The 133,602-nt window shown below is 31.9% G+C and overlaps 5 protein-coding genes and 1 pseudogene across 13 annotated transcripts; 3 read left to right on the forward strand and 3 right to left on the reverse strand.

Annotated features, from left to right (window-relative positions):
- The first annotated feature begins 1,245 nt into the window (after positions 1-1,245).
- LOC134684924 (A disintegrin and metalloproteinase with thrombospondin motifs adt-1-like) lies at positions 1,246-32,920 on the forward strand. Of its 7 annotated transcripts, XM_063544245.1 has the most exons (21): positions 1,253-1,747; positions 7,731-7,838; positions 8,404-8,453; positions 11,152-11,343; positions 12,735-12,926; positions 13,369-13,560; positions 13,908-14,099; positions 15,602-15,793; positions 16,469-16,660; positions 17,543-17,734; positions 22,498-22,689; positions 23,714-23,905; positions 24,414-24,605; positions 24,873-25,064; positions 25,570-25,761; positions 27,396-27,587; positions 29,006-29,197; positions 29,659-29,856; positions 30,335-30,382; positions 31,388-31,475; positions 32,094-32,920. In XM_063544245.1, exons 1-21 carry the CDS (start codon positions 1,692-1,694, stop codon positions 32,443-32,445), a joined length of 3,588 nt encoding a protein of 1,195 aa, XP_063400315.1. In that variant the 5' UTR covers positions 1,253-1,691; the 3' UTR covers positions 32,446-32,920. The 7 variants fall into 7 exon arrangements, with proteins under 7 accessions (XP_063400347.1, XP_063400330.1, XP_063400337.1 ...); XM_063544277.1 differs by lacking the exon at positions 31,388-31,475 and having other exon boundaries at positions 1,246-1,747; positions 32,094-32,245; XM_063544260.1 differs by lacking the exon at positions 25,570-25,761 and having other exon boundaries at positions 1,252-1,747.
- Positions 32,921-42,342: 9,422 nt separating this feature from the next.
- LOC134684912 (A disintegrin and metalloproteinase with thrombospondin motifs adt-1-like) lies at positions 42,343-72,154 on the forward strand. 2 transcript variants are annotated; one of them, XM_063544231.1, is made up of 22 exons: positions 42,343-42,477; positions 48,269-48,376; positions 49,162-49,211; positions 50,550-50,741; positions 51,520-51,711; positions 53,863-54,054; positions 54,571-54,762; positions 56,252-56,443; positions 57,587-57,778; positions 58,166-58,357; positions 59,120-59,311; positions 59,751-59,942; positions 60,980-61,169; positions 62,197-62,390; positions 62,750-62,941; positions 64,206-64,397; positions 67,168-67,359; positions 68,068-68,259; positions 68,730-68,927; positions 69,745-69,792; positions 70,347-70,431; positions 71,306-72,154. In XM_063544231.1, exons 1-22 carry the CDS (start codon positions 42,422-42,424, stop codon positions 71,655-71,657), a joined length of 3,777 nt encoding a protein of 1,258 aa, XP_063400301.1. In that variant the 5' UTR covers positions 42,343-42,421; the 3' UTR covers positions 71,658-72,154. The 2 variants fall into 2 exon arrangements, with proteins under 2 accessions (XP_063400301.1, XP_063400308.1); XM_063544238.1 differs by lacking the exons at positions 57,587-57,778; positions 58,166-58,357.
- Positions 72,155-72,766: 612 nt separating this feature from the next.
- On the reverse strand, positions 72,767-91,599 carry LOC134710001 (uncharacterized). 2 transcript variants are annotated; one of them, XM_063570146.1, is made up of 2 exons: positions 91,562-91,599; positions 72,767-74,211 (listed from the first exon to the last, which is right to left on the reverse strand). In XM_063570146.1, exon 2 carries the CDS (start codon positions 74,208-74,210, stop codon positions 73,302-73,304), a length of 909 nt encoding a protein of 302 aa, XP_063426216.1. In that variant the 5' UTR covers position 74,211; positions 91,562-91,599; the 3' UTR covers positions 72,767-73,301. The 2 variants fall into 2 exon arrangements, with proteins under 2 accessions (XP_063426216.1, XP_063426207.1); XM_063570137.1 differs by lacking the exon at positions 91,562-91,599 and adding an exon at positions 81,771-82,067.
- Positions 91,600-92,859: 1,260 nt separating this feature from the next.
- Positions 92,860-99,102, reverse strand: LOC134684978 (glutathione S-transferase 1-like). The gene is made up of 5 exons (XM_063544306.1): positions 98,939-99,102; positions 97,834-97,926; positions 95,641-95,756; positions 93,758-93,862; positions 92,860-93,141 (listed from the first exon to the last, which is right to left on the reverse strand). The coding sequence occupies exons 1-5, from the start codon at positions 99,069-99,071 to the stop codon at positions 92,974-92,976; spliced, it is 615 nt and encodes a 204-aa protein (XP_063400376.1). The 5' UTR covers positions 99,072-99,102; the 3' UTR covers positions 92,860-92,973.
- Positions 99,103-103,151: 4,049 nt separating this feature from the next.
- LOC134693888 (hematopoietic prostaglandin D synthase-like) lies at positions 103,152-107,927 on the reverse strand (annotated as a pseudogene).
- Positions 107,928-118,844: 10,917 nt separating this feature from the next.
- Positions 118,845-125,295, forward strand: LOC134710012 (uncharacterized). Its single transcript, XM_063570160.1, has 4 exons — positions 118,845-119,258; positions 122,601-122,630; positions 124,087-124,174; positions 125,190-125,295. Exons 1-4 carry the CDS (start codon positions 118,892-118,894, stop codon positions 125,248-125,250), a joined length of 546 nt encoding a protein of 181 aa, XP_063426230.1. The 5' UTR covers positions 118,845-118,891; the 3' UTR covers positions 125,251-125,295.
- Positions 125,296-133,602: the final 8,307 nt, after the last annotated feature.

Below are 133,602 nucleotides of genomic sequence, written 5' to 3' on the forward strand. Positions count from 1 at the left end.
ATTCAAACAGAAAACAAACGGTTTGATCTATATAAAGAACACTTTATTTTCAGCTGGTTGACACAAATGAACGTTTTGATTCATCAGTATTTATTGATTTCTCCGTTTTAATTTACTTTGCAGTGTTTTGTAACTACATATTTATATATTACAATAAATCGCTATCATCCAAATTTTGTGACACGCCATTCTCACTCTTGAAAATGAAAGATACACTTTGCAAATTCCATGCGTGTGAACCGGATAAATTGCCATCACGAACGGCCGATGCTAATTATTTGAAAGACAAGAATGTATAAGAACCGAAACATTTGAAGAGCTATAAACCAAAAGAGACATAGAAAATAGCCATATCCATCTGTGTCTGAAGAAGTTGAAATTTTAGTTTCTCTACAATTTACAAAAAGAAAATACCAGTTAAGGTGTGTTATAAATTATGACAGAACAGAAGTGACTTGATTATACCCTACGACACTGATAGTATTATATTTCTTCTTCTTTCCGAAATACCTATGTGCTCACGAACAACACGTTTTTATAAAAGTACATTGCATTGCAACATCTATGAAACTACTGGTACTATCTAACTTGTACGTTTGTTTTCTTATGGATTATTTGTGATTGTATGGATGTTTTGCATTTTTTGATCGCTTCCCATTGTTTTATTCTTGGTGGCACATACAAGTATGTGTTATATCTAAGTAAAGGGTGCACATCATGGCTTATATGAAGATACCACAAGTAAAGGTATTAAAAAGGTGAGAGGTTAGCGAATGGTGTAATCGTCGCTAAAATTTCTGATCAAAACAACATGACGAATTCAAGTATTATACTTCTAAAGAGAGACAGAAGAAACCAAAGGTGTATTCAAACTAATGATTGATTTGTACTTAACGTCACTTTCAATACAATTGAGCTATTTCTCGGCGGTCAGTTTTGATTTGCTGATGAAGCCGAAGTGTAAGGAGAGAACCACCAACCCTGATTTGAAATGAAGATGTTTTGTTTGTCAACTTCTACAGCAGTAGTTATCGACTAATTTTCTTTATTTTTGGCGATGAAGAATGTTTTTTTTATAATCATTTGTTCGATTAAAAAAATGTTGTATATTTGGTTTGAAAATAGAGTCCGTTTCTACCGAAAACAAAATATGTTCATGTAAGAAAAAAGATTGAAAAAATTAACATAGCAAGTCTTGTACGTTGGTGGTTGATAAGACAACAAGCAGGTCCTCATGGAAAGACGTTTGAGTGCAATTACTAGTACAACCTGTGGTACTGAATTTTGCGATTTGTAGTATTCAAACGAGTTTTGGTTTTGAAATAAGAACATGTGAAGACCAAATTATTTGAAAGTATATTAAAGCATATAACGCATAGTAAGCTTGAAATGATCCCAAAGTGACAAATGTAAAACAATTTAATAGCGAAAACTAACGTTCTTCATATTTTAAGTACTTTTTATTGTCAATTTGTGAATGAACAATTTCCTGATATGTGCTTTTCAAAGGGATGAGACTCGGTTAAGTACCTCCGGATGGATAGTCAATTAAATAGCTTCAAGTATTTTTATAATTATCAAATTGCATTATTTTCAAACTTGTTGAAAGAGTAATACATGGCACATTTTCCATATACTCTAAACCGTAACCTGCAACTCGTAACTTGTGCCTGTGAAACAACAATCTAAAAATGAGATTATATATTTTGTTTTTTATTACTTTACCGACGGTCACAGTTGTAAATAGGTAAGTTACTAAATAATATTGTTTCCGAAAGATACCCTAATGGCTAACAAAAACATAGACTTAATATAAAGCTGTAGTAAATATAATTTCCTTCAAATCTGTAAAAAAAATCTTAAGATTGGCTGGATAGAAATCTATTTTGTAATTAAGATTTTTCTTAAAATTTGAATGTTGTTGCTCTATACATTTCCGATTTATTAAAATAACTGAAATATGCCAAATTGTAAAAGATAGTTTGACCCTATTCAACAAAATTGATATAAACATCAGGAACTATGACTTTTATTCATAAAAACATCGCGACAAGATCTTTAAGGCGCAATAAGTTTTGATCCAATGTTGAACTTTTGGCAAAAGTTTGCTTACAAACTAGTTTTCACCTAGTCAATTCATATATGCAATAAAAATATACCTGCATGTGCTAGTTGCAGAGATAAATCGAAGTTTTAAACATTAACTTTCGTTTTCTTTGGAAAAATATACCTAACGTTTTATTTTAAAAGATAAACTCAAGCGGATTTTGATAAAAAGATTCGGAAACTCCTCTCTACATATAAGTATATGTTTTTTTTTGAATTTGTGTAATAATTCTTTGGAAATCATTCATTTTTATCACATTTTGATGATTTTAATAAATAAAAAAGCCATTTTTGCTGTATACTTATAAAATAAACAAAAAAAAGAACCATCGGTGATTTGTTTATTAAAATTGGAAAAAAGAATCTTTACATATAACCAAGTTAAAAGTCATTTTAAAAAAGAGGTCCATGGACTTGTTTACAAGTTGAATCAGTCTGAATGATATCAAAATCAGTTGATATGTAACAGGTTGACGCTGCGAATATTAACATATACGTAAGCAATGTCATTACCTTCCCTGTTACTGTATCGTATGCCCTTAAGGCGGCTACGACGATGGAAATTTTTTAACGAACTTGACCATGCTCTACAGCCCTTGCACGGCCGGCTCTGGCTTGCGCCTTTTAGGGCATTTTAAATAATGAAATTTTTACCATAAGGTAATTAAGGCGACTGGGATGTCTTCCGCCATCTTTGATTTTGAAGTAGCAGATACTAATTTGTCTAGATCTTAAATGAAATGTGCAAATATTGAGAGAAGTAAGTTACCCATTCGTAAGGGGAGATAAAGTATTTTTATAATAGAAAATATTGTAAATATTTTTAATATGTAGCAAGCAAACAAATCCGGTGACCCCATTTTAACCTAAAGGGATGTTATCAGAGCTATCTTTTCACATTTTATATTAAAATTCTACGGTGTTGTTTTCTTTCTATCACACAAAAATGTAAAAAACATACATAAGCTATACAAAATCTGACATGTTTGCACAATCTGTAGCCTAAAAAAAATCTGATAACCCATAGTTTTATTATATTGATGAAAAAAGCATGATTAAAACTACAATTCGACAAATAATTAAAGAATAATAAGGATTTTGATTGAGACTCCTCCTCTTAGTGAGTAACAATAGCCGTTATCATATTATGTTTAAACAAAAAAATGTAAACAAGTTGTGAACTGACATTTCGCCTTTTTTAACCAATTTAAGTGAATTCCTTCGATACAGACTTGTTGCATATGATGTGAGGTTTTTTGGAACATTTTCTATAATTGTTATCCTTTTTTCTTTATTGTTAAACTCTTTAAAAAGAATTAGTTATTCATAATATCAGTTGCCTTAATCCGCTGCATTTGGACTATGGCTAAATCATATTTACAATGTTCTATTTTTTGTTTGTTAAGTTGCTAAAATATACTACAATAGTCTGTTGCTTTTATACAAACACTTACTAGGTCTGAATTGTGCTGCATACTACTTATGAAAGTAGACTTTACTCTGACACTTTTTTCCGGGAAGTCGTTATATCACATATACAAATACTAGCATAAAGAGGTCGGACAAACTTCCTCATCATTTTTCAATTTTCAAAAAATCTATGAATATTTACTTTTTATTCACAGAATAATGATTTCCCAATATGATTGTCATTTTCTAAAAAACTACACCCACTTAATAAATGTGTCTATGAAAATTATAAAAACTATTGGAATGATAATAAGTACTCAGCTCTGAAAGAAACAGAAAAACATCAACGCCAAAAATTTATATTCAGAAAAGTGTAGATAATCATATCTTTCAAGGGTCTTGTTTGCAACGTCTTATGAAAACATTCTGTCAACATTGACAAGATGACCTGACATGAACACTAGTAGGTTTGTACATGCCATGTCTATTGTTGGGAGATATATAATATTCATAGATATGTTTATTTGTAAACGTACTGGTACCCAGATATGATCCTTGTGTTTAATCTAAAAGAAACAGAACTTGCGAATGTTACCAGTATAGAACAAACATAAAAGCGCGTTAAATCTAATCCTTAGTAGGTCCAAAAAGGAGAGGAAGTGGTATAGTATCAGTTTTAATCCTTAGAAGCTGAGGGGATATAAATGTTCAAAATATGACGCACAGCCTTATGACCTTTGTATAAAATAGTAGTGAATATCAACTTTCTGTTCTGAGAAAAAAAAATTATTTCACGAAACTACATAGTAAAAGTGGCAGAGTTTTAGACGCAAAGGGGGTTCCTGTGGGGTATTGTACTGTCTATATTTACACACCTATATATAGTTTGAGACCAGTATCTTGAAGATTAGATTTTTTTTAATGGTGTGGATGCTTCTTTGAAAGTTTATACCCAGTATTTATCATTCATATCCAAAACAATCCCGATGTGTTATTACTTATGTACTTCTGACTATTTGATAAATCATTTGTGACAAATGACTATTAAATTAGTAAATTGTGTCAATCTAGAACATATATGACAATATATCTCCATTCGTCAGCTGGTTTGAGCTTTTGGTTTGGCCAATTTATGAAAGACTTTCCGTTTGGAATACATTTTTGATTTCGGTACTTTTTAACACAAGACCTTTAATTTTCAAAGATTAATGGTATGAGCTCACCTCTTTTTGTTAAAAAAAAACCCAGTACAGTACAGATGGGTTCATTGCTGTAAGTCAGTGACACCAAGTTCTATTATAGGTAAATGCATCTAGTCTCTATTTCATTTGAAAAAATAATAATACGCAGTTGTAACAACAAAATGACATTGACATTGCCTATTTGCCAGACAAATGCTTATTTAAAAGGAATGATGAACTGCGCAGAAGTTAATTCGTGTTAACTAATTCCCTAAACCGATTAACCCCCAAGTGGATTACTTGTAATGATATAATTAAAAAATCGTCATTGTCCTTCCACAATTATATATATGTACTTAGTCAATAATGTTTAAAAAAAAATGTTTTCAGTTTTGTGCGAAGATTTTAACATTGAAAGAATTGAGGAGAAACTATGAATAGTCATATTTTATCTATGAAGCTTTTTTTTATTTCTCTTTGCGGACAAAAGTCGATTGTCCGTATCTGTTTGCAAAGTTTGCTAAATTGTCCTTAAAATTGAAAACTTTTAAAAACATCATGTTGAAAAATTTATATTTTTTCTTAGTTAACATGGTTAACATTTACATAAAATTGAACAAATATAAAAAAATCAATTAGTTTTTCACTTTTAACCTGCATCCTTTTTTCAACAGAAAACATCCATATTGAAAATTAAAACAATATTTTAGTACCTTTTGTGTTAAACCTTGAATATGTGTTCTTGTAATCTTCATTTTTTGAGAAAATTGAATAATAATTAGAATTGTCTTTTGCGTCATTATTTATACCAAAATATAGTTAACGTTTAATTTTTAAAGTTACATGTCAAGAGTAACAATCCACTTAAAGTACTTATTACTATGATAAGACGTTATATCCGAAATCAGTTACTTTAAGTATCTGAATAAGTTTACAAGGAGCAACCAACGGTCAAGGATGGTCATCAATTCAAAATAAAGTACAATGCCGTATCAAAAAATATATCTTTAAAAGTTTAATATAAGAAAAACTTTCTTTTTGTGGTACATTCTATTCTTTGACTGATACAGTATGTTTTGAAAGAATACTGAAAATTGACGTTTTCTGTTCATATTTCCATCTTTAAACAAGAATTAAATGCTTTTTTTGTGTCTTAATTGTATTGTGGTGTTAAAATGTTGACTGACGACCATGCGTGCAAACGAAAGTTTTATTTAATTTCAATCCTGATATCAACAGTGTGGGAACGGAATTGTACGGTTTTATAATAATTTTGCCATTCGGGAGACTGTCAAGCGGGGCTCCGACATTCGTAACAATAACAAGTTGCTTGATGGAAAGTTTGATGAACTCAAGTGTTACTATAAAACGTTTCTGCTTCAAATGTTGGTAATCAAAACATTCTACACGTATATATGAACCAATAAAGCGTTTTCATTTGAATGGTGGGGCTCCGAGTAAATCGACCAAAACTGTGACGGAGCAGCGATCAAAATTATTTTGTAAACATCGAAAAAACCCTGTGATATTTATGATGAGTTTTTTGAATATCATAAAACTGTCAATTCGTATATTTATATTTTATTTCAAAACAACGAGTAATATCAAGTTTGTCTTTTTTTCATGCTGTAATTTTGTCATGGGAAGCATTTTCTGCCACGAATGTTGCATTTTACTGGGTATCATAATTTAATTTAAGAATGCCTCACGAACGTTTTTAGGCAAATCACTAGCAAAACGTAACCAATCAGTCAAAATCAATAAGAATATGGTATATTATTGCCACAACCTTGTGTGATTAAAATGACGATCACCTATCTAATAAAAAAATACTGATTTAATATTTTCACCGAGTTAGGGACATACTTATATAAAAAATTTAAGCACCAGCAATTTTTATTGCATCGAAAAGAAATAACTAAAAAAAATCAGTTCTTCCTCCAAAAAAAGATACCATTCATGTAACAATGTTCCTTACCATAAACAAACCATAAACTCATGTTTTGTCACTTGAAATAGTTATGGAAATAGTGCAAATTATACAAATCAAAACCTGAATTTAAGTTCAATGCCTTTCCTAAATCGCCAAGATTGAAAGAAAGGTGGATCTCTGCGCTTCTGAAATTCCTGCCAAAGAAATCTTAGATAATTTCGATAGGTTTCATGTCCGAAGAATTGGAATGCCGAAAGGTAGTGTCAATGGCTTCTTGTTCTTTGTATTCGGTCACTGTGTGATATAGCGATGTCCGCAATGCACAATGGTCTTGACTCAAGTGGGTGATTATCAGAATGAGAGAAAACAATGTTTATAAGCCCCAAATCTCTGTATGTCTGTCCGTTCACGTTCATGTTATCCTACAAAATATGCACACCCAGCTTACAACGGTATGAAAAGAAACCCCATACTGATACACCACCAGCACCGAATGCAGTAGTTTGGCAAATGTAGACCAAAAGTCGTAAATGTAGGCATGGTATTATTTATCCCTTAACACACTTAATAACAAAAATACCCGATGTCGGTAGGTGTAGTTAAGGACATATATGTGCAAAGTTAAAAAACGGGACGGAAAATATTCCAATAATCTTTAAACGTGCTGAACCTGAATACATTTTTTTATTATTGACATAAAATATTCTTTATTCCACGGCACTCAAAACGATAAAAGACAAATCGAACGTCAGGAAATCGCGACTAGACAATGTTGTATGTTATTCTGTCGACATCATGAAACATAGAAATAAATACCACGTTCGATGCTCGTTTCATTCGAATATAAGGTTGGTTTGAATGTCTATTTATACTCAACTAAGAAGGGATAGACCATTTAATTGGCAATCACATATCCTTCTTTTAACAAGGATAACAATGTTCTTTCCTTGCACATTTTATATTTGCCTTCTGCCATCTTAACTACATGTCCGTCTTTTTTTGCGAAATAATCCAAAGTTTATGTACTGTATTTGTTTGGTGATTAGCTTTAACGTTTGTGTAATTAAATAATTACGTTAACATATATTTTATATAAACAGTGTGTGTGTAGGATTTCAAACTTACCCATGTACACAGACGTCTGTTCGATACGTTAGTTACAGAACTAAATGTGGAGCATTTGGGTGGAAGAGATGTCGAAGATCAAGGTAAACATTAGATCCACATGTGCAAAAACTGTTTGATATCTACATTCTAAACTAAATAATAAAAATGTATTTTTGTTCCAAATCAGTCAAAAAAATTATTTGAAAAAATCAAACAGTGAAAAGGTAGTATTGCCAAGTATTTATTTCTGTTTGTCGAATAATTATAAGTAGAATATACTTACGCATAATCGTCTTAAAATATATTTTTGTCTTATTTCCGAAAGGAACTATGAATCAAGGCTTCTTGAAAAATGATGTCAAGCTTTGTTGGAACATGTCCTGATGTGTGATGTGTTTTCACATTCATTGCTCACCAAATTTATGTTAACTTAAATTTGAAAGCAGGTTAATTTAATGAGGAAACCTCATTTATAGTATTTCCTTGATTCAGAACAATATCTAACATGATAATTTGAAAGACACTGGTCGAAAGAACTCAACAAATTGTTCAATAAAAACAATTATCTAATATTAGTCATTTCGACTGTAGAATAGCTGTCGCATTGCCAATCATATCCTTATCTAAAACGTATTTCTGAAATATCAGTACACTTTTGTTTTACAGGATAGCATATTACCAGTCGTATAAAACATGTACACGAAAATGTCCACCAGGTAAGAATTGCAGTAGAAAACATTTACAGTGTGAAATATTTTAGGCATACATATACAAATATAATAACTCACGGAACAAACCACTCATTTTACCACAGCACCTAAATTTGATCTACTCTTGGTATATAATAACATAAATTGATTACAGTTTCCAGGCTTAAATCCAACTTTTGCGTTGAATTAGGGACTACAAAGTCAATGATCCAGTTGCTTCTTAAAATAAGTTGCTTCAGAAGTAGTTTTTGAATATGACCTCAAAACCGACGAATAACCGTTCGATATGATTTATTGTTAAAGTTTGCCTTCCGTTTTCTTCATTGGCAGTAAGTAGTTTTGTAATTTTGTCATGATTTGGTTGTAGCTTAGCTGAATAACAAACAATTGCAAATGCGAATAGGATTGTTTTCTAAATGACCTTTCAAAAGATAATCTATCAGTTTAGACTTCTCAACGTTATATTTTTAAAGGACTCAGAACCGTAATGGTACTCCGAAACGCGATAATCACCCTGAAGACCGATGGTCTCCGCTGAAGTGTGTCGTTAACGTTTTGAAGTGCGATGCTACATTGTAACGCTTACTGGTTAATAACTTTGTTGTAAGCTCAGGCGTTGGTGGATACGCTGCAGTGCAATGTTCTATACTTGTATACTTGCGAAATGCGTTTGTTCAGAAGTTATTATCCTATTTAATGTGGTGGTGTAGTAGTTATCGTAATAGCCGCGCATTTAGAAGATCGTTTCTTTTCCTGGTCAGGTCAAACTAAATACATTCAATTTCAGTTTTTGGTTATAATTTATACTTGGCAAACAACAACATGATATCAGAAATAGAGAAGATGGCTCAGACTAAGTACAATGGATTCGAGTGGGAGTATATTTATTCATATTATGTGTGCAAATTCGATTTAAACACCTGTTTACCCGTGTCGTACTAAAGAACTTTGTAGGATCAATCTCAAATTATCAAATATACTAGTAACTTGTTCTAGTCATGTCATAAATTAGAAATTATTAGCACTTATTTATTTATTTGATATGATACCGTATTGTTCAAAAAATTAAAATCACAAAGTACTTATATGCTGAAAATAAAGCAAAAGGCGTGATTAGTTAAAAGATTGAGAATTTACTGCTTCTTCTCTGAGTACCATGTATTAAGAAGTACACACATGGATTATTCGGGTAACACAGTATCATCTCTTTTTGATACACTTAAAACATTGCATATAATGAGTTTTATCTCATTAACAAATTTACATACTAATCGGTTGGAAGCATACTAGAAGAGACTATGTGGTATGGGCTTTGCTCATTGTTGTAGGCCGTACGGTTACCTATATTTGATAATGTCTGTGTCATTTTGGTCTTTTGTTGATAGTTGTCTCATTGGCAATCATACCACATCTTTTTTAATATAGAAGAGAATAACAAATTTCAGACCAAAACATTTAATTTGTTGTACAAAAGATTTGCTGCATACATGATTTACTTCCGAATACTGGAAAACTCAAGACCACAACCATGTTTTGACCGCTTTGATATCCATGATTTGCTGCCTCACTTAGTTTTTCATCTTTTTGTAACCGAAATCTCCACCTCAATCTCTACTGCGCAAAACTCTTCGTAACTTAAATCGTGCCTTTGAACGCGTGACAATCTTATCCTCAAGTCTGCAAATCCATAACAAAACCATTACATATCAGCGAAAAGTTCATCCTACGTCAGCGTTGGCCATTGTACTTCAGGAAAAGGTTCATCGTACCTCGGCGTTGACCATCATACTTCAGCGTAAGGTCTAATGTACTTCGGCAGGGACCATCGTACTTCAGCGAAAGGACCATCATACTTCGGCTTTGACCATCGTACTTCAGCGTTCCCATAGAGTCTTACATATTCATTCAAAAATCGTAATTGCTTGTATACTGCTAGATATGTACATTGTTTGCTATAAATATTATCAGTGTGTAGTACTGTATACGTCCATGGTTTGCAAAACTTATCAATTTACGCTGCTGCTAGGTGCGATTGTTGCAAATATTATCAGTGTACACTATAAGATACGATGATTGTTTGGAAATTTTGTTATTGTACACTGCAAGATACTATCCTGTTTTCCAATCATATCATTGTGCACCTTTTGTTGTAAACAAGTACTTATGCAATTAGTTACGGAAAACACTTATCACAGTCGTGAATAAATTCACCATAGCATGATAAAAACCACTCTACTTAACACTCCGCAGTATGCGAACGTTCCTATGTACTTGTATCACTTGAAATACTTGTAACCTTTTTTAGTTCTTAATTTAATTGTATATATTGCACATGTTTATTAATGTGAAAATATAAACCTAAGATCCTGAGTTTTATGCTGAGTTCACACGTAATTCGAATTCGATTCGCATTAACTAATTCGAATAAGTTTATTCGCATTCGATGCGCGTCAAAATCGCTGTACTGTCAAAACGACGTTAACTTTTAATTCGTATTAACAAAAACATATTTCTAATGTGAATTGACTTATTCGAATTAGTTAATTCAAATCAATTTGAATTAAAAAAGAAGAGCGTGTGAACGCGATTAGCAAATTCGATTCCCATTCGATACGAATTTAATTCGCATTCGATACGAATTCAATTCGAATCGTATGTCCGTGTGAACGAGCCATTATACTAGATTTCCATTTTCAATACTAAGTTGACGGTAATTGGAGCTCTTGGACAAGTTGGATCAGTTGGTCAACATGTACGAAGAATTGTGGAACTGGTGGTCAAGTTAGGACAAGAACAAGATCTTGTACCAATCCAATGCCATTAAATGGAGGAAAACAATGTCCTGGACTTACCACTGGGATAGAAAGAAGACAGTGCAACACACATCCATGTCCAGGTTGGGTCAAGAAATATTTTATTTGATTCTTTTATTTGTATTTTTATTTATAACAGCATAACAAACTTCAACGTAGGCGCGTCACTGTTTTTGATATCATGTAGCATTTGTCGTTGCTGGAAAATGTTTGTTGTTGTGGTTGCGGTTTGCATGTTGTGTCGACTTTATAATATTTGTTTATGCGTGTCACTGCTATGAATGTTCTTTTGTGTGTTTGTGTTGAAGTTCTGTCACGTCGTGCTTTGGGATTTTTTTTAACATAGTCAAAAATCAGAAGTTGTGGCATGCCATTAAATGTTTAAATGTCCTGTATGGCAGTTTTTATAAAGTCGTATCTATTTGTTTATGTTGCACTTTTTTCCTTTTATAGTTAATGTGTTTTCCTCGGTTTTGGTTTGAAACCCAGATTTGTTTTGTCTCAATCGATTTACGACTTTTGAACAAGGGTATACTACTGTTGATTTTATTTAATCCCAATTTTATATTCACTTTTTGTGACGTTGATACATTCGTGTGACGCACAGTTTATAATTCTATTTAGCTTTCATTTTTCATTGTGTATTGTCGTAGATTTATTTTAACTGCTCGTTCGTGTAGGTGTGGTTTAAATGTCGAAATGTACTATCATATTATGCATTTGTGTATTTGTCTGTCCGGGGTGTTTTGTTTAAATTTGAACTCTATTCCTGTTACGCAATGTTGACATTTTAACAGTTTTTTTTAACATTGTCATATATTAAAGCGGGAGGTTGACATAAACCCAGGTTCAACCCATTATATTCCCTAAAATTTCCTATACCTTGTCAAGAATAATACAGCTCTTATCAAATAGTCCGTGTCTATGTATGTTGCATTCGCGTTTGTTATTGTTGCACTTCAGTGTTTCTGTTGTTCCGTTTTTTCCTATTATAGTTGATATGATTCCCTCAGTTTAAGCTTGTAACCCGGATTCGTTTTCTCTCAATCTATTTATGACTTCTGAACAGCGGCATAATGGTTTTTTTTTTGAAATTTTGTATCAATTGAAGGTGAAATTTTGAACAAAGATAAGTAACAGAAAATAAAGAAATCCTGTTTCACATGGAAACAAAAATTAAGCTGTATTTGAATCATTTCATATACTAAAATCGACTGCTATTTCTTAAATCTTGCATTTATTTACATTTTTCTGTTATCTTGTTTGATATAAGACATATCGAACACACCTAAATATAAAACTGTTAATGAAAGAAGGTGCGGATATAATTCAATTATAGAGAAACTAAAAGACACCAACAACCTAAACACACATACATGAGTAAACATATAGTCAATAAATAGGTGTCCATACACTATGTGAATCTCTTAAAGTCAAAGAATTGAATACTAGTAACTCTTGATTCAATAATAAGTTGACGGTAAATGGAGCTCTTGGACAAGTTGGAGCAGTTGGTCAACATGTACGAAGAAATGTGGAACTGGCAATCAGGTTAGGACAAAGACAAGATCTTGTACCAATCCAAAGCCACTATATGGAGGAAAACAGTGTCCTGGACTTACCATTGGTGTAGAAAATAGACAGTGCAACGCAAATCCATGTCCAGGTATGTGCACATTTGTATTCAACAGGATTCTATATTTTGTTCTTGCGATGGGTAAAAACTTTTCTTGACTTTTAAATTCCTCTAGGTATATCATGCCTGTTTTGTATTTAAAATTTCGATCGAAAATGTTATAAATCTTTTCTTTGCATAGGATACAAAAGTCAAAACGTGTTCGTAGCCATGAATTTTTAATTCCTTTGAATTTTTTTTTCTGAAGACAGTGAAATTACTTGAATTCATATCACCTATTTTGATATCGTTATTAGCTATAAGAAACCACAAACGCCTCTAAGTATAAATACAGTAAATGATAGAAGGTGTAGGGTATAGTTATACGTGACAGACAAAAACAAATCAAAACACTCAAACTCACAAAAGTTACCTATACAACATGTCGAACTTAATTGTAAGACAAATACTGAATGACGTTTGATCAATTAAGTTGACGGTAATTGGAGTGTATGGACAAATTGGAACAGTTGGTCAATATGTACTAAACGTTGTGGAACTGGAGATCAAGTTAGAAATAAGACAAGATCTTGTACCAATCCAAAACCACTTCATGGAGGAAAACAATGTCCTGGACTTACTACTGGTGTAGAAAATAGACAGTGCAACACAAATCCATGTCCAAGTATGTGCTAATGTAATTTAATTATAATCCATTACTATACATGATGAGTTTCTTTTAAATTTTCAGTTGAACTTACTATACTACTGTGCAATGTAGTCGTGAAGAGTTAGGCCTTGGAATTTATTGTTCTTGTTTTATTTTTCGTCGACTTGTTATTAATGTATATTGAAAATGATAAAATGTTTAAAATGGCAGAAATCACTAATAGGCATATATTACAGTGTTTTGCACATGTCTTTTAATATGAAAATGAAATATATAGAAATGTTCAATGATAAGCAATGACTAATTGTCCATACAATATGTCAAGCGCTATAAACTGTAAAAGAATTGGTTTCAATCATCAGTTGACGGTAATTGGAGCTCTTGGATAAGTTGGAGTAGTTGGTCAACATGCACACAAAATTGTGGAACTGGTGGTCAGGGGAGGACAAGGACAAGATCATGTACCAATCCAAAACCACTACATGGTGGACAACAATGTCCTGGACTTACTACTGGAGTAGAAAATAGACAATGCAACAAAGATCCTTGTCCAGGTTGGTAAAAAACCTTGAAGATTGTTTGTTCATCTAATGTAGAAGATCTGGGAAAAAGTTTGTAAATAATAGTTTGCATGAACTAAAATGCTGATAAAGGTTTAACCGTCCCATTAGTCTCCAATATGCTGACCTGATATATTGTTGATTTGGTCCTAGTTTGTAATCAACTGTTAAGCAAAACTTTGAATTTTGAATTTAAAAAAAAACGAACACAAGGATTGTTTACCGCAAGAATATATCAACTTGGCTGATTTAGAGAGAAAAAAAATATTCTAAAGGATTTGGTTCTCAATTTTCTTCAATTTTGTACAATAGTTCTTAACGAGGCCGGGATAAGGTATCGGTACTTTCTAATATGAAAGTTTTCAATAAAGTATGTGTAGCAAACAACAAAAAAAATCTTTTGTGATTTGAGCACTACCAATTTGTTTTTTTTTGCTTTTTTTAATCGAATAACAAATCACAAAAATACCGAACTCCGCGGAAAAATCAAAACAGAAAGTCCCTTATTAAATTGCAAAATCTAGAAAAAGCTAAAACACATCAAATGAACGAATGCGCGTCTGACCTATACAATTTTAATCCGGGTATCTACTTTGCTTAGTTTATTCACCGAGATATGAAAAACAATATACAAATGAGAAGAAATTTAGAAATCGCATAATTTAGAAGGATATTTTATATGTAGGCAGAGTTGGCGTCTTATTTTATGCACAAGTCATGCGCCTGATAAATTACAACTTGCAAATATGAACAACTGCAAAAAAGGGTTTACGGTATTTTTGGTTAATAACCAGATCAGTCGACCTTTCTTAGATCTGAATCATCGTGGCTCACGAAAACATTAAAACATGCATTAAGTTGAAAAATAAATTATTTATGGTACAGTGCAACACATTTAGTTATTGGTGAATAGCTATAGTATTTTAATTGTGTTACGGTTTTGGTAAATTTGTTTATTCATATCCTAAATTTATTTGCTAATATGCTTTGACTCATGCCTTTTTATGCTTCTTTGTTATATATTGGTTTGTTTATCATAGTGATTGAGATTATGAAACAATGTTTACCCCTATATTTTGCATTTTTACCTATTATGTCTGTTTCTTTTAATCACAAATTGTTGTCAATATAATGGACTTTTATGCGAATTTCAGACAAGTGAAAGGTTTAGCTAGCTTTACAACCAGGTTTAGTCCATCATTTTCTACACAAGTAAAGGTTTGAACCAAGTCAGGAATATAAAAGTTGTTATTCATTTGTTTGAAGGGTTTGATTTGTTTGAGCTTTTGATTTTGTCATTTGATTAGGGACTTATCTTTTTGAATGTTCCTCGAAGTTCAGTGATTTTTTTTCATCTGTGCTTTATTCTTTGATAAAAGCATTTAAATGTTTCACCATAGTGAGGAAAAACAGGTTTCAAAAGAAAGAACCTTAATATAAAAATCAGCCAGTTTATTTTCTGTGTAATTCATCGGAACATTTTTAAATAATTGCAGTCAATGGCGGATGGTCCTCTTACGGAAATTGGAGTCCATGGACATCGTGTACAGTCCCATGTGGTGGAGGGTCTCAGTCTAGAGATAGAAGTAGGACATGCTCTAACCCAGAACCGAAATATGGTGGGAATCAATGTGTTGGTAGTTCATCTGAAACTGCATCACTTTCATGTAACTTATCACCATGTCCAGGTGAGTAATCCTGATAAAAAACCACATTATTTGTCGTTAAAATACCTTAACATTAACAAAATATAACGAGCATATTATCTATAAGAGTATTGTGAAATTTATTTTTTGCTTTATTCAGGAAACAATAAAAGAAAGAATTGGTTAAAACGCAACGTGAAAATTGCTTTTCAAAATACTTTCCACATATCAAATAAATAGAAGGCAGCCAAGTTGAGCTATATTTTCTTGAGAAAAAAAACCCCACACAATTGTCCTTTGAAAGTCGATTTAAAAATATTTTTGCCAAAAAATTTGTGTCTGTAATTTGAAATACTCGTACATTGAATGATAATTAAATTTATAAAAGCATATTCATAAAGTTTAATGTTTAAAATATTTCTACCGTATATTGAATATTGGTTATTTTTTTAATTGCTTTTTTTGCATTATGCCAAGATTGGATGTTCAGAAAAATAACCTGATCTACCTTTAATGTTTTATATCATCAAGATGTAAAATTAAATGGTTCTTATGACTATGTGATATGTCATTCTTAAATTCAGAGTAAAAAAACCCAACCAAGATGAACCTTATAATTGAAAAAATAATTTTTCAATCTTCTGATACAAGTTATAAACCGAGATTTGCAACAATGACAAGGAGACAAACTCGTCAAATATTTTTTTTCAATTTTAGTCAACGGAGGATGGTCTTCATATGAAAGTTGGAGCCCTTGGTCATCCTGTAATGTCACATGTGGAGATGGAAAGAAGACTAGAAATAGAGAAAGAACATGTTCGAATCCAGTTCCAAAATACGACGGGAATCAGTGTGTCGGTAGTAGAACAGAAACGTCTACAGATTCTTGTAATCCCGTACCATGTCCGAGTAATTAATCCATTTAGCCGATATGTTATTTTCATATATAGTCACAATTGTAGTAAGATTTTATTAGAATATGGTATTTGATTCAGCAGTAAAAGAACAATAGCCGAACTACAAAATAAAACTAAACAGATATTATAATGATATAAATAATGTAGGTTGATGGACTTTTTTTTACTGAAACAACACCAAATGACTTCAAAGGTCAAAAGTATACAAAAGCCAACGTAATGTCCTCAATAATATAAATTTGTCTTTTCAATATATTAAACTCTAAACTGCCAGATTCGTAATTTGACGGAGAATTTAAAAAAATCTGCCGTCCAAAACAAAATCCTAAAATGACAGAAAAATTACGTGATGTTTACTAAAGGCAATCACCAGATGTCCACAATTTTTTTTGAGAAAGACAAGTGTTCAAACTATACATACCTTTTCAAATGATTGATGTGTAAATTGAATTGAACAGAGACCACCACCAAACATCTGCCTTCACCATCATATCTTCCACCAAAAAAAATCAACCAGGGCCCATTGTTTATTTTCTTATTTCTTCTTGTATGTAATTTTGATTAATATTTCGCCTTGAATGTGTTTTTGAACAAAATGGGATGAAGGGATAAAGGCAAATAGGACAGTAACCATACATCATAAAACAAACACATGAACATTCAAAACACCTGGTCTTTATCAATAGACAGAATTCAATACAAAAAACCAAGTTCTAAATCAGTCCGAGTTTAGAAAGAGTATTTAAAATATAAAATCATTATATCATTCCTAAACATGAGAATATCAATAATTGTCATCCTGATATAACTATATTTTTAAAACATTATACAAATAAATTAGTTCTCATTTCAATGATAGTTTTTTTTATTGCAGTTGATGGCGAGTGGTCTTCATTCGGAAGTTGGAGTCCTTGGTCATCATGTAATGTAACATGCGGTGGTGGAACCAAATCCAGAAGCAAAAACAGGACGTGTACAAACCCTGAACCAAAACATGGCGGACAACCGTGCGAAGGAAGTACAACCGAAACGTCTGCAGTCTTGTGCAATTCCATGTCATGTCCAAGTAATTAAAACAATTACTCATATATGCTTATGTATACTAGTTAACAAGAAAAGAATACCAGTTCGAACTCAACCTTATCATAAAATATAACAAATAAAAAAAACTTGTTAAATTATCAAATGAAAATTATTCATTTACAAAGCAAATGCATAAGAAAGAATCTGCCTAAATAGGGAAGTTAGAAAATACCGAGTTATTTAACACAGAAGTTACATTTATTTGGCGGAAAATGATGACAAAAGTCGGCACTGAATTTCGAAGATAAGAATTAAGTATTTAAATATCTGCAAAGGCATTCAAAATTCTAAGAATACCATGTCAAACTTCTTTTTTTTTTATATCGATTTTTGAATTTTTGAAATAACAATGTTTTTATAATAGCCATTTTGCCGTAAATCTATGGCTTTCAGAGTGAAAAATACAGTCTGCAATTATTTACCTTGATACAATGCTTTGGAAATGAAGTGAAAAGTGTTACTTCTGACTGCAACATATTACCATGTCCAAGTAAAGTCAAATTTAATCATAATAACATTGCATCGGACATTGCAAAACTTTTGGTAATTCAGGGAAAATTAAATTTCGCATAATTGTATGATGTACTGTAAATGATTATTGCGTGCACTTATCATTGCAATTTTGTCATTTAAGAATTAAATGCGATTTTATTTTTAACGATTTTTAGAAAAATCTTGTTAAATTCATATAAAAGATTTCAAAATGCGAGTTTAAATTATTGCGTTTACAACTCGCATTTTTCGCAATAATAAAAACCTCGCAATAATTTCTGAATTTACAGTAATTAAATTGGCAAATTGTTATCCTTAAATGCTGACTATAATAAAATATATTAAGAATTGAGATGCGATATAAAACAAACACTTACACTTATAGTTTATCATCATAGATAGGTTCAGTACTTATAAAGAGCAATTTATTGATTATAAATCTCATTAAAGATATCAGCCTTGTAATTATGGACACCTGACAAAAGTTAAGTGTACACGAGACTTGATAAATACTTACAAATCGGGGGCCTGTTTATCGAAACTGTCCTAAGAATTTTTTAGGACATAATTTAGGATAAAGTTAGGACCGACTTAAGACATGTCTCAGCATGCACCTCGAAGCTATCTTAGAATTATTTTAGCTAGGATGTCCTAACCGCTGTCCTAAGTATTTGCGTAAAAGGAAATGCAAATTCAAAATGAAAAAAACGAAAATATTGTATCAAATTTAACTAATTACTATAATTTAAAAAAAAAGAAAATAATTATCAAATACCTTTTATTTTTAGATTAAATTTGATAAATAATCTTAATATTACAATCAATGCATATAAAAAGCGAATCCAGCAAGTTCATTTTCACTATCATATGTGAGTATGTCTATTGTAAAATAAAGGATCATGGGAAAACTGTATTTGTTTACGTTTCGAATCTACCAAAATAATTGATTTGAAGTTAAGTTTCAACATATTTTAGTTGTGATATGTCTTTTTAATGTACAAAAACAGCATTAAAGTTCAAATAAGTGTTATAAAAGCAACATAACAAAAAAACTTAATTGATGACTTTAGTATATTTATGATATTTTCAAATTGAAAAACAAACTCCTCATTCATTCTTCATCAAATATATAGCTATTCAAACTTGTAACAAAAACGCTTCTCAAAATGTCAAATTGTATTCTGAAAATTACATTTTTTCTTATTATAATAGTATTCCAAATGCTCCGTATATAAGATAACTTGTTTAACCAGTGGAACATATTTCACCGATAAAGAACTTATTTTACCAGGTGAGGAACAAATCTCACAAACTAAGAACTTGCTTCACTAGGTAAGGAACAAATTTAATTAATACGGAACTAATTTCACTGGGTAAGGAACATATTTCATTAATCCAGTACTTATTTCACCAGGTAAAGTGAGGAACTAATTTTATAGAGATGGAACAAATTATAAAGAAATTGTCTGTGGAAAAAGTTCTCCCAGAACATATTTTCTCTGATATAAGTTCCACTGGAACTTTATTCGCAGGAACAAATTTTGGCTCACACTATCAGTTCGGGGCAAGATCTCAAGTAAACATGAATAGTATACATGGTTTTTTTAATTGCTACTTTAAATCAGTAACCCGATTAAATTTTAAGATTATTTTATTTTTGATCTAATATTGCGTAGACCTACATCTGAATGTGCAAGGCTTTGTCATACTTTAAACAAAATTTCAACTCAAAAATTTGTATCAAAATCAAAGTGAATGTAATTAATGTATACTTGATGCAACTGGGTTAATAATTTCAAATTGAAACACCCCACATTATTTTCTGAGACATCAAGAGAAAGAATCAAGAAGGTTTTTTATTTTTTCAATATGAAGATATTACAAACGCCATAGTATATACGGTAGTATTGGATTATTCAAAGTCAAACTTCGCCAGTATTCCTCACAGACAATCCTTATAACATGTATAATGCAAAAGGACAAACGACATTGAAGACTCCTGGGTGGCCTTCGGCTGTTATCTGCTCTTTGGCATATTCCCCATTTCCATTCTCTTTTTTTTTTTAATTTCATCGTATTATGAAAAAGAACATTCGTAGTGTACCATAGGTAAGGCTCTCAAACATGAACTAAAACTACCGGTTAACCGGTTAATCGGTGGAACGACTATCCGAGTAACTGGTTAGGCAAAATTGTACGATTTGACAACACTCTTATCAAGCCCATTATAAATATATTCGAAAAGCAGTGTGTGTTTTTTTATACCTTTTTATCCCATCCCGTTTCGATATGAGCCATAGATAGATATAAGAAGATGTCATATGTGACAATGAGACAACTCTCTATCCGAGTCACAATTTATAAAAGTAGACCGTTAATGGTCAAAATACGGTCTTCAACATGGAGTCTTGGCTCACACCGAGCAAGTTAGAAAGGGCCCCAGTGTAAAACCTTTCAAACGAAAAAAACAACGACTTAATCTATATCAAGATGTACGTAATTAGTGATGACGTGTCATGGAAATGGATAAATAAAACCAAGGATGAAGATCCCTACGATTTATAAGAAATTAAATGGAATACATTTGAAATAAATGTTATTTCTATTGAATTTATTAAAGTGTTAATCAAACTTTCCTCCGCAAGTTAAACTTTATCAAATCCTTCTCTTACTTTATCTATTGTTTGAGCAATCGGCTAAATAAAGACTTTTAAAGAAAAAAAATAAAGTTCATATAGTGCAAATGAACAGCATATACAATACTAATGAATCGCTCTACAGTGAAACTGAAAGTATAGTATCAATTTTCGACAGTAACATGACTCGCATAAAGAAAGCATCATAGTGAGTTCAATATGAAGAAACTGAATGACAAAACCTATTCTACCTTATACAACTTTAATAATTGTGTTGAAATGAATATTTTTCTGCAACAACATGTTACCTGCTAGTTTTTAATCACCTGCACGATCTGTTCGTGAAATGTCCTAAATATTCACCAATTTCGGTATATATTTTACAGCTGGATGGCTTCAGGCGCGAGAAACCCCGTTCGCATCTCTTACATTGTCTTACTAGTATTATTTATTTCTAAACATATACATTTAAATAATGGTCTGTTAATTTATCATTCTACATCAGAAATTTATGGCATATACAGTGAAAATGATATTTTAGGATCCGCACTTTACATACACTGTTATAATTGTACATTTAAACTCTGTGAAACAAAACAGTAGACAAAAAATATAATTTCGTTTCATATAAGAATTGAACAAACTAATTGTAAATAGTTAAAATTGAATATGAGATCGGTAAAATAGATATCACTATATGCCTTGAATGAGCTCAATTTGAAGTGTCACGGTTTCATACTTAAAAGTTCAAAGGCAAATATCGTGCATCTTTCATATAAATACTGAGTACTTCAAAAAGAGGGACAAAAGATACCAGAGGGACAGTCAATCTCATAAATCAAAAATAAACTGACAACGGCATGGTTAAAAATGAAAAAGATAAACAGACAAACATTGATACACATGACACAACATAGAAAACTAAAGAATAAGCAACATCAACCCCACCAAAAACTAGGGGTGATCTCAGGTGCTCCGCTATAAAAATGAAAAAGAACCGATACAGGCCATATTTGTTTAAAAGATAACCATCCTAAATATATTCTAACGTTAGGACCATCCTAAAACCATCTAAAGACACTTAATTGGTACACTAAAGTTAAGATTATTTCTAGAATTTTCCCAAGTTGCGACATGTGTGATAAACCCACTTAGGACTAACATATGTCCTAAGTTGGTCTTACTCCTAAGAGTGCTTCGACAAACAGGCCCCTGAATTAAAAGATTGGTGTTCAAAAGAAACTAAGTAGTCTCTTCAATATTGTGGACATTTTTTTATTTTAAGAGCAGTTTTAAAATGCAAGTTGTAAAGTAACCTAATTTTTATTAGCTCTACATCATCCCAACATTTTGGAACACACAAACCTGGAATCTTTTAAACCTATTTTCTTCTATTATCTTCAACGAAATATGCACTTCTGTTTTGCAATCGATAATCATAACCTGTATATTTAGATACCTATTTCCCTTTCTAACACATATTGAAAGACGAACACGTACTTTTACCCAAACAGCACCTATGAAAATGTAAAACAATGAATAGTTCTTGCTAATAGTCAGTTACTGTATTATTCAGAAATTCATCCATTGATAACTATATCAATATTATTTATTAAAGTTGACGGTGGATGGTCATCCTACGATGAATGGAGTTCTTGGTCTGTATGTAGTGTAACTTGTGGTGGAGGTGTAAAGTCAAGAAGTAGAAATAGGTCGTGTTCCAATCCTGTACCCAAATATGGCGGGAACCACTGCACTGGAAATGAAGTGGAAAATGTTACTTCTGACTGCAACTTGCTACCTTGTCCAAGTAAATTTATATTTTATTATAATTCCAATGTATAGTCCATTTCAATTTTTGGTCAGTCGGCGAAAATAAGATTTTACATCTTTTTGAATATAAAAGAAAGGAATTTTTTTTTACGGTAGAACGTAAATCAAACAAGTCAATGATGTTCATTTTCAATGTATATGTAGTTTCAATAAATGTAGAGTATAAGTAAGAAAAATGTTGATATAAAGTACCTCATTTGAAAAAAATGAAACTTCAAAAAATGTGTGCATCTAAAGTGCTATGATAATCTACAAATCATGAACAGCATATAAAACAATTACAAATTCAACCTTATGTTTGTTAAGAACCCGACTCGCGTTTTTTGGGATTATTGCCAATGAGCAACTCATCCATCAAAATTCAAATGAAATGGATGTAAGTAGTACGGCATCCAGCAATGAGAGAAACACAGCATATGGTCGGATATAAAAGGTGTAAGAAAATAAATTGCATTAATGATGAACAAATCATTTCACTATACATTGTGTAGTTAAGAGACAATTACACGATACATGTATAACTAGAATTATATATTATTTTGTCATTGGAACTTAGAAGTCTTTCTTCAATTCTGAGAACAAATACATTTTAAAAGCCATATTGATAAGAAAGGAAGATAAATATGAGATACGAAAATTTCCATACCCCTATAATGTTGTAATATTCGGACATGATTTGTTTATTGAATTTTGTTGTATTGATTGAGTGAAACCTTCCAACTGATATTTCTTAGTGTGTATTTCTATGTTGTGATGTTATACTATTGTTTCAGAAAAGGGAGAAGGTTTGGTACCATTATTAGCATTAAAACGTTTAATTCCGCTGCAAATGTTTGCACCTGTCCTAAGTCAGGAATCTGATGCACAGTAGTTGTCGTCTGTTTATGTAGTTCATACGTGTTTCTCGTTTCTTGTTACTTGGATGGAGTGTTGTCTCATTGGCATTCATACCACATCTTCCTATATCTATGTTATAATTTTTTCCATACAATTAATTAAAGTTGATGGTGGGTGGTCGTTATACGGTGGTTGGAGTTCGTGGTCTGTATGTAGTGTAACTTGTGGTGGTGGTAAAAAGTCGAGAAACAGAAGTAGAACATGTTCAAATCCTGTACCAAACTATGGTGGAAAACAGTGCAATGGAAATGCTCTAGAAAATACTTCTTCTGACTGCAATAATTATCAATGTCAAAGTAATTACTTTACATCTTAATTGTAGAATACAACTATACTATAAATTTATAAAACAAAAAATTTTCAAACGAGAAATCGATATGTGTTTGACATATACAAAGAAATACGAAAATTTATTTGTTGTGAAACAGTATGTTAATATCTGATTTCCCCTAAAACAATTTCACATGCATTTGATATTTCTTATAGATGATAACTTGGTTTTATCTAATATGAAATAATATGTAATACATTCATTCAAATATAACCAACAAAAATAGAATATGAACAACATCAGCTGATTTATTCTATCAGATGAAGTTCGACACATGAACACAACTCATCATAGATAATTTGAAGTTTAAAAATGCTGCATTTAGTCACTTTAGGAATTTATTTCCAAATTAGAGTAATATAATATACATTTTGTGTTGTTTAATGAATATTAAATAAATTAAAAGCTAACTAAACAAAACTCAGCCCATGTATTACTTCATTTGAAAGTTTAAAATATATATTTTATTAAAGTTGATGGTGGATGGTCGTCCTTTGGAATTTGGAGTACTTGGTCGTTATGTAGTGTAGGTTGTGGTGGTGGTAAAAGGTCAAGAAGTAGGAATAGGACATGTTCAAACCCTGTACCAAAACATGGCGGGAATCAGTGCATCGGAAATGACACGGAAAATACGTCTACTGACTGCAACTTGTTACCTTGTCCAAGTAAAGTCATATTTAATTATTGTAACAATCCAACAATTTACTGATTTTAAAAATGAAAAGCTATAAATGAATAATTGAATCATTAATCTTTTTTTGTTTTTATCACAGCGAAATAAACTGTATGTTCTTGTCATCTGAACTTCACGTATTTATGTTTCTTGAATATCTTCGTAACTAACTAGCATAAATGAGGAAGACCAAGGAATCCGTGTAAAATCTTAAAGACTAACAACTTTTGTCTTAATCTTTATAAATATTTCATTGAAGTTGATGGTGGGTGGTCATCATTAGGAATTTGGAGTTCTTGGTCGTTATGTAGTTCAACGTGTGGTAGTGGTGAAAAAACAAGAAGCAGGAATAGGACGTGTTCAAATCCTAAACCACATTATGGTGGAAAACAGTGCATTGGATATGCTACGGAAAATACTACTTCTGACTGCAATATTATCCAATGTCCAAGTAATAACACATTTTTTCGTCACAGCAAATAAAGATAAATGATTAAATAAAAATAAGACATCAAAGATAAAATACGCATATTGATTAACTTTTAAAAGGTGTTCTCTTTATTTTCTACATAATCAAACATTTCTCTGATCATAGCCAGTTATATATTAGTTTAACTTCATCTGATATATATCAACACGTACAACATTTCTTTATCGGGGTCTGCAAATGTTACTACCCTGCGCCGCCTCAAATGAGGAAGACAATAGAATATTCTACAAATTTCAAATAAAGAAAATCAGTAAAAAATGGACCATGTTTTGTGTTTTTAAATAAAGTAATCCTACATACAAGAAGCGCTTACCCTGTCGACGCATCTAACCTCACTTTTTTCGGGGTTCATTTAATTTCCTCATATTTTGCCTGTTACCTTAAGTTGTCTCTTCTAATTTGTTTGACGGGATTTGGTCATTGGAAAAATACTGTCGCCTTCATATAAATACTTATTTCATTGAAGTAAATGGCGAGTGGTCATCATTTGGAATTTGGAGTTCTTGGTTCTCATGTAGCTTAACATGTGGTGGTGGTGAAAAGATAAGAATAAGGAATAGAACGTGTTCCAATCCTGTACCACAATATGGAGGAATGCAATGCACAGGAAATGCAACGGAAAATACAACATCTGACTGCAACACATTGCATTGCCCAAGTAATAGCAATATTTGATTATATTAGAGATACATTGCCACTTCAGTCTGTATTGCTCTTACCACTACAATTCATATTTACATTATTCTTATAAAGTTAAGATTTCTTGACAAACTTTAAAAGTTGTAAAATCATCATTCTATAGAATAATGCATAAGAGACAAACATTGTCATCTTAATGCTTTTTTCAGGGATCTACCTCAATTTTTTTTAGATATACAATAGTTTCAGTATAATTGCACAATTTCAATTGAAGCACTAAACACAAGTACACTACTGTCATATTGATTTCATGCTCAAGGATTTCATATTAAAAACGTCGACATAATGCTATAAAGAATAATATCATAGTATAACCAATACTGTTGGTCATAGTGTGTACATGATATTACATATAATACTAGCCACTTCGTTGACTCCCAAATAGTCAATAGGGAAAACATGCATCAATCTTTGTTCTAAATAGATGAAATATTTCTAAGATTTTGACCAAACATGTTTTGAAGCCCAGACAATTGAGAAATTCCGCCAAAAAACATAACAAATTAAGAGTACCTTATTTTGAACATTTACAAAATTGAAAAACAAAGTCCTATTTTGAAAAAGGTTTCGTTCAGAAATTAAATATTAAGAATGTTTTGATAATCTAAGAGCGCTTCTATTGTTTCCGTTGATATATAGGCAATAAGATTTTGCAATCTATTAACCAACTTTGTATTTCTGTTGGTTCTTTCTATTTCTGTTGGTTCTTTCTAATTCTGAGGATTCTTTCTATTTCTTCAGTTATTCACATTACATGTATTTAGTGATAGAGATTGTATCATGATAAGGAAAACAAGTACAAGATTATTTATGAAATGTTATAGTTGAATACCTTTTTTGCATGTTAACAAATGTTTTAGGTGTCAATTTCCTTCAGAATATGAATTTTAGATAGATTTCAGCTTGCAAAACGCTCAGGCAAAGAAAACAAGAATCAATTGCTATAATAAAGAACAAAAGAAATATTTTTCTGATTAACAATACTATTCCATGAATTTACATATTCATTTAAGTATTAATTTTGGAGTAAACTGTTCAATTATAAAAATTTAAAAAATTTAAAAAGATATAATAGACGCATCATAGGAAATAAACATTTTGTACACCAAACATGCACTTCATCGTCAAAAGACTCATCAGTAACGCTCGAAGTAAAATATCAAACAGGCCATATATAGTACGAATTTGAAGAGCGTTGAGACCTAATATGCCGAAAGATTTTGCTATAAACCGCTATGGTCATCTTAAAAAAACATTTTATGAAGCCGAAAGTATAGTATATTTACTTCTTTCACTTTTTTTGGAAGGTCCCGTTTGCATTTTTAATCTGTATGATCATAGGTATGGTTCCAGAATGTTCAAAAATGGGGTAAAAGTTGTTTGTATTTGATAATTGAATACACACAATGCACGAAGTGAGTTTTAAAGAATTAATTCAATGGGTCAAAACATCATTTTTTTAAATAATCTATTGTACTCTAACCATCATATACAATATAAACAGAGCTAAAGTGCTTACCATTAATTATCTTCTGAATGTAGAGAATACGGGGAAAACACGCCTTTGATAATTTTATCTTTATTTTCTTGCAGTCGACGGCGGATGGTCGTCCTATGGAAACTGGAGTTTATGGTCGTTATGTAATGTTACATGTGGTGGTGGTCAAAAGTCCAGAATCAGGAATAGGACCTGCACAAATCCGGCACCAAAATATGACGGAAAACAATGTATTGGAAATGTAGTGCAAAATATAACCACTGATTGTAATACATTATTTTGTCCAAGTAAGTAATACGGTTAATTATACTTACAATACCCCGAGAGAGAGAGAGAGAGAGAGAGAGAGAGAGAGAGAGAGAGAGAGAGAGAGAGAGAGAGAGAGAGAGAGATTATTTGAATATTCTATACTATCCCTTCTAACATAAATTTTTGTTTTCTTTGCTATATTGACTTTTAACTTCCTTTCATTTTCGTGATTTGAACATCGGTATACTTCTGTAGCCGATATTTATATTTTCAAAGTCAATACTATTCCGTTTGTGTTCTGTTAAATTGTCCGTTTTAAAATTGTTACACGATGATGACTGCTGTACCCATATTTTGACTATTTTATTTATTATGTCTATTTAATTCACGCATCATTGTAAGTATAACGGAATCGGATGAGACTGTCATCAAAGTGCGGTTTAGCGCTTCAAAAATAGGTTTAATTCACCATTTTCTACATTTGGAAATGCCTGTTCCAAGTCAGGAATATGGCAGTTCTTGTCCATTCGTTTTTGATGTGTGTTGTCATTTGATTTTGCCATGTGATTATGGACTTTCCGATTGGATTCTTCCCTGAGTTCAGAAATTTTGTGATTTTACTTTTTTTTGTAAGCAGCCAAAAATGCCAGAAAGGCATGTTCATATTTTTGTGGTTACAATGCCGTATTCTTTTCTTCGATTTTTACATCTACGAATGCGATTTAACACCGATTTTTAACTTGCAAGTAGTAAGACAAAGGAGGGACGAAAGATGCCAAAGGGACAGTCAAACTAATAAATCGAAAATAAACTGACAACGCCATGGCTAAAAATGAAAAAGACAAACAGACAAACTATAGTACAAATGACACAGCATAGAAAACTAAATTTTGCTAAAGAATAAGCAACACGAACCCCACAAAAAACTAGGGGTGATCTCAGGTGCTTCGGAAGGGTACTGGTGCCACTTACGAAGTTTACGCTTCGAAGAACCTCAGATCTCTGGTGTTTTCATAATATTCCTGTTGCGAAGGTATCTGTGTAGTAATTTGAAGACAATTTTTTTTTTCGTAGTATTTCAATCATGGGTGTGTCTCTTTTTCATTTACTTATAATTCTTAAATTCCTTTTTGTATCGTCTGACTCTCTTTTCTTACGTTTTTGTGTCAACAATATTATTGAAAGAAAATTGGAAGTGTCGACGAAATTTTGAAGCAATTTTTAGCTGTAATAGAACGGTAACAGATAGAGATGATTGCTGTTTCAAAATAGACAACTTCTAAATCAATATCACACAATAGATAGTACAAATTCCGTAAATACGTTATTATATGACAAAACTTTAGGACAACTTCTGTATCTTGTGCAATACGTTTAAACATATTAATAGAGTATTTTTAAAATCTGACGTTGACGAATAGTCATCAGTTACAAAGTCAATGTATATTTATTTTAGTAAACGGTGGATGGTCACAGTACACTGAATGGGGTCAATGGGGAAATTGTTCAAAAGAGTGTAATGGAGGATTGAAATATAGAACCAGATCAAGATCCTGTACAAATCCACAGCCAAAGTTTGATGGTTTGGAATGTACTGGGAATACGACCGATGGAGAAGGCGGAGTTTGTAATACTCATCATTGTCCATGTTAGTATAAGGAATAATAATCGTTAAAGAATATCAAACAAACCTGAAGAAAAGGAAAGGAAGTTGACAAAAACTGAAATCCAGGAGAGAAAAAAAAAGACTGATTAAAACAACTTTATATCAGAGTACCATGACAAAATGTACAGTTGCAGTGACCTTGAAAATTTAGGACAATGCTACCCCATGAAACAAGGGCTATTTTTTTTAAGAAATGTGGATTTACATATGCTTCCTTATGATATAAAGAAGGAAACATTAATAATGTTCGTATTTTTAGTGTACTGTGATGTGCCATGATAACACGAACGACACAAAATCTCCAATTTAGAAGAATGAATACGACTCAAAAAGTATAAGGCAGTAGATAAATTATTTTAAAGGGTTGCAAAGGAACAAACCTTTACAATATTATCAATTTAGTTTAACTGTAAACTATATATTTCTAATCTACTTTTTTTCAGTGGATGGTAATTGGACAGACTATAGTGAGTGGTCGTCATGGGATACATGTAATGTCACGTGTGGTGGCGGATTCTATAGTCGATATAGAAACAGAACATGTGAAAATCCAGAACCTATGTTTGGTGGAATGAATTGTTCGGGAGATGATATAGACCAACAAAAAGGAAATTGTAACAAACAACGATGTAAAGCAATAGGTACAATATGCCATTTTATGAACTAATACTGGACCATTACGTTCTCAATATTAGACAGTAAGCCAAGATAAGACAAGACAAGAACAATTTATTAAGTACATTATTTTCTGATAACTAATATTCTGATAGTGATAGATCACAACAATTTTCAATTGAAATCCCGCAATATCAAGAAAATAAATCTGTGGTTAAGATATAAGAATGTAATCGAATGAATAATAGAATGCATGAACTATTATACCAATATTCTAGTTCCTATCCCCTTACATCTATATGCCAACAGTATGACGTGCACTGAAACTAGCAACTGAAGAATAATAATTGATAGATCATGCTCAGTTATATTTCTACAAGAGAATTTACCTGTATGTATGTACACATCAGTCTTAGAGTTAGTCAAAATAGTTTTATGATAAATGCATACACTTAATACAAAAGAGGGACTTTAGAATATAGTCTTTCATTTTAATATTTTCAGAGATTTCAGACGTGTCAAAGATACTATCATCAGAGATGTTTAAGAAAGGTATAAAGTAACCGGTAGAAGTATAAGATAAATATATCAATATATAATGTTTAAATTGAATAGAGGTAATTTCAATTTGAAATAAGATATTAGTACATTTTCACATTTAAAAAAAAAACTAACTTTATATCGTAATTAATCTTTGTTTTACTAATTTAATGCATACAGTTGAAAGCCAATTTGCATGTCTGTTTCTAATTGCTATAGATAAGGTCAAGGTATCATTAAGACGGTAAGGCAAAAAAAATTTACACCTGAGAACGGATTTAAATCATCTGAATAACACAATAACTCAATTGATAGTTGATGTTCATATAAAATATCACGCATTTCGTAAGGAATATCTTAAATGGATATACACATAGATTCTTACATTAATACCAGTGAATTATATATAATTATCGGATTTATCAAATCGAGATAGTTAAAAAGTCCGAGGACTTTAAAATTGATAATTTAACTATCGAGTTTGGATAACTCCATTAATCCGCGAATAACTTTGTAACGATCTGTTTCTCTAATTAAAAAAAAGAAATTTTCAACTTTTTCCCTTCGAGTGCCTTCCACATTCTAGAAAATTGTTAATTTCAGTAACACCTGTTAGCATATTTTGATTCATCCAGTGAGTCGATGAAGCTTATGACCCTTAAATTCATCCAATCATTTTCTGAGATCACCGGCAACCACACGTTGATTAAATTTGTTTATACAATGGGTTCAGAAAGGTATAAAGTTCCGTAGAATAAGAGAAATACAATATAAAAGAAAATAGAACCATTATCTTTAAATGTTTTTCAATTGATACTAACATCCTTAAAAAGAAGAGATATAGAAATAGACATTTAGACACATCAGTGGCCTTCGCTGTTATCTTGCTTTTTGATTAGGTTGTTTTCTCGGACATATTCCCCATTTCAATTCTCAATTTTAATTAGGATATCATTTAAATGACTTATGTTACTCGTAGTTGTGTAATAAGTTTAATTTGTCTATTATATATTTTAGCTCTTTACTATGGTATAATACCAGGAGCATTGTTGCTGATATTGTGTGTTATAATTGTTTGTGTGATTGTTAGGAAGAGGAGGAGGAGGTAGGCTATGTCAATTCATCAAGGAATTAAAAATGACTGGGATAGTATTTAAATTACCATTTAATCGCAGTCCTTTTTAATAACAGCGGTGTTCGCAACATAGAGGTTTGCGGTAATTGGCTTGTTTCGTCGTGAATGTTGCATTTAGATAAAAAAATAATCGAAACTTTCTACTCCCCTTAATTATTTTTATTTTTATTTTTTGGTTTCAAATTTATAAATCCTATGAAACTGTTTATGATTAAAACTGTTATTGATTCAATGTAACACAAGTATTTCATGGAATCTCCTTGGAACCTCAAGTTTTTATCATGAATGGACTACGCAAAGCGCAATTACGATTTTATGTTGTTGCGTGACACATATAAATAATAGAGGTGGATGATAAGAAGTATTTTTCATTTTAGGCAACTGAAGTATATAAAATGAATGATATACTTATTCTTATAAACAAGATGAGATAGTCAACTGTATTATAATCACCTCAATTTCCATGGCAGAAAAGTGCCTTACTGTAGTTATGACCTTCAAAGTTGACATTACCAAAAATCATAAATGATATGAGAAACATTCTTTACAAGCATTTGTTCCAGAACTATTGTCTTTTCTTTTTTCCAGTTCAATATCATTAAAGACATATAACTTCCAGAATACAACATACATGACGCCAGGTGAAGATAATGCAATTTGTGAAGACACAAAATTAACATGTAATTTGGAAGCAAAACAAATTACAGATGAAATGGAAGAGGAAGAGGAACGATATACAGACATGGACAATAAGCTTATTTGCAGTGCTAATACTGATACTGAACACTACGGCTATGCTAGAGAGGATGAAGACCATTACGATACATATGTCGAGGAGAGCGATCACTATGAAGAATGTGACAGTGTTGTTCGAGAGCCATTGGATGAAAGTTGTACCAAAAATGCATCAAACGAATTTCATACATTTAAAAACTTTTAAATAGCCTGTATTCGCGAATCGTACTTGTATTCATCATTGTGTAGATAATTTGGTATGACATTTTGTTATTTTGCTGTAAATGCTATGGGTTTATACGTATTTTTTTATTTTCTAGATAATATACCTTTGTTTGACCCTATTAGGCACATTGAGAATATGATCAGTTAAGTCCTCGATTACTTTTTTTTAACATGCATTGGCAATAAATGTATGAAGGCCGTACTTTAACCTATAATGGTTTACTTTTTGAATTGTTATTTGGATGGAGAGTTGTCTCATTGGCACTCACACCACATCTTCCTATATCTATGAAATATGCTATGCTACTACAATGAATGTATATGTTACAGTAAAAAGATGAAATTATGAATTACATGTAATAAGTAAACAATCCAGTAAATACCTGTAACTACTTATCAATTTAGTAATTACATGTATTACCTGATTGATTAAGAGATAACAGGTAACCACTGATTGTTTTGTAATTTTTTCAGCTATTTCCTAACTTAATATATTTGTTTTAACATTTTGGACATTATTCAAGAAAAATGAAAACAATACATTATAAATTCCATGCGTTAGAAGCGCTTTCCTCGGTTAACCTTCATTAGGATATCAACCTATTATGTAAAGTCGCCATCAGTCATACATGAAGTTAAATAATAGTAATTGAAAAGACCCCAGTATTTCTAATGTTACACGTTTACGTGATCATATCTTATTCGTTTCGCAGTTAGAGTAGAACTAATTCTTATTTTATCTTGATAATTATTTTGCAACGCGACACATAATTGACCCGAAGAAGTAAAATATGCTGAGGGACCGTGAAGGAAAATGTCTGTAAATTGCAGGTAAACTGACTCCATCGTTAAAGGATCATATTTTTTTTTTAAAGTTGAGCTTTGACATGGTATAAACTGTATCCATTCATTTCCTATCTAATTGAAGCGGGCATATGCGAAATACAGAACCAATCAAACTTATCTGCTTTTTCTTCGTAAGGCTTAAGCTGTTTGCCGGTTATATTGAAGCCACTTTGTGCGTTGGTTTTCTTTCTTTATGAATAAAGGCAACAGTAGTATACCGCTGTTCAAAACTCGTAAATCTATGGACAAAAAACAAAATTAGGGTACCAAACTCAAACTGAGGGAAACTAATAAGATATAAGAGGAGAACAACGACACAACATTAAAATGTAAAACACACAGAAACGGACTAAGCATTAGACAAAATCAGATGAGAATAACAAATATAACATCAAAACCAAATACATGAATTTGGGATAGAAAAGTACCGTGACACGTCTTATAGTAATGTGAATTCACACTCAAATATAAGAGAAAACAAACGACACAACGGAAACACAACGTTAAAATGTTACACACACAGAAACGAACTATGATATAACAATGGCCATTTTCCTGACTTGGTACAGGACATTTTTCAGGATAAAAATGGTGGGTTGAACCTGGTTTTGTGGCATGCAAAACCTTGCACTTTAATGGCAATGTTAACTATAACATTGACATGACAACATAATATTACAGGACTACAATACAAATAAATAGGAGAACGTATAAGACAAAGAAACACATGATTAATAGATAACAAATAGTGACTGTCACCAGAAGGGCACCATAGCTTTGCTTAAACTATGTCTCAAGATTGTAAATTGATAAAAAAAAACAGTACTTTGCCATATGCATTGAAAGGTTGTTAATATTGAATTTTTAGACAAGTTTTCAAAAGTTGCAAGACTATTTTATTGTTTGCCTTGATAATGCATCAGTGTTAATATCATACATGTTCAATGTCAATACAGATATCGACATTGCATATATCAATAATGTTAAGACCGAACATAAAAAAGATAAAGGGTAAGATGAACGCTGGATTGTAATCAATTGTCAGTATGAGGCAATCATGTGATCACTGTGATGCCATTTTCTATTTACAGTTTAAAAACATATCAAGACACTGAGCGAGTTTAATTGAAAGATTTTTAATTTTTTGGTTACAATGCACTAGTTCAGTGTTTGGCCTAAAAATCAAAAAGTTCAACGACTTACACGATGACATTATTTTACTGTAATAAGTTAATGCCTTGTTCTACAGTATGACTTTTTTTTGACTGGCAAAGCGTTTTTTGATTAGTAATACCCTTTTCTTTGTTCTCTTGTATTAAAAGTGCAACAAAATTACTTGTGTCATGATATAGCATGAAGGTCTTTGAATACTTGAACATCAAGTTTGAAATACATGTATCTATGCAGCTGATCTGCAATCTAGGGAAGATATTCTACTTGCCACTATACATCATGTACGGTGTTACTACAGTAATACGGTAATAAAGCCGACGAGGAAAGACATTACTCGACTATCGAATGATAATGTTTTAGCCTAGTTGGTCGAGTTGTCTATTGCGCTGGACAGAGGAGAACAATGACAAAACAGAAACACAACACTAAAATACAACACACACAGAAACGAACTATAATATAACAATGGCAATTTTTAAGAACAAATTTTGGGTTGAACCTTGTTTTGCGGCTAGCCAAACCTCCCGGTTTTATGACAATGTTGTATATAACATTAAAATGACAAAATTACATTACAGGACTACAATACAAATAAATTGGAGAACATACAGGACAGAGAAACAGCTATCAAAATGTACCAGGCTCATAATTAAATACGTCAGAAACAAGAAAGAGTTTATCTTTTATTTAAAAAAGCTGTGCAGAAAAACGTATAAAAAGTGATTTATAAAACAACAACAACAACTCTTATTAATGAAATCTGTTGGTTGTGCTCAATGTTGGTCATGTCATTTTTTTAAATGATTCTTGAAAATATCTTCCTCTTTACCTTAGAGTAAACATTTATGATAGATAATATCCTATATGCAATGTTTAAAGCCCAATTTTGAAATGATATTTAATTAATTTAAGATTGGTGATATCAAAAGATCCTCTTCCGTTCCCTCTAGGTCTTAAAGACTGAGAATATAAATGAAGCATTGCTACAAAATATAACATGTTTGTTAGTAAAGAGTTGTCATTCTTTATACATTAATATCCATACCATCAGTAAATCAACGTTGTATTTCTTTGTATTCAAAACATATGCAATTTTTGCGGTAACTATTTTAAAACTGACGTATCAGTTTATTATCATAGTTCGATGCATACAAGAGTTGATATTTTTCTTAATTTAATGTCAGAAACTGAGTTACATGATACTCAGTACACTTGGTACTTTGAATCTATAGTGTGATTTTGTTATCCCCAATTACTATTAACCCTTATTTTCTAGTTTGAAAATGTCTTTCTTCATTTTAGTATCATTTGAATGAACCACGTGGATGTAATATAAACGTATGCTAACAGTCTATAAACAGCGACGCTAGTCAGGTTGGAGCTACATGAATCATACAGAAAGTTTACTAACAGCGGAAACCTTCACGTTGCAGCTATATACAGGTATACTGACAGTCCATTAACAGTGGAGTTATTCAGGTTGCAGCTATATGAACGTATACTGACAGTCCATCAAATGTGTCATCAGTCAGGTTGCAGATATGCAAACGTATATTGACAGTCTAATAACCGAGGCAAAAACGACTTGGTAGTAATATAAAAGTGTTCGAAAATATAAAAAAGAAGATGTGGTATGATTGCCAATGAAAAAACTGTCCACAAGAGACCAAAATGACACAGACATTAACAACTATAGGTCACCGCACGGCCTTCAACAATGAGCAAAGCCCATACCGCATAGTCAGCTATAAAAGGCCGCGATATGACAATGTAAAACAATTCAAACGAGAAAACTAACGGTCTTATTTATATAAAAGAATGAACGAAAAACAAATATGTCACACATAAACAAACGACAACCACTGAATTAAAGGCTCCTGACTGGGGACAGGCACATACATAAATAATGTGGCGGGGTTAAAAATGTTAGCGGGGTCCCAACCTTCCCCCTAACCTTAGACAGTGGTATAACAGTACAACATAAGAAAGAAAAGTTCACTAATTGCTACATCAGCTTTGTTACAGTTATAATAAACATATTTCAGATGTCCTTTCACATTGTGCGCTTGATCTGAAATAACCTTCCTTAGTTACACATCGAAAATAGAAATCAACATTTATTTAAAACCACACCAAACCACATGGGCAAAAACTGAATTGTTTATTACAAAGGTATATCTTTGACTGAGGGAGTCAAAAACTAAGTTGAAGTTGAATTTGATAAACTAATTATTTTCAATTAGAATATACCATTCATGATAGTCCCAAAGTAAAGAATACTGGAGAGACTACGGTACTTCTGAAAGATTAAGAGATAATATATGAACTCAAAGATACCAAGATTAAAATTTGTACGTCAGAGACACGTTTCGTCTGCAGAAGACTCGTCCATTTAATTCTTGTTGTGGATTATTTTCATCTGCTGAGCATATTGCTTAATAAACTGTCTTAATATTTTAAGTACTAGTAATTGTCAATATATGAAAAATAACAAAGATACCAAGCTCCAAGGAAAATTTCAAACGGAAAGTTCCTTATCAAATAGCTAAATTAACAGCTAAAACGCATCAAAACGAAAGGAAAATAAATGTACAAAACACAAAATAGAAAACCTCATGATGACCTCAGGTACTCCTGAAGGAGAAGCAGATCCTTCCGTCCGACATGTATATTTTAATTTTGTCATTGCGATATAAAAATCAATAAAAAGATAATATAAGGAAACTGACAAATATTACCATAAGACACAAGTATTTAAGGAAAAAACTAAGTTATTATCATTAAATCTCCGATAACAGAAACTTTTGCAATCATATCAAACATAAATGTTTACGGAAACTGACAAAAGTTCATAACCTAAATAACCATTTTATGTAATCAAACAAAGATTTTTATCATGAAATTCCAGAAAAAAAGGAAAGTGTAAAATCTGTCAAGTGTAACGCAAAATGTAACCTTTCCCAAAATATAAACTGAATTCATTAAAATATTTAATATGCCTAACAATAAACAATATTTATGATAAATTTTTTTGAAAAGCTGCATTAAAATTGCTATATAAGACGAATTGTAGAGAAAACAACCCGACGACTAACGATAATTTTGTATGAATATGATAGCTACTAAATAACTAACATGATGATTATGACAATTTCGGTAAAAAAAATGAGAATTCAAAGGAGCATTTATTTAGCAACGAGATATAAAAAAAAGAAATATGATTTAATTGTGTTCAATCATTAATGGAAGTGATAGAGTGAAATTCTTAATCGCTTGAAGCAGCCAATTTGGTTAAATGTTTTCAAAATTAGATAAAACAAACCATCGTAGGTGAATAATTCACTTGCAAGTGAATAATTCAACCTCACTGAATCCGTATCCTTTAATTTAACCCCGTAGCTCGAGTTGGGTTACTCAATATAATTAGCTTATAAAAGCAAAAGAATGTCAACATGGAAAGTGAATCAATGATGAAGGATTTGTTTGACTTATTTGTTCCACAATAAAATCATTCTTATACAGATAAAAACGATAATAAACATGCTTTTTAATCTACAATAAGGAACCAAACAGACATAGAACAATTTAGTTGCACCTGTTTATATTCATATTCATGTTAATATATTTTATATGACCGTCGGCAGTTTTCGGAGGTAATTTCGATAGTTAATGAGATGACGTCGTCTAGACAAAAATAAACACAAAACGTTGATACATATTATCGAGTGCATGCATTGTTAATTGTTTATTTTAGAATTTTTCTAATTGAGATATACGTCACATAGATATAGGAAGATGTGGTGTGAGTGCCAATGAGACAACTCTCCATCCAAATAACAATTTAAAAATTAAACCATTATAGGTTAAAGTACGGCCTTCAACACGGAGCCTTGGCTCACACCGAACAACAAGCTATAAAGGGCCCCAAAATTACTAGTGTAAAACCATTCAAACGGGAAAACCAACGGTCTAATCTATATAAACAAAACGAGAAACGAGAAACACGTATATATTACATAAACAAACGACAACTACTGTACATCAGATTCCTGACTTAGGACAGGTGCAAACATTTGCAGCGGGATTAAACGTTTTAATGGGCCCAAACCTTCTCCCTTTTTCTGAAACAATAGCATAACATCACAACATAGAAAAACATACAGTATGTTATAAATCAAATATCGAAACTTGAATCAAATCAGTGTAGACGAATTTAACAGCTTATGCTCAAACTGACATTATCAAGATGCTTGATTTCTTGATTGACAACATTGAGGGTTGAGATCTCATAAACATGTTTAACCCCGCCGCATTTTTGCGCCTGTCCCAAGTCAGGAGCCTCTGGCCTTTGTTAGTCTTGTATTATTTTTAATTTTAGTTTCTTGTGTGTAATTTGGAGTTTAGTATGGCGTTCATAATCACTGAACTAGTATATATATTTGTTTAGGGGCCGGCTGAGGGACGCCTGCGGGTGCGGGAATTTCTCGCTGCATTGAAGACATATAGGTGACCGTCTGCTGTTGTCTGTTCTATGGTCAGGTTGTTGTCTCTTTCACATATTCCCCATTTCCATTCTCAATTTTAACATATTTGTTACGTTCGGAGGACAGACTGTCGGCATTCCAATGGGAACATATTGTGCCCCTCTTCTTGCCGACTTGTTTCTTTATTATAATGAGGCTGACTTCATACAGGAACTTCTTAGGAAGAAAGATAAGAAGTTAGCAATGTCCTTTAACTTTACTTCCCGCTATATAGATGATGTTATCTCGCTAAATGATTCAAAATTTGGTGGCTATGTTGATCGCATCTATCCCATAGAACTAGAGATAAAGGATACAACAGATACAGTTAAGTCGGCCTCATATCTTGACTTACATCTAGAAATTGACAATGAGGATCGGTTGAAAACAAAACTTTTCGACAAAAAAGATTATGTCAGCTTTCCAATTGTGAATTTTCTGGGTAGCAACATTCTAGCAGCACCTGCATACGGGGTATATATCTCCAAATTGATACGATATTCCCGTGCTTGTATTTCGTATCATGATTTTCTTGATAGAGGGTTACTGCTCACAAGGAAGCTATTAAACCAAGAGTTCTAAATGTGAAGTTGAAATCATCCCTTCGTAAATTTCACGGACGCCATCACGAGTTGGTTGACCGTTATGGTATAACCGTTTCACAGATAATATCGAATTAGTTCCTTACGTCTTAACTACAATCCCCTTCCCTTTCATGAATGTGACCTACTGAATTAGACTGTTTACCAGATTTGTTATAACAACTCTAACAAGATGAAATTACGTTTGTATCCGTTGAAGGCCTGTTACGAATGATTCCGTTTTACACCGTTTTGCAGATAGTTCAATGTATTTTTACGACATAACAAGGTGTAGTGGGAAAGACTGCCACAAAGTCGCAATACAATTGAAGTTCGTGACAGGGTGGTCGTTTGCAAACAAACGAGTAATGTACTTTGGTTATTATATTATATTAACGTACATAGGTTAATTTTGTTCAGAGACAAGTGCCTATGTTTTTAACCTACCATTAGATACCAAGCAGACCTAGACAAATTCAATTGGACGTGTTCGCTTTCTGTTATTTTTTGTTAATTTGGATTATATGACAATTGGCATTCTTCGGTTATCTCGACGATAAATAAGATGATGAATAGAGAAAAAAATTCATGCGAAATATTAATAAATGTTATCTAGTCTCTGCAATTTTTGACTATTTGATTTAAACTTTTTGTAATTGAGATATACGTTTAAGTATGTTATATATCAAATATGAGAATTATAGTCAAATCATTAAAGATGAATTTGACAGCTAGTGCTCTTTTTTAGTTCACCTGGCCCGAAGGGCCAAGTGAGCTTTTCTCATCACTTGGCGTCCGTCGTCCGTCGTCGTCCGTCGTCGTTAGCTTTTACAAAAATCTTCTCCTCTGAAACTACTTGGCCAAATTGAACCAAACTTGGCCACAATCTTCAATGGGGTATCTAGTTTAAAAAATATGTGGCGTGACCCGGCCAACCAACCAAGATGGCCGCCAAGGCTAAAAATAGAACATAGGTGTAAAATGCAGTTTTTGGCTTATAACTCAAAAACCAGAGCATTTAGAGCAAATCTGACGAGTTAAAATTGTTTATCAGGTTAAGACCTATCTGCCCTAAAATTTTTAGATGAATCGGACAACCCGTTGTTTGGTTGCTGCCCCTGAGATGGTAATTTTAAGGAAATTTTGCTGTTTTTGGTTATTATCTTGAATATTATTATAGATAGAGATAAACTGTAAACAGCAATAATGTTCAGCAAAGTAAGATTTACAAATAAGTCAACTTGACCGAAATGGTCAGTTGACCCCTTTAGGAGTTATTGCCCTTAATAGTCAATTTTTAACCATTTTTCGTAAATCTTAGTAATCTTTTACAAAAATCTTCTCCTCTGAAACTACTGGGCCAAATTAATCCAAACTTAATCACAACTATCTTTTGGGTATCTTGTTTGAAAAATGTGTCTGATGACCCCGCCATCTAACCAAGATGGCTGCAAAGCTAAAAATAGAACATAGGGGTAAAATGTAGGTTTTGGCTTATAACTCAAAAACCAAAGCATTTAGAGCAAATCTGACGGGGTTAAATTGTAAATCAGGTCAAGATCTATCTGCCCTGAAATTTTCAGATTGATCGGACAACCCGTTGTTAGGTTGTTGCCCCTGAATTGGTAATTTTAAGGAAATTTTGCCGTTTTTTATTATTTTGAATGTTATTATAGATAGAGATAAACTGTAAACAGCAATAATGTACAGCAAAGTAAGACCTTAAAATAAGTCAACATGACCAAAATGAACAATTAACCCCCTAAGGAGTTATTGTCCTTTATAGTCAATTTTTAACAATTTTCATAAAATTTGCAAATAACTAACATTTTCCACTGAAACTACTGGGCCAAGTTTTTTTTATAGATAGAGATAATTGTAGCCAGCAAGAATGTTCAGTAAACTAAGATGTATTTCTGATTAGCCGTTTGAGTGCAATTATTACTTATTACTGAAGATTCTGTGATTTATAGTTATCAAACGAGTTTTGGTATAGAAACAAGAAGATGTGGATATCAAATTACGTAGAAGTCCCTCACGCAATTAAAAAATCTATAACGCATAGTTAGCTTTAAACGGCTCTGAAATGAAAAATATTAAAAAATCTAAAAGTAGCGATCTTCATACTTTAGTACATTTATGTACTTTTTATTGTCAACTTATTAATGAACAATTTCCTGACATGTGATATTCAAAGGGATGAGACTCGGTTAAGTATCTCCGGATGGACAGTCAATTAAATTACTTCAACTATTTTATATAATAATCAAATTGCATTATTTTTCAGACTTGTTTGAGTAATAATATTAGTTACATAGTGTGTTAGTGACCTAATAAGATATTTACTGACCACATTATATATCGTATTAGGCCACTGGCGCACTATGTAACGAATTTATCTTACCGACTATTTTTATTTGTTGAATTTAGAGTTGTCTCATTTGCAATCATACCACATCTTATTATCTTCATATCAAAGTGTTCAAGTGTTCAATTTGAAGAACCTACTTCCATTGGTCTGCACAAAAAAAAAACAATGTCAACAATAACAATTTAATATCAACAACCTTGATATAACAGTATTAAACAGAACGTTCAATACAATTAAATAATCAAAAAGTGCCAAAGTTGTAACTCCACCACTAACCGTGTATTGAAATAAGCCCCGCCCCCTAATAATCTAATATGGAATATACACGATCTCAACACGGACGCTTTTAACCAATCATATTTCTAGAACTGTATAGGAGGTAAGATAAATGGCACATGTTTCTTATACTCTAAATAGTAACTTGTAACTTTTAACTTGTGCCTGTGATATAACAAATTTAAAATGAGATTAGAGATTCTGTTTTTTATTACTTTACCGACTGTTACAGTTGTAAATAGGTAAGTTACTTATGTTCGCCTCCGAAAGTTTTAGTGTTGCATGACTGTTCCAATATCTGAATAAAAGGCTAGCACGCACATTGATTTAAGGCTAAAAAAAAGTAAAATCTCAAAAATACTGAACTCAGTTCAGCTAAGCTGTAGTACATATGCTGCATGTCAAATCTGTGAAATTCGTTCATAAAATTGATTGTATTTAAATCTCCATAACCTATCTAGTATATAAATTATATTTTTCTCAAAATTGATATGTTGCTGCTGTATACATTTCTGATTGATATAGTAAAATGATAAAAAAAAAATGACTAGTTTGTTCATATCTTATTCACCTAAATTGATTAAAAAATCAGAAACTATTTCTTTAATCCATGAAAACAACAAAGATATTTGAGGGCACACAATACAGTTAAGACCCAACGGTGATCTTTTGACGAATTGTTAACAATTAATTTCACCAAGTCAATTGAAATATGTAATAAAAAATATACCTTCATGTGCTTCTTTAAAAACAAAAGGGGGCAATTTCTTTTACTGGAAATTTCAGTTTCTTGGACATATCTTTCCATTGTGAAAACATATATAACGTTTTTGTTTTAGAAGATAAAAGCACATGGATATCTAAAAAGATTCGGATTATCTTATCTACATAAGTGTGCTATGAAATTGAGAAATAAATTTTAGGACATCATTCATTTTTATCATATTTTAATGATTTTAGTCAAATACGGCGTTTTGCTTTATACTGATCTTATTAAAAAAAATCATCGGTGATTTGATCATACTTATAAGATCTGAAAACCGTCACATAAAATTAAGCACAATGTCATTTAAAAAAAAGGGGGGGAGTCCCCTCCATGAACTCGTTTCTAAGTTTAATCAGTCTGAATGATACACATCAGTTCAAAAATGCACCCCTTCTCGATATGCCACATTTTGACGTCATGAAAAATAATATTAATCTCCCTGTAACTGTATTATATGCTCTTAATAGTTAATATCTATGATAATTTTTGTATTCTTGTCTTTTCATTTTTTGCTTACGTGCTTTGTCTAAATGCCTTTTTGTGTTTCTTTGATACATATGCCGTGGGTCTGTACGTATATATCCCGTCAATGTGTTATTTTTCTAAAGTAATTTTTTGTTTTCTTGTCTTTTATTTTTGCAAATGTGTTTTGTCTATACGCTTTTTGTGCCTCTTTGTTACATATTTGTTTTAATAGGATAAAGATAATAACACAATTTTGACTGCTGTATCACTTTTTTGACATTTTTACCTTTTTTGTCGTTTGTTTTGTTTACACATAGTTGTCAATATAATTGAGTTTGATGCAACTATCATACAAGTGAGATATTTAGATAGCTGTAATATCAGGTATTATCCACCATTTTCTACATAAAAAAAGGCCTGTACCAAGTAAGAAATATGACAGTTGTTATCCGTTCGTTTGATGTGTTTGAGCTTTTGATTTTGCCAATTGATTAGGGACTTTCTCTTTTGATTATTCCTCGGAGTGAAATTACTTTTTAGAATAGTACTTCAATTTGGCTTGAACGAAAAATGCCAATAATTGTTTCTTTTTTTATTCAAAACTGTAAAAATAGATGTAACAGCCTTGCCCGAGATATGACTTCGTTCTGATTGGAAGTAGATACAAATATTGATTTGAATCAAATATATGTTCTTTTGATGATGTTGTCATATTCAATGTAACAAAAACGTTCGCAATTAGAAATGAATATTCGTCAAACTAATACATTATGGCACGTTAATTACGTCATGGTAAAAAGCGAAAAGTAATAACAGACGTTTTCATAATGATTTTTTGAAAAGAAACAATAAAAAAAAGTTGTGAAAAGACGAAGAAATGTGCCTATTTCAAGCGATTTTTTTTAGTTCGGCTATATCAGTAACCTCCTCACAGATAACTGTCTTTTTTGAAGTATTGTTGTCGTAAATGCAAAACTGACTATATGATAAAAGAAAAGACAAAGATAAACACCGCATAGTTTCATATTTACACTTATGCGTAGGAACTATTTTGTTTTAAATATGTACTACTTTCTATTTGTTCTTTTTTAACTAGATTAGTTTGATGGTCTGGGCTCGTATGAATGAAAACACTTAAGTTAAGATATCCAATCGTAATACTTATTTATCGTAGGACATGTAGAAAAATCCTTAAGTTCGAAATAAATCTAAACTTATGTAGCTTTATGCATACGTGCCCTGACACCTTACTAAGTCTATCCAAATTATTTTGTAAATTATTCCAGTTAAAATTGCAGTGAAGTGAACGCATGTTTGCTCCTTGTTGAAGATGTCACTCCGTGACTTTAAGATGAAGAACAAACAAAAATAAAAGCGCTGTTTCTTTGCTTTATTTTTTTTTTTAAATAAAATAATAAAAAAGTAACTTTAAAGTTACCAATTAAAGAATTTTGTAAATACATTTTTTTTTCATTGCAATTATACAGTTCGAACAAAATAAAACTGAAAGTCAGGAAGTAACAGGATTGGGTTAAGTTGCATATGATGTGCGTGTGTATGTTTTTTTTTCTATTACAAAACGTCTTCTCCTTTTATAAGGATTTATGTATAATACCAGTTACCTTAATCCGCTGTGTTGACTGTTGTATAGCTATGGCATCATTACAATATTCCATTTTTATTTGTTAAGTTTGCTAAAATATGCTCCAATTTTCATTTGGTTTTATACAAATACTTATTTGGTCTGAAGTGTGGTGCTGCATTCTACTTAGTAAGCGGACTTCACTCTATTATCTTGTTCAGGAAGTGGTTATATCACCCACACATATTTATATATAGGTATACAGACGCAGGACAAACTCCCCCTTCATTTTACAATTTCCAATAATCTATGAATATTTACTTTTTAATTCGCAGAATAATAATTTCACCATATGATTGTTGTTTTCTAAAATACACTTAATGTGTATATGAAAATTCTAAGAACAATTAGAATAATTATTCGTATTCAGCTCTGAAAGAAAGAGGAAGACATCAACGCCAAGAATAAATATATTTAAAAGTGTATCTAGTAATATATTTTAAGGGTCTTGTTATGCAACGTCTTATGAAAACATTTTGTCAACATTGGCAATATCACATGACATGAACACTTGTATATCGTTAGATACCATTATGCTTACCGTTGTATTGCCTTTTTAATGGTAAAGATGGTGTTATGATAGTTTATACCCTGAAATTTATCCAAGAAATTTCTAAGTGTAATTACTTGCGAACTTTTGAATGGTCAACACTAATTGATGCATCATTTGTGACAACTGGTTATTGAATAAGTAAATTGTATATCTAGGACATATAAAATAATATATCTCCATTCGTTTGATGTGTTGAGCTTTTGATTTTATTAAGGACTTTCTCTTTTGAATTTTCCTTTGTGTTCGGTACTTTTTACTTTTTTCTTTATTTATCGAATTAAAATAACTACCGTTTTCCACGATTAGTGGTATGAATTCATTTCCCTTTCTTTGTTCAGAAAACAGTACAGACTGTATTAGTGATACGAAGTACTATTATACTTAAATGTATATAGCGCGTCTATTTCATTTAGAAAAAATAATACGCAGTTGTTACAAGAAATTCACATGACATTCTCTAATAGCCAGACAAATGTTTATTAAAACGGAACGATTATCTGCGCAGTAGTTAAATCCTGTCAGAATAAAGTTAATTCCATAAACCGATTGACCTCGAAGGGGATAATTACTTGTAATTAAAAAATCATCATTGTCAACTACAATTATATATATGCACTTTGTCAATAATGTATAAAAATATTTTCAGTTTTAGGCAAAGATATGAACATTGATAATTTTTCGGAAAACAATGTGAAGCCTTATTTGATCTAGTACGCACCTTTGTTTTATTCTACTGTGAGGACAAAGTCAATTGACCGTTTTTGTGACATGTCAAGTTTGCATAATTTTCTTTTAAATCGAAAATTAAAAAAAAAAAACATGTTCCAAATTTAATTGTTTACTTATTTTAATTTCATAAAATTGGACAAATAAGAAAAAAACTTTTGTGTTTTTAACCTTTGATATGGATCGGTTTTCCATACCAAATAAAGCGTTTGAAACGTGCATTAATACATTGGTAGAATAATGAAATGTTTCAATAGAATAACGGTCTTAGAAAAATTTTCACTAAAGAAAAAGTATAATGTTTTGTGACATCCCCATTAAATTTAAGATTTCGATGTATGGCATAATAATTTAAGTCCATTTTTGGTTGAATCTTGAATTTGTATTTTTGAAATCTTCATTTAAAAAAAATAAAATAATATTAATTATAATTGTCTTTTCTATGTCATTATTTATACCCCAAAATTGTCAACGTTTAATACAAAGTTACAAGTTAAGAGTAACAATCCACTTGAAATACTAACATAAGATGTCCTATCCGAAATCAATTATTTTAAGTGTCTGAATAAGTTTACAAGGAACAATCAACAGCCAAGGACGTTAATCAATTCAAAATAGAGTACAACGCCGAGCCAAAAAAAGGTATCTCTCAAATTAAATATTAACAAACATTTCTTTTGAAAGTCCAATTCGTTTTTGTCTTTTTGTGGTATATTCTCCTTTCCACTTTGAATGATACTGCATGTTTAAATACAATACTGACACCGATTTTTTTGTCGACGTTTTTCATCTCTGAACAAGAATTGAATGCTTTTTATTGAAATTTTATTGTGGTGTTAAAGTATTGACCAAAGACATTTTGTGAGAACTAACAACGCTTTAAATATCATAAAGCATAATATTATAATTATATTTGATATCGAAACTGCATCGAGTAATATCCGTTTTTCTCTCTATCTCTCTGCATATCCCATGTGAAAAAAATTGAAGACCAGAATGGTAGATCGGGTGTCTATCGCCATCTTTGATTGTAAAACAGCAGTAAACAATCAGTCTAGATCTTTAATGAAATGTGCAAATTTCAAAAGAAGTATACAATTTTTTTTTACATTTTCTTTTTATTTTGCAATACAATGGGAGATATCTCATGAAAAAATGTAACATTTATAATGGAACGTGTTTTGAATTTACCTTTTTGTTTGGTATCAAGAAAACAAGTTCTGTGACCCAAATGTTCCTTCTATTTACTGAAAGCGCACTATAAGACCTATGTTCTCATTTATGAGAAGTTTATCGTTTAGTTTCCCTTTATCACTCTAAATTGGGGGTTCCAATCATAGTTTTCACAAAAACTGATAATTTTAGTGAGCTGTAACAGCCCCGTGATCCATACTTTTTATTATCCTTTTTTAAAATGCCTAAAATTATTTACATTTCGGCAAAAATTATAAAAATCATATTGGTTTTAGTTAAGTTAAGTTATGAGTCCCAATAAAACAACTCTTCATTAAGTCACAATTTGTAAAAATAAACCCATAAAGGTCACAGTACGGCCTTCAAAACGATGTCTAGGCTTACACCGAACAGCAAGTTAAAAAGGGCTCCCAAAATGACTAGTGTAAAACCACACCAATAAACGACACCTACTTTAAAACAGGTTTCTGACTAAGTACAGTTGTCAGAATTCAGCGTGCAAACGAACGTAACCATTTTACAGGTACCAACCTTTACCCTTACCTAAGATAATAATGTAACATCACAACGTAGGAAGGCACATTTGTTTTTGTAAATATTTCAAGGTCTGTGTGATGTCTTTGTGCGGTATTTGCCATTGCGTTTGTGAAGATATAACTGTGTTTTATGTATGTTTTATATTAACAGTGTGTGTGTAGGATATCAGACTTACAAATGTTCACAGACGTCTTCTGAATACTATAACTACAGTCGGGCATGTGGAACATTCGGGTGGAAGAGATGTCGAGGACAAAAGTAAATGGTAGAATTAAATGGACATAAGTTTTTACGTTCGGAAAAACCGTCAAAAACAATATTTATAAAAATGAGAAAGCAGTCTTGCCTTATTGAGACAAGAAGATGTTGTATGAGTGCTAATGAGACAACAATCCATCTAAGTAAAAAAAGTTATAAAAGTAAACCATTATAGTTCAAAGTACGGTTTTCAACACGGAGCCTTGGCTCACAACGAACAGCAAGCAATAAAGGGCTCCAAAATATTCTAGTGTTAAACCATTCTAACGGGAAAACTATATCTACTTCTGGTTATCGTTTAAATCTAAGTTATTTATTCTTGATGCGTAATAGTCATGAAATAAATTTTCTCGACGAACTAGGAATCATGGCTGCCTGAAACTTGGTAACAAGCTTTCTTGGATGATACTTTACTGTGTAATATGTTTTCAAATCTGTTGATGAGAGATGACAGGGTCTTTTTGCAGAGCATTTATGTATTTAATGCTGATGTTTTTTTTTTTTAAAGTTTGTTCACCATTCCCTGATTCAGAATAATAACGAACCTGATAATTTCAGAGCCACTGGCCGATCCTGAAAGAACTTTTTAACCTATACGAATCATTGTGAAAAAAAGAACCAAGAATATAATAATTTTCTCTACATTTGAATGCTTGTACCAAGACAATTACGGACTTTCCGTTTTTGAATTTTCCTAGGAGTTCTTTTTTTTTTGGAGGATACTTATCTCAATACCAGTTATATCAAATATTCTAATTCTTTTTTTTTTATTTTTTTTTTTACAGGAGACGTTATTACAAGACTTATAAAACATGTACACGACAATGTCCATCAGGTAAGAATTTTTATAGACCCAAAACATAATCAGTGTGAACTCATTAACATGTTTATGTACGAATATACTAGGATGATAACTAACTTATTAATTTACCTCAGCACCTTATTCTCGGTAACTCCAAAAAAAAAGGGTTACAATTTTCAAGCTTAAGGATGTTTGCTTCTCTTGTTTTGATTTTTTTTACAAGATCGTCAGAGTCCCTTGTTTTTATCCATGTATTGCCATTAAAAAATGTGCCAGCTAACTCCTACATTTTTATTTCTTCATCATTTAAATACATAAAGTTAAAAATGCAATCTTTAAAATTCTTATAAAAAACTTTTTTCATAGTATCAGAAACCAAAAACCGTCCAATATTGAAAGTATAAATAGTTATCAAAAGTACCAGGATTATAATTTTATACGCCAGACGCGCGTTTCGTCTACATAAGACTCATCAGTGACGCTAAGATCAAAAAAGTTAAAAAGCCAAATAAGTACAAAGTTGAAGAGCATTGAGGATCCAAAATTCCAAAAAGTTGTGCCAAATACGGCTAAGGTAATCTACTCCTGGGGTAAGAAAATCCTTAGTATTTCGAAAAATTCAAAGTTTTGTAAACAGAAAATTTATTAAAATGACCATATAATTCTAGAAATAATCATTTCCCTCAAAATTTTCAATGGCTTGTACCTTGAAAACAAGAACACGGACCCTTCATTTCTTAATTTTTTTTAACTCGTAATTAATGATTATATTCTTTATAAATCAAAGTAGCATCAGAAGTAGTTTTTAAATGTTACCTCAAAACCTAAGATTAATTGTTCTAGAGGTTGTATTTTTGAAGTCTTCGTACTCCTGATTGTTGTAAGTAGTGTTAAGTCTAGTAATTTTATCATGATTTTGGTGCATCGGTTGATAGCTTAAATGGTTGATTCTGATTAACAATCAATGTCAAATGTACATATAATAATTGTCTTTTGAAATGACCTTCCTACAGACAATTTATCAATTTAGACTCTTTGATAAAATATTTTAATTGAAAAATCTTAGTTGCTTTTTATCATTTTGTTGTTAAGACTTGAGACAATTGGCTGGGGCAAACACTTATAAAAGTGTCAAATAACTTCACCACAGCATGATAACAAAAACCACTCCACTTAACACCCATCAGTTTGTTAACGTTCCTATGTACTTGTTTCACTTGAAATACTTATTCTTCTCTATTTTCTAAATTAAACTGTATGAAATATTGCACATGTTTTTATATATACAAATCTGCTGAATGTAAACCTCATATTTTATGAGCTTTATATTTATTTTCCAATCATTAACAACTTCTATTATTCAATACTAAGTTGATGGTTATTGGAGCTCTTGGTCAAGTTGGAGAGGTTGGTCAACATGTACGAAGAATTGTGGAACTGGTGGACAAGTAAGGACAAGAACAAGATCTTGTACCAATCCAAGGCCACTTAATGGCGGACAACATTGTTATGGACTTACCACTGGAACAGAAAGTAGACAGTGCAACACCAATCCATGTCCAGGTCCGACCGAGAGACATTTTTTTAATTCCTTATTTGTATTAATTAAATGTGAAATTTCGATCAAAGATATGTTACAGAATTTAAAAAAACCTATTCGCATGGGAAATCAAGTAAGGCTGTAATTGTATGGTTGAATGAAATTATATCTCAAATCGAATAAAGAAAAACTATGATATATACTTAATTCTTTAAAATTGCATTGATCTCCACTGTTCCTTTATATTGTCTGTTATCAAACAAATGGAACACATTTAAATATAAATAAATTTGGTGTATTTACTGTATTCTGATTGGTTAAAAGAATTAGATTTATTTTCAATGTTATCAATTTTTTATGGCGACACGCCCACTCTAACGTTGTGTATTCATACGCAAACATCTGTGTACGTTGTTATTCGTATTAATATATGTCTTTGAGCCTTATTTTTTATAGAAATTTATTTATAATGAATGGCAATAATTTATTTTTAATTTATTGAACCATAAAATTAATTTTTGACTCTTCACATTTAACATAATCCGCTTCGCGGATTATTCAATGTGAAGAGTCAAAAATTAATTTTATGGTTCAATAAATTCAAAAAAAATAACAGCCATTCATTAAATGAAAACTATTATTGATAGAAAGTGAGGAAATAATATCATTTAATTATACAGAAATCCGGAGACAGACAAAAACCCACATAAAGAAGTAAACATGAAGTCAATAAATAGTTGTTCATACAGTATGACAATTTCTAAATGTAAAAAAAATAATGACTCTTGATTCAATACTTAGTTGACGGTAAATGGAGTTCCTGGTCAAGTTGGAGAGGTTGGTCAACATGTACGAAGAATTGTGGAACTGGTAATCAGGTTAAGACAAGAACAAGATCTTGTACAAACCCAAGGCCACTATATGGTGGAAATCGATGTCCTGGACTCACCACAGCAGTAGCAAATAGACAGTGCAACGCAAATCTATGTCCAAGTATGAGCAAATTTGTATTTAGCGAGATTCTATATTTTGTTCTTGCGATGAGAATAATGATGACTACTGCTAGTGAAGATAAATCTGCTTACTTTCCATGAGCAACTGCATCACCTCGAGTGTTTTATAATGTTAATGGTGATTTTTTTTGATTTATGTAGTTTTTGGACTTTTACATTTTGTCGCTTATCTCCTACTTATGGACTAAAAAAACATGTCCGTCGACATTTTTAGAGTCTGAATCATCTTACTTCATTAAATCGTAATATCATTCCTTAAGTAGAAAGATGAAACATTTATGGTACAGTGCAAAACATTCATATTGAATTTTCCTCGGAGTTCGGTATTTTTGTGAACTTACTTTTTGATGTAAAGTTTCAAGCATATTTTCTGTGCTTCACTCTATGATACAACTTAAGCATTTGAATGTTTCAAAAACAAATTACAAATGAAAGAAACTTGACATAGAATAAGCCATTAAATTTTCTTCTATCCTTCGTTGAGTCATTTGAAAAAAATAAAAATAGTTACAGTCAACGGCGGGTGTTCTTCTTTGGAAATTGGAGTAATTGGACATCATGTACAGTTCCACGCGGTGGAGGGTCTCAGTCTAGAGATAAAAATAGGATATGTTACAAACCGGAACCGAAATATAGCGATAGTCAATGTGTTGGTAGTTTATCTGAAACTGCATCACTTCCACGTAACTTATCACAATATCCAGGTGATTTAGCCTGATGAAAAGAGCACCACACAGGAAAACTATATTAAGGGGATTAAGGGCCTTTAAGTCACTAAAATATGTGTATAACAAAAACATCAGGAGTAATTAAAGACATTGAGAAAGCTTGGGTGTCTAAATGATCGCAGAAAGATTATTCTTACACTTCTGTAAAAAAAATCTGGGTCATATAAAATCTGTAAACCAATTTTGAATTTGGAAACTAACCAGATAAATAAAAATAAGTTTATATTCTATATCATCAAGATGTAACATTGAATGTTTCTTTTTAATACGTGTTATGTCGTTCCTAAATTTAAAGACAAAACCAACCCAACCTAATTTTGGAAAGTTTAAATAATAGAGTTGCAGCTTATTAATAAAAATCAAAATTGTGGTTTTTAGTCAACGGAGGATGGTCTCCGTATGAAACTTGGAGTCTTTGGTCAACCTGTAATGTTACATGTGGGGTTGGAAAGAAGACTAGAAATAGAGAACGGACATGTTCGAATCCAATACCAAAATACGACGGGAATCAATGCGAAGGAAGTAGAATAGAAACGTCTGCTGATCCTTGTAGTTCCATAGTAATTAATCCATTTAGCCAATTTGTTGAAATTAATTTATCGTTACAAAAGTAACATTTTATTACCACATGGAACGTGATGCAGAGATAAATCGATAGAAGCCGAACTACTAAATAAAGGCAACCACCAGATATTCTGATAAAATGAATAATGTAGATAAAGAGAATTCGATATCTAATAACCACAAAGATAAAAAAAAAAAAAGACAACATAAAGAAGCCAACAGTACTAGTTTGTCTTCAATAAATGTAAATCAAACTCTATACTGTTAGACCCAAATTTAACAGAGACTTTTAAAATGTCTGCCGTAAAAAACAAAATTCTTAAATGACAGAAACATTACGTTGTGTCAAGCAATCACCAGATGACCACAAACAAGTTTGAAGAAAGGCAAGTGGCAAGATCATACATGTCACTTTCAAATGACTTCAGTGAAAATTTAATTGAACAGAGACTATCAAACATCTGCCGTAAACACCCATTGTTCATGGTCTTATTTAGCTTGAATCTATTTTTAGAATAACATCTCTCCTTGAGTGTATATTTGAATAAAAGAAGATGAAGGGATATAGACAAATATGACAGTAGCCATACATCAGAAAACAAACGCATGAAAATAGAAACACCTGGTCTTTATCAATAGACAGAATTTAATACAATATACCAAGTTCTTAATTAGTGCGAGTTAAAAAAGAATTTGAAAATTATGTTTTAAAGATATACAATCATCACATGATTCCTAAACATGACAATATCAACATTTGTTATACTGATTTTACTATAGTTTCAAACAATACTCCAATAAATTAGATGCCGTTGCATGGTTAGGTTTTTTTATTGTAGTTGATGGCGGTTGGTCTTCATTCGGAAGTTGGAGTCCTTGGTCCTCATGTAATGTCACATGCGGTGGTGGAACCAATTCTAGAAGCAAAAATAGGACATGTACAAATCCAGAACCAAAATATGGCGGACAATCGTGTAATGGAAGTACTGACGAGACATCTGCAGTCTTGTGCAATCCTATGGCATGTCCAAGTAATTAAATCAATATCTTTTATATAATTTATTTATTCCATGTTTTATACATTATTAGTTTGCAAATTATACCCTTTTATGGAGCAGCCGTACAATTTGAACATATACTGAAAATTTAATTAAACAGAGACTATCAAACATCTGCCGTAAACACCCATTGTTCATTGTCATATCTAGCCTTGAGTGTGGTTTAGAATAATATGGCGCCTTGAATGTATAACTGAATGAAAGGGGATGAGGAGTATAGGCAAATATGACAGTAGCCATTCATCAGAAAACAAGCACATGAAAATAAAAAAAAAACTGGTCCTTATCAATAGACAGAATTCAATTCAATATACCAAGTTATAAATTAGTGCGAGTTTGAAACTTGAAAATTATGTATTTAAGATGTACACTCATCATATGATTCCTAAACATGACAAAATTGAGAATTGTTATCCTGATATTACTATAGTTACAAACAATACTCAAATAAATTAGAGGCCGTTGCAAGATTAAGGTTTTTTTTTGCAGTTGATGGCGATTGGTCTTCATTCGGAAGTTGGAGTCCTTGGTCATTATGTAATGTCACCTGCGGTGGTGGAACCAAATCTAGAAGCAAAAATAGGACATGTACAAATCCAGAACCAAAATATGGCGGACAATCGTGTGAAGGAAGTAAAACCGAGACATCTGCAGTCTTGTGCAAATCTATGGCATGTCCAAGTAATTCAATCAATATCTTTTATATAATTTATTTATCCCATATTTTATGCATTATCAGTTTTCAAATTATACCCTTTTATGGAGCAGATATACATTTTGAACATATGCTGAAAATTTAACCAAACAGAGACTATCAAACATCTGCCTTAAACGCCCATTGTTCATTGTCTTATTTAGCCTTGAATTTTTTTTTTTAAATAATATTTCGCCTTGAATGTATAATTTGAAAGCAAGGGGATGAGGGGATATCGTATTGTCTGTTCTCGATAGTAATCAGTTCTCGATAGCAATGCGCGTGGTTAAAATAAAAGTAGTTCGCGAAATCGCACATGTTTTCTATTCGTCGGTATTTCAAGGACAGAATAAAATTTGCCTCAAGCAAGCATTAATTTCAACATTTCAAGTTTTCGGACATTTTACAACAGTAAAAATAATATTTTCCGATTTAGCCTACTTTTCCTTATTCCCAAAACAACCCCAACTTCATCCCCTCGGTTCATAAATAGGACGTTTTCAAATGTAAACAATACTTACCTCAAAAAGAATGTCAAGTCCAAATACGTAATACACAATTGTAAGATGTGGTGTGACGTGGCTATGGGAAAAAAAATCTATGGAACGCAGTTTGGGCCATATTTTATCAACTATAAAAATTAATTCAATTCAATCATCGGAAAAGTAATGCCCTTAAGTTTTGTAATTGTGACAGAAAAATATTAATAACAGCTGTGACAACATCTTATAACATTTAAGAATTGGTTCAATAATTTAAAATCATCTAAAATTAATATTCAATGCTTATTTTTGTCCTTGAGTGATAATTCTTAGGATGTCGGTTGAAGATGCCTTAATTGATCGAAAAGGCTAAAATTCATAAAAAAAAATATGTTTTCTAGAGACAAATGATAGTTAATTGATACTTTTCTTCAATTTGCGTAATTTTAAATCTTCTACTAATATCAAACATGCTTACCATACTATACTTTTCACAACTATCGAGAACTGATGACGTATTGCACACAATGTCAAAATTGAGCACAGCAACAGATGTTTTGATTTTTCTTGATTTGCGCAAGAGAAAATCGTGAGGATAATAGGAAATGAATAAAAGTATCTTCTAAATTTACACAATCAGCTTTGACCACATTTATTTGAAGAACTGGCCATACGGAGCAAAAGTTTGTTACACTATCGAGAACCGATAACACTAGCTAGGATATAGGCAAATATGACAGTAGCCAAACATCAGAAAATAAACACATGAAAATAGAACCACCTGGTCTTTATCAATAGCCAGAATTTAATTCAATATACCAAGTTTTAAATAAGTGCGAGTTACAATTTTAAAATTATGTATTCACGATATACAATCATCATATGATTCCTAAACAAGACAATATCGAAACTTTTTATTCTGATATAACTATAGTTTCAAATAATACTTAAATAAATTTGATGCCGTTGCAAGGTTTTTTTTTTTTTATTGCAGTTGATGGCGATTGGTCTTCATTCGGAAGTTGGAATCCTTGGTCATCATGTAATGTCACATGCGGTGGTGGTACCAAATCCAGAAGCAAAAATAGGACATGTACAAATCCAGAACCAAAATATGGTGGACAATCGTGTAAAGGAAGTACAACCGAGACGTCTGCAGTCCTGTGCAATGCCATGGCATGTCCAAGTAATTTCATCAATATCTTTTTTATAATTTATTTATTCCATATTTTATACATAATCAGTTTTCAAATTATAACTTTTTATGGAGCAGCCGTGCAATTTGAACATATACTTCAGGGATTTAATAAACCCATCAAATATACGGGTCTTATAAAATGAAATTTTATATGTATGCATAAGACTAATAAGTGACTCTCATTTTTTTAAACTGTTGGTACGCAAAATCAAATATAAATTTGTAGAGCCATAAACCGAAAAGTTGTGCAAAATGCGGATAAGCGAATCTATACCATGGGGGTATGTTATTGAGTTTTAATCTAATTGAATTCAACTTGGATCCCGTTTAGTTTGATCTTAGAAATTCAAAAGCAAAATTTTCAAAATATTGGTTTAATATGTAAAAGTGTTTTCTATATTTTCAACAATAATCTTTGAAACATCTTTGTCAAATTATACACGAACTGAAGTTGAGAATCCGCTGGATGTTTTCTGATTTTTCCATATATTGCAACTAAGTAATGTTTCAGTATTTATTATAACATTATTATAGTTTATATCGAATTTCTTTATACCGTATTGAATCGTTAGTATATAAATATGATTCCATAATTACTTCCTAAACATTTTCGTAAGATACTATGTTTCAATTGGCAAAACAATGGAAATTTGGCACCGCCAACAAATGTTCGGCGAATTGTTCTTTTAATCAGAGAAAAAAAAAGCCAAACGTGTATGGTCTGCTTTGAATATCATCGGTTAACAAAACTTGTATGGATGTAGGGGCCATCTAACATACATTCTGATTTCTAATTGTTCACCTGATTTTATTACATATATCCACAATGGGATACTCGAGTAATCATCGAATGACGTGACTTAGCAAGGACTATATGCTCTTTGAATTTAAAAAGCCATATATTTTCGAGACTGTATGATAAAATGAAGACAAATATTTAAAATACACGTTTCGATAGATTTTGCCTGGTTTTGTAATCTCATAATCTTAACTTTATAAAACAGACATGTGTTAATCATAGAATTATCTCGATTTTGTGTACGCTTTGAAGTTGGAATAACAACTTATAACGATCTATGTATAAAAAGCTAAGAATTTGTATTCAAGCCTAATGTGTATTATTCATTGAAGTTGACGGCGGGTGGTCATCCTACGATGTATGGAGTTCTTGGTCTGTATGTAGTGTAACTTGTGGTGGAGGTGTAAAGTCAAGAAGTAGAAATAGGACATGCTCAAACCCTGTACCAAAATATGGCGGGAAACAGTGCATCGGAAATGAAGTGGAAAATGTTACTTCTTACTGCAACATGTCACCTTGTCCAAGTAAAATTATATTCAATCAGAATAACAATGCATCGTACAATTCATGTAAAATGTAATTAAATTGATAAATTGTAACCCCCAAACTAGAATATATTCAGCATTAAGATACGATATAAAATAAACACTAGCACATATATATCATTATGAAAGATAATCAGTCTTTTATATGTTGTTGCAAAATACTGGACACCTTTAATGTACACCTTGCTGATTTTGTATATTTTTAATATTCATTTCCCTTTCTAACACAGCTTGAAAGAAGACCACGTACTTTTGCACAAACAGCACTTGTAAATGTAAATCAATGAGTTGTTCTGGCTTATAATCAGCTAATATATTATTCAGAAATGCAGACAATGATAATTATATCAATACTATTTATTATAGTTGACGGTGGGTGGTCATCCTACGATGAATGGAGTTCTTGGTCTGTATGTAGTGTAACTTGTGGTGGAGGTGTAAAGTCAAGAAGTAGAAATAGGACATGCTCAAACCCTGTACCAAAATATGGCGGGAAACAGTGCATCGGAAATGAAGTGGAAAATGTTACTTCTGACTGCAACATGTCACCTTGTCCAAGTAATATTACATTCAATCGGATACAAAATGCATCGTACAATTCAAGGAAAAATTAAGTTTCACATTATTGTAAAATGTAATTAAATTGGCAAATTGTTACCCTTAAAATAAGATATATTCAGCATTAAGATACGATATAAAATAAACACTAACACATATAGTATATTATGAAAGATAATCCGTCTTTTATATGTAGTTGCAAAATACTGAGAATCAGTAAGAGTAATGTCGTTGTTGAGTTTCACATTAACGAAAGGTTTTATTTTAATGGACACCTTGTTGATTTTGTTAATTTAAATATTCATTTTCCTTTTTAACACAGCTTGAAAGAAGACCACGTACTTTTGCACAAACAACAATGCACATGTAAATGAATGAAATGTTCTGGCGTATCACCAGCCCAGTAGTCAACACTTCGGTGTTGACATGAGTATCAATAATGGGGTCATTTTTATAAATTTCCTGTTTACAAAACTTTGAATTTTTCGAAAAACTAAGGATTTTCTTATCCCAGGCATAGATTATCTTAGCCGTATTTGGCACAACTTTTTGGAATTTTGAATCCTCAATGCTCTTCAACTTTGTACTTGTTTGGTTTTATAAATATTTTGATATGAGCGTCACTGATGAGTCTTATGTAGACGAAACGCGCGTCTGACGTACTAAATTATAATCCTGGTACCTTTGATAACTATTGTCATCAGCTAATGTATTATTCAGAAATGCAGACAATGATAATTATATCAATTCTATTTATTAAAGTTGACGGTGGTTGGTCATCCTACGATGTATGGAGTTCTTGGTCTGTATGTAGTGTAACTTGTGGTGGAGGTGTAACGTCAAGAAGTAGAAATAGGACATGCTCAAACCCTGTACCAAAATATGGCGGGAAACAGTGCATCGGAAATGAAGTGGAAAATGTTACTTCTGACTGCAACATTTCGCCTTGTCCAAGTAAAATAACATTCAATCAGAATAAAAATACATCGTACAATTCATGGAAAAATTAAGTTTCACATAATTTTAAAATGTAATTAAATTGGCAAATTGTTACCCTTAAAATAGAATATATTCCGCATTTAGAGTCGATATAAAATAATCACTAACACATATAGTATATTATGAAAGATAATCCGTCTTTTATATGTAGTTGCAAAATACTGAGAATCAGTAAGAGAAATGTCGTTGTTGAGTTTCACATTAACAAAAGGTTGTTGATTTTGTTTATTTAAATATTCATTTCCCTTTCTAACACAGCTTGAAAGAAGACCACGTACTTTTGCACAAACAACACTTGCACATGTAAATCAACGAGTTGTTCTGGCTAATATTCAGCTAATCTATTATTCAGAAACACAGACAATGATAAATATATCAATATTATTTATTAAAGTTGACGGTGGGTGGTCATCCTACGATGAATGGAGTTCTTGGTCCGTATGTAGTGAAACTTGTGGTGGAGGTGTAAAGTCCAGAAGTAGAAATAGGACATGCTCAAAGCCTGTACCAAAATATGGCGGGAAACAGTGCATCGGAAATGAAGTGGAAAATGTTACTTCTGACTGCAACATGTCACCTTGTCCAAGTAAAGTTATATTCAATCATAATAACATTGCATCGTGCATTGAATGTTTTTAGTAATTCAGGGAAAATTTAGTTCCACATAATTGTAAATGTAGTTAAATTGGCAAATTGTAACCCTCAAAATATAATTTATCCAGAATTAAGATACGATATACAACAAACACTAACACATATAGTTCATTATGAACGATAATAAGTCTTTTATATGTAGTTGCAAAATACCGAGAATCTGTAATAGAAAAATCGGTGTTGAGTTTCAGATTATCGAAAGGTTTTAATTTAATGGACACCTTGTTGATTTGTCACAGACACTAATATAATTATAATCACACATTTGATTAGTTCAAGGTAACGAAGAAGTTTCTTTAGTATTGAGGACACACATATATATTTTTACAGCAGTTTTGATAGGCAATGTTTATAAATACGAAACGCGCGTCTGGCGTACTAACTTATAATCCTGGTACCTTTGATAACTATTTACACCACTAGGTCGATACCACTGCTGGTGGACGTTTCGTCCCTGAGGGTATCACCAGCCCAGTAGTCAATAATGTGGTCATTTTTATAAATTTCCTGATACAAAACTTTGAATTTTTCAAAACACTAAAGATTTTCTTATCCCAGGCATAGATTACCTTAGCCGTATTTGGCACAACTTTTGGGAATTTTGGATCCACATTGCTTTTCACCTTGTTTGGCTTTATAAATATTTTGATATGAGCGTCACTGATGAGTCTTATGTAGACGAAACGCGCGTCTATCGTACTAAATTATAATTCTGGTACCTTTGATATCCAATTATAAATAAATCTTTTTTCAAAGAAGACTCACCCCAGATGTTGTGAAAACAGAACCCTGGACTGTTCTCTACTTTAAACGTTTTTTCTCGTATTATCTCAAACGAGATAGACACTTCTGGTTTGCAATCTATAAACATAAACTATATTTTAGATATCTATTTCCCTTTATAATACAGATTGAAAGAAGACCACGTACTCAAACACCATATAAATATATCAATATTATTTATTAAAGTTAACGGTGGGTGGTCATCCTACGATGTATGGAGTTGTTGGTCCGTATGTAGTGTATCTTGTGGTGGAGGTGTAAAGTCAAGAAGTAGAAATAGGTCGTGTTCCAATCCTGTACCAAAATATGGCGGAAACCAGTGCACTGAAAATGAAGTGGAAAATGATACTTCTGACTGCAACACGTTACCTTGTCCAAGTAAAGTCATATTTCATTATGTTACCAATATATTGTACATTTCACTTTTTTCTATTTCGGAGAAAATTGAATTTCACTTTTTTATAAAATATAAAAAAAAAGTTGTAAAGTTGTATCTTTTATAAGAAAGGATATAAAAAATACGTTACAACATAAATCACAGTAGCCAATTTTGTTAATTATTATTATTTTATACATAGCTTCACTTAATTATAGTATAAGTAAGCCAAATGCTGATGTTGAGTACCCCATCTAATAGAAATGAAACCTAAAAAAATTGTGCATTTGTGATAATCCACAAATCATGAACAAGTCATTTAAGAATATAAAACTCATAAAAAATTAAACCTTATTTTTGTCTTGTATCAGACGCGCGTTTTTTCGTATAATTGCCAATGAGAAAGCTACCCACCAAAATTCAAATGAAATGGATGTAAGTAATTAAAGGCAATCGTACGGCCTCCAGCAACGAGAGAAACCCATACCATATGGTCGGCTATAAAAGCTATACAAACATACTTGCTTATCAGTATACGAGAGTAAATTGCCTTAAATGGTCAATCATTATGTTCAAATGATTCCACTTTACATTATGTAGATTATGCTATTGAGAAAAAGACAAAAACACGATATAATAGATGTAGGAAGATGTGGTGAGAGTGTCAATGAGACAACTCTCCATCCAAATAACAATTTATAAAAGTAAACCCTTATAGGTCAATGTACGGCCTTTAACACGGAGCCTTGGTTCACACCGAACAACAAGCTATAAAGAGTCCCAAAATTACTAGTGTAAAACCATTCAAACGGGAAACACAACGGTCTAACCAACTATGATTTAATATTATTTTGTCATTTGAACTTATAATTCATTCTTTAATTCTGAAAACAAATACATTTTAAGAGCCGAATTGATAAGCAATGTCGAGAAATGAATATGAATTTCGAAAATCTCCATACCCCTATAATGTTTTTATATTCATATCAAATGGATATATAATAATCATTTCAATACAACTCATTGAAATTGATGGTGGGTGGTCATCCTACGGAACATGGAGTTCGTGGTCTGTATGTAGTGTAACTTGTGGTGGTGGTAAAAAGTCCAGAAGCAGAAGTAGGACATGTTCAAATCCTGTACCAAACTATGGTGGAAAACAGTGCAATGGAAATGCTCTAGAAAATACTTCTTCTGACTGCAATACATATCATTGTGAAAGTAATTACATTAAATCTTTTTTTTTCATTAACACAACGTTATATAGGCAAGAGTTGTGTTAAGGGAATTGAATTTCAAAACACGCATATGAAAACTTTTTGAATGACATTTTTTCAACTCACATCTTCAACTGTTCCCAACAAATACATAATAAAAAGATATTTAATTCTCCTACAATTTTACAAGATGAATCTCGGAAAACAAAATATGATTCAAAAAAATAAAACGAATGCTCCTTCTATTTTTTTTATTATTTACCCCCGAAATGTTTTTAAAAAAAGTGTTAACGTCAATATGTGTTTTAATGATAGCTATGAATTAGAAGATTTTTTAAACATAGCTCTCTTCTTCTATTAAAGTTGATGGTGGATGGTCGTCCTTTGGAATTTGGAGTTCTTGGTCGGTATGTAGTGTAGGTTGTGGTGGTGGTGAAAAGTCAAGAAATAGGAACAGGAAGTGTTCAAACCCATTACCAAAATATGGCGGGAAACAGTGCATCGGAAATTCCATGGAAAATACTTCTTCTCACTGCAACTTGTTACCTTGTCCAAGTAAAGTCACATTTCATTATTATAACTATGCAAACATTTTCACTGATGGAATGAAAAGTAATAAACAAACACGCGGTAAAAGAAACTATATTGTGTATGAATTGATCGGGTCGTTCCAATTTGAAATGTTATACCCCCGCATCTGTCCATCCGTCAGTCCATCCATCCGTTCATCAGTTCGTCCATTCGATGCATATTTTCGTCGCATCTTTCTCAGAAATTATATTACAACGATTTCTGAAATTTGGTTTTAGGGTTTGTATTAGTTAGCTATACAGTGTGGTGTTTTTTGATTCATCACTCAATAACTTCCGGTTTACCGAGCACTTACATCATTTATACATGACATACAAGCTTAAACTTTTCGTCACATTTATCTCAGGAACTATATTACAAGGATTTCTGAAATTTGAATTCATGGTTTATTTAAGTCAGCGGTATATTGTGATAAGTTTTCATGTTCAGCAACAACTTTACCGAACACTAACATCATTTTACACATGACATTAAAGTTGATTATTTTCGTCGCATTTTTTGTCGTCCTTAACGTCAACATTTTAAAAGAGGGACGAAAAATACCAAAGGGACAGTCAAACTCATAAATCGAAAATAAACTGACAACGCCATGCCTAAAAATGAAAAAGATAAACAGACAAACAATTGCAAATGACACAACATAGAAAACTTTAGAATAAACAACACGAACCCCACCAAAAACTAAGGATGTTCAATGACAGGAACAGCAAATTATTTTCTTCACCTAGAACGCTTCGATCCGAAAGATTTGACGATTTCTCCATTAAAATAGATTAATTCATGGTGGCTTGAGTTTAATTTTTACGACAGGTTGGCTCTTTATGCCGATATTTTACCCCTTGCTATTGCTATTGCTTTGTGTCGTTATATGTAACTAACCAGCACAAATGAGGAAAACAATGGAATCTACTGAAAATATAGAAGGCGAAATAAATAAAAAGCACCATTTAATGCATAAAGTATTTATGATAACAAAAAAACTTGCTTAAAACTGAAAATACAGAAAAATCCGTGAAATATCGAACATTTATTTCGTTTCCCCTAACAGCAATCCTGCATCGCAAGAAAAGCTTTATCTGTCGGCGCTCATGGCCTCGCTCCTTTTATGGTGCATACGATTCACTCAAGTAATGTTTATTTCGTTGATTTGTCACTTCTAATTTGTTTGACGGGATTTTGTCATTGGAAAACTACTGCTGCCTTTATTTACATACTGATTTCATTGAAGTTGATGGTGAGTGGTCATCATTTGGAATTTGGAGTTCTTGGTTCTCGTGTAGTTTCACGTGTGGTGGTGGTGAAAAGATCAGAATAAGGAATAGAACGTGTTCCAATCCTGTACCAAATCATGGTGGAAAGCAGTGCACCGGAAATGAAACGGAACATACAACATCTGACTGCAACACATTGTATTGCCCAAGTAATATCAATAATTTATTATATAAGCGATGCATTGTCTCGTTAGTTGTTATTTTACAACAATTCAAATTTACATTAGGCCACACCAATTTAATTTCTTGTTCTACGGATTTTTGGACTTCAAAAATTGGGGCGAGCGAGCGATTTGAAAATTTTAATAAAAAAATATTTAATTTGCAAATTTTTGAGGCGAAGCTTAAAAAGTAGATGCGAGCGATTATAATTTTTTTTTGTAAACATAAAATAGTAGGTTTTGACTATATTAAAACTTGATTTATCACTTGTACCTTGACATTTCTTTAATTTATGAAATATTTTCCCCTGTTCATGCTGTTCAACAAGAAATAATTGAATAATTAAATCTGGTCTATGTATGTGTTACTGACAATGAGACAATTCTCCATCCAAGTCATAATCAAGTTCAAAACAACACCTTAATGTTATGAATATCCCTTTTATGAGGGGTCATTATATAAGTTATAATATATTTTTTTTGTAAAAACACTTTATTAAGTACAAAAGGGCTAATATTTCCCCAAAGAACTATAATATTTGGTATTAAATGGTCAAAACGTGCCCAAGAATTTTGTAAAATTCCTGGACTTTAACCATGTTAACACATTTACTTTAACAGTTTAATATTATTCAAAATATGTGGACCCATCCCTCTTTTAGAAAAGTTGTTTAAAATATAATGTATTTCACCTCTTTTTGAGTAAAACATTCTAAGTTGTCAAAGGTTTTGTATAGTAGCACTATACAAATCCTTAGTATTTCTATTTTCTTTTCTACTTCAGTAAACATGGTAAAATGACCCCTTCAAGGCCCCTTGTCTGAGGGAAGGTTGTTCCCAACCTGATAATAACAAACATATGTCAAAGTACGGCCTTTTACACAGAGCTTTTATCCCGACCAACCAGCAACCTTTAAGGGACCACAACTTAGTTTTGTACACAATTCGAACAGGAAAACCAACGATCTAATTTATATTTCCAAACGGTAAAATACCAATGAACCACATCAACAAACGATAACGGCTGAACGACATGTCCTTGAATAAACCTGGACAGGTGCACAAACCTGCAGTGGGTATGATCGTCACCATACATTATAATTGCAGTTGAAGGCAAATCCTTCAGAAGTTCTTTGTACTTTATTTTAACAACGAACATTTTTTATAGGGAATACAAGTTAGGGGGAAAGAAACTAACGTTTTGTTCTGTACTGGTCTTTCCGGTTATATATTTATATCGGAGCACTCCCAGGTGAAATAAATTGGTTTCATGCTGAAACAAATATTCTCGCAAATATTCACAGTGTTGTGGGGGTACTGATAGGTTTGAAATCGTTATATAAAGGCTAGACTGTGATTTTATAAACAAATGTTGCGATCTTTTTATAATATTTACAAAAAAACGGTGCGGGAAATGGACATGATTTCGTTTCCGGATGCGGGAAGCGGGAATATAATAAAAATAAAAAAAATCTGTTTTGAAAAAAATAGGTGCGGGCGGGTCCGTCGAACAAGGAATCAAATTGGTGTGGCCTTATCCTAATGTAAAAAAACTCTGAAAACTGTAAAAGTTGTCAGACCTTCATCATATAAAATAATGTATATGCCATATGCATAAAAGACAAATATTGTCATTTTTTAAAATTGTTTGCTCGAGGATTAACCTTCAAATTTCTCAGATATACAATCCTTTGTATTAATGCACAATTTCAGTTGAAACACAATACGCAAAATCATTTTACAATCATGTTGATTTCGTTTTTAAAGGTTTCATTTCTAATACGATAACACAATGCTATAGAAATGATGATATGACCAATTGTGTTGGTCATTGTGTGCACCTGATGTATACATAGCAATAGGCACTTTGTTGACTCCTTAATAAACCATATGCAAAATAATGTATTTATTTTTGTTCTTAATACAATGTAGATGACATCTTTTTATGGTTTTGACGAAACATATATTCTGAAAAACAAACAATTAACTAACAAATTGCGCGAAAAATATCAACTATGAGACATACAATAAGATTGTTCACTTTATAAACAACTTATGTAAGTTCCTTCATTTTATCACTTCTATGCACTATTTTTTGGCAAACAATTTTCTGATAAATAACATTATTCCATGAATTACCTGTTTAAGTATTTTAAACTCATTTTGAGTTTACTGCTCAATTAGCAATATCAAAAAGATAAAATAGACCCATCGTAGATACCAGAATTAAATTTGAGTACGCCAGGCGTGCGTTACATCTTCAAAATACTCAACAGTAACACTCGACTAAATATCATAAAAAGGCCAGATAAATTACAAAGTTGAAGGGCATAGACCCCAAAATTTTGAAAGGTTGCCTCGCCTTATACTGCTATGGTAATCTTTCAATCAAATAGTTATGACTGCGAAAGTATATTTTTTACTTTCTTCATTTCCTTTTTAAGGTCTAGTTTATGCTCTATTTATATTATCTTAATTATTGATTGACAATAACCATCCTGATAAATGAAAGCAGTCAGGTAAAATCTGATATGTAGTTTATGAATGGGATAACAGTTGTTTCGCATTTGATAAGTAAATTAAAGACTTTACGAATTATTTAAATAGGAGTAAAACCATCAGAGGTTTTAAAAAACATATATTGGGCTCTAAACATAAAATATAAACAGATAAAAAGTGTCAACAATTAATTGGCTTCTGAATCAATAGAATACGGAGAAAGGTTACTTTTATTAACTTGATCTTTATTTTCTTGCAGTTGACGGCGGATGGTCGTCCTATGGAAACTGGAGTTCATGGTCGTTATGTAATGTAACTTGTGGTAGTGGTAAAAAGTCCAGAATCAGGAATAGAACCTGCACAAATCCGGTACCAAAATATGACGGAAAACAATGTATTGGAAATGCAGTGCAAAATATAACCACTGATTGTAATACATTACTTTGTCCAAGTAAGTAATATGGTAAAATTTACTAACAAGGCCACGCATATCAAGATTGAAAGAGGGAGAGAAATAACGCAGAAGACATTTTTTTAAATGTGCAAATATATTTATATGACAGTATTATTAGGAAAAATGTTTAAAAAAATATGTACTATCATCATGCGTCCTTTGAAAGCAGCCTTGAAGTGACAAAAAGTAGCTTTCATATTTTCGTGGTCAAAATTCCGTATTTTTCTCTTGGATTATGATATCGTCAAATGCAATTTAACACCGAATTTTACTTGCCATGCTTTAAACGACCGGTGCCACTCGCGAACGTCATGCCTCGAAGAAGATCAGATTCCTTAAGTTATGGTTATATTCTTGTTGCGAAATAATCTGTGTAGTTGCTTTTCTTTTTAGTGAATGCTTTGTCTCTTTGTATTTTATCAATGTTTTTCAAACCGCTTTGGTATCGTCTGTGTTTCCGTCTTTGTACTATACATCTTTGTGTCAACAATATTTCTAACAAAAAAATTACAAGTCTCGTAGTTAATTTGGAGTACTTATTTAGATATAAGAAAACAGAATCAGCCAGTGGCACCTGCACTTACCAAATAGACAACTTCTGTGTCTTGTGTAATAAGTGAAAAAAGTATAAAACAGAGATATTTTAAAACCAGTACGTTTTCTGAATAGTAACCAGTTTAACAAGTCAATGTTCTTTTCATACAGTAAACGGTGGATGGTCACAATACACTGTATGGAGTCGATGGGGAAATTGTTCAAGAGAATGTGATGGAGGATTGAAATACAGAACCAGATCAAGATCCTGTACAAATCCAAAGCCAAAGTTTGATGGTTTGGAATGTACTGGGAATACGACCGACGAAGAAGGCGGAGTTTGTAATACTCATCATTGTCCATGTTAGTATAAGGAATAATAATCGGTAGATAATAGCTAACAAACTTATTAACAAAGAAATGAAAGGAAGTGGATAAAATTTGAAAAACGCGAGGTACAAAAACATCAAGAATGATTATAGCAGAGTTATTTCAGAGTACAATTTAACAATGTACAGCCATAGTGAACATGTAAAATGTAGCTTTGAGCAATAACACATATCATTGATACCCTAAATAAGGAACTCCATGAAACAAGAGCAATTTATTTAAGATATTTGCATTTAAATATGTTTTTATTTGATATCAAGAATCATTTTTGATAATATATAGTGTACTGTTATGTGTACTGTAACAAGAAATATATGTATAGGAATGAATACGACTCTTATAAAACTGCAGAAGAAATGATTTAAAGAGTTGCATAAAATAACCTCCACAATATAATCTATTCTGTTTTAACTGTGAAACATATAATCTACTATTTTTTTTAGTGGATGGTAATTGGACCGACTATAGTGCGTGGTCGTCATGGGATACATGTAATGTCACGTGTGGTGGAGGATTCTTTAGTCGATATAGAAACAGAACATGTGAAAATCCAGAACCTATGTTTGGTGGAATGAATTGTTCGGGAGATGATATAGACCAACAAAAAGGAACTTGTAACAAACAACGATGTAAAGCAACAGGTACAATATGCCATTTTTTTATGAACTAGTACTGGATCTCTAAGCCATTGCTGGTGGACGTTTCGTCACCGAGGATATCACCAACTCAGTAGTCAGCACTTCGGTGTTGACATGAATATCAATTATCTGGTCATTTTTTTTTTAATTTCCTGTTTACAAAACTGTTAATTTTTCGAAAAACTAAGGACTTTCTTATCCCAGGAATAGATTACCTTAGCTGCATTTGCCATAACTTTTTTGGAATTTTGGGTTTTAATGCTGTTCAACTTTGTTCTTGTTTGGCTTTATAACTATTTTGATCTGAGCGTCACTAATGAGTCTTATGAAGACGAAACGTGCGTCTGGCGTATTAATTATAATCCTGGTACCTTTGATAACTACTTTCTCTATATAACCTATGAAGGCAAGATTGAACAATAACTATTTAGTAAATACAATATTTTCTGATAATCAATATTCTGATAAACCACAATCCTTTTCCATTTAATTCCGCAATATCAAGTAAATTTATTCAGTGTTTCAGATATAAAAATTTGATCGAATGAATAACAAGTTCAAAAATAATTACACAAATATTCATCTTCCTATTTCCTTATATCTATATTCCAACCATAACAGTTATCTCTTAAATTGAAACTGGCACATTAAAAAAAAAACAATTATCAAATTACGCTCACTTATATTGCTACAAGAGAATTTACCTAAGTGTATGTACTCATTAAAGTAGTCACATCAATTTCATGATAATTAAAATAATGATATACTAGGTACTCAACGAGATCTTCAGAATTAACGGTCTTCCACTTAAATATTTCAGAGATTACAGATGTGCCAAAGATACTATTATCAGAGATATTTAAGAAAGGTATTACCGTTAGAAGTATCAAATAAATATATAATATATATTAAATAGAAGTAATTTGTATTTTTAAACTGGAAAAGATACAGTTCACAGTTATATAAAAACTAACGTTATATCGCACTTATTCTGTGTTTTATCAATCGAATGCATAACAATAGTCTACTAGAATGTTAACTTTTCAATCCAATAGATAAGGTCAATTTATCGTTTCGATTTTAAGAAAGTGTATTTTCACAACATAGAATGAATTTAAAACATCTGAATGTCAAAATTATTAAATTGATAATCGATGTTCAAATAAAATATGAAGGAATCGTTTTGAAAAAAAATAAAGGGATATACATACAACATTCCCTTTGCTCAAATAAAAATGAAAGAAAATAGTTTTCTTCTCTTAATACAAATGTTCAACACGTACTCACATCCTTAAATAGAAAATAAAACATCATGAAATTCGGTACAAGAGGAAAAAAACCCGGACAATTATGATATAATTTCAATGACTTGTGTTACTCATAGTTGTTCAATAAGCTTGATTTGTCTATTGTATATTTTAGCTCTTTACTATGGTATAATACCAGGGGCGTTTCTGATACTGTGTGTTGTAATTGTTTGTGTGATTGTTAGGAAGAGGAGGAGAAGGTAAACTTCATCCATTTATCGTGGAATTAAAATATTTTAAAGAATTTTACGTCTACCATTTAATCGATATCGTTTTTTAATGACAGCGAGATTCGCAACATAGAGGTTTGCGTCGTAAATGTTGCTTTTAGATAGAATATCATCAAAAAGTAAACTGATCTTTCAACCTCTCTTAATTATTTTAAGCTGTTTCGAAAATAATTAGATTTGTTTCAAATTCATAAATCCTATGAAACTATTTATGATTAAAATTGGTAGCATATCAATGTAAAACAAAAATTTCAATGACATCTCCTTGGAAGCTCAGGCTGAAGGCTTGTCATTAACGAACTACGCAAAGGACAATTACGATTTTATATTGTGGCCACGACACATATAAATAACAGGGGTGGATATTAATAAAATTGAGAATGGAAATGGGGAATGTGTCAAAGAGACAACAACCCGACCAAATAAAAAACAACAGCAGAAGGTCACCAACAGGTCTTCAATGTAGCGAGAAATTCCCGCACCCGGAGGCGTCCTTCAGCTGGCCCCTAAACAAATATATACTAGTTCAGTGATAATGAACGCCATACTAATTTCCAAATTGTACACAAGAAACTAATATAAAAATAATACAAGACTTGCAAAGCATATATTGTTTATTTTAGATATCTAGAGATTGTAAAATGAATGATATACGTATTCTTAGATTACAAGATTAGATGGTCAGTTGTGTTAAAAGCATATCAATGTTCATGGCAGAAACCTGCTTTACTGTTATTATAACCTTCAAAGTTGGTCTAACATAACTAAAAAATCAATGGTGATATTTGAAAAAAAACTCTTTCCAAGCATTTGATACAGAAAAAATGTCTTTCTTTTTTTCCAGTTCAATATCATTAAAGACATATAACTTCCAGAATACCACATACATGACGCCAGGTAAAGATGATGCAATTTGTAAAGATACAGAATTGACATGTAATTTGGAAGACAAACAAATTACAGATGAAAAGGAAGAGGAAGAGGAACGATATACAGACATGGACAATACGCTGATTTGCAGTGCTAATACAGATATTGATCACTATGACTATGCTAGGGAGGACGAAGACCATTACGATACATATGTCGATGAGATCGATCACTATGAAAAATGTAGCAACGTTAATCGAGAGTCGCTGAACGAAAGTTGTACGCAGAATGCATCAAGTGAATTTCATACGTTTAAAAACTTTTGAATAGCCTGTATTCGCGTGTCGTTTTTGCTTTCATCATTGTGTTGATCAGTATAGTATGATATTTTGATAATCTTGCTTTAAATGTTATAAGTTTATGTATATACCTTTCACTTTCTTGATAATATACTTTGTTTGACCCTATTTGGAACAAAGAGAATATGGCCTGTTTTGTACTCGCTTACTTTTTTTGAAACGTATACGTACAATAATGTATGAATTATGTTGTGTTACTTTATAGATAAATGTATATACCTTTTTGTTTAACAAAAACATTGCATGAGAGAACATGCAGCCCAAATTGACATTAGGTTTAATTGCCGTCTAAGTTGGATTATTTTTTTAAGTAGAGCTTTTATTGCGATTGCTTGGCGGTCAGTTTGAGCTTAAAAATATAATATATTCGTTGAGTATTCGAGGTTTCTAGTCAGTACTTTGTTCATTGAAACGGTTATTTATAAATAATACACATCAACTTTCAATAAAACTTCTGACTTTCACTGATATGTGTTGCGTTGTGTTTAAGCAAGTTTGCTTTACAAATTATTGAAATCAGTTGGAAACCCTAAAAGGGCAAGTGGCCTCCAAAAAACAACATACAGGACAGATCTTACAATACATGTACTTACAGTTACTAACAGCTATAGTTAAAATTAAAGCGAATAACAACTTTTATTATCGTCATTAACCGCCGGAGAAAGTTGTGGCCGATTTGCAATGTTTTTTTTGGCTATGGATGTAGGCAAAACTACTATCGGCATTTTCAATTAAACATTAAATGGCTCTTTTTGCTATTTTATCATCTTTATATCAGACTCAAAGATAGAGAATAGCGCATTGCAAAATTTGAATAAGAAACATAGTTGTTTGCATCTAGGTCGTTTGATCTCTGGTGGATAGTTTTCTCATTGTCAATCATAATACGTCATTTCATTTTTATAGGATATCAAATATACTTAAAAGCCATCATGGTTATTTTATACTGGCTACTTTCCCTTCAAAAATTTACATATCAACTGTCAACCGACGATTGGTTTGTGAAACAAGGTTATATATATAGCGTACCAGTATCCTTCAACAGTTTTTTTTATTAATAGATAACAAGTCTGCAAAGAAACACATAGATTGCAAAAAATAAATACAAATTCCTCGAACCAAGTTTAAGTAAACGATTAATGCTGTTATATTTTGACCATACAAATTTAAACACTCTTGAAATATATTCATGTTTTTAAAAATATCTTCTAGAGCACGGTTGTCATATGTTATGTTCAAAGAAACAGCTTAAAATCGTTTACTTTCAAATTGGTATCATTGGTTCATCAAATTAAAAACTTAACATGTTTTAAAAAGTATACTGTACTCCAAAAAATATAAATAGTGTCTGCCATGGTAAAGATTCCTAAAACAGTAAAAGGAGATTCAATTTTATTAAAACATGCTCAGAATGAGACAGTGTTTTGAAACACAATATGCAATACTTTCAATATTTCTACTAAGAATTGCGTCAGTTTATTACTGAACTTGATTTCTCCTAAGATTGTAGAAAATATTCGATTCTGTACTTGGAGGAGTAAATTGTAATGATGCCCATAAGTATTTCCTTTAGTGAAAGATCTAGTTTCAAACTTGATTTTATAAGAAATTTTAGTCTGACCTAATATCAAGCTCTTTTTTAATCTTTTTGTTTAGAGAAACAGGGGCAAGCTCGTAGTTTGGTTTTTCTAATCGCTTAGCTTTTTGTTTTGGTAAAACATCGTCTTTTAAACTTGATCGTCGGACAATGACTGGCGGTAATTCAAGCTTTGGTTCTTCGTCGTTATTTTTCGATTCAGATATAAGCACTTCTTTTTGTTGGGGCATTTCCATAACAGTCTTTTCTTTTTCTAATTTTTCACCAAGATTACTTTTTTCCATAACGTACGCTCTGGAAACCCCTACTGTTCTCCGATTTTGAGGTAGAGTCAACCTTCGCATTCTCATTTCAGCATTCATTACAGGTGGTGCCGATGCAGGAGTTGATACATCTGACCTTGAATCATCCTCATCTTGGTCTCGATATGGCTGCCATTGTTTAGGAGGAGGATAAATAACATCAATTTGTTTCCGATTTTGATGTATCACATCGTCACAGAGGCGCCTAGCTTCATCGATTTTCTCTTTAGCACGCTTCTCTCTCACGTACTGTGGTGAAATCTGCTTTATCATCTCTTTAATCTCCTTTTGTATTTTGCGTGGAGATCTATCTTCATTTAACGCTGCATGATAGTCTTTTGCGTTAGAAATATTGTGATGTTTTGCAACTACTTTGTAAGCCATGAGTTTTTTCATTCTAACTAGCAATGTTTCTTTCTGTCTTTGAACACGATTAAACTCTAGTTCTGCTTGTTTATTGTAATAGTTTATTCTATATTTACTTAACCGGTTTTCCACCACGTTGAATGCTCTGACTCGACGTTTTGTTACATCACTAAATTTCATTGTGTTCATAAAACGAGAATTCTTTCCGAAAGCATTTCCATCCAGGAGAATGGATTTGTTGTGAACTTGTGGCATCCTGTAATAAATAAAGCAAAACAATCAAAATGTTCAGTAAATGATAGGATAAAATTTTACAAAGTAAAATATTCTAAAACTAATCAACTTTTTAAGATTGTAAAATAAAAAGTCTATTTACACCGTCATCAAATCCAAAAATATTTGTATTTAATCTAAATATCAATGTCTTTTTACAATCAAACCCTTAAAACGTATCGTAGGTAAAATTAAAAAAAAAATCATATTTGAATGTCCCTAATGTGTTGGACATATCAATACCAATCTGAGACTTGTTTGAATCGTTAAGTAAGGTGTGTTCTCAAAGATTATTGTGTCACCTTACTTGTTTGACTCTCTAAGGAGGTTTTCAGTTTTAACTTAATGATCGTATACAAAATACTCGGTCTGTCATATTTTAATAGTGTACGATAAAAAAAAGTATTGATCTCTTAGATGCTCACATCAATAATTCTACTTGGAATTTATTGAAATACTGCAGCCTAAAACAGGCAAAAAATATATATTATGATAAAACTGCATTTGTGAAGGTGGCGGCAGATAAATACATAGATGAAATACTGCTGTGATTTTAGCATTCTTATAATGATGCAACGTCATAGCTTATTATTAATAGATAATTTGCCATTCCATTTCCCGTGTACAAATGTAAATTATTTGATATATAAACAGTTAAACCAACAGAATGTTTTAATTTCAGTTGAGAAGATGCTATGTGTATAACTGTAAATGAAACTTCTCAGTGCTAGATTAAGGTTTTCGACAAAACTTTAAGGCAGTCATTTATCCAGGTTTCATAGAGTGATTTAAAAGCCCCATTCCCACTAGACCACGATCGCACCACGCTCACCACGATCTAAATTAAATTCAGATCGTGGTGAGGTCGCGGTATGCGCGGCATAAAAATGTAAATGTTCGTTGCTTTCACGATGCTACTACGTCCTCATCACGCTTCTACAACGATCCCGCTACGATTATAACACGTTCTAATCGCGCTTATTCTGCGACCTTACTACGCTTATCAAGATCTTTCTACGCTCATCACGTTCTCACTACGACCATACCACGAGTTATCCGACTTGCAACACGATCTTACCATACTTCTACTGCGCTAATAGCACGTTCTTACCAAGATTACACTACGTTAAAACCGCGACCTTACTACGCTCTCATCAATAACGTCAACATCGTGTTCCATATCAATACAGTATCATTCCTTCAGTTCTATTTCTGATTAATACGTAGTTTTCGGCAAAAATACAGTCATGCCACCAAAATCTTCTGAACACGTGGGCGTGGTGTTAGGGTTGATGTAGACTTGTAGAGGCAGATTGAGCTCTGATAGTAATGAACTTTGATCCAGCAGAGATGTCGGACCGAACAATCCGACCTAAATTACAACCTATTGCTGGTCCATAAAGCTGAAATGACGATATTTTAGTGAACGATAGCAGATATGAAACTTATGTGTCAATAGATATAGGAAGATGTGGTTTGAGGGCCAATGAGACAACTGTCAATCCAAGTAACAATTTTTAAAAGTAACAATTATAGGCCAAGATACGGCCTTCAACACAGAGCCTTGGCTGACACTGAACAGCAAGATATAAAAGGCCCCAAAAATTACTAGTGTAAAACCATTCAACGGGAAACCCAACGGTTTAATCTATATGAAAACAAGAAGCATGGTTGAGCCACGCTCATCACGATCTTGAAGACCTCACCACGACCGTGATAGTATTACGACCTTACTGCGATCTACACGATCGTGCTACGATCATCAAAATTTGCATTTTTTTCACAGATCGTAGTGCGATCGAGGCCTAGTGGGACTGGGGTATTATAGTGTTTTTATTTCTTTCAGGTATGTTTTTCTTTTAAAAAAAATTGTGTTCAACTGACTGAGATTAAAAGGGTTCGGGTGCTAGAAATTTTTATCTTTACCCAACTCTTGTTCATGTGCATATTGGTCTTGCTCCAATAGTGAAACCTGCCGTTGTCATGTATTAGAATAATACATTTGTAATTGCGGTAATATATAATCAGTGAAGACGCACCGTTAAAAGGAAGGTTGAAAGTAGATCTTTAAAACTCATAAAACTTCATTGTTAAAAAATCACATACATTGTAAAATAAAATGTAACAAAATACAAGTCTAGAACCTATTTATAAGCAAACGCAAAATGAAAAGCCTGTAAAGTTGGAATGCGACAACTCATAATCGATAGTACTGCTCTGTATCTTAAATAACGATTATTAGATGTCCATTGATTAACTAGTAGACATTTCCGAATTTCTGAATTGTCAGTAAGTTCTTTAATCCTAAAACATTACAAAATGTCCACTTTTGAAATAAAAGATTAGGTTTGCATAAAAAATGTAAGAAGATTAAGAACAGTAAACAATAAAGTAATTTGAAATATCCATTAAAACGCAGGGTAAAGTGGTGTTCTCTGAAAATGTAAGCACTTTCGCCTCCAATAGTGGCTTCTGACCAATTGCTAATGCTATTTTATACTCCTTGCAGGATCATATGTCTAAATCAGTTCATTTCTTCCTGAGGGCAATTAGCTTTAATTTCTGTTTATAATTTATTTATTTAAGTATTTAGCTATGATAATGTTTTCAGTATTAAGAGTTGTGACAGTTTTAATATAATTGTTTAAATTTCTTGCAATAGCACTATAGTTACTATACATCAACATTTCTCATCTCTCTGTGAAGTTTAGAATTTAAAACCTTAAATTCGAGAATGTATTTATAATAAAAAGTATTACTCTTTATGGAATTAGTGTCACCGCTCCGAATACACATATAAAGTATATCGAATAACACATCATTTTAACTTACTGTAGGACATTGAATTTCATTTAGACATAAAACTAGTTTATATGTGAGGCTAAAGTAACTGGTCATCAATCTAAGTCTTATTAAAAAGTTAACTTTAAAAGGCCTAAGCTACGAGATATGAAAATGGGGAATGTGTCAAAGAGACAACAAATGTCACCAACAGGTCTTCAATGTTGCGAGAAATTCCCGCACCCGGAGGCGTCCTTCAGCTGGCCCCTAAACAAATATATACTAGTTCAGTGATAATGAACGCCATACTGATTTCCAAATTGTACACAAGAAACTAAAATTAAAATAATACAAGATTAACAAAGGCCAGAGGCTCCTGACTTGAGACAGGCGCAAAAATGCAGCGGGGTTAAACATGTTTGTGAGATCTCAACTCTCCCCCTATACATCTAGCTAATGTAGAAAAGTAAACGCATAACAATACGCATATTAATTTTTTTTTTGATTCAATCATTAATAAGAGTGGAAAAATGAAAAAAATAATTCGCATTTAGCAGGAAATTTGATATAATTTTGTCAAAACAAACAAAGATAAAATCGTTAATGAATTATTAACTTACAAGTGAATAATTCGACCTCATTGAATTCGTATTTATGTGAAATAGAATAAACTTCTTAACTATATTACCTAGAGATTGGTTTCGCATGAAGAAAATGTCAACATTTAAAGATGAACAATATTTCGTTGACTGATTCGATTTATAAAAAAAAAATATTCTTGTACAAGTAAAAAACGATGAATATCTTATTTTCTTAACCTATAACATGTAATCAATCAGACATACAACAACCCAATTGCACGAGGTCGCTATCTATCTATATATATATGTTTATGTTTATATCTGGTTATGTGACCGTCTGCAGTCTTCGGACGTCATCTCGATACTAAATTAGATGGCGTCTAAAGTAAAATGCACACGAAATTTTAATAAAAAAGATATAGTAAATAAATTGTTAACATAATTTAAATCGAATATGAAAACCTAAGTTACATAGGTAAACATGATTTTGACAGCTTATGTCCCTTTAACTAAAAGAAATAACACATTTACCAATAAGGAGTTAACAGTCAGCTGTTATTGTGAGACGTGTAATTTTGCCATTCATTTAAAACTTTATAAACGCACTTAACATACTAGTAATAAAATAAACATCAACCGTTTAGCTAAGAAAATAATTGACAGTGAAGAGTAGCGAATGGGCTTTCGTCAATGGAATTTTATAGTAGAAACAAATCTAAAAACTTGGGATCAAGTATAAAATACGTAATTGTTGTTTGGTCAGTTTATAATTTTTCACAATAGAAAAATTGGTTCTTATATATAAATAGGAGTGGTTTTTTTCCATTTTCAGTTATTTTGGTTTTCATTTTATAAACCAATTGTAGTTGCTTTCAATTTTAGGTGAATTGCATGCATTTTAAATATTATACATGTAAAGATTAAATCTTCGACAGGTCAACATATCGATATTAGAGCCGAACTATTATTTTTTCTGACCTGTCGAAAAGTATACCTGCTGAATTATTAATCCTAGTATTGGATACCAATCATTTATATGATGACCTACCGACCTGTTATATAGTTAAGGTCTAAATTTCTAAGTGAGGATATTTTATTATAACTGCTGATTTACTGATCTGTCAACCTGTTGAATTGTCGACCTGCTGACGTGTTGCACTTTACAGGCTAAGATATAAGCTTCTAAGTGGGATATTTTCTCGCCCTGCTGTCTTGTCAATCTGTCGAATACCTGCTGACTCAATAATCTAATTATTGGAGACCAATTATTTACGACCTACTTACTTGAAGGATTAGGGCTAGTTTTTAGTTAGTGTAAAACTCAACCTGTTACTATTTTACCGATGTTAAATTGAATTGTTGGATATTAGCGTAGTATAAATTTCATTATAAAAAGAAAAAAAGATAACTGATCCGAATTTATAATTGAATTGGTCAACTCATATTACAAATTAGAAAATTTAAATTCAAACCAAATGATTTTAATGTATACAACAAATGTCACTCTTGATTAAATGAATATTTTAATGGCATTTTTAGTATTTGTGTTTAATTGATACTTTTAGAATTGGAAAAGACATTAAGTATACTAAAATGATCATACTATTATCCTGAGAACTTAACTTTAACTTCAGCGGGAACAAATAAATCAATACACAAGTTCTATTATTTCACATATTGACGTTTATCAATAAGATAAAAAGCGTAAAATCGAAGATTTTTTAAATTTTATAACAGCAAATTTCAATAAAACAATATCAGTTTTTGTTTGCCAATTTTTAATTACTGGCTACTGGGATAGTGATACCCGCGGGGACCAATAGTCGATCGAGCGAATATATCTAACCAGTGGTTGTAATAAATGTATCGTGTTTTTCTGAATTTTTAGAATAATATTTAAGATTGTTATAACAGCAATTTCAATAAGAAAAACTCCGTATTTGCATGCCAAAGTACATGCTTCTGGGATGGCAATACCGTCGGGGACTTCTTGTCCACCAACACAGATAACGATCTAGTTGTAGCCATAACATTAACGAGCTTGGCTAAATATCGAATCTTCTCACCTTACGACGAAAAACATTGAAGACGGAAATCAACACAATGTTACCAGCTGAACATAAGTATAACGCAGTTTACCAGACATCATCATACATGTATATAGACTAGGGACAAACATCAAAAAGTAACACGGATAATCTAATCTTGTTTTGAGAGAAGAATACTGGTATTGTGGTTAAATTATTTCAAAGCTTATAATCCCTCACTCTAAAAATAGTAACAAAAGTATCGAGTATCTGTTCCTCAACAATACTTCCACTAAAGACGTTCATGTTTATCTTTCAATACCCACCACACCAAAGTAAAAAAATAAATCCGTTCTGTATCAATTTGAAGCGTTGATATGAGTTGAGTGACCATGACGTTGTGTTCAAATCAACTCGAAACTAATATTAGTCACACACAAGTTTGTTATATTTTTTCAATTAGTTTATTTGAGGTCTGGAGCTGGCATGTCAGTAACTGCTATAGTTGTCCTATGTCATTTTTTGTATCATCGTCATTTTGCATGTGAGGTCCTGGGTTCTAAACCCCACTAGGTCAAATCAAAGACTGGTAAAATCTATTCATTATTGCCTCTTTGCTAATAAAACTGATTCTTTTAAAGAAATAAGGGCAAAACACTGCTGGTTCTACATATCTGAATTTTGTGAATTGAATGTGAATTTTACATCCCACGCTTGGCCTTTGTTGCTGATTCACACTAATGAGTCTGGTCTGTGCATGTTCCTATCATACTTCTTTCTATCTGAGCATGGGAAAAAGACTGTCATCCCTAAGCTTGATACCAATCTAATATATCGATGTGTTTATCATCGAATTGGGGTTTGTTACAACCAATTAGAATAAAATGACAGCGACAAATGTTTTCAATATAAAAAAGAACTTAAATTGGTTTATAAATTAAAACTCTTCAATGCGAAATACAGTGCATTCGTTTGATATCTTTATTAGTTGATTTTGTGTAATGTATTTGTTGCTACAGTGATTGAAATATAACCATTTAACTCGACAACATTGAAAGCAATGATCATATTGTATGTTGTTATTTCAATATTTTCGCGGGGAAAAGGGTAATGATAAAGTTTTTACCCTAGCTACTCAAGCAACTTTCCAAATGCTGCTAAATATTTCAACATTTTTCTAAGATGCTGTTTGTATTATTTTAAAACTACATGTACTAGATGAATTCTATTTCATGTATTTCCGATGGAGATATTATTTTTTCAAAAAATATACTTAAAGAGGCTCGCGGGTTTTAGGAATTTCAGAAAAAAATTAAACAATTATTTTTCAATAATTTAATTTTGGATGTAACGCGTCTTCTGATTGGCTGACGTTATTTTGTTATGAGCCCATATACATAATTAAGTCATGTGACCGTTACGTCATTTATGTTTTTACATGGTTTTCTACGGTTTAAAAAGGAATTTAGAATTAAATTTTAAGAAATGAGTGTAATATTCTTTCTGTCTATTCGAAATAACATAAAAAAAATGGTACACACTGTTAAATAACCCGCTACGCGCGTTATTCAGTGTGCTCCAAATTTTTTATGTTATTTTTTCAGACAGAAAAAATATTAAAGTCATTCCTTAATTAAAAATTTTATCTCAACCTTTAGTAGTTGTTACTTTATCATATGGTACAAAAATCACTCCAAAAATTCAATTCGTGTTGGCCCCAGGTGACTTTTAAAATGTAGATATCATTGAAAAAGCTCCAAATTATCTCCCCTTGGTGCAAAAATGCCATTTTTTGGCATTACAATTGAAATATCTTTTTTTACTCAGAGATGACCTATATTATTTATTGTTGTTTTCAAATATGCTGTACATAGTAAAATTTTAGCGATTTCTGTAAATTTAGTTTTTCTTTATTTCGATATTACCGATATTTCTCCTATTAGTTCAACAGAAAAGAAGGACATAAATGTCTGTTTCTTTCGATGGCAGATTGTGAGCGTAAATGAATCTTTTTATTTAATTTTTCTATTAAGAATAAGATAAAGTTCATTTGTAGAAAAATATAGCGAAATCCTATATTAAATAATAAAAAAATATAAACCCGCAAGCCCCCTTATAAAAATGATAAAAGAAAATATAAGGATAATACTAACCTGATTTGTAATTACGATTAATCCAACTACTTCCCAAATATATCTAATTCGTTTCTGCGCACTGACTCAAATGTCATACGAATGATAATTTACTGCATGACCTCAAGTTTCCACTATGGTACAAAATAAATCAGACTTAGTCTTGCGTTAGGTTGCGGTGCCATTTTAGACAAGATAATAAGCTCTCTTTTTAATTTTCGATTAATAAAAAAAATACAAATAATAATAGACACCTTCTCGCATTACGGATAATTGACAAAATTGCAGCTCAACGGTTAAATGGTGGTTCAATGTTAAGTGTTGGAAATTTAAAACAATTATGATTCAAAAGGATCAATCTTTAAACTTTTTAATTTGATTTATAAAGAATATATAATAACATACCCGGTAGGTAAATCTGTGTATTGTATTTGGTGTAAATCTCCTGAAAGACTAGCAAAATAGTATCAATCCAAAAATAAGAAGGAGTGAATAGGTCATTTAATTCTCTACTTTCCATATTTAAATTTATTTAATTGTTTATATGAAGGTTGATTTTTAATAAGTGTTCCTTGAATATCTAAGAGCTTCTAAACATCAAAAGATTAACAAGACTCAATGGTACAAAAATAAAACGACAAACTGTTTGATTATAAGTTTAATTTTATTATATAACTGACAGTCTCAGATATATATGGCATTGACTTTAGTTCATATTTAAACTATTTTCTCTCTAAGACTTCTTGTGAATAGTAATATATTTCAAAGAAAGTGTACAACCGCTTCCTTGATCTTATTCCAGAATATGCGTCTCGAATACAAGTGTATAGCAGTTTGAGACTGACCACTTACTCAGCGCAAGGCTAAACGAAAAACAGAAAAAAAAACATTAAAGAAATTTGTCTTTCACGAAGACAAAATATATCTACAAAAGAGAATTCTTGTATATATCATGTCTCCCTTTTATAAAGCTTGTAAGTTAAATGGTTGCATATTCAAATGTTTGTCTCTTCATTCTACCGTAGAATAAAGCAGGAGTATGCATTTTCTTTTCCTTTTTTCACGTGTTCAAATGTTTATCAAATGAAAATTACTGGCCATTTAAAAAAGAAGATGTGGTATGATTGCCAATGAGACAACTATCCACAAAAGACCAAAATGACACAAACATTAACAACTATAGGTCACCGTACGGCCTTCAACACTGCATGTTATAGTTACCAAAAGGTGATAGAACCTAAACTACCAATAACAATTTTACGCGTATACATATTTACTGCCAATCATTAGTTTTATATATTAAGTTTCGGAAATGAAAGATTTAAAACGGAACAAAAATGCATTCTTAATATTGTAGTTTGTCTTAGTAGTTCACGCTCCCAATTGAAGTTTATGAAACCCGAATTGTGTTGTGTTTAAAACAATCATTCAATGTGTTAAATGCGGTAAAGAATCGCCACAACCATTACAACACATTCTTTTAATTCATAATTAAATGGACCGTTTTGACATTTATTTCAGATATACCATTTGACTTAAGCTTACATATATTAACTTTTGAGTTACAGTTTCCCTGTGATCCGACTTTGTTGTCTAATGTTATAACATATTGCTGATAACTACGTCTTTGACTGATTGATTTACGTACACTAAATTTGGCGATGCTACTGTTGGTTTCGCTCATCTTCATCAGACGTATATCTGACAATTAATCTAACTTTTAAATTATCCTGTCCTTCCGGTAGCAGGCTTTGCTGACTATGCAGTATGGGTTTAGCTCATTGTTGAAGGCCGTACGGTGGGCTATAGCTGTCAATTTCTGTGTAATTTGGTCTCTTGTGGAGAGTTATCGCCTTGACAATCTTACCACACGTTCTTATTTTTATATTAGAACATGTGTCACAGTAGTTACTAATACAGTCTATTTAGAACAGAATGAGGGAATCAAGGTTAAACTCATGTAGCTGGACTTTCGTGAAAGAATTATGCAGTATACTATCTACCTTTAATTGAACTGCAGTATTATTTAAATGAAAGCTGAACTACCAAGTGATCGGTAATTTAAATACATGGTTTGATTTATCAAACTATATTACTAGGTTAATCTCAAAGATCATTAAATGAGTGCTAAATTAAACCATACAGGAATTCGAAACATTTTTAATTAGTTCATTAATATTTCATATTATTAACTTATGGGTTATGTAAAGTGAAACCTTTAGATCATATTTCCCTTTTATATATTGAATTAAATATACTATTCATGATAAAATAATTTAATTAAGACAAGTGTATGTATTGTTGACTTAATTCTTTCACCACTTTAGAATGCACTTCATTTTCTGAAAATGATTTGCTACAATAAAGCGGTAATTTTCATTAGCCAGCTAATGACCATATGTGATATTAAATCAAAGACACTATCAAGCGGTTAAATAAACAAAATTGAAAATAAGTCGTTATTCTGCCACTTCAATATTTAAAAGTGTTGATATAAGTACTTGAAAAAAACATAATCGATTGCGATGTCAGGCGAGGTTTAGTTTAATTGTTACTTTTAGCAAACACGAATTATATTAAATTTAAATATTATATTTTCACGTTTTGAAACAGTAATTGACAATGTAAAGAAAAATTGGTATATTTCACGATAAAATAGATAAAAAAAACTATCAGTACGCAAGCGTATTATGGTCATCCTTTTTATTTTATTTTTCAAATTGTCGACTTCAATGGATTACACATGCCGTCGTAGGAAAACAGTCAGTTTCACTATTTTTTTTGAAATCATCTGAAAGAGAGTACGAATGTAAAATGGAGACGTACGAATTTTCGCTCTTCAGATAAGTCAAATTATTTGCTATTTATGATGTGTAACTATGGATAATTCGTAGATGCTTCAACTTATGCTTAGTTGTGGGACCTTCCGCCCAGATAATTTATTTGATTTAGTAATAGAAAATGACATTTTCAGATTTAATTTCAAAATTTGTGTGATATATTCTTTCATTCATAACATACGTAAAATCCAGAGACCATATTACCATCTACCTGTAACCCGGGGGTATTGGACAATAAACTGAACTGTAGTCAAGTGTCGCAAAGCAATTTGAGGCTCTATACGAGTGGATAAAAAATGGAAGAAGAACATGTCAATACCTCCCAAATGTTAAATACCAGCAGAGATGTTCTATACGGGCAACCTGAACAAACTGTAACTTTAGAAAATGTCTATCAATTAATGCTAGGTATGAATGAGAGACTTACAACTATTGAAAAGGGAATGTCACAAGTGAATCAAATGAACAGAACTTTGACAAATCTATTAACCAAATTTACAGAAATGAACTCAAAAGTTGCAGAAGCTGAATGTCAAATTAAAAATTTAAAAAGTAAATGTGATAGCAACGACGGAAAAATGTCCCAATTAAAACATGATCACACTGAACTAAATAAAGAAGTTAAAAGTACGAAGAAAATTCAAACTGATGCTAATAATAACCTACAGGGAATTAGCGACTTCATGGACGATTTCAAGGTAAATCACGATAACAACGTTAAAGATGTAAAATCGGTTAAATCATCAATTAGTAAAGTAGCAAATGACCTTGCAGATAACACTATAGAGCTGAGAAATGAAATAAAAACAGTTGTCAATAACGCAAAACAAGAAAACGAAATTCTACAGAGCACCGTTATTGACCTTCAATGCAGATCAATGAAGAATAACTTGGTTTTTACTGGTTTGACGGAAACCGAAGAAGAAAACACTGAAGAAGTTATCAGAGATTTCATACAGCAATTCTTACATGTAACACACAGGATAGAATTCGGCAATGTCCACAGATTTGGATATGGTGCCAAACCAGGTAGACGCGGACGCCCTAGACCGATTGTGGCCAGATTTTTATATTACAAAGATCTGGCACGATCGCTTTCAAATACGTACAGGCTTAAAGGAAAACCTTTTGGTGTTAATCAACAGTTTCCTGACATAATTGAACAAGCACGCAAAAGCCTATACCCAGTTATGAAACAAAAACGCGAAGAAGGACACACTGTCAAGTTAGTTAGAGACATTTTGTATGTAGATGGTGAAATGTACAACGACCAAATTTCGGACATTGAACCTACCGACAGTCTCACATCTCAAATGCGCACACCGGACCACCATCAAAACCGGAAACGACGCCGACGCATATCTTCGACTCCCAACCCAGACAGTTAGGATCCCAATGGAGATTCTAAAAATGTTAACAGTACATTAGTCTTAAATATATTGTCGCTCAATTGTTGTGGGATTATGAACAGAATGCAATATCCCGAATTTATAGAACTCATTAAATGTTATGACTTTATCTGCTTAACAGAAACAAAAACTGATGATTTTGACAATGTTGATATACCAGGTTATACTTTTAAATTGAAAAATAGAAAAACTAAATCAAAAGTCAAATCAGGTGGTATTGCTTTTGGATATAAAAATGAATTAGAAAGTTATGTGCAAACAATAGAAACAGATAGTAATTTAGTATTTTGGGTTAAAATTTCAGCCAATTATTTAAAAACAGAACAAGATGTTATGATTGGTACAGTGTACATACCACCCGAAAATTCTACTTATAAGGTACCAGATTCAATAAATATACTTGAACAAGAATTTCTAAAATTTTCAGCTAACCATGAGTCTATTTTGCTTACTGGTGATTTTAACAGCAGAACTGCTGCTAATTTAGACTTCTATGAAATAACAAATACCAATCATGACACTTCAGATAATTTTAATATTGATTTTTCAAACAATTTACACAAGTTTCATATGTCACGTATTAGAAATAGTTGCGACAAGACAAAAAACCATTTTGGAAATCTACTTTTAGAAATGTGCAGAAATAACAATCTGTTTATTTTAAACGGAAGGGCTGATGGCGATAAAGAAGGCTTATTTACTTGTCGCCAGTCTAGTGTGGTTGACTATTTTATTTGTACATATAATATGTTATCATGTGTTGTTAATATGTCTGTACTTGATTTTTCTGCTCTTTTTTCCGATGTTCATTCGCCTCTGAACTGTAAACTAGTCTTCAACTCGATTGATAACATCGTCGAATGCGATGACATTTTAATAAACGATTTGGCATGTCATGAAAGAAAAGGCTTCAAAAAATGGGATTGTGAAAAAGAAGCCGAATTTTTGAGAAATATCGATAGAAATAAAATCGATCAATTAAATAATGATTTAACTATGTTGAATACCAGTATACTGGCTCAAGAAAATATTAATAAAATAGTTGAATCTGTAAATGGTTTAATGCTGGATTCAGCCGAAAAGGTGTTTGGATCTTTTACATATAAACGACATGAAAACAAATGTCGAAAAAAAGTTATTAAACCTTGGTTTGACCAAATATGTTGGGAAAAAAGGCGGTGCTTTCGAATTTCAAAAAGAAGATATAAATACAATAAAACATGTTTAAAAAGAGAAGAGATGAAGCATACAGAACGTGAATATAAGAGGCAAATGAACATTTCTATTAATAAGCATAAAAAAGCCATGAGAAAAAAGATGAATAATTTAAAAAATAGTAATTCTAAAGAATTTTGGAAGATATTAAACTCGTATAAAGAAAAAAAAAGGAATAATATTCCTGTTGATGTACTTTTTGAATTTTTCAAAAATTTAAATTCGTCAGATCCTGACGCTGGTGAAGAAACTATTATAGATGAAAATAACGAACTTAATTTGTTATTAAACAGTTCTATTACGGAAAATGAAATTTTTAAATGCATCAAAAATCTCAAGAATGGCAAAGCTTGTGGCGATGACTTCGTCACTAATGAATATATTAAGAGCACCACTCAGATTTTTATGCCAATCTATGTAAAACTGTTTAATATTGTATTTGATACTGGAAAAGTGCCTGAACTTTGGCTTGTTGGTAATGTTATACCTTTTTATAAAAACAAAGGTGACCAGTCAGATCCCCAAAACTACAGACCAATAACTATATTAAGCTGTATGGGTAAACTTTTTACGTCAATTTTGAATTTAAGACTGAGTATCTTTTTGGAAGAATATTTGTTGTTAAATGAAAACCAGTTTGGTTTCAGAAAGGGATATTCCACTATAGACAGTATATTTACTCTGCATATTTTATTTGAATTACTGAGACAAAAAAAGAAAAAACTTTTTTGTGCTTTTATTGATTTTGCTAAAGCTTTCGATACAGTTTGGAGATCTGGTCTTTGGTCAAAACTCATTTTACATACAGTGAATGGGAAGATGTATAACACTATATTTAATATGTATAAAAATGTGAAATCACGAATTTTTAGTGATGGGGAATATTCAGACTACTTTCCATGTAATGTAGGTGTAAGACAGGGAGAAAATTTATCTCCCATACTTTTTTCTATTTATATAAATGATTTAGAAAGCTTTTTTCAGAACAAAAATATAAATGGTTTGAAATCTTTATCAGATCAAATAGAGAACGAGCTTTGTATGTATTTAAAACTGTTTGTTGTATTGTACGCAGACGACACTGTACTTTTGTCAGAAACACAAGCAGATCTACAAAAACAATTAAACGCTTTAAAGAAATATTGTGAAACATGGAAATTAAAAGTCAATGTTCCGAAAAGCAAAATAGTAATTTTTTCTAAAGGTAGACCACTACAAAATGTTAGTTTTAAATATGCTGATATTGAGTTAGATATTGTTGAAGAATTTACATATCTTGGTGTATTATTTTCTAGAACAGGAAGTTTCACAAAAGCAAAAAAGGCACAGGCTGATAAAGCAACAAGGGCTATGTACGATATTCTAAAAAAGGGGAGATTACATAATTTGAATATTAGATGTCAACTAGAATTATTTGACAAAGTAGTTAAGCCTATATTATTATACGGGTGTGAAGTCTGGGGAATGGGTAACACCTCTGTTATAGAACGTGTTCATCTAAAATTTTGTAAATTACTGCTTAATCTTAAAAAATCCACGCCTGATTATATGATATATGGGGAACTTGGCCGATTCCCACTTGATATTTTTATTAAATTACGTACTATAAATTATTGGGAAAAGCTTGTAACTGGGGAAAATAAGAAACTTCCTGTAATTCTATACAATCTTGCTACTGGTAGTTATAATGGAAATATAGCTTGGTGTAAGAATGTAAAATCTGTGCTTGATAACTGTGGACTATCAAATATATGGAACTCTAAATATTTTATAAGTAAAAACTGGTTGTATGATACTGTTAAATTAAGATTAACTGACCAGTTCAGACAGACATGGTATGCTACTGTACAGAATTCTCCAAAAGCTCTAAATTATAAATTATTCAAAAATAGTATAAATTTCGAAACCTACTTTGATATTCTAGATGACAAAAATATTGCTTCTTTTTGTAGATTTAGAACGCTGAACACAAAAATTCCTATCGAAATTGGTAGATGGCAAAACATTCAAAGAGAAAATCGTATTTGTACTTTGTGCAATTCCGGTGACATTGGCGACGAGTTCCATTATATTTTAAAATGCTCGACAATAAACGATAGAAGACAACAGCTACTAAAGCATCATTTTATAAACAGACCAAATATTTTAAAATTTCAAAGTCTAATGAATAGTAGCAACCCGTCTGAACTAAACAATTTGTGCAAGTTTATAAGAATTATTATTAAATGCCTAGAATCTCCTGGGTAATCACTTTATGTCTCTATTTTACATTTGTATTTAAAAATTTATACTATGTTAATTTATTTGTATATGTCTCTGTACCATTGTACTTTGGTTTATGAGAATAAAGATATATATATAGAAAGTCCAGTTGCGATCCATATATACCGTCCAATATCCCATCAACTTTGCAGACCATAGCTATTGATATTTGTTTTCGTCCTGAAATTGCATGACATATTTCCCACTGGACGTTTATCAAAAACAATTAATTACGGTTTAATATGAAACTTATCTTCTATTCAAATATTTCGATGCCCTGTAATTTGTACTAACCTTTTTCATAAACTCTGACAATGAATATGCCTTTTATTGGAATATTTAAACCGATAGTATCTGCGTTATGGATTTCCACTGCAGATCAATATTGTAGATGTAGATGTAGATGTAAAAACTTCGTATATTTCATAAAAAGGATTCTGGATTCAAAAGTTATTACAACGGAACATGATTACCGGGATAACATAAAGTTTTTTTTTTTTTGTAACTTGCACGACTTATTTCACATATTTGTATTATTTAAAAGAAGAAACAAAATGATAAATTCGCCAGTTGGTTAATAGTTACGAACATAAGAATATTCTTCTTTTAAAACTTTTATATGCTCTATTTAAAAAAAAAAAAATTCTTTCAATCTATAGATACATTCATGTATGTAAGTAATAAAAATGGAAACATTTATATACCTTTTATAAAAAAAATAACGATAAGAGACATAAGGGAAAATATGATTGAGACAGCAAATTTAAAATGTACTTTGAAATACAAAAGAGGGGCGACAGATATCAGAGGGACAAAATCGTATAAATCGAAAATAAACTGACAACGCCAACAATGAAAAAGACAGACAAATGACAGTGCACAAGACTAAACATAGAAAACTGAAGACTAAGCAACAAGAACTCCACCAACAACTGGGGATGCTCTCAGGTGCTCTGGGAGGATAGGCATTTAATAATGTATCAATCAATGTAAAATTTCTTTTATTGCTGATCTTCACCTTGACTTTGATTAAACTTACCTACTTAGACGACATACTTAATAATTGTGTCGTATCTAAACTGCTTAGGGTTTTTGGATGAACTTTCTTTAAATGTAACGGTATTTTTACACGCATATTTATTTTTTTAATGCTCTAAATCCTTTCAATAAAATAAACGATAAAGGGTTATCCAGTTCAAATTATTGTAGAACTGCAGTATATTAGGTGCATTTAAATTAAAGAACCAATTTTTATAAAAAAAAATATTTTTACTTTTTTTTCTCGGTAATTGCAATTTATTTACACTAATCGTTTCGTGATGTCTGTAAATTATGAAGACACGAACGTTGTGGTTTCGTAGATATATCACCAATTAAAGGTCCTTTAAATTTGGAATATGCAATTCTGCACAATAAATCCTGTAATTTAAAAAAAAATGTTATCTTTGAATCCCCATTATTGTTTTTACATCAATTTAATGATTCAAAATCCATCAAAAAATAAACTAAATAAAAAAAATTGCATTAAGTTTATTTCCATAACAATCACAGTACATGGAAAACATGGGCTTAGTAGTAATAAAATTGACAGTCACTAAGGTTTAGAAATTTATAGTTTATAATTAAGGAGTCGACATGGACATTGTGAATTATACAGATGAAATAAGTCTGTATTTTTTTTATGATCACGCATATAGGTTATCATATGTTCTGAAAAATAAAGACAAGTCGTTAAGTTGTACAAAAAAAAACCACTTGCAATGCCAAATAACAACTAATATGAACAACAAAACAATTATTGAAACTTTGAATAAACACAACCAGCAGAAAGTAGAATCTCAACAAATCAACAGTCAGAGTTCGAAAAGCATCTGATAATATTACTGAAAAACATACATCAAATATTAAAATGTTAATTTATAGATTAATAGAAGCCAAAAGTTAACAATATTTTCGCGCTTACACAAAAGTCATCCTCCTGCGAAATATGTTTGGTAAAAAAAACTTATCATTCAGATAAGTACAAATTAAAGCATTTCTGATCCAAATTTGATAAATAATTTTCAGTACTATACAAAACATTTACCTTGTTTAAGATTCTGCTGGGCATAGGTTCGTCTTTTCATGGTAAATATTGGAAAATAAATAGATTAGTGATTACCATACTTCGCATAATTAGGTTTCTATTTTATTACTGGTTTTGTTACATTGATACTGTATCGATAATCGAATAATTATTGTTTTCATATATTATGTTATGCTTTATTGCCAATGCCATTGTCAGGACATTCTATATTGTGTCGATATATGGCAACCATCACAATGTAATCTATATAAAAATATAAAAAAGAACTTTTGAAATAAAGGCTATACAATAAGGTCGAAGTTTTATTAAGGAATTCAAAACGTGAAGAACTCTTTTTAGCCGCAAAAAATCAATTGAACTTTTTCTTGAAATTAACAGAGTTAGACTTTTTCATTTCTCAATAGTTTTCTTTTTGTATACAGTATAAGTTCGAACCTTTTTAGTGACTGACGCCACAGCTTTGAAGTTGAATGTACAGGTATTGCATACTTAAAATTATACCATTTGGAAAAGTTGAAGGGTTTATACGGAAGCCCTAGTGATTAAGAGCGCATTTCTTTCTAACACAAGTAGTGTTTTGCTATTGGTGTTTGTTTTTTATTTGTTTTCCGTGTTAGCCAGAGTGTTTTTAATATTACAGTTTTTATCCATTCTACGTTAGAGCTTATGATTTTGCCATTTGATTCGGGTTTTCGTTTTGAATTTTCCCAAGAGTTTAGTATTTGTGCAATTTTGCTGTTTATTGGACTGTCCCCCTTGTTTTCTTCCCTTTCTCTCTATGTATCCCTAAACTGAAGCGGATCGAGAGAATGGAATACTGTACAAAAGAATACAGATAGAATGTTTAATTCATGATATACTTCCTGATTATTTTGTTAATTTGCTATCTATTTTCTTTTTACCATGTATTTCTATTCTTAGAAAAAAACCAAAACCCAACACGTTTAATAATTTCATTCGTCCGATTTACCTTCATTAGAAACACTCAAAGCTAAACATTTGAAGCCGCGAGATACTAAAATGAGAATTGATATGGTGACATTGTAAAATGAGTTTTTGTGTAGTCTGGATCCTTAGTTTGCAAAGGTAAATGTAGTACTGGTCATGTAATGGACAAATACACCATGGGCCATAATTGAGAATTCTTCATCAAACTGTTACAGTACCCCATTAGACATACTCTGTAGTTTGAACAAGCCTGGTCTGATCGAAAAAAAGATTTATAACATTACATGATACCTTCTGAGTTTAAAATATAATATTGACGAATGTGTTCTTTGTTTAAATACAAATGAATTTAATTTTCATATATAAATCTGTAGTACACAGCTAACATACATTTAATCAAACCGAATTATATACTAAATATAATCGTCCGGATTAGTTAAAACAAAAAAATAATGATCAAGGTTTCAGCGAGCTGTCTTTGGTCGATTTTCTAACCAGGCCTTTATACTTGGTATGGATGAAATCTTTTCACAATGAGCTTTTAATACAGTTGACATATTCATGAGGTCCTGACTCCACATATCAGATATTCTTGCAATGACATCAAATACAGCCACATCTGCTAGTGTTACCTGGAAACAAGGAGAAATATTCAAGGTAAAAATAATCAATATAAACCTTTCATAAAATTTGAATTATTATTGTAGCTATTTGCAATTGAGTTCCAATAAATGAATAACAAATAAATATTTTCAACAGTGATCAGCATGTTTTTTATTTGATCTATTCCTTTTATAATTTGATCTATTCCTTTTATAATTTCACAGAAACATCATCTAGCCTCATCAATGCAACTGGTTAACTAACTTGATAGCAAAGTTTGTACTTTCATACTACAAATGCAGTTGTTGTTTTAGGGGAGCTACATGAGCCCATACCATGTATGTTTTCTGCGATGTTTGAATAATGTTGTATTATACTGCAGAATATTTAAACATTTGTATAGGAAAGGATATGTATAAAGTGCCTAGAAAATCACATTATTATTGATGATACTTGTTATGACAAGAACTATCAAACGAAGGTAAATGAGTGAATAAAGTTTTGTCTTGATTGATGTTGTTGAGTATCCCTCATTTTGTTCATCGATGTTCACCTGTTACTACTCTAGTCTTTGCCTCAGTGAGCTTTTCGTTACTAATGTGTTATGCATGATTAATTTAATGCAAATGATATACAATAAGTTACCTCACTTCCAACAAGGAACTCTCCTCCATTATTCCTCAATACTTTCTCAACAAACGTAATGAATTTAGGAAATACTACTTCTTTCAGTTTATTGATGATTTCTGCCTGTAAGAGATTAATAGATTATCGTCACGGCTCAAGCGAGAAAATCAATCTCGTTGAGATGACCAATGATAATCTGTTTATCACTTTTTTTTTTTTACCTATGATGACGTTGTCAATTTCATGTCAATTTCGTTAGCAACGCCACGTGCCTGCTTAGTAGCTAGCGATAATTTGTTCATCTCAAGCGAGTAGCATGATATGAAAATTATCACAAAAAAGATCAAACGAAAAATGCACAAAATAGCGATAATAATAGATATAAATACCTTTCCGAATTCAAAGTGAAAACATCTTGATATTATATGTTTTTATACATCGTTTTTGTAAATGTTTCTGTCATAATAGTCTGCTGTCATGTTAATCAAACATTACTGTGATCTTTCTTAAGGAATAAACTTTAGTTACTCTTATCAACTGAAGTACTCCCAGCTAGATTTTCAATTTGACATTATTTTTTCATCATGCATTTTACTTTTCTGTCACAAATGTTAAAGTTATCTCATTATCTTTACTCGTTATTACCTTCAAATGAAGTGGATGTACATTTGTAAGCAATTTAATATTGAATTAAATTCAAACAATTCAAAAAAGAAAACTAACGGCATTACCTTAAAGAAATCAATTATAGATAGAAAACAACAAATATCATAACGACATATACATGTATGAACTGACAACAACAAAAAAATCACAAAAAAACTCCACGGAAAATTCTAAACGGAAGTCCGTAATGAATTAAAATCTGAAACACATCAGGCGAATTGTCAATAACTGTCATATACCTGACTTGGTACATACATTTTCTTATGTAGAAAATGGTGGTAAAGCTAGCTAAACCTCTCACTCGCATGACAGTAGTATAGAATGAACATTTATAATGACAACGATGTGTGAACAAATAAACACACATATTTGGTAAACATGCCAACAGCAGGGTACAGCAGTTAACGTTATGTTATCATCTTAATGACCATAAAATCAAACAGATATATAAACAATATTGCACATAAGCACATATCAAAAACGAAAGACAGGAATACAGACATTTTCATAGAACAATAAAACTATGACGGGATGTATAAAAAGTACAGTGCCACGTCATATGTATCCAAGAAACACAAAAAGTAAGGCATACAGAAAGCCTTTTGCAAAAATGAAAGACAAAAACACAAAAAATATCATCGAACAATAACACAATGATGAGAAGTAAAAATACAGATCAATGTAAAATGGTCACCAAAAGAACAGACTAAACAGGAATATAAGTATACCACACATTTCTAACAATCATATTGATGAGAACTTTGAAAGTAAAATATATCAAAGAAAATTGAACTTTTCGTTATTTTTTTCCATACTTTTAAAGGAACGCCTTTAACAGTTTATGTTATTTATGGTAAATCAGGTCACCTGTTTACATTAATTTCACATTCGAATAAAGGGATAATAAAGGTATGAGAACAAGTTTTTTTGAAGTAAGGACTTTATTTGTTATACTTTTATATGGATTATTGATCTCAATTATTTACAAAACAGAGACGAAAGTTACCAGAGGAACTGTAAAACTCGAATAAAAATTTGCTGTCAATGCCACAGCTAAAAAATAAGAACACTGAGCAACACGAATCCCACCCAAAAAATGGGGTAATCGCAGGTGCTCTGCGAGGGGAAAGTAGATCCTGTTTCACATATAGCACCTATCGTGTTGCTTATGTGTGTAAGATTGTATTTGACATTTTTAACTTATCCGGTATCATCCGTAAAACGGATACACAAACCTTTTTTGTTTCATCCTCTTCTTTAACCCATTTTATAAACTCTGACCTTACTTCATCAATTGTCTCTACTACAACATCAACCATGGTATTCTCCATATTGTTCTTGCCGTATAGTCCTTTAATTTAAGAAGAAACATATATATAGGCAATGACGCATGGAATGTCCTGTTGATTCAGTTAGGCTCGTCGTTTGCTTAATGTCAACGGACACATATTTTATTAAAAACGAAAAGAGGATATAAGTTGTACAACACCAATAGGCCGAATGACAGGGAACTTTGAATGCAAATGCAGTAAACATATTTTCGTATGAGAGATACACTCTGTTTTGCAATATTGGTCTCTTTCGATTACCTTAATTAATGCAATAGTAATAGAACGAACAGAAAAAGCAGCGATAGACCATAATAGTGGCATCTTATTTAACATTCCAATCCGAGTAGATGAGGCGGAATATTAATACACCTCGAACAGTCAAACAAACATGTCTTATGTAGATCTTACATTGTCTTATGGTCAGGCAGTTGAAATACATGTGACCTCATTTGGAATGAATGTCCTGTAGACAAACATTGAAGGGAATTGTTTTTATTTTTTAATAAAATTGAGAATGGAAATGGGGAATGTGTCAAAGAGACAACAACCCGACCAAATAAAATACAACAGCAGAAGGTCACCAACAGGTCTTCAATGTAGCGAGAAATTCCCGCACCCGGAGGCGTCCTTCAGCTGGCCCCTAAACAAATATATACTAGTTCAGTGATAATGAACGCCATACTAATCTCATTAATTTTCAGAAAGATGTAAATTGTCATAAACATGCTTGATTTTACGTCATGTAGACTAATTGACAATCTTACTCCATCTTTTTATTGATTTTCTGCACGCGAAGAATCAACAAAATTAAATAACGTCATGTCCGACCAAGATATTTGGTTGCCCCTATTATGCAGGAACGATTGAACGAGTGAGTAATAAAGATATTTAAGCCAAGATATTCTAATAGAAACATAATAGTTGTGTTAGCCTCTGGTCTTTGTTAGCCTTGTATTATTTTAATTTCAGTTTCTTGTGTACAATTTGGAAATTAGTATGGCTTCATTATCACTGAACTAGTATATATTTGTTTAGGGGCCAGCTGAAGGACGGCTCCGGGTGCGGGAATTTCCCGTTACATTGAAGACCTGTTGGTGACCTTCTGCTGTTGTTTTTTCTATGGTCGGGTTGTTGTCTCTTTGACACATTCCCCATTTCCATTCTCAATTTTATGAATACATTTTTGTATCTTATATATTAATATAATATAGCTATTTTTGTTTTATGCATGTTTGAAATATTTATCGCTGTAGATATCATGTCTATTTAGTCTGTAGATTACATAGCGATTTTTGTTTCCCTTTTTAGCCTACAAATGTCGTAATGTCTTACACTAGATATACAGTAATTTCTGTTTTCATTTGTTTGGTGATGGGACATTTACAGAGACTATTGTATTAAAATATAAATTGTAACGTTTTGAGTTATTAAACATGGTAAACAAATACCCTTTGCTGAAACTATTGGACCAATACAGAGTTTTAGGATTTCAAATGTATATAAAGATTACGAATTATACGACATGTTGGTTAAACTCCAATGAGACAACATACAAACCAGAACATCTACAGGTCAACATACTTATGGTCTTCAATAATTAAAAAATGGTTTTAAAAAGTCGTGAACAAATTAAAATGAGACTATCAAAGATCAACACTATGTTATGGAAATGACAATATATAAGATATAAGTGCACTCTGGCTTTACAATCTCTCAATTCATTCAGAATCGTCTGCACGACTTTATCTTATGCGCTTTTACTGGCCTCACGGTCATGAAACTTTCGAGCATGATTTTTGTACTCAGACTCGAAAATCAACCAATTAAATAGCTGGATTTCATGTTTCGAGCATGAATTTTGTGCTCCGAGCACTGAGCAAAGTTTTGTGCCTTCAAGGCCTTATGTCGTGCGTCTGAAGCCAAAAAAAATCCAATTCTGAAAGCCAAGTACTAGTATGTAAAGATTTTTGTTAATATGAGTCGCTATCCTTATGACAAATATTTTACCTATCTATCATTTTGAACGCAGATACATATTATAACAAACAATAAGTTCAAACTAACAAAAATGATAAAAGATTTTAGAAAATAGGTTACCGAAATCCCTGGCAAGATATCGAATAATTGCTCCTGATTGTGGTATCTGTGTCCCTTTTACCGTCAGTACTGGAACCTGTCCTAGGGGCATAGCTGTAAAGATAAAGTTGAATATTTAGTACTCAACTAAATAAGTTAAGTATAGAAACAAGACAATTGTGTACTCTAGACGCGTGTTTCGACTACAAAGACTCGAATAAAAAAATATAAAAGGCAGAAAATAAAAATAAAAACGAAGTTTTAGAGCAAACAAAATTTATAAACTCATGAACAGGTACTTCATAACTATGACTACATAAATGATCATTCCTGTCAAGTTAATTTTGAATACTTAACAAATAAGACAAACAAACAAAGTAACTACAGGATGACAACAGCAATCAAAATATTAATTTTTAAAGAAAGCATCATGTTTTAAAGTGAATAGCCCTAAAATTCACTAAGAAAAAAAAAACCTGTTCAAATTCTTTATAGTAAATATATATGAAACGTGACGGCCAGTTTTCTATTGGTGGAGAAAGCCAGAATACCCATAGAGACCCATTAAGCTTCGATGAAAAAACCTAACAATCTTAGTCGATACCGAAGCGTACCTGCCATGTGTTAGATTCTAGCCAACATCCTTCGTGTAGGCAGGCTAGTGGTGCAGTATTTGGACTACTTAGACCACTAGACTACCGAGACCCTTTCAGGTAAATGTAACATATAAAAAGCTAAATATCGCTAGGATGATTTAAAGAAAATTTACACCTAGTAGTACTCCCATTCCGATGAACAAAAAAGCCTTTGAAAAATTAGGAATTTAAAAAAAAAATTTGTTTGGTCTATTTTAAAAAAAAATATTCCGATCTTAGTTTGAACGCTATTCAACTGATGATTCAGCCATAATATACAATGTCATATATATTTACTGGTTAACACTGCAATCAATTATTTACATGTAAATTTTATAGAGTAAGACAATCTGTCTGCTCTTATTTATATACCAAAATTAAGTTAAAAGTGAAGAATGCATGTCAATTCTGGTCAACGAATGTGTCAATCTGTAAATTCCTCGGTTAATATAATGATATTTTCAAATTTGACAGTGCAGTGGCATACTTGCATGGTTTTATATCTTTCCATTCTTCTCTTTCAAATCGATGATCTTCATATTTTTTATCTGCAAGCACAAACAGCAATCGACATAATTCTCCTCGTCCTTTGAAGTTAAAATACGAAAGTTTGTATTCTGCCATTTTTGTTAGGTGAAAAAGCTATGTCATTATCTGGGACATCGTATCGAGTTTATCTCCATTTGTAGATAACATACCGTTGTGTTTTTACATGCATATATGAGAAAATTTTATCTTATTTTAAATACCCATTTTATCATTTTTCTTGATAAAACAAGAATATGGTCATTATCTCAAATTTCACAGATACAACAGCACTCTCAGATATGGATTTAATTGAAATGTAAATTGCTCCTTGTTTTCTGTCACCAGATCTATACTTTTTCAATGCTTTTGTATGGAAATGTTATCATATATCAGCAACAATTTTGGTTTATATTTTTATTTTTATCAAAAAGCGAATTGCTTTTTTCAGAATAGGAGAACACATAAAATGATTATGTATTACTTCTATGTTAATATGATTTTAAAGTCTCATATCTTCATGACTGATCCACTCAGATATGATAAGACTATATCTCATACTTGTTAATCCTCATGACTGATCCACTCAGATATGATAAGACTATATCTCATACTTGTTAATCCTCATGACTGATCCACTCAGATATGATAAGACTATATCTCATACTTGTTAATCCTCATGACTGATCCACTCAGATATGATAAGACTGTATCTCATACTTGTTAATCCTCAGGACTGATCCACTCAGATATGATAAGACTATATCTCATACTTCTTAATCCTCATGACTGATCCACTCAGATATGATAAGACTATATCTCATACTTGTTTATCAGTTTTATTATCAAACGAAACACCGTCTCATTAACAATCTTACAACTTTATTTTGTTTTTATATTAGAGTTTGGCATGTTTAAAAAAATAACAAAGAAGATATGGGTTCTAAGTTAGGAAGACAGCAATCCTAACATTGATAACTGCAAAACGTCTACAAGTTAACACATAGTCTTAAACAGAAATGGAACTTTTTTTTATACAATATGGTAATCTCTTACTTGTCCTGAGTAAAAAAAGTGTTTATAATTCAACCGAAAGTATCAAATCTCTGCTATCAACAAACATGTTTCTAAACGGCAGAATATATTAAAAAATATATAACATATTGTAACGATAACCGAGCGGTCAAGCTTTGGTGTTAACTATAAATATTGGAACCCTTAGTGTGTTGCTATAAGAATGGAATATATGAACTAAAGTTATAACTGGCGACTCTTCTTTGGTAACGTGGTTCTCTGGTATCGTGGTATTCGGGTAGATCTACAGTTGGTTCTGTATAGGTTTTGTGGTACGTTGTGGTATTCTGATAGATCTTAGTTTGGTTCCGTTTAGGTTTTTGTAAGAATAACAAACTCGTCGAATAAAAATCAACTTGTATTTACGTGCAATAAATATCAGCAATTCGTACACATAATAAATAACTTAAGTAACAGTATTCTAGTTTAACAAATAAATACTTTACTTTATTAGAATATCGTAAAGAAAATGGATAGCGGAACTATAATACATAAATACCTAGAAAGTTTACGAACAAGATAGTTTGGTAATCGGCAAATTGTAACGGAAATTCAATGTCAAAAGATAACGTTTCTCTCGAGAAGTAATTCTCTAAATACAACTTGTTATGGAACTAACAAGCCAACATTCTACGGAAAAAGTCTGGTTATTACTTAATCGCTTGGAATTAGCGTGTGTCACTTGCCCAGGGTAAAGTCGTACTGAAGCCTTTTTGGCTTACTCCACTGTATTTATACTATGGTAAAATATTACCTAAATGGTTTACCATTTACCAGTGGTGAACAATACCTAAACTACCAAAACCGGAATTGGTAATTACCAAAATAATGTTCGGAACGATTGGTAAACGTTTATGTACTTCATTTGATATGAACAATCGAGGGGAGTTCCGAATATAAATTCAAAACATGGACGTTAAGAATAATAAAAAGTTAACAATGTTAACACAAAGTTGTACAAGAAATATAAAAATAAAAAACAATCAATTAACGGTAAGGTTTTAACAACATCACACAATTTTAGGGAAAACAAGTTCCATTTCAAGGAACCCCCATTTCGCTACAATATTAAGACAGCATTTGATGAGGTTTGGGAGGGTACATAGGGTTAATGTAGTTCCCTTAATACGTCGGGAGGGTACATAGGGTTAATGTAGTTCATTTAATACGTCGTTCCTCCTTGTAACTGAGGATATCAAAATCCGTAATTTCTTTATGAACCATATATATTACTTACGTTAGGAGGACGTGAAAAAAAATCAATTGACTTTTCCGTCCGAGCCATCAATGCTAATCTTCCTGTCGACTTTTTTCATATGAGGCCGACTTAACAGGAACTGCTTATGAAGAATGGAAAGGAGCTACCACTATCCGTTGATTAACGTTACCTTATATAGAAGATATTCACTAACAGAATAATTCACAAAAGTAGTGTCATCTGTAAATGATTCATCAAGATATCTGCTATTGATGTTAAAAAATGCATGTAACTGGATTATTTGATGTCAAACTGCCATGGAGTCAACAGTTTGCCACAAGTTCAAATGAAGTGGAATTCAGCAACTATGGGCAACAGTAGAGCCTTCAACATTGAGAAAACACAAACTGCATAATCGGATATAAAAGGACCCGACATGAAAATGTGAAACAATCCAATTGTAAAAATAAATGGCCTCATTAATAACAAAATAATTTACGGAAAAAATATAACAGATATGAACCAACGACAACCAGTGAACTGCAGGCCCCTGACTTTGGACAGACACATATAGAATATTGCAAGGCTGAAAAAGTACGAAGGCGTCGAATCTCTCATTACCTGGAGCAACAACCTTCAAAACCTACAAAACAATCATAGAAAACAAATGCATGAGAAACATCAATAAACTACTAACACTCAATTACAGGCTACTGACTGGGGTCAGGCACATACATAAGGCGACGGGACTAAAAATATTTGCTTACGCCATATTTCCATAAAATCAGTTGAAAAGCACTAGATTCGTACAAAGCATAAAAAACAAAAACACAGATCGGCGGTGGCTGGGAATTTATACATTCCTCACAACATAAAAAAAAACATCAAAAAGTACTCGCAGCTAGTAAAAAGCAAATACCAACTGATAAAAAATGAAGTAGACAGATCAGCAAATAAAATTGTGTTAGCTCCTTTGTGTTGATTTTAAAGTTCGCTAAATTCACCCTTTTTCGCCATTCAGCTTATCATACTGCCTTGTCCACTAATTACATTAAATATTGGTTTCATTAGCATTGTATATGTTTTGGAAACATTCTTAATGTCAAGGTCACTTGGACCTTGTAACAAATTATCTAGAAAACATATGTTGAAATCACTGTTTTGGGAGTATAAATTCCTAGGGTTATGGCTTGGGACAGTTGCATACAGAATATGACGTAGTAAAGCATGTCTGATAATTTACTTAACTACATATTCAAAAGAAGATGTGATATAATCTGCAATAAGGAATCTCTTCACAAGAGACCAAACTGACAGATAAATTAATAACTATAGGTCACCGTACTGTCTTCATCAATGAGCAAAGCACATACCGCATACATAGTCAGCTATAAAGGCCCCGAAATGGCAATGTAAAATTCAAACGAGAAAACTAACGACCTTATTTATGTACAAAAAATTGCACAAAAAAACAAATCTGTAACACATAAACAGACGACCACTGAATAACAGGCACCTGACTTGGGATAGACACATACATACAGAATGTGGTAGGATTAAGCATGTATTTTGGTGATGTTTACGTCAAGAAAGGAAACAAACGGACAAGTTTTAGCCAAGAAATTTGTAGTACTGTTTAGTGATGAATAATATCATAACTTACAATCATTACAATAAGCTACAATCGATCTGTCTTTATCAAACGATTACAGTATCCTATTCAACACACTACTTTAGACAAGCCTGAGCTGATTGTAAAAGGAGTGAAAGTTGCATGATACCTCCTGAAGTTGAAATATAATACTGTGGCCTTTAATCAAATAAAAGTGATTACTGGTGTGTTTACTGGTAAACAATTAACCAGAATTATATAATCGTCTAATTTTTTTAAACACAATTTATTTTATTCAACGGGCTGTCTTTGGTCGATTTTCTAACCATGCCTTAATTTATACTTGGAATGAACGCTATCTTTTCACAATGAGCTTTTAATACAGTTGACATATTCATAAGGTTCTGACTCCACATATCAGATACTCTTGAAATGACATCAAAAACAGCCACATCTGCAAGAGTTACCTGAAAAAAAATAGATATTTGATAAAAAAAAAATAACCAATCAATTTTACTTTTTATCCCCTTCATAAGTTGATAGAGTCATTATATCATCTCAGTAATGAAACTGGAAAACTAGCATGCTGGTTAAGAAGTCGTGTTGCCATCGTAAAACCTTCGGGTAGCTTCGTGATTCATTCGTGTAGACATCGTAATGTCAAAACTGCCGGATTGAAACGATGGAAACACGAATGCAATACGATGTTCAAAGATGCATTCCGGGTGACATTACGATGGTAAGAATTGTGATACGAACTCAATACGACCCATCAACATCGGACGCACCATCGGGGATTTTTAAACATGTTAAAAAATTTAGAACCCTTCCCGAAGTTGTCCCCGACGGCTAGAAAAAGTGGCTACTGGTTCTACGATGGTTAAAGATGGCACTACGAATAGCCCGATCTGGATACGGTCAGTCCCGATTTTGAAAATTTCCATAATCGTGTTGCCATCGGCGTAAAAATCGGGACAGTGTGACGCGGGCATAATGCGGGGTTCACACTTAGCCGATTATTGCTCCCGTTTGAGATCAGACAGCGATACGAAACGAAAAGTGAATCACGAAGCTACCCGAAGGTTTTACGATGGCAACACGACTTCGTGAAGATCTCGTAATCCCGTCGTATTGCCATCGAATAAAAGTACGAAGGAGACAAGATGGAACTACGACGGCAATAAATCCAGCTAAATGTAAGTTAATTTTCGCGCTAAAATACATTTAAAGTGCGATCGTGGCTTAGTGGGACTGCGGTCTAATTCTTTCGTTGCTTTGTTTTATTTTGTGTACAATAATCGTCTGTTTGCCTACTTCTTTTTCAGCCATGGCGTTGTCAGTTTGTTTTTCATCTATGAGTTTCACTGTCCATGTGGAATCTTTCGCCCCTCTTTGTCTATTTAAGTATATGTCTTATATCCGATATCTGTGCAATCGATCGATCATATCAAATAAAAAATGGACAGGGGACCAACAGATCGACATTGAGCTCTAAGCGGTCCTGTTTAAGACAAATTTCTAGAAAGGAAGTTGGATTTAGACATTAATGAGTTGATGCGAAGAGTCGGTTTCGCAAAATTTAATACTACGACTAAGATTGTTCGTATGTCATGAACAAATCGGTATATTTACTATCAAACTTAGACGTATTTTTTTTTATGTAAGCGACTCTTGTTCCTTAGTTTCATCTAGTTTATGTTTCTACCACTTAAATAGACTTGTACTTAAATTAATTTAAGATTTACAATTATAATGCTTTACACACCTTTTTTGTTGCATCCTCTTCTTTAACCCATTTTACAAACTCTGCCCTAACTTCATCAATCGTCTCTATTATAACATCAACCATGGTATTCTCCATATTGTTCTTGCCGTATAGTCCTGAAATTTAAGAAAATGTTATTAAAAAAAATAAGAATGCACAGAATGTCCAGTTGATTAAGTATGATAATTGTAATTTGCTTAGCGTATTCATGAGGGAAATATTTAAACAACAAAAAAAGTATGAAGCCTAGGGTTGGCAAACTTCTTTATTTTAGAGTTTAGGTGTTGAGATATAAATGAGGCAATCAAATATCCGTTGTTGTTAATTATAACACATCAATTTAAATAAGCATGAGCTGATTGTAAAAGGAGTGAAAATTAATTATAAGAACATAATACGGTCCTAGGTCATTGAGGATCGGAGTGTCTGTTGACTTTCTGCAAAATTTGCGGGTGAACCGCGGATTGGTAATGAATTTTAGATCTATATTTCAATTTTTGCATATTAAGACTGATGTCTCATTATAAACTCCAAGATAGATTTTATTAAAAATTATCCACAGGACACAAGTTTTTGGTTGGGTTTGAATTGCTGTGTGTTGTGTACTGTCGTTTGTCTATATCTGTTTTAGCCACGACGTTGTCAGTTTACTTTCGACTCATGAGTTTTTAAATGTAACTTTGATGTATTTTGTCTCTCTTTTAAGAGCTGCTTGGTATCTTAAGTCGATAACTGGTTAACCTTAGTTAGAGAACGGGGAAAAAAATTCAGCAATGTTTCAATTTGTAATGGGTCATAACTCTAGAACGTTAAAAGGGACTCCAACAAAAATCACACTTGATCTGTGTTATGTGGTGATAAGTATCGTGTATAAGATTCATAACATTTGGATAAGATTTACGCTTATTATAAGTTGGAGAACGAATGCATTCAATTCCGAAATTATTTCCATTTGTTTAGGGGCATCACTCTAAAAGAGAAAAAGAGACGCCACCCAAATTCAAATTTGATAAGTATTTTTTTGCAATAAGCATTGTGAATAAATTTCATAACATTCGTTTAAGGCAAACTAAACTTAGCGAACTAAAACCAATTTTGAGACGTACGGAAAAATGTAAAATTTAAGCCCAATTCTCTACGACGGGGGAGGGGGATAATGATAAATTATTTGAAAAATAAACTACCGCATTCCCTTGCAAGATGTCGAATAATCGCTCCGGTTTGTGGTATCTGTGTCTCTCCTACCGTCAGTACTGGAACTTGTCCTAAAGGCATAGCTGGAAAGATATTGGAATACTCTAATGAATGTGTAAAGCTAAGAGCACAGTTGTTACTGGCGTCTTTAAAAGTAGAAGACTAAATCAATCAAACAGTTTTTATAAGAAAACAGTGTTTTTTTACAGTTTTAAACAACCTAATTAAAAACCGATCTCTCATCGCTCCCGTTTTCTGATGCGACAGGAGCGATGAGAGATTGGATTTTAATAATATTGAGTCTTATACAGCCACTGATTTTGAAAGGTTAAAAAATTCTGTTTCAATTCAATAAAGTCAAGTTGTAACAAACCAAGGCATATACTATTTTTAATATGTTTATATTTATCATGATATGTTTTTTTTCACAATTAGTAGAACGACATAACTTGTTTTCAATTTTTAGGTTTAATAATAACTTACTAAATATGACTGCACCTTATGAATTTTTGTTTTTGAAGAAAAAAATGATAAGCAAAACAAAAAAATCGGTCACTTAAACAAATATTTGTCTAAATTTGATATTAAGGTTGCGCTGCTTCGGCCTAAAAAACACCGATCAAATTGAATCATGATCACTCAATTCCAAAATCAAAATAGTGGCAAAGAAAAACGATCTCTCAACCAAACAAGTCTTCAGTCGTTTCAAAAGTGTGTGTGTGTATATAGATGACTTAGAATTGTGATTTTTAAAATACAAGAAAAGTGAGGATTGCAAAATTGTTCTTCAATTTCAATCAACTATAGGTAAGGATTATGCATCTTTTGATTTAGACTTCTCGCATGCGTCAAGACAGTTACATGTAGTTGTCAGTGTATGTGACTGATGAATTGAAAGTCAAATGATTGGTGTTATCTCAGAAGAAGGGATGGACTCGGAAATTGAATTAAAATTCTTAAAACGTGTTTCTCTCATATCATATCTATCGCTGCCGTTTTAAGCCCCGGTCACAACAGATCGTAACATTTTGGCGTGGAAGATCAATAAAATGGTTGTCGTGGCACTGTCGTGCAAAATGTAAAATAAATTATTTCGAGTGGTCATATCAGCTACGACATGTCCACGATGGTTCCACGATGGGTACAAGACAGAAACAGAATTGTAATTGTAATGTTGTGGGTTTGCCGCAAGTCGGTCGTGTAATAGTCGTGTGACAATCGTACGACAATCTTGAGTTGTTTGGGCTATCTTTCAAGTTTTCATGTTATGGGATGCGCATGTTGCTGTCGTGTCACTGTGATGCGAGGGGCAACTCCTAGCAAAAGCTCCTGAAACATGCCAGACTCCATCCGCATGAATCCAACGAAGTCACCGGCTGATTCCCGCTTCAACTCTTGCACCGTACTGCGCCGTTCGATTCATGACCTAACTCACCAACGTCGGGCGCTTCCCTAGTTTCTATACTGTACACGGACTCGAAGTAACGCTAACAGGACCACATTTTGCCGTGGCGCTGCATATGTAGATCTATATGTCGTGGGTTCGTTGTGACCGGGGCTTAAATAGTTTACGACGATCTAATTTAAAAACCTGTATCACAAAATAACCTTTGATCCTTTTCACTAATAGGAGACATAGGACATTGTACATATGTCACAAGTTAAAATCTGGGTACTGTTATATCTTCTGTAGCTGTATAGCTATGCTATTTATAGACAGTTAGGAAATACTTCCATACGTTTTTAAAACTAAGAATATTATGTGCTTCGTATAAATTCATATCTTAATTAGTTTCCGTGGAATTCGACTGATGATTCGTTACATTAATCAAAATATTTAATAATGTACAGGGGCCCATTAAGTCGATTCTGAACGACTGTTATACATTATATTTTATAGTTAAGAAAAAAAATAGGTCACTGAAATTCCCAGGTAAATATTTGATGATTTCAATTTGACAGAACATTAGTATACTTGCATGGTTTTATATCTTTCCATTCTTCTCTCTCTAATCGATGATCTTCATATTTCTTATCTGCCAGCACAAACAGCAATCGGCATAACTCTCCTCGTCCTTTCAAGTTAAAGTACGTGAGCTTGTATTCTGACATCTATACTATTAAACGAGAAGACCTCATTTTTGGTGTCGCTTCTCTTCCTTCCACAAAAAATCAATCATCATGCCTCTGTGTCCTATAGGTAACATGCTTAGTCGCATTTGTCATCCATGCTTATGATTATTCAGATTGAGTTATTTTGGGAGAAAAACGACAAAAAAGGAGTCCGGAAATGATTCCGTCATCAGACTGACTTTTAGTCATAGATAAGACTTCCTGTTTGAAACATGCACAAATACAACAAATCGTATGATAGATAACAAAACAGAAAAATAGATAAGCCAATCAGAGCGTTCTCCATTTCATGGTGTTTATATTGCAAGAACCACAACTATTATACCTCCTTAGAGAGGACAATTATTGTTCGCGTTTATCTACATGTAAACTACGATTATACTTCTTTAATATATATAAAGAATCTCTGTATTCTGTCTACTATTTTTTTTTAAATGTTTACTATTCAGGGGTCATACCAGTTGCATTTATATTAGAATAAGTAAAACATGTGACACAAGTACAACCAATCGTAGAGCGTTCTCCATCATGTCACGGTGTTTAGATCGCAAAAATCACAACTATTATATTCTTTAGAGAGGACAAATATTTTCGCGTTTACGATTATACTACTTTAATATATAGAGACTCTATATATTTCTACATATAATTTATTGTTAAAAGGGGAAATAGTGATTTGGCAAAAAAGAAAGTAAGGTAGAGATTAATGGAGGAGGCAGGACCTTTTTCGGGGCGTCAGGATCTGGTGTTTTTAAGCTCGGGATTATATTTTTCGATTTCTGGATATGAATTCCTTTAAATTCTGCATCTCGGGATTTCATGGTTTTAAGCCCGGGATTTCGGAATCAGGACCCCTCCGATCGACAACCCCTCAAATTAGCCTTAGTCGGTATTAATCATTTATACTTGATTCCGTTTGAAATCCTACCATTGGCATATTAATAAGGCTCTAAAAAAGCACTGATGGATTGTCATAGAAGCATATTTTTTAGACTAATAATGGTCTATATATTAGCAGTTACATTTATTTCATGTTTGAAACGGTGCAATTTTTTTTATATGATTTGACTTTTACCAAAAGAATCATGTAGCAAAGGAGAAGAATAATTGTGGTCGTAAATTTGAAACACGAATATAATTGAATTTAACAGCTAGAAAGGAAACAAATATCGGACTTTGGAAAAAGGGAGATACCTTTTTTGTAATTTTCAATACATAATATATTTGACAAAAAATCATCCTACAACAGTTCACAAGCTGTATATGCCCGCGATTTCGCGGGTGTTTTCTAGTTTTTTATAAGTGAAAGAAGTATGTCATTATCTAGGACGTAGTATTGAATTTATCTTCATTCGGATGTGATAACATTTTGGTAGGGTATTTAATGTTTGCTATACCACGGATCATTTGAACCCACGTTATGAAAATACCACTGTACCAATCAGAATGATTTTTTATGTCCCATTTATTAGCATTATGGTTTCTGGTCTGTGCGTCGTACCGTCCGTCCGTCTGTCCGTCCGTCCCGCTCAATGATAAAGTTTTTGGTCGAGGTAGTTTTTGATGTTCTGAGATGATTTCACTTTGTATCCATGAAAATTTCTGTATAGAGTACAATATTCAGGTCCGTAGCCAGGAATTTCCAAAGGGGTGTTCGTTTGACTCACAAACTCGACTTTAACAGTCACAATTTGAACAGAACATTGACTTTAACAGTGCTTATTTGTTTTCAAAGGGGGGGGGGGGGGGGGGGGGGTCGTCCGAATCCCCCTGGCTACGGGTATGTTATTATGTAGACTTTTGAAGCCCAAACTTTCATATACCAATATAAAACATAGAACATGTTTTAAATACTATAGAAAATTTTGGGTTGACAAATTATTATTCGCTATTGCAAAGAAATGAACTTTAGTTTTCTTCTTATCCATGCAGGTACATCGTGTAGAACGCCACATGCTGGGTTTCGGCTATGTATGACACGGGGTTGCAATTTCGAAGCGAAGAAAACTGTTTAAGTAAGTTCAATTATCAAATTTCTTTTTATAGAATTCTTAGTAAAATATAATGTATTGCATGGAAGGTACTGAAACATAATATATTTCCTACAAACAGAAGCATTTTCAGTGCTCTGTTTCAAACACCTCTTCCTTGTTTTCCGTGAAGCAGATTTTGAGGCTTCATATGCAAATTTCTGGTTGAAAAACTACGTTAGACGACTTCCTCCCGAATCATTTATATAGAATTGATTTCCTACCAAGGAATTTAACCAACCACCACTGTCCAGCTTCTTACTAAAATTTTATTGCTTTTAAAACTTCTTTTTCATCAAAATATAATTTAATTTTGGATGAAACGCGTCTTCTGATTGGCTGACGTTATTCTGTTATCACCCCATAAACATAATTTAGTCATTTGATCGTGACGTCATCAACGTGTATTCATGGTTTTCTACAGTTTAAAATGAAATTTAGAATTAAATTATAAGAAATGACTGTAATATTTTTTCTGTCTATTCGAAATAACATAAAAAATGTGGTGCACTCTGCTAAATAACCCGCTACGCGCGTTATTCAGTGTGCACCAAATTTTTTATGTTATTTCTTCATAGAAGGAAAAAAATATTACAGTCATTCCTTAAATAAATTGTCGCTCGGGGTGTCAGATTTTGCGTCTCAAGGGGTAAAGGCTCTTAATAAAGAATAGAATAGATTTGCATACACATGTAAATCGGCCTTTATCTGATAATTTCTTTTCCTTTTCAGTTACTATTATGGTCAGAAAAAATTCACGGCTGTGGCTTAAAGCCCCGAAACATGGAGGAAAATCACAGAGTAGACCTCCATAAAATATTTGCACGAAGCCACCAAGAGTCAAACTCTACCAAAGTTCATCACCAGGTTTCTCTCAAAAGCACTCGTGAATTATAAACTAAATATAACTGTACCTCATATCTTATGCCTTTTAGCGAGCCTAGCTATTATTAAACGCTGGATGTAGTTTATATCAATCCCGCCGTATTTTTGCGCCTGTCCCAAGTCGGGAGCCTCTGGCCTTTGTAAGTCTTGTATTATTTTTATTTATAGTTTCTTGTGTACAATTTAGAGTTAAGTATAGCGTTTATAATATCTTAACTAGTATATATATTTGTTTAGGGGCCAGCTGAAGGACGCCCCAGCTGTTGGTGACCTTCTGTTGTTGTCTGTTCCATGCATGGTCGGGTTGTTGTCTCTTTGACACATTCCCTATTTCTATTCTCAATTTCAATAGAGAAAACACAATATAACCGAAATATATGAAATAATTTATTTTATATGTACCTGATACATCAAAAGTTTGCAACAGTTGGTCTCTCAACATATCTCTGGAAACTGTCTGTCCAAGTGCGTAAGCTATACGCACCATCTCCTCTACCGATAGGCGTCCACTGTCAATACCTGACACTATATCTCCTCTACCTTGTTCTCCATGTCTTCTCTTGTCTTTTTTATCGGTGGTTTGTTTAGGAAATTATCAGTGCAGTACTGAATACAACCTGTACACAGAAATGTAGAGTGATCGAAAATATCTCCGTGTTTTTTAAGCTCATCTTTGACTGCCCTTCTAACTTTTTTGCTTTAAGTCTGATGATATTTCCGACCACTCCATTCTTGACATAATCGTCATGACTTTAACAGCTGCAGTGGTTTTTTTTTCTTTTTGATGGCATCTGTAAATTTTTAAATAATTATGAATTGAACAGGAATGATTTTTTACTTTAATGATTAAAATTAATTAAATGATGGCAATAAATATCTATTCGATACTGTAAATTATATCATTATTACCATTTAAAAAAAAAAGGTAAATGTATTGAACTTAACACGCTACTTCAACTTTATAAGCGTTTATATCTTATTTAAAAAAAAAAAGAAAACTACATATAGATTACAGCGCTTATGGTAATCCATATGTTTGTTCTAGTGCAAGATAAAAATTTAATTATATTGGCTAAATAGATGGTAAATAATGAAAGGTACATACTCCCGGCTTTGCATTCATCCTTTTGCGCTGTCAAATAGTCATCTGACATACAAAATCTATGCATCCTTTTTTATATAGAAAGTAAAGCAGAATCCCGCCAAACCATGATTTATTTGCGCTTTCACTGAATTCTCGTGCGTTTAACATATCATGGCATAATTTTAAAGTGCTTTGTCGAATTCACTTGTCCGTAAATTATCTTCTCATTTTAGTTTGTTGTTTATATTTAGATTATAAACAAGTGTGGACACAGATGAGTGTGGATAGTATGTATGGATGTTTGACAGTGTCTTATGACAAAATGAGTTCTATATTTTTTCTATATGGTGTTATTAACTATGTTGCACGATGACAACCAATCTGAGCATTATGAGTGTTATTTATTAAATTTTTTATGCCCCCACCTACAATAGTAGATAGGCATTATGTTTTCTGGTCTGTGGGTCCGTTCGTTCGTTTGTCCCGCTTTAGGTTAAAGTTTTTGGTCAAGGTAGTTTTTGATGAAGCTGAAGTCCAATCAACTCGAAACTTAGTACACATGTTCATTATGATATGATCTTTCTAATTTTAAAGCCAAATTAGACTTTTGACCCCAATTTCACGGTCCATTGAACATAGAAAATGAAAGTGGGAGTTTCAGGTTAAAGTTTTTGGTCAAAGTAGTTTTTGATGAAGCTGAAGTCCAATCAACTTGAAACTTAGTACACTTGTTGCATAAGATATGATCTTTCTAATTTCAAAACTCATAACTGCTCCAAAAGTAATCTGATAGAATTTCAAGCATTTTAAGCCAATATTATCAACATCTACTAATGAGTCTTAATATGTCTACATATCTAAAAAGTCATAGTATTCAAAAGGTAATGCAAAATTATTCCTTTTCATTTTTTTGGTTATATGGATACACATTTGAGTGATACATGTACCAATACAATATTTGTTGTGGTATGAAAGTGCAGTAATTAGCATTTACTGTAACTATGTTAATTCACACAAATTGAAAAATAAACAAATGAATGGACCAGATGCTCCGCAGAGCCCAGCTTTATACCACTGCAGAGGTCGAAGCCTGAACAGTTGGGGCTAGTATTGACACAAGATTCAAGCTGGAAACAGCTCTGAGTTTGGATTGTGATTAAATAGATGACACAGCTTAGGTTTCTGACACAGAATGAATGTGGTCTAATGAACTTAAAATATTTGTTTTGCTTTTGGGTTAGGAGCAATTCACTATGCTGTTGAATATTAATCCTTTCAAACAAAAATATCTGAAGAAATTTTCTTTTTAATTTCTGAAATGAGAAACATTTAGAGGAGACAAACTTCAGTTAAGAGATCAGAAACTAAAAAAATGTATATTTTTTCCATTTGTAAAAGGGCATACCCTAGAAAGTGCTTGCAATCACTGAATGGTTATTAATGACTGCTTTAATTTATCAGTTGGTAATAAAGTGAATATTGCATTGTATATTGTATAATTGATTTAAGTTGACTGAACAAAAAAAGATAACTCCAATTTTCAAAGAAGATTTCATAAAGCATTGGTATTAGGTAATTCAAGAACCATTCTGGACAAACTCCAATTAAGGGTCTTGAATTTACAAAAATGTTTGTTTTTGGTCCGTAATTATTAGACTGTTTGTCCCATAACTCACACAATATATCCGAACCTTCTACTTATGGTATTAAACATTGTGGTACAATTTCAGAACAATTGAAATACTTGTACACAACTTTTTAAACCGACACTAGATTAAGGCTTGTTTTAGGCACCTTTGTACCCCTTATTCCTAAACCTTAGGGACCATAACCCCCAAAATCAATCCCAAGCTTCATTTTGTGGTTATAAACGTTGTGTTATAATTTTGTTGATTTCTGTTTACTTATAATAAAGTTATTATCCAGAAACCATCCATCTTTCGGACAGGATACCAATTTACGACCCCAAATTTGTTGTGGTTGTATAAAATGTTGAACATGTGCAATGAAGTATAGTTTTAGAAATCGATTAGGGAGCTACCATTTGATTTTTATGGGGGGGCTAGGATGAAAAATTTTGTCCTGCCTTTTTTTTTAGATGTAATCTCTGTCCTGCCTTTTTATTTTTCAGTCTATTCGGTCCTGCCTTTTTTTTTTCTTAGCTTATCCTGACTTTTTTACAACAATTGTCATTCTGCCTTTTTTTTTTGGCCAAGTTACTCATCCTGCCTTTTTTTTTTACTCAAGGACCATTTACACTCTGGGCCGAGTCATCAGCAGGCAATACAGATGTATTAAAACAACCTAGCATCATATTGCTAGTAGTGGGAGTAGCATTGTCCGATAAATTTGTTCCCACTTTTTTTTATAAAATGTATGGTTCAAATCAAAATAGAATGCTTTTATCTCCTGAATACTTACATTGTACATAGAGATGATACTACTTTGACAAATCCTTGTCCATTAGAGTTGTCTGTCAAATCTTAATTTCACAAAGAATGAATTGCATAACAATGAACTGAGCTCAAAGCAAAGTACTTTAATAATACACTTAGACAAAGAGCTAAATCCAGTGATATACTTTGTACTACAGGTCCTTCATGACCATCCATCCACCCAAACCATATCTCAATAACATTCCAAACTACATGATTGGATTCAGAAGTCCTGAAAAAGACATGATTTTTTTTATCTTGTTTTAAGTATATATACACAGGTTAAAACTTTCTTGTGGTACAATCATTCAGTATCTAGCAACTAACAATTTGCTTCATGCACATATTGATATAGGTTGATTGCTCCTCTGTTGGAAATTAGAACACACCTCCATCTAATTTTAGTCAACTGACGAAGAAAAATTCAAAACTATATAAAATGTTATCTAAGACTTGTCAGTGTCTATTTCCTTTGCCACTGAATAAGATTCCATATTTACAACCAATGAAAATCAAATATCCCTCTAATAGACTTAGCATTGAAATCGTTTTCTAAAATGGTAGTTATGTGGAACCTAGAACTAAAAAAATTGAAACAATATATCTTAAATATTTCAAATGCATGTGCATTTAATAATTCTCCAAAATTCACTTTATTTTTCCTTTTTTGGTTTTCTGTTGGAGACTGTATATTGACCTCTATGTAGCCTTTTCAACTTATAAAAGGGGGGATACATTTCCATAGAATTAAACTTTTCTGAAAGAATTGATTCCATTTATTTTCAATAAACAATAAAAATTGAAGTCTATAACAGGCATCTAGGAACAGGCTCAACATTATTTCTAAACATGTATTAATATATACCAAAATGTGGACAAACCTACATTAAATATTCTACTTCAACGACTTTAATTAGTGGAGTAGATCAAATTAAAAAGTCACAATGGTTAAAAACTCCAATGGCAGTCTTTCCGGCTAAAATCTTGATGTGTAGAATGTGATATACCATTTTTGGGTCTATATACTGTCCTTTAAATTTAGGTCATTTTGACACGGCAAAATATGAAAAAAAATGTAAACTATGGTCTGGAAAGCACACAGTTTGTGATATTTTAAGGTATCTTTACTAAGAAAACCTGCAAATCTCAGTGGCAGATCCAGAACTTTTAAAAAAGGTGTGGGGGCTCTGATATACCAGAGGGTTGCCCACTCCCATCAAGCTTCAATGATTTCTTACATATATGTCATCAGCTAAATTTCCCCCACCCCCTTGGTCTGTCTATGCATCTGTTTATCGTTCTGCGAAATAGTACTAATACTAATTTTTCCCCTCCCTTACCTGGCCCTAGACAGTTGCTTACCTTTGTAAACATTTTATAATTATAGTCAGGTATATATTGATTGAGAGTAACTTACATAGTAGTTAATGGGACTCTATTTCAAACGGTTCTGTGAAATATAATACGGCAAATATATACCCGTACATACTATCCGCATAACACAGAAATCTGATAGATTTTCACTCCTCTGGGAAAAATCAACCTGTGAAATGAAATACCATGCCTGGAAAAAAATTACCGGGACAAATTATCCTCAGGATAAAATATCACAGAGGACGAAATAAACCGTTACATTACATGAGAAGCCGTTTTGGTTACAAATAATTATGTCACGTGAAGGCGCACTGACGTCACAATTTGCATTAATTTTGCAATACACTACAGTTCACTCATACAGAACCCATTATCATGCAAACATGCAACGTGAATGTGATTGGTTATCAAATAATACAGAATTTATGCACGTACAGTTAATATAGAAGAAATTAGTTCATCAAATGTGAGATCGTGATCTTGTGGTTAAGACCGATGGTTACAGTGCTGAAAGTCCTGAGTTAGATTCTCACTTGGGGTGCTAAAAATATCAGTACATCAGAAGGGTAATTTTCACTCTCTCACACACATCTTTGTTAATGTTCCGGGATTGTTGAAAACTTGCATATTCATCAATATTTGATTTTGTGGTTTTAACAATCCAGACAGACAAATAGCAATAAGGTGTTTAGGAAAACATGACATATTGAATGGTCAAATGTGTTCAATATGAAAATTGAAATTAAGATGGTAAAATCAAATATTAGCCGTTACTGTAAATGGACTTAAAGTATGACTTTTCAGCAAATTTAAAGGGAAATGACACGGAAGGGGCCAAATAGTGTTTAAGGGGAGCAAATGCTGTTTAAATTAGTATGCATGTTTTAAATATAGAGGGAAGTTGTGTTATCTTTTTGGGTGAAGTTAAATACTGACTAGTGTGTGGGTCTCATTGGGTCTAAGCGTGACCAATATTGACAATTTTTCGTAAGCGTGAAACGTGAAAGTCAAATTATTGTGTCATGAAAACGGGAAATGAGGTATGTCGTGAAAACGGGAAATGGGGTTCTGCAGGACCCAGGAAATGACAAAAAAATGAAAATTGCTCATGTACATAATAGTGTAAGCGGGATATGGGAATCTGACAAAACAGTAAGTGGAATCATCAGAACCCCCCCCCCCCCCCCCCCCCCCCCAATGAGACCCCCTTATGTAGATTTACTAGATTTACCTTCTAATTCTCTTTTAAAAAAAAACACAACGTGAATGTGATTGGTTATCATATAATACAGAAATAATGCATGCACAGTTTAAGAAGAAATTAGTTCAATAAATCGATGCGATCTTCACTTTTGACACGAATAGGTCGGGTTGACATTACTGTCATCGGAGATAATATTGAAATAAATGGGATAAAACGGACCGTCAAAAAGGTCTAGAGAAGCTCATCAGTAGAACCTTAACATTAATAAGTAATACTTACCAAAATTTCTCTAATTAAAGAACTATATAACTGAAATTTCACAAAGATAACGGTAAACATTTTGTTGATGGTGATGATGCTATTATCGATCCGTTGATTCAGGGTCAACGGAATTTTTTGCGTTGCGTTTAAATCATTGAGGCCATCTATTTTTATTGCGGGTTCCACATATATAAATCGAAATTAAAGAAAAAATGGAATGTTGTTAGCAGAATCAAAACAGAAATGATGAACATTGCAACATTTTCAGCAAAATATAAATAGGATGGAGGATCTGTGTATTCACATTATTTGTAAAACTCTCCTTATTCATGTGAAGCGTGTGCTTTACATCGAGGCTTGCTATGCTTATCATTGACGCCACAGTACTTCAACCAATCAGACAATGTTTATTTTGGGCATTTGACTTTTTTTAACTCAGATTTTGGAATGTTTTAATCGAAATTATAGAAAAATGGAATGTTGTTAGTACATATTAAATAGAAAATGATGAATACTTTTAGCTAAAGATAATTTGGATGGGGGTTCTGTGTATTCACATTATTTGCACAACTCTCCTTACTGATGCCATATTTTGGAATTTCCGTGACCTAAATGGTTCGCGAAAATTAATATTTTTATATATAGTATGGTAATGAATGTAATTGTTTCCGAAAATTAGTTGAAAGATTTGTATATGTTGAAGTAAATATGTATTTGCAGTTAGAGAATACCATTTCAATGATTATCAGATTATCTATTCATACAAACGGATTAACCAAAAAAAAAACTTAAACAAAAACAAAATAGATACTGGCAGCTTTGCAACCAAATAGAAATGTGTAGTATAAAAGAAGACACCAAATTAAAACTTGTTATTTAATAATAAATGTAATTTTACGTTTGTAGGACGAAGAACATGCTTCTAGTTCCTTTTGAAAAATTCATGTACACATTTCAAGAAATATTTTCAACTAAAAGGAAAAGCTTTGGTGCGATTTTCTTGGATGTTTTGCATAGGAACCCGAACCAGGTCCAAAATTAATGTCATGGCAAATCAGCTATCTCTGTAGAAAAGCAAGCTCGTGTGATATTGTGGTTGACAATGTTGTTACCCGTGTCTGCTATTATTTATGTTGGACAAACGGACCGTATTCTACTAACTTTTTAAACATGATCAAATTGGGAATCGGAATGGGGAATATGTCAAGGGGACAACAATCCGACAAAAGAGCATACAACAGCCGAAGGTCACCAATTGGTCTGCAACGCAGCGAGAAAATCTCGCACCCGGAGGTGGGCTTCAGCTACACATTTAGTGTATATATTCGAATAATTATTTTGGTGTATCATTAATGCAATTCTGTTTCAAAATTTGGCAAATGCCATTTTTAAAAATGAGATTTAAAATCTAAATAATTTCAAAAATACTAAATTATGTCTTCTCAGATATATTAGATATTTTTCGCACGAGAATATTTGTATACTTTTGACATTTCAATTGAAATATCTTATCATTAAGCAAACTTTATTTAATAACAAAATTTCATATTCAATTTATTATCTTCACTTAAGTAGCCTATTGTCATAATATTTACAATTTCAATATGCATCTTATCAGATGATACGTGTATAAACTATAATGAAATTAATTTAACGAACTTTTTTTCATCATGAAGCATACATTTTATTTTGTTCTTCTGTTTCCGATTATCTTTCTCATCTCACATTGCAATGGTGTCTTTTATTGTGATCAAATAAATGGCGTCAAAGAGTGTGACATAGGAGCTTGGTTACAGTGGAATAGTTGTACACATTCATGCGGAGGGGGTAGCGCTAAAAGGTTCCGAAAATTGTGCTGTTCGCCTAGTTATAATTCATATAACCAATGTGCCCTTAACTGCAATAAAACCCTATCTTCTTTGCAAGAAACAAGAACATGCGGTCAAACTTGTATCCAAGGCTACTTTAACGTATCTCAAAATAGCTGTCAGTGCTCAGGCAATTATACTGGGGACTGTTGTCAAACACTAAAAGCCGGTGAGTTAAAGTTTTATTTATATGATTGCATACCTGTCAACCTGTGACGATGAAAATGCAGGTCATGACCTGCATTGAAGAATCAAATCTCAGGTCATAACGCGTACAAACTTTTTCGAGCTGAATTTCAGTATTAATGGTACATTTTCTTATTATGTATATGGAAAATACCAAAACATCAATGCATGTTCACTTGGTTAAGTCATTTTATCCTAATTAATTATTATTTCATTGCACTTTTAAAGATTTTAATAAATTTGTGTAATACAGTTTTAGGTTCTTTACTTTTTGTAATTATCAGATACTAGAATTTTTTTTCAATTGTAATTTAAAATGTTTGAGACTATTGGCTCACACAGCATCTCTAAACAACAACAAATGGAAGTTTTTAACGACCTTGACTGGCTATACAGCCCTTGCACGGTCGGCCCTGGCTTGCGCCTTTTTGGGCATGACATCTCTAAACAAAGTAGGAAATTAGACTAAGATAAAATATAGTAATACAGTTAAAGGCAGTATAAATGTAAAAAATAATTTTCAACTTTTTTTTTTTAAATTGTATAAAAGTATTAAAATAATGAAAAGTTATTTTTCAAAATGTATTTGAATTCTAAATTTTTTATCATTTTATCTTTTTCACCCATAAAACGTAAAAATAAGGAATAATTTTGAATGGTGACAAATAAGGGGAAGTAACTCTAACTCTATTTGTAAACAAATGTAGAGCAGTTTATTTACGACCTAAAGCTAAGGTAATTGGTGTTAATTAACAGTGTGTTTGACACCAAAGCTGTCAAGTAAAGCCATGCACTTAATGGGTCACTTAAATTGACAGTTTACATAGCTAGATGAACTTCCTGTTCATGGAAGAATTACGAATTTGCCGGTATTTCAAAAGAATATTACTTATGAAATCAATCGCAAGGCTAAGAAATACGGGTGAAATCGGGTCTTTTTCGGAATTCCCGGGTGATTTCAATGACCCGGCGGGTGTCCCGGGTGATCCTTCAGAATTGTGAAAATCTCGGGTCACACCCGCAGAAAACGGGTCAGTTGACTGGTATGTGATTGATGTTTTCAATAGGATTTTTAATATTTGTATTTTATTTTTTCATAGTAGATTTTTTGTTTGTTTTATTAGGTCTTCGAATCTTTTCGGTTGAAAGACCTATTGGTTTTCTTCTGATTATTATTAGGTCTTTCCACTTTTCTGTGGAAAGACTTATTGTTTTTCTTCTGATTTTTTTTTTTTTCTTCCGCCTAATTTTGTTCTTGCAATAAACATTTGTTTCGCAATATGTCGCTTAGATATTTGGTATATGATATGGAACAATTGATGCGCTTTTGAAATTTACCCTGCGTAACCGAAAACTTTTCTTTGTAGGAGTTATCTCCCCAAACACCGTTTTCCTTGTGAGCGCAACTCCTTCGCAACCGTAAAATATTATGACAAATTTATTTTTACAAAATTGCTCGTTTTATCCTTCGCATGATTTGTCCTATTTTGACCGAAGTGATATGAACGCTCATTCATTTGATATAAGTGAATTGCATTTCTAACTGGTAAACCATAATTAATAGAGACCTAGGATCTTTTGATTTGAGGTCCTTGGTCCAAAAAAATGAAAATTAGGTCAAGGTCAAAGTTCAAGGTCATATTCTAATTTTTGAATATGGCTTATTTCCACTCATTTCCAGAAAACGTATAAGATATTGACAAATTATTTTTTCTAAATTGTTTGTTGCGACATGTCGTAACACGTAAATTTTGATTGCAAGGGTACGTTGAATGTAAAAGGGAGTTTTCTCCCCTTTGGTATTTAAAAATACGCGTATGGTGATATAACTCATTAACTAAACATAATTAAGACCTATGGTCTTTTGATTTGAGGTTCCTGGTTAATGACCTTGAAATTGATCTCAAGGTCATAGCTTAATTTGACGTTCTAGATTTTGACCTTTGCTTTTACCTCATGTGTATACATAATAAAGTCATGAGACTTTTGACAAACGGTATCAAACCATTTAACCTTGAAAAAACAACCGGAAGTGACCTTGTATAAACCGGCAGTAGCTATTTATTGTACTTTATTATATAAAAGTATATAGAACAAGATATTTTTGGAATCAGTGTCAAGTAAATAGTCAAATATTATCGGAAATAGAGTTTTTCAAACCGGAAGTAAGAAACTCCTTTATCTAAAAAAATGTTGTTTAGAAACCATATATTTTGGGAATCAGCGTACAATAAGCTATCATTTGACGATTGAAATGACATTTTAAACCTATTTTACACCTTTCATATTAAAATACATTGTTTTGGTGGAAAGACCTGCAATTGTTCTCTGAACAATTGGTTTTTAATTATTATTTTTTTTCTTCCGCCAATTTTTTTTTGCTTCGCAGTTTTTTTGGTTTCGCAAGATGTCGCTTAGACATATGGTATATGATATCGAACAGTTATTACGCTTTTGTGACTCACATTGTGTAACCAAAATCTTTTCAATGTAAGAGTTATCTCCCTAAACACTGTTTTTCTTGTTATCGCTTAATATTCGCAACCGTATAAGTAACCGACAAATTTATTTTTTTCAAATTGCTCGTTATATCCTAAGTATGTTCTGTTTTATTTTGACCGAAGCTGTCCGGAGACTCCATATGAGAGTTATCCCCCTTTTATATATGATATAAGGGATATGCATTTCTAACTGGTAAACCATAAGTGATAGAGACTAGGGTCTTTTGATTTAAGATCCTTGGTCCAAAAAAAATAAAAATAGGTCAAGGTCAAAGGTCAAGGTCAAATTCTAAATTTTGATTTTGGCCTATTTTCACTTATTTTCATTAACTTTATAATGTTTATAAGATTTTGACAAATTATTTTTACTAAATTGTTAGTTGCGACATTTCGTGACTTATACATTTTGATTGGAAGGGTGCGTAGACAATAAATGGGAGTGTTTGCCCCTCTAATATTAAGAATTATGCGTAAAGTGATATTACTCATGAACCATACATAATACAGACCTAGGGATTTGGGATCCTTGGTTTATGACCTTGAAATTGAGGTCAAGGTCATAGGTTAATTGGACGTTCAAGATTTTGACCTTTGCTCAAAATTCATATTTATATATCATAAAGCCACAGAGACTGACATTTTCAACTGATTCTTAATATTTTCATATCAAAATAGATCCTTATTAGTTGAGAGACCTTCAATTGATCTTTGAACAATTGGTTTTTAATTGTTATTATTTTTGTCTATAAGTTGTTTCAATTGTCTTTCACTTTAGATCAAACATATAATGCAGTAACATACTTTTTTATATTTAATTTTTGCAGATATATCTACTACTACTGGATCAACGAATGGTAAGAAATTTTATTCGTGTTTTTTGTTGCATTTTTAACAAAATATAGTCCCAAAACATGAGACTTGAAATCGAGAATATGTCAAAGAGTCAACAAAGCCCCCCCCCCCCCCCCAAAAAAAAAACCCAGCACAAAACCACCAAATGATCTTCAATATAATAATATCCCGTTTGTATATAACTAACATTAATAGAAAAAAATAGTTTTTAAATTGGATTGAAAATTCAAGAATAAACAGAAGTATTTGTCATAAATAAAGAAAACTGAGGCAGTATATCTATATCAAGGTGGGAATATGACGGTGAATATCTAACATCTCTAGTTCTGAGAAAAAGTTAATATCAAGGAATTGTAAAATGTAATCGGCATTTAATTCTTTAGTCAGTGTTGGTGCGAACAGATAGTTATACATGTAGAAGTGATCTAAATGATAACATGCATACTCCGTATTATATTCGTAATAGTAAACAGTGGTACACCACCCTTTCCTGTTTAATAAAAAGCGTGGTTTGGGCCTTATACCACCGAATTTATTTCGGAATCAGTGGATCATTTCGGTTGAGGGCATTTCAATTTAACGTGATCGCGGCCCTCATAATTCTTTCTTCGATAGTACATATTGTATATTTGTTATGTTTAAACTTATCCAGTGCTTTCGTTTACTAACTTGAATAATTAAAGGGTGTTTTCAATAAATCACAATATTATTATGAGAAATACATTTTCATACAGTATACACATGTAGTTATAATTGCATATATATTTTCGAAATTAATTACTTTAGCAGAGGATTGATACCAAGAGAAGGACAATTTAGACTATCAAAATATATGACAGTTCAGTTTTGTCATAGGTGTATTCATTGTGATGGAATCCAATGTTCAGTAATCATTGTGAACATTTATAAAAAAAAAAGTTAATTGTTTTACTATTATTGATACATGTATAAGATGTTATTCGGTTAACTTTGCCATAGTTTGCCTCTACCACATGCATAGACCAATATTTCAATAGAAAAAAATAAGCCAATGTTAAAGGGAAAGAAAGAAATTTTCAGTATGTATTGGAGCTGCAAGACAAAAAGACACAAATAACGTATGTCTGGGGGAGTGATTGTACTTAGAAAAAAATATCTCTTCTTCATATAAAAAAAAAGAAATTTTCGAAGGCAATTACAATATCTAGAAAAAAAGTGGCAGAATTCTAAGTCCATTAATTATGATACCTCAAGATATTGTATTTGCTAGACTTTTTTCAGCACATGATTGGAATGTTCGGTCTAAAATTTCACATCTGTCAGTATTTTCAACATCAAAGATATATCTAAATTGTAAAGACGTAAAGAAATTTTAATATTTGTTGGCATTAATCTATCATATTACCGTGTGCCATCGTAATAACAGGTACCAGAAAATAATTGTTACATTACTTAAACATTACAACCTGTTTATTGTAGGTATAGCATGGAAGATCCCATTGATATGTGTAGCTGTTATTGTAGCATGCGTTGGAATTGGATGTCTTATCTGGTTTTTGGTTAAAAGGTGATTACAAGAAAAATAAACTACGGCCAATGTTTTTGTTTATTCTGTTTTCTGTGACATCCATTTGACGTGGCTCAGTATTTATACATCCCGTCATTGACTCAATTTGTTTGTATTATCTTTCATTTTTGCTGGTGTATCTTGCATATGCGACTTTTTGTGTTTCTTTGGTTCATATGATGATATGACGTGACTCTGTATTACGTACTTTTTAAGATCCGTCATTATGTTATCTGTTCGACAAACGACAAAATTATTTTACTCGCGTAGTGGTATTAACTAGATGGGGATTCTTACAAATTCTAAAGAACGTCTAGATAATTTTACATCTCGGTCTGTTTCTAAAATTTGTTTTTACATAACTTTTGATTTTTAACCCTGTATACCACCATTGCCCATGTGAAATCATAATGTTTTTGAAAATTCTTTAAACGACAAAATGTCTTCCTATGTGACGTTTACATTTTATGACGTCAATCACGCGAACCAAGGAATTTAAAAGTTTTTAGAAAGATTCTTTTGTGCTTTTTTGTTAAATATTTGTGTGTTTTGAGATTGTGACACAGTCATGACGTCTGCTGTACCAATATTTTGATTGTTTAACCTTTTATGTCTGGTTTGTTAATGCATCGTTGTAAATATAACGGAATTTGATGCAACTGTCATACAATTGAGAGGTTAGCGCTATAAAACCAGGTTCATTCCACCATTTTCTACATTTAAAAATGTCTGTACCAAGTCAGGAATATGACAGTTGTCCATTCGTTTGATGAGTTTTTTTCGTTTGATTTTGCCATTTGATTAGGGGGTTTCCGTTTTAGATTTTCCTCAAGAGTTTAGTATTTTTGTGATTTCACTTAATATTACTAAAACATTCAGTTCCATAATAGTTTTAACGGGATAATTTTCTCTAATGTATGTTTTAATGCTTTGTAGATTTAACTGCTAGTATACATATGTTTGCCAAATACTATTTTAGACCTTTACGCATCTTTTATATATTTTTCCTTTACAGATATAAGAAGAACATGAACAATGATAACATTCATCCAACAGATGATAGTACTACTGAGTAATAGTAGCAGATAAATGGGAAATCATGTAAACTCCGAACTTTGTAGTACGACTATGCTTTGAGATGAATTTGGACAGTTTATTTATAATATAGTATTCATTTTAAATAAAACAGAATAAGTTAATTTTAAATATGGTTTTAATTGTACAAGGGAAATTGATGTTTTTTCTTAGTTTATTTTTGCACATGTATTCTTCGATATAACGAATTTGGCATTGCGCATGCTGGACGACAAGCATTTTACAATTTTTTGTTAGATGCTGTTATCTCAGAAAATCTTTGTGGGCATTATTCGTTTTTGTCCGTTATATTGGATATTTGGCTGATATATGAAGGTAACACGTTTATAACGTTTTTTGAAGTCCGGTTACGGAAACTACATGTTGAAATTTAGAATGTAGGTATGGCTGAGTTTAAACTATGTTGTCCGAAAGGCTAATTGTTGTCTTATATCAAAAGGGAGTTAGTTGTATGGCGTATTTTACTATATGCAGTTCCCTCTTTTCGTGAGTTGTTACTTTCATAGCATCTCTACTTATGGACTAAGGTGATAATGATATCGTCATGGACCCACTACTTGGATGATAAACCTGTTTTACATTATATAAATCTATTATGTTTAATGGCATTTGTCTGCATTTATATCATAAACACATTGTAAGGATTCATAGTAGATGCTACTCTGACTGGAACAAAACTTGGAGCAATGGTTTATGTGGAAAGTTAAATAATAAAAATACCGAACTCCGAGGAAAATTCTATAAAGTAAGTCTCTTAGCAAATGGCACTATCAATCGCTAAAACATATGAAACGAATGGATAACAACTGTCGGTATTCATTTGGCATGTGACATTTTCTAATGTAAAAACTAGTGGATTAAACCTGATTTTGTAGCTAGCTAAACTTCTCACTTGCATGACAGTCGTATAAAATTCCAAGCAAAAGGAGTTCGAACTTTTGTGTCTGTCCACTCCACTATACTATTAACAGATTTCGTTTTCGGGTAATTGTGGATGCATAACTATGAATGCATTTCTTTCTAACTAAAATTTTGTAAACAGGTGGCGTTTGTTAGACGCTTTAAAAGTAGTTATAAATAAATACATCGTTTAATTAGTGTTTTCTGATCCTGTTTTGAACTTTCAATAATGCTGACTGATTACGCGGAAACGGCTGCTGTAGATGATGATTAGATAAAGAGGATATCTCCCTTTTATCTCATCTATGCATAGATAACTTTATCTGATGAAACATCTAGAGACAGTGATGATGATGCTAAAAAAATCAGCTAAAAAGGAGGTCAATACCACAAATTTAATCGTGCTGTACAAATATATCCATTCGTAGTGGAATATGTACTTGGCTGTTAGTGTTTTATTAACCTATCACTTTTGCGAACTTTTGAATGAACGACGTGTTCAAACAACTGGGTACTTGTTCCAATTTATATATACATGTCCGATAAAAACTAAGGTAACATACCCTTTTCATTTATCTTTGGTCTAAAATAAAAAAAAATATATTTAAAGGCAAGACTGCTTACTATATGCTGTTTTATTTTGTGTTCTCAGGTATGCTAGTTGTTGTTGGTGCAATAGACGGAACCCATATTGCAATACCTGGTCCAAATCAACATCATGAAAATTACATTAACATAAAATGATTCCATAGTATTATTGCCCAGGTAGTATGCGACCATGATTTAAGTTTATGTTTGTTTATACTGAATCTCCAGGATCCGTTCATGATGCCGGTGTTTTCCGAAATCCTCAAATAGGAAAGCGGATTATAAATAGAACAATCTTGCCTGATGAGTTTCATTTGGTTGGAATGCAGTATACCCTCTTTCTCAAAATCTGATGACACCGTTTAAAGACTTTGGTACCTTAACCCGGGAACAACAGGGGTACAATTGTGTTCAAAGTTCTACCCGAATGGTAGTAAAAAGATCCATAAGTCAGTAAAAGGGAATATGTATAAAATTGAAAATGTTGTATCGCCCACTTCCAAAATCAACAGATTCTGTTTCTTTCATTTTACAAAATATTTGCATCACAGAGGGAGAAATATTAAATGAGGAAGAGATAATAGTGGACGATAATTTGAACAATTGATCCAGACTACAAGAAATTGTAGAAATTGGAAAGTAGAAAAGAAATAATCATGTTCAAAAATTTATAAATACAATGACAAAATATTGATATTTTTTAATTCAATGTATGTTGATTATTAGTAGCATATTAAAATTCAATTTTTGTTTTGTAAATCTTCTACCATTGCTCTTAGCAAGTCTGCCTTTTCTTAATGTCTGTAATTTTTCGTTTTCTGTTCTCTTTCTTCTCGTGCTTTAATATTTGCTTCTTATGCTGTTTGTTTTCCCCCAATAATCGGATAACAAACTTGCCAATTTATCAGAAGCTGTTGCGTTCTCTCGTTTTCTCTCTCAGGCGTCTTATCTGGATCTGGTATATCATCTACTAGTTCATCTGCAGTCGATTCATTAGAATTTGCTCTCTCTGATACATTCAGTAAACGGACATTATGTTTGTCATCCATGAGGTCATTCATCGCCCCAAAGAATTTCCATTTCTTTCTACTGCCTTCAACGGTTTTATTGCATCTATCGTTTATTTAAAAAAAAATAGAATTTGTTGTAAACCTGCTTTTCTTTAAAAAATAAATAATGAAGCACATTTCTTAAAGTTTTTCTGTTATTTCTATCCAATGTTTGAAGCATTTTTTACTGCTTCCAACAAATTTGTCTTTCATGATGTATGTATGTAAGTATGTATTAATGCTTTAACTGCACGTGGTGTCCATCATTTCCCCGCCTCCTTCTTGTCATCAGAAATTGTAATCGGACTATTTGATGATGATGTTGATGTTGAAGTAATAATTCACGGATAAGGAGTGGTAGATGTTTGTGTTTGCACAATCTCAGTTGTATTTCTCCAATTCATCTGGCTTTCTGAACCATTACTCGCTGATAAATTTCTTCTGTTTGTTTTCACAGGTCTTTGGTTCTGACTCATATCGATGTAGTCCCTCTCAAGAAAAACCATTCATATGATGGACAGGTGTTGGATTGGAAGATGAAAAGTGAATCATAGTATTGATAATAGTTATTAAAGGTACAATGATTACAATTAAAATACGTCAGACGCGTGTTTCGTCTACATAACACTTATCAGTGACGCTCAAATCAATTCACTTGAAAAGCCAAACAAGTACAAAGTTGAAGAGCATTGAGGACCTTAAATTCCAAAAAGTTGTGCCAAATACGGCTATGGTAATCTACTCCTGGGATAAGAAAATCCTTAGTTTTCCAAAAAATTAAAGTTTGTTGACAGGAAGTTTATGAAAATTACCATATTATTGATATTCATGTCAACACCAACGTGCTGACTACTGGAATGGTGATACTCTTGGGGACGAAACGTCCACCAGCGGTGGCATCGACCCAGTGGTGTAAATAGGTACCAGGATTATAAATGAAAACTGTGATTTCCCTCAGATCTATAAAACAATATTTCAAAGAAAACGACAGATAGGTTAAAATGAGCATAGAGCATGGAATGATAAAATTATTTCGATTCTAATAGGAATATTTTGAACGTTTATATTTCGAAGCGGACATATAATACACGCTCGAATTGTTGCCATTTGTTTGAAGAACATGAAAAATCTACAGTTTTACATTTAAAAAACAGAACAGACACATTTAAACTTACTTTTTGTGTTTTATTAAATTCCTAGTGAGCTATACTCTCCGTGTATAAAATTGTGCATTTCTTTAATAAAAGTTAATTATAAAGTTTATGACCTCTACTGTGGACATGTGAAATTACGACATTTTCAAGCTGCAATAGTATCAAAATAGCAAAACAAATGAATAATAGCAACGAGCCATTTTAAGTAATTTCATTTAATAGAAATTAGTATTTTTTTTATGTGGCAAATAAAACCCAGGTTTTTTTTGTAGAAAAACACAGACTCAAAGGTGTAAGTTCAATCCCCGGCGAGGGTCGTAAATTTGTCAGCGTAAAAAATCTAGTTCTTATACACTTTTGGGTTTAATTTTCAGACTTGTACAAATATATGTATTAATCTTGTATCACGCATCGTTGTCAATATTATGGAATTTTATGAGACTGCTATACGAGTTTAGTTAGCTATAAAACCAGGCTTAATTCAACAATTTTTACATAAGAAACTGCCTATACTAAGTAAGGATTTGGGGGTTGTTATCCGTTCGTTTGATGTGTTTGAGCTTTTGATTTTTTCATTCTATTACGGAGTTTTGTTTGAATATTCCTGAGAGTTCGGCATTTGTATTATTTTACTTATTTCTCAAACATTGAGATCTTGTGGGCATACATATTGAATAGGTGACACTTGCTTGGACTCGTTTGTATGATACATGCATTTTTGGTGACTGCATAATGAATTGAAGCATCCATTCACATAGTTTATTAACAAAATGTTAAGCTGGATTAGTGGCAAATAAAAATACATTGCGTATAAAAATAAATAGCATCTTCACAAGTAACAAGTACAACTCCTGTGTCTGTTTCTACATATGCATTACGTCACAAGGTAGCTCTTTAACTATCAAAGTTATATTTCAATATAGCGGATGAGATTTAGTAGTCTAGAGCGATGGGCATCAGGGTGAGCGATTTGTGCTGTAGTGTGTCAAAGTTGAGAGTTCTAATCCCCCATTTATGGGCAAAAACTGGTTAGCATAAAAATCTAATTCTGACTCAGTTGGTTTAATTTTCAAACTTATATAAATTTTTGTATTAACCATATAACTTAAACACACTGAGATCCAGTGGGCATATATATTTTATGGTTGTTATTTGCTTAAATCTGTTTTTTTATATACTTTTTCCCAAGGAAAAAAATAATGAATTGAAGCACAAAAATTATAAAAATGTTGAGTTAGTCATAGATTGCTGACAAAAACATATTTCGAATTAAAAGATGAATCTCTGGGAGTGTCTCTAGATTTGAATTACAAGGTAACACTTTGACTGTTGAAGTTATATTTTATAGTGGAAATTGTCGAGTGGTCAAGAGCGCTAGACATCAAGGTAAGCGATTGATGATGTAGTGCTATAGTGTATCAAACATAATAGTTCAGATCCCGTTGATGGACAAAAATTTGTCAGCATAAAAATCTAATTCTAAAACTGTTGGCTTTAATTTTCAGACTTATAAATATTGTTACACCTTTCCATAATCTTTGTGAATCTGTTATCTTGCCTGAGCTAGAGTGAATATGAAATAGTTCATGCTCCTATTCCTATAATCTTACTGTTTTGTTTTAAGACCGTACGACCAGGATAAAAAAAATGAAATAAGAAAAATTGAAACGAGTACATGTATGTTCCAAATATCTAATGGTCCGGAACATATAACAAATATATATAAATGTTGGTTTGTTTTTCATGATAACGATTAAAAGTATTACATTTTACTTTCCGTGATATGCAGACGTTCATTACCATATTAGATACGTTTGTAATTATTTAGTTATACATTGAATATCTGGTTTTTTAATCATAATGATATGATCTATGCAAAGCAGTCGATTTAAATCCTTATTGTATCACAAACCTATTAATATGGATGACGACTAGGACTTTTCGTAATATCAATTATGTTTATCCATGCGATATTATATATTCTGCAAAAATGAAATGTGTAAAAGACGAATAGGACACACGTAGATTTGTTTACCATTCCACTCTAGACAATTATATTTGAGGCTGTATAAACAAGCTTGTTTTTTTTTTAAGTATATTGTTAAATATATATAGTTTGTAGAGTACAATGTCATGATTTTTCACTTGTACAGATTTTTTTTTTGTTAAAACGCATTTTCCACGATAGGATAGCAGTCGATTTTTGTTTAAGTAGGAACTAGTTTTGTTTTGTTTATCTATTTTTTTTTTGTATTTCTTTAATTGTGCTCTGATTTTGTATGAAACTTAAAAGACGTAAAATATATTAAAAGGGCGATATACCTAAAGGAAATAGATTGTTTGGTTCAATCAATAATGATTTTTTCAAACTTGTTTCCGAATCCAATATTTGTACTTTATGTAACATTGTAATATTTGTCTTGAAATTGTTTATTAATAAATATTGTTTAAACCAAACTAATCAATAATGAAAAGGAAGAAGTAAAATAATAATTCACTTTTAACAGCCAGTATGGTTAAATTTTGTCAAAATAAGCTTAGAAACATCGATGATAAATTATTTACTTGCAAGTGAGTCATTGGACCTCATTGAATCCGAAATCAAGTTAACTTAAATTTAACCCCTTAGCAAGAGATGCATTACACATGATTGACTTTGAAAGTGAAAGAACAGTAAATCATTTGATCGACTGATTCGATCCACAAAAAAAACATTCTTTTACAGATAAAATCGAAAATTAACTATTTTTATTAATCTAAAACATGAATCAAATAGACATTATACAAACCTATTCAAATTTATGTTTATGTTTAATATATATTGTGTTTTGTAAACGTCGATAAATTTCGGGGTCATCTCGATTATTAATAAAGTGACGTATACTAAAATACACGCGATTTTTTTTATATATATTATCTAGTATATGCACTGTTAACTGTTTATTTAAGACTTATTTCGTGTTGGATATGTCTTTTAGTGTGTTATAAATCAAATATGAAAATTTGAGTTAAATTGTTGAATACGATTTTGACATATTATAAACCATGTACCTTGAATTCACTGAGATCCAGTGGGCATATATATTGTATGGTTGTTATTTGCTTAAATCTGTTTTTTTATATTCTCTTTTCCTATGAAACAATGGAAATAGTCGAGTGGTCAAGAGCGCTAACCATTAGGGTAAGCGATTGGTGCTGTAGTGCTGTAGTGTATCAAATATATTAGTTCAGACCCCGTTGATGGACAGTAATTTGTCAGCATAAAAATCTAATTCTAAAACTGTTGGCTTTAATTTTCAGACTTAAAAGAATAGTTACACCTTTCCATAATCTTTGTGAATCTGTTCTCTTGCCTGAGCTAGAGTGAATATGAAATAGGTCATGCTCCTATCCCTATAACCTTACTGTTGTTTTAAGATCGTACGACTAGGATTAAAAAAATAAACTAAAAGTAATTAAAACGAGTATGTTCCAAAAATCTATATAGTCTATATAGTCCGGAACATGGTTTGTTTTTCATGATTGACGATTAAAAGTATTACATTTTACATTTCGTGATATGAAGACATTCATTACCATATTAGACACGTTTGTAATTATTTAGTTGTAAGTGGAATATCTGGTCTTTTAATCATAATGATATGATCTATGTAATGTAGTCGATTTAAGTGCTTATTGGATCACATGCCTATTAATATGGATGACTATTTAAAACTTTTCGAAATATACATCATGTTAATCAATGCGATATGTGATATTCTGCAAAAAATGAAATGTAAATGTAAAAGACGAATAGGACACACGTAGATTTGTTAACAATTCCTGTCTTAACAGGTATCTTTTAGGTTGTATGCACAAGCTTTTTTTTTTCAAAGTATGTTGTTAAATATGTATAGTTTGTAGAGTACAATGTCATGATTTTTCTCTTGTACGTGATTTTTTTGTTAAAACGATTTTTCCACGATAGGATAGCATTCGGTTTTTGTTTAAGTAGGAACTAGTTTTTTTTGTTTATCTATTGTTTGTATTTGTTTAATTGCGCTCTGATATTTTAACAAACTTAAAAAAACGATAAAATATATCAAAGGTGCTCTAGCTTCGATATACCTAAGATTTTTTGGTTCAATCATAAATGAAAGTGAAATAGTAAAATAATAATTCACTTTTAACAGCCAGTATGGTTAAATTTTGTCAAAATAAGCTAACAAAACATCGATGATAAATTATTCACTTGCACGTGAATCATTGGATCTAATTGAATCAGTATTCATATTAACTTAAATTTAACCCCTTTAGCTAGAGATGCATTACATATGATTGACATTGCATGTGAAATAACGGTAAATCATTTGATTGACTAATTCGATCCACAAAAAAATCATTTTTACAAAGGTAAAATCGAAAATTAACTTATTTTTTTTTAATCTAAAACATGTATCAAATAGACATTACACAAATCTGTTTGCACGAGCCAAGTCTATACAAATTTATGTTCATATTTGTATTGTGTTTTGTAAACATGGTAAACGTCGATGGTTTTCGGGGTCAACTCGATTGTTAATTGGGTGGTTTCTAGACTAAAATACACACGAAATTCTGTAATGTATTAACTTGAATATGCACTGTTAACTAATTACTTAAG

The sequence above is a fragment of the Mytilus trossulus genome, chromosome 1, assembly GCF_036588685.1.
Source record: "Mytilus trossulus isolate FHL-02 chromosome 1, PNRI_Mtr1.1.1.hap1, whole genome shotgun sequence".
NCBI lineage: Eukaryota > Metazoa > Mollusca > Bivalvia > Mytilida > Mytilidae > Mytilus > Mytilus trossulus.

What these genes read in the sequence shown, in the direction of transcription:
- LOC134684924 (XM_063544245.1), top strand. Translation starts at nt 1,692, where the DNA reads ATGAGATTATATATTTTGTTTTTTATTACTTTACCGACGGTCACAGTT. An exon ending in TACACGAAAATGTCCACCAG is followed by an intron (nt 8,454 to 11,151) that starts GTAAGAATTGCA and finishes TTCAATACTAAG; the next exon opens with TTGACGGTAATTGGAGCTCT. An exon ending in TAATACATTATTTTGTCCAA is followed by an intron (nt 27,588 to 29,005) that starts GTAAGTAATACG and finishes TATTTATTTTAG; the next exon opens with TAAACGGTGGATGGTCACAG.
- LOC134684912 (XM_063544231.1), top strand. Translation starts at nt 42,422, where the DNA reads ATGAGATTAGAGATTCTGTTTTTTATTACTTTACCGACTGTTACAGTT. An exon ending in AAGAGATGTCGAGGACAAAA is followed by an intron (nt 48,377 to 49,161) that starts GTAAATGGTAGA and finishes TTTTTTTTACAG; the next exon opens with GAGACGTTATTACAAGACTT. An exon ending in CAACATGTCACCTTGTCCAA is followed by an intron (nt 59,943 to 60,979) that starts GTAAAGTTATAT and finishes TATTTATTAAAG; the next exon opens with TTAACGGTGGGTGGTCATCC.
- LOC134710001 (XM_063570146.1), bottom strand. Translation starts at nt 74,210, where the DNA reads ATGCCACAAGTTCACAACAAATCCATTCTCCTGGATGGAAATGCTTTC.
- LOC134684978 (XM_063544306.1), bottom strand. Translation starts at nt 99,071, where the DNA reads ATGGCAGAATACAAACTTTCGTATTTTAACTTCAAAGGACGAGGAGAA. An exon ending in ATATCTTGCCAGGGATTTCG is followed by an intron (nt 95,757 to 97,833) that starts GTAACCTATTTT and finishes CTTAAATTAAAG; the next exon opens with GACTATACGGCAAGAACAAT. An exon ending in AGTTCCTTGTTGGAAGTGAG is followed by an intron (nt 93,142 to 93,757) that starts GTAACTTATTGT and finishes CCTTGTTTCCAG; the next exon opens with GTAACACTAGCAGATGTGGC.
- LOC134710012 (XM_063570160.1), top strand. Translation starts at nt 118,892, where the DNA reads ATGAAGCATACATTTTATTTTGTTCTTCTGTTTCCGATTATCTTTCTC. An exon ending in TTGTCAAACACTAAAAGCCG is followed by an intron (nt 119,259 to 122,600) that starts GTGAGTTAAAGT and finishes TAATTTTTGCAG; the next exon opens with ATATATCTACTACTACTGGA. An exon ending in TACTACTGGATCAACGAATG is followed by an intron (nt 122,631 to 124,086) that starts GTAAGAAATTTT and finishes TGTTTATTGTAG; the next exon opens with GTATAGCATGGAAGATCCCA.